Source organism: Leucoraja erinacea, chromosome 30, assembly GCF_028641065.1.
Source record: "Leucoraja erinacea ecotype New England chromosome 30, Leri_hhj_1, whole genome shotgun sequence".
Taxonomy (NCBI): Eukaryota; Metazoa; Chordata; class Chondrichthyes; order Rajiformes; family Rajidae; genus Leucoraja; species Leucoraja erinaceus.
Window position 1 is genome coordinate 15083328 of NC_073406.1, and position 120374 is coordinate 15203701.

The following is a 120374-nucleotide window of genomic DNA, read 5'->3' on the forward strand; positions in this document are numbered from 1 at the left end:
GAAGAAGCCAAATGGCATATTGCAATGGAGCTGGAGTTTACAAATAGGAGGGTATTGGTGCAAATGTACAGGGTGTTGGCAGTGACACGCCTGAGCACTGTACACAGTTTTAATCACCTTATTCAAATGCTGTAGGCAGTCAGGTTCACTGTGAAAGTTCCAGGAATGAGGGGATTGACTCAATCCAGAATGACACATCAAAAGTTCTCACAATTCCAAAGTTTTAAGATTGCTTTGAATTGGGAGAAGGCTGGACCTTGTGTGTAGATAAGGCAAACTGCAGCGTTATTATTAGGCAGGAGTGCTGGAGGGCACACTGGGAGTAATTGTTATTGGGGTAAGTCTTCATCTGACTTCATCAAAGTTCAGTAATGGAATGTTCCAGAATGGAGGAGAGACAAGCTGGCAAAATAGGGGGAACCTTGGGTAACCAAAGACGTTGCAAACTCGGTCAAAAGGAAAAAGAAGCACAGGGAATGTGCTTCTTAATAGGATGAAATAAGACAGGGCCTTTGAGGAATATAAAGAAAGGGGGAAAAAGCTCATCAGTAATTAGAAGGGCCATAAGGGCCCAGTATATGGCCTTAGTGAGTCAGACTAAAGAAAATCCCTAAGTTTTTTATATCTACATTGAAAACAAAAGTGTAACCAGGGAGAAAGTAGTAGCACTCCAACATAAAGGAGGGAATTTGTGCTTGGAGTCTGGGGATGTAGTCAAGGTATTAAAGAGTACTTTGCATCTGTTTTTACCATGGAAAAGGAGAGAGTGGTGAATCCGTGCAATTTTTTTGCCACAGAAGGTTGTGGAGGCCAAGTCGATGGATATTTTGAAGGCAGAGATAGATTCTTGATTAGTACGGGTGTCACAGGGGTTCTGGGGAGAACGCAGGAGAATGTGGTTGGGAGGAAGGGATAGGTCAGCCATGATTGAATGGTGGAGTAGACGAATGGGCTGAATTGCCTAATTCTGTTCCTACCACTTATGACCTTATGACATGGAGATCAGGTAGGGAGATCAGTGTGGAGAGTACTAATAAGCATTGAGATTATGAAGGAGGCGATGTTGGGACTCTTGAAGAGCAATGAGGTGGATAACTAGTTTAGAAACAAGCGTTGGTTTCTGTAAAGGTGTCCTTGAAGCCGTCAGAATACTGTTGAAAGCACAAATGTCCACCAAATCCTCGAGTCTGCAACCTGTTTCTCTCACGGTTCACAGACTCGCCAGCCGCCTGCCGCTTGTGCGGGCTGGAAGTGTCTGTGTACCACGTGTATACGGAGTGCGTGAGGCTGCAGCCACTGTTTCAGTACCTAAAGGGGCTGCTCCTTGCCTTCTAGCTGCATTTTACACCTACCATCCTCATCTTTGTACACCCTGTGCTTAGGGGAGAGGGTAGCTACGGCTGAAGATGTCCTGGTTGGGTTGCTCCTGGGACTGGCCAAGCTGGTCATCCGCGGGTCATGGCACCAGGCGGAAGGGCGCTCTGCCCGAGCCGGCTGCCTGCCCCTTTTCTGGGGTTACATCCGCGCCTGGGTGGTGTTAGAGAGGGACTACGCTCTGTCCACGGGCACCCAGGGGGATTTCTGGGACCGCTGGGCACTGCAGGGGGTTAAATGTAGCCTCAATAAGGATTGTAACATAGTTGTATAGTCGTTTATTTAGGATATTTGTTTGTATTGTATTATGGCTGTGGGTTCTGGTTTGTTTTATTGGAGTGTAAATACTCTTTTTTTTTAAATAATTGAATAAATGTTTTGAAAAAAAAACCCAAAAAACCTAGAGTCTTTTACACTCCTGTGTTCGTTTTTCAAAGCTTTTCACTGGACCTCGGTACACATGACAATAAACTAAATTGAACTGGTATTTCTTTGAGAATGACCGCACACTTTGTGCAATCAGGTGATAATGAAATGTACAGCTTCAAGATGCACAGTATCACAACTACAAATAAAAATAATTCGTATTTTACAGTGAAATATTTCAGCGTAACTTCCTTCTTGGGTGCAGGATTCAAAGCTACGGTGCATTTTATTGGTGTCATCAGGTTTAAAGTTCAACTTCAAAAAAACTTGATGGCAACATAGGTGCGGCTTTCAGGTTTTATTTTTTGGAAAAAAAAAAAGCCTTTTAGCGTGGTTCCAAAATTGAAAAGTCATTCTTTGTTTTAAATTGCACAATCATAATTTGCAATGTGTGCAGAGGGTGAAGCACATCCCTGCGGTTTGCATTTGGGGCTTCCTGCTTTTTCAGTTACACTTCTTTGTTGAACGACCTGTGTGACGTAAGCTGGTTGCTATGAGGATTTACCACAGAGGGATCCAAACTCTGCATATTACCTGCCAAATAGGACCCAGGTGGAGCAGGTGACTAACACCAACACAAAAACAGCAACCCGCCAATTATTAACCTCTTAATTACCAGGGTGAATCTGGGTGAATCTGCATTTCCAGCACCTGCAGTTTTTTTTTGTTTTCGCTTTCTTTCTTTTATGACCAGAGGCTGGCTTCACTCGTTTTTCATCCGATGGTCAAAATTCATTGAGTTCATCTCGGAAAAAACAATAAAGTGCCTCCTCCTCAAGACCAAGAAACACCGATCATGGGTCATGTCCACCAACCAACCATCTAGGCAAGGCTGGAAGGCGGTAGAGATGGTCTGAAGTTGGTGTGTTTCATCTTGCTACTTAAAACAAGCTTTGGTGCTCGAACAGGCTAGCGGAAGGGGTGACCAGAAATGCTCTTTGTTTGAAGACAAGCCACTAGCACCTGTACGATATGATCAAACTTTATTTATCCCAGGAGGGAAATTGATCTGCCAACAGTCATCAAACACAAGATACATGAAACATGAAATTAAAGTGACGAGTAGAAAGGATTGGGGATGTGCAACGATTGGGGAGTGGGGTCAGTCTACCTTACGACAGATGGGGAGGAGTTGTACAGTTTGATAGCCACAGGGGAGGAAGGAGGCAATGGCATGTTCACCCATGCTGGTATAGAACAAAGGTGAATCCATTAACAAAAAATCCTGACACCGTGATCTAATGAGTTTACAGTTCCCTGCATTCAGTGTCCTAAATACAAAGCAGTTACTATCCAAGGCCAGTAGAAAAATTGTCTCACACGCAATGAACCAGGATGTACCGGCGAAATTGTTGCTAAACAAATTAAATGTCAACGCTGGTTAAACCAGTTCAGCCAAAACTAAAACTTTAAATAAAACAGGAGGTTTTGTTGGGTGTGGTATGGTTAAGAATTCATTACTCAATTATTATAATAATAGATATCTTGACGTTACAAGCCCAATTTGAAGTTGAAGAAATCCTTGTCACGTAGATGCCATTAAGGTGATGATTCACCACGTTCACCTCAAGGAAGAGAATCTGCAATCTGTGTCTCTCTTGTTAACATTGACTTCCCTAACTTTATGTGGCCCTTGCTTTCCCTCTCTCTCCATCCCCTCCCCCTTCCCAGTTCTCCCGCCAGTCTTACTGTCTCCGACTACACTTTACCTCTGTACTGCCCACTCCCCTGACATCAGTCTGAAGAATGGTCTCGACCCAAAACATCACCCATGCCTTCTCTCCAGAGATGCTGCCTGTCCCGCTGAGTTACTCCAGCATTTTGTGTCTACCTTCGATTTAAACCAGCATCTGCAGTTTTTTTCCGATGGATCTGTAGCAGGCTCTGGCTCAGAAAGATATTCAATATAAATAAAATCCACACCCTGGCCATGCTCTCATCTCACTACTACCATTGGGAAGAGAGTATAATAGACCATGACCTCCAGGTTCAAGAACAGCTTCTTCCCAATAAGCATCAGGCTATTGGACGCTGCACAACATTAACCACTGCTTCAGCAACACAATCTTCCACAGACTTGCACTGCGGACTTCGATTTTGAACTATTATGGTTGCCTAGTATTACAGATGATTGATTTATTGCATTATTGATTATTGGATATTTATTTGTGTGTTATTGCATTGATGGACCTGTGAAGCTGCTAAAGTAAGAATGTCATCGTTCCATTGGTACATATGACAATTACACACTCTATTCTGTGTTCAAGAAGGAACTGCAGATGCTGGAAGATCGAAGGTATACAAAAATGCTGGAGAAACTCAGAGGGTGCAGCAGCATCTATGGAGCGAAGGAAATGGGTGACGTTTCGGGCCAAAACCCTTCTTCAGACTGATGGGGGGTGGGGGGGAGAAGGAAGGAAAAAGGGAGGAGGAGGAGCCCGAGGGCGGGGGGGATGGGAGGAGACAGCTCGAGGGTTAAGGAAGGGGAGGAGACAGCAAGGGCTAGCAAAATTGAGAGAATTCAATGTTCATGCCATCCGGACGCAAGCAACCCAGGCAGAATATGAGGTGCTGTTCCTCCAAATTCCGGTGTTGCTCACTCTGGCAATGGAGGAGACCCAGGACAGAGAGGTCGGATTGAGAATGGGAGGGGGAGTTGAAGTGCCCCTCCTTGACTCCTGTGTTGACTCCTGTGTTGTATAAGACTTTGGCACTTGGTGCATTGTGTTCAGTTTTGGCCACCCTGCTGTATGAAAGGTCAGTTGTTTATTTATAGGCAACAATGTTTTGGTACACACCATCAACAAGTGTATGTGTAACGTAACCGGAAACAGAATAATGACATTTAACATTATAAACGTACCATTATGCTGTACTGGGGTGTATGAAGTACAGGGAAAGGTAACATCAAGCTGGAAAGAGTGCAGAGAGGACTTACAATGATATAAACCTGATCCCACTAGTTCTTGATTTTTCCTATGATTTCCCCAAGCAGAAATGTTTTGAGGGATGGATTAATAACAAGATCCTTAGTTTTAACTCTATTATTAATTATTAGATAAACCATAAGCTTAACTTGCCTTTTAGGGTTTAACATAAAATGGAAGTCGCCTTCCTGAGGATGAGACAAGAATTTTGCTGATCTGTGGAATCAGTCTATAGCGTAGAAACAGGCCCTACGGCCCAACATCCAGGCCGACGGACATGTCCTATCTACACTAGTCCCACCTGCCTGACTTTAGCCCATATCCCACTAAACCCTTCGAAACATATCCTTTCCATGTTCCTGTACCTGTCTAAATTTTGCTTGGAAGTTGCAATGGTACCTGCCTCAACTACCTCCTCTGGCACTTCCTCCGTTCCATACACCCACCACCCTTTGTATAAAAAATATACCCCTCGAGTTCCTATTGAATCTTTTCCCCCTCACCTTAAACCTATGTCCTCTGGTTCTCGATTCCCCAGCACTAGATAAGATCCAATATCCGTTTACCCGATCTATTACTCATGATTTTGTACACCTCTATAAAATCACCCCTTGCCCTCCTGCACCACAAGGAATAGAATCCTAGTCTGCTCAACCTGTCCCTATAGCTCAAGCCTTCGAGTCCTGACAACATCCTCATAAATCTTCTCTGCACCCTTTCCAGCTTGATAACATCTTTCCTATAACCAAAACTGAACAAAAAACTCTAAATGTGGCCTCACTAATGTCTTATACAACTGCAACATGGCCTCCCTAAGCTTGAGCAGGCTTGAGTTAAATTTATTTTTCAACAGTTTCCAAGTAAAATCAAGTCAATTGTTCAATCTGATTGCATACATGTTTACGACATTATTTTCGATCCTTACCAACATACATTGGAGCACATACTTTAAGTTCTAAATGGTTCTGTAAACAAGTGTTGCAACTGATACTTCTATTCATGTTCTTCCGGGCTGGTGCAAACCTGCAGACTCGATTGCGGGTGTCTCTAGGTATTTGATGACTAAACTAATGCAATTACTTGAATTACGAACGTTAATAACAGCATCAAGTCAACAGGCAGCAAACGTAAAAACCCAAAACGATGTTCTCCCAACATATGTGGAGGGAATGGACAGGCCACATTCACAACCCAAAATGTCGCTTATCCATTCTCTCCACAGATGGTGAGGGACCAAGTTCCTCCAGCACTTTGTTCTCTGCTCAAGATTCCAGCGTCTGCAGTTCCTTGTGTCTGGAAGGTTCTTCTTCCCCTCACTCTGATGCATTTAAACCTCAGCCCAAATACAAGGTCTTGACCGAATACATTGTCTATCCCTTTGCAAGCTCTGCACTCCCTGACCCACAGTTCCTCCAGCAGTTGTGTTTTTTGTAAACACAACTGTTAGCAACAAGAGCGAAGCAACAATCACAATAACAGCAAATAGAAAAGTGGAAAAGGAGCTAACAAGTTCGTACATATATTGATCCCATAATCTGCAGGTATGAGTTGATGCAGAGATGGCATTTATAGAATTAACCACCAAATTTATTTATTTTTGGCTCCAAGAGCAGCTTTGAAATTGGAGCAGGGTGTATCCAAAACGTCCCAGGAAGACAGGGACTCTAGATCTGGCATAGCAGGCCGGCAACGGTGGTGGGTTACACTGGAGAGTCCTAGACAAGGAAACGTCAAGAAGTAGAAGATGTGGGTGGTTTAAGCAACAGCAGGGACTGCGCTGTTAACGGCAGTGACTGAAATGTTTTCCACACACACAGCACGGTGGCGCAGCGGTAGAGTTGCTGCCTTATGCCCCCGTCCCACTTAGGAAACCTGAACGGAAACCTCTGGAGACTTTGCGCCCCACCCAAGTTCCCGGAGTTCCCGGAGGTTCCCGGAGGTTTTTGTCAGTCTCCCTACCTGCTTCCACTACCTGCAACCTCCAGCAACCACCTGCAACCTCCGGGAACCGCACGGAAACCTTGGGTGTGGTGCAAAGTCTCCAGAGGTTTCTGTTCAGGTTTCCTAAGTGGGACAGGGGCATTACACCACCAGAGACCCGGGTTCAATCCCGACTCTTCGTGCCGTCTATACGGAGTTCGTACGTACTCCCTGTGACCGCGTAGGTTTCCTCAGAGATCTTTGATTTGCTCTCGCACTCCAAAGACGTACAGGTTTGCAGGTTAATTGGCTTGGTAGAAGTGTAAATTATCCCTAGTGTGTTGATGCCAGTGTGCGGGGATCGCTGGTCGGCGCGGACTCGGTGGGCCGAAGGGGACCTGTTTCCGCACTGTATCTCTAAGCTAAACTAAACATGATCTTTATACTTCTGTGACTCATAAGTCAATGGCCTTTATGAAGTCCTCGAAGATTTGACATAACCCAAAGTATAGAATTTGTATAATCATAGTTTTGATATTTACTCTTCTCAACACAGATCTCAGCCAGAAATCAGGTTACACTGACAAAGCCAAGCGCTTGATTTTTGCATGGCGCAAGGGAAAATGTTCCACTCTGACCGAGGGAACAGAGGGGACGAGTAGGTGGGGTAATGGAGAGGATTCCTGGCTGAACACACATTCAGGGAAACGAGGAGAGGCCACAGATTAGTTCAATGATAAGAAAATTGTGAGCTACCTGATGTAGACGCCTAGTTCGGCATGAACTAGTTGGGCTGAAGGGCCTGTTTACATATTATATCTCTCTGACTATGAATCTTCCCCTGCCCCAACATTGCATTGTTTTCTTCAGAACTGATTAATTGTCACATCTACATCTTGGAGATGTCTTTGCTGTATTCCTCATGACATTCAGACCTTGTATGATCCGTGGATGTTCAGTTGTTGCCTGCAAGCTCTGAACCATTTGCATACCCAATTGTAAACACGTATTTACAAAGCAATCCTTAATTTGTGTTTCGGATGTGACTTCTGTTTCTAAAGCTGGAAGTATATTTAAAATAAAAGAGGCCAATAATGCAAATAAAAATGGAAATTTAGGGGAAGTTGCCACCTAGTCTGCTTGGTGTGGTCAGCTGTTTTGTATTAATTTTAATCCCAGTGAATGGGTAGGTCTTGTCAATGTCAGAATGATGGGGAAGCTGTGATCTTTGATCATAACATTTAAATTCATAATGCAGAGGTATGAGAAAAAATGAAAAAAAAAACTTCTGGACTGGAGGAGGTTCATTCTCAAGGCGAGAAGGCGGGACCTTGCCAGGGAAAAGCAGAACCAAAGATTGGTAGGCATAATGGAGTGTAGAAGTTGGGACGTTATGTAACAGTGGGACTAGATGTTGGCGAGGCTGCCCCTGGATTACTGTGTTCAGTTTTTGGTCACCCTGATGCAGGAAGGATGCCACTAAGCTGGAAGGAGTGCAGAGAAGATTTCGGAGGATATTGCCAGGACTCGGGGACCTGGCTATAGGAGAAATTTGGGCAGGCTGAAATTTTATTCGTTGGAGTGTAGGAGGCTGAGGGCTGATCCTATAGAGGTGTATACAAGCATGAGGGGCATAGATAGGGAAAATACACAGGGTCTTTTTCGCATGGTAGAGGAATCAAGAACTAGAGGGTATAGATTTAAGGTGAGAGAGGAAAGATTAAATAGGAACCTGAGGGGAGGTTTTTTAACGCAAGGGTTTTGGGGTATATGGAAGAAACTGACATAGTTGAAGCAGGTACTATATAGCAGCATTTAAAAGATATTTAGGCCAAACATAGATATGAAAGCTTTCAAGGGATATGGGCCAAACGCAAGCAAACAGAACTGGCTTAGATGAGGCATCTTGGGCGGCATGGTCAAGTTGGGCCGAAGGGCCTGTGTCGGTGCTGTATCAGTCTGACACTATGATACTATTTAGTGACCCTTGAAGATCCAAAGTTGAGACACTCCCAAAAGGTGGAAAGTTAGGGAGACTAACAATAGAATTCAACAAAGACAGAGAAGGCGATGAATCGATAGAGACAGTGTGATACACGTCAGCTGAATAACTCCAACATGAGCTAGGTGGGGCACGGTGAGCTGAGAGAGGAAGTGAAACAGAAAGTCAGGCAAACAAAGAATATAATTAAAATGGCAGTTAATATGGAAAACCATCCTGAGGACGGCAGTAATGGGGGAGCTGGGACCAAACTGAGCTAGAAACGATGGCGCAAGGCAATGATGGGGGGGGGGGGGGGGGGGGGGGGGGGGGGATACTAAACTAGCAACTGGCCGAGTTTCAATGGTTTCTTTATTATCATGCGTACCAAGATGCAGTGAAATACTTTTTTCGCATAGAGCCTAGTAACATTTTCACCATACACACGCACAATCCATACACACGCACAGAATGTACAGAACAGCCCACTGAGTCTGTATGCAAGAGTCTGTATGCAAGCTCTGCCATGATTGAATGGCGGAGTAGACTTGATGGGCCGAATGGCCCAATTCTGTTCCTATCATTAATGATCATATGAACCCCATCCAACCTCCTCTCCCCGGTTTCGCTCTCAGGCGGGTTCCCGGTTCTCCAGCGGGCGTGTATTTGTCCCACTCCTGCTGGTGAGCCTTGTTGCGGCTGTTCCGTGGCTACCTTTACTTTAGTTGACACTTCACTTTAGAGCTACAGCGCGGAAAACAGGTCTCGCGGCCCACTGAGTCCTTTCCGACCAGCGATCAACCCCCTGCACGAACACTATCCGACATATTTGGGCCAATTCGCAATTTCAACCAAAGCCAATTGGCCTCCAAATCTGCACGTCTTTGGAGTTTGGGAGGAAACTGGGGCCTCCAGAGAAAACCCACGCGGTCACAGAGAGAATGTACAAACTCTGTACAGAGTGCGACCATTGTCAGGATTGAACCCGGGTCCCTGGCACAGTAACTCTACCGCTGCACCACTGTGTTGCTATGGAGAAAGATTCTCGAAAGTCCGACCCTGCGGCCTAATTAGTTACCGTGATAATAACATGGCAGTGTAGCACCCTGCTTCAGCACCTAGATCGGTGTGAAAATTGGTGGCAATGTTAATGGTGAGGGGAGCAGACTGTGAACTAAACGGTCTGAGCAGCCTCTTTCAGATGTGCTGTCAAAATGCCATTGATGGAGGCGGGGGAGATAATAGCTGGGCTGAAAACTGGGCTGAAAGTCAGCAGTACAAAATAAGCTGATTGTGCTTACAGTAAACGTGTCTCGTGGGCCAGATGAAAGGCACGGGCACACAAGAGGCCGCAGAGAGTAGTATAATTAGCCCAGTCCATCACAGGCATAAAGATGCTGGAGTAACTCTACGGGTCAAACAGCACGCTGGAGAAAAGGAATAGGTGATGTTTCGGGTCGAGACCTTTCTTCAGACTGAGAGTCAGGGGAGAGGAAAACTAGAGGTATGGAAAGGTACAGAAAAGATCAGAGCCGGCACCGATGACCAAAGAGCCCACAATGGTCCACTGTTGGCTGTGGAGGAGGTGATAACGAGGGGATACGGACAGTAAAACTAGCAGGGCGACTAGGTAGGGGGAGGAACAGAGAGAGAGAGAGGGAATACAGGGGTTACTTGAAATTTGAGAAATCAATATTTATACCGCTGGGTTGTAAGCTGCCCTGGCGAAATATGAGGTGCTGTTCCTCCAATTTGTGTTTGGCCTCACTCTGAAAGAGGATGAGGCTCAGAACAGAAAGGTCAGTGTGGGAAGGGGAGTTAAAATGTTTGCAACAGGGAGATCACATACGCCAAGGCTGACACAGTCATGGCCTTTCTCATTGTCAAAAGCATCTAAATGAAGCGCTGCCTCAAGAAGCCATCATCTATCATCCAGGATCCCCACAAACCAACCTATGCCCCCCTCTCATTGATCAGGCTGTGTGTGCAGAACTCTGAAGTTCCACGGCACCAGGTTCGGGAATAACTACTTTCCTCCAGCTATCTGGTTCTTGAATTGACCTGCACAATCCTAATGTTACCTCAGCAATGGGACACTGCGGACTAAACTCTTGCACCACCGTGGACTTGTTTTTCAAATAGTCAGTTGGTGAAAGGAATACAGTAGAGGTGTTCGATTTTCCAGCATCTGCAGTTCCTTCTTGAACACAATAGAGGTGTTGTCTGCTGTTTTACCAGAGGTAGGTGATAAAATCCCACCCAAACACCCGTGATATGTTTTCATGTTCCCACGGATCTCCTCCGTCTACATTAACGTTTATACCTACACCTACTGTTTTTTGCAATGAGTTGCAGAGATACAGCCACATAATACATCAGGACATAAGATCATAAGTGATAGGAGTAGAATTAGACCATTAGGCCCATCAAATCTACTCCGCCATTTCAATCATGGCTGATCTATCTCTCCCTCCTAACGCCATTCTCCTGCCTTCTCACCATAACTTCTGACCCCCGTACTAATCAAGGAACAAGACATTAGATATAGGGAAGTAGGAACAGGTCATTTGGTCCCTTGTGCCTGTAGTGGAATTTAATACAAATCATTGCTGGTCTTTTACCTCAGGGCCACTTTCCTGCACTGACCCTCCAATCCCATGAGTAATTTAATACCCACCATAGTCTTGATCACACTCAGTGACTGGGCCTGTGCAGCTCCAGAGCAACAAATTCCAAATACTTACCATACAGGGATGTTCAGAATGGCTACTTCTTGGTTCTGGATAGTTCCCTTGTCACAGCCATGAGACAAGGGGAGCCCTGAATCCACCTGTCAAGTCTTGCAGAAACTTGACACATTTCAATTTAATTCGCTCTCATTCTAAAGTAAAAAGTCTTGTGACCCTTCACTGCACTCCCTCTGTGACAGGTATATCAAGTATCTCACAAGTACAAGTGTAAGCGACATTTAAGAAACATTTGGACAGGTGCATGGATAGGACAGGTTGAGAAGTATATGGGCCAAGTACAGGCAGGTGGGAGTAGTGTAGACGGGACATGTTGCCCAAATTGGGCTGAAGGGCCTGTTTCCACGCTGAATAACTATAATTCTATGACTGTATATCCTTCCTTAAGTAGGGAAACCAGACCTCACCACAATGTTCCTTATGTGACCTCACTTGCTCTGTACAAATGTACCCTGATCTTCTTGCTATAAAGATAACCAAATGGTTTGCCTTTCTTCATTTAATTTAGTTCAGTTTATTATTGTCATGTGTACTGAGGTACAGCGAAAAGCTTTTGCTTACGTGCTATCCAAAGACTAAACATGAACACAATCAAGCCATCCACAGTACACAGATAAAGGATAAAGGGTGCAATTGCCTGCTATATGTCCTCTAATGCAACGGTCTGAAATGTTTTTCCTCATCATTCAGCCAATTGTTGCATCATCTGCCTACAGTTAAGGCAAAAAAATTAATATATATTTTAAAATGTAAGAGGCTGAGTAGTTAATCGTGTGAAACTCTATTGACCATAACATGCCAGGCACATCAAGGCTTAACGTGAGTGGCATAGACTATGATAAGGTGGACAGAACCTTTCTCCCAGGATGGAAAAATTAAATACTGGAGGGCATTGGTTTAAGTGGGAGAGGCAAAGTTGTAAGGAGATGTGCAGGGCATGTTTTTTTACACAGAGGGTGGTTAGTGCTTGGAATGCGCCGCTGGGGGTGGTAGTTGAGGCAGATATGATAGTGTGAGTTAAGAGACTTTTGGATAGTAACATGGATATGCAGAGAATAGATGGATATGGACCATGTGCAGGCGGATAAGAGTTGGTTTTGGCATTATGATTGGCACAGAAGAATAATAAAACATAGAACAGTACACCACAAGAACAGGCCCTTCGGCCCAGACACTATTGGCCGAAGGGCTTGTTCTTGCGCTGTGCTGTTCTATGTTCTTTGCATCTGGCAACTCCCACTTTAGGATCAGGTTTGTCACTTTCCCTTAGATCTCCTCGGCTTTTCCTTTTTTAACCAGCCTACTATGAGGGACCTTGTCAAAATCCCAGTTATAATCTATGTAGACCATGTCAGATATACTGCCCTCTGACATACCTTGTCACATCCACAACGAGCCCTTCCGCTTTGCCTCACTCATCCCTGAATTCTGCTCAAGTTATGCCCCTGTCCCACTTAGGAAACCTGAACGGAAACCTTTGCGCCCCACCCAAGGTTTCTGTGCGGTCCCCAGAGGTTTTTGTCAGTCTCCCTACCTGCTTCCACTACCTGCAACCTCCGGCAACCACCTGCAACCTCCGGGAACTGCACGGAAACCTTGGGGGGGGGGCGCAAAGTCTCTAGAGGTTTCCGTTCAGGTTTCCTAAGTGGGACAGGGGCATAAGTCAAACACAATCTTCCTTTGAAAACCTATCTTGACTGTCCCAGATGAAACGATGCATTTCTAAATAAATGCCTACATTGTCCCCTAAGTGAGTCCAATAATTCAGACACCGGTGAAGTTAAACTAAAGGGCCTGCGATGGTTCAATTTATTCCACCCGTGCTTTTTAAAATATTAGTAGTATAATAATCGTCATCCTGCAATCCTCCAGCACTGCCCCGGTAGTCAAATGGATTAAAAATTCAGAATCAGACATCTGCAATTTCCTCCCTTTTTATATTGCCTTGGAATATAAAACAGCACAGGAATAAACACAGTACAACATAGGAACAAACCCTTCAGCCCAAAGTGCCTGTGTTGAACATGATTTTTTAATGATCCAGGGCTGGTCATGTAATTACTTTCAAAGATCCTAGCCCCATTACTGTTTTATCCTGTCCAGTGTTTCACTCTTTGTCGTTAACCACAGCGTTAGCAATGCTCCCTCTTTAGTGAAGCAATGAAAAAGTCGTTCAGAGCCATGCCTTTATCCTTCACCTCCACCCAGGGGGTAGCTACTTGCTTGCTGCTCTGCCTTCAGTTCTTGCTCTTTCTCCAACAACATTTTACACAAAGGGTGGCTGGTGTGTAGAACAAGCTGCCAGAGGAGGTAGTTGAGGCAGAGGGACTATCCCAACATTTAAGAAACAGTTAGACAGGTACGTGGATAGGACATGTTTAGAGGGATACGGACCAAACGCGTGTTTGTGGGACTAGGGTGGCTGCCAGTGTGGGCAAGCTGGGCCGAAGGGCCTGTTTCCACACTGTGTTGCTCTATGACTATCTTTGAATATTCTTTAATATTACCTGACTAACCATTTCTTCTCACTCACTCCATGTTTCTACTTTCTCTTTTAGTATCAACTTCACAATATTTTCCTCAGCATTCACTTGCACAGTCTCACATCAGTTTTCCTGTTTTGCCATCTCTTACTCTATAGTCATCCTTGAGCAGTTCCACCCTTTTTCTTTATGGAAACCTGCTGTCCTTAAATCCCCTGAATATTCTTCTTGACTCCTTCCCATTGCTTTGAAACCAATTTATTGTCAAGTGGGTAATTTTCAATTCATATTTGATACTTCATTTCACAATCTCGCAAAACTGGTTTCAGCAAAGTTCGGTCCAACGAGGGTAGGTGTTTTAGCATCCACAAACAAGCCTCCAATAACAGCTGGGTTATAGACACAGCTGGGGGGCAGGGGACCTCAAATAGAGCATAGAAAATATATGTAAGGATTGGCCATTCAAATTAAATACATGTCACGCGATATGTTTGTGTATTTTCTGAATAGATTTGCTTTTATGGTTGTGCTACCTGAATTTGTTTGTCCTCGTCATGTTCTTGTGGAAAACAAATGAGCAATCCATTTGAACTTGTCGAGTAGATGGAGAACCTATCAGAACCCACCAACGTTCAACTCCAGCCACTGACAAAAGTTACTGCAGAGGTCAGGGGCTCAACTTTATTACCCCACCCAGTGGCCGCAAGTGTTCATGACAAGCAAGGATAAAATAAAAAGGATAGACACAAAATGTTGGAGTAAGTCAGCGGGCCAGGTATCATCGCTGGAGAAAAGGAATAGGTGAAGTTTCGGGTTGAGACCCTTCATCAGACAGAGATTCAGGGAGACGGAAACTAAATGTATGAGAAAGTATGGAACAAAGCAGAGCCTGCATCGATTATTCAGCAAAGGTGGGTCCGGCAAAGGTCCACTCTTGGCTGGGGACGAGGTGATAATGACACAAGAAGCTGCAGATGCTGGAATCTGGAACAAAAAGAACCACCCAATGCTGGAGGAGCTCGTAGTCAATGTTTCGGGTCGAGATCCAGCATCAGGACAGAGCGTTGAGACAAAAAAGCCAGTGGGTGGTTCTGAGCCTTGATGAGAATATATCAAAGAACAGAAGACCAGTCAAAACAACAGTGAGAGAGGGACTGATGGAACTCCTGCCAAAGAAAGAAAACACCTTTAAAGACAGCATGGCTTACAGAGAACATGAGTGGAAGAGATTGTGTAATAAAGAATTGCAGACTCTGGTTGAAAGCAAACGTAGACACAAATTGCTGGAGTAATTCAGCAGGTGAGAGCATCTCTGGAGAGAAGGAATGGGCGACTTTTTTGGTTCAAGACCTATCGGGTCTGACGAAGTGTCTCGACCCAAAATGTCACCCATTCCTTCTCTCCAGAAACAAGAGAAACTGTTGGCTCAATATTAATCTGTAAATCTAATAAAACATCAGGTAACCCTCCCCATCACCTTTCTGTTGGCCCAATATTAATCTGTTATTTTGTGTCGGCAAGGACCAGCCAGAGAAAATCAGCATCTGTTTCCCAACCCTAAACGTCAACTGGCCATTTCCTCCACAGATGCTGCCTGACCTACTTCGTTCTTCCAGCACTTTGTGTTGTGCTCCAGATTCCTGCATCTGCAGTCTCTTGTGTCTTCATCAGATTGATTACTGGAATGGTCAATATAATTCGTCATATAATCAGGGATTTAGCAAATTGTTTTTATAGTGCCTTCATTGAAATGTGCGACATTTTTTGGGGGGCTTTAGGCGTTTGAGGCATTGGCTGGATTTCTAGAATCAGGAATCACAATTTCAAAATAAGGGGTGAAGGGAGAAACGATAATCATAGAATCATCATAGAATCATACAGCATAGAATCAGGCTCTCAGGGCCCAACTCGGCCTAGCCGACCATGATGCCTGTTCATACTAATCCTATTTATCTGAATTAGCCCCAATTTCCACTACACATTTCTTGTCCTAATACCAATCCAATTACTTTTAAACATTGTAATTTTGTCATTTTCATGGCCTCCTTTGGCAAATAATTCCAGATATTCAGCACTCTCTAGGGTGAAAAATTACCCCTTAGATATCCTTTAAATATTAATCCTCTCATTTTAAACCTGTGCCCTCTAGTTTTAGACTTTCGTATCTAATGATCTTCTTCTTTTTGTCCCCATCTTGTTACAAATGTTGACCGCGCTGTCATCGTCCATCCTGAAAAGGACGCAAGCTTCTGGCGACAATCAGTGGGAGCCATCACTTGTCGCAATAGATGATGGTGGTAGCAGAGTAAGCTCAGAATACTTCCAGTTTCCAGCCCCGCGACCTGGACACTTCTGCTATGGGGCCGTATCGAATGATTCCAACTATTCATCCCTCATAATTTTTATAAATCTCGATAAGATCACCCTACAGCTTCCTACATTCCAGTGACAATAAAGCCAGTCTATCCAATCGCTCTTTATAACTACAGCCCTCTATTTCAGGCAGCATCTTGGAGAATCTCTTTAGCACTCTCTCAGTTTCTACCATTTTCTTCTTGCAGTGTGGCGACCAGATATGTCCGCAATAATCCAAGTTTTGTACAGTTGCAACATTGTGTCCTGACATTTATACTCAGCCTCAACCAATGGGACATGTTGGTCGGAATGGGCAAGTTGGGCCACTGGGCATGTTTCCACACTTTATTACTTTGACAGAGGCAAACATGCCAAATTCCTTCTTCGCCACTCTATGTTCCCACATTCAGGGATGTATGGGCTTGCTCCCATAGGTTTCTCTAACAAGATATCTGCCATTTACTGCATGTAATTTACTCAATATGTCGTTTCTTTTTCTGCTGATCAAATCAACACCATCTATCAATCTTTATCCCCTGTACCTGACTCCCCAGCATCTACTCCACCACCTACCAAGGCCCCTCCTTTCAACATCTCCACTGACCTCCTTACCCCTCCTCCACACTGCTTCCTCTCCCAGTCTCCCTGGTCACCCCTATTGAAATCTCCAAACTCATCAGATCTTCCAAACCCCCACTACCTGCTCCCTCGACCCTCTCCCCACTCCCCTGCTGAAGTTCTGCCTCCCCGATCTCTGCTCCTACCTCATTAATCTCTTCAACTCCTCATTGTCCCAAGGAATTGTCCCCTCCGCTTTCAAAACTGCTGCTGTCACACCAATCTTAAAGAAACCTGGTCTTGATCCCTCCTCTCTCATTAACTACCGCCCAATCTCAAACCTCCCCTTTCTTTCAAAAATCCTGGAGCGTATCGTTGCGTCACAACTTCATTCCCACCTCCTTGCGTATAACCTACTTGAACCCCTCCAATCTGGCTTTCGCCCCCTCCACAGCACAGAAACTGCTCTCCTCAAAGTCCTCAACGACCTCCTCACCTCTGCTGACACTGGTTCCCTCAACATCCTCATCCTCCTCGACCTGAGTGCAGCCTTTGAATACAGTGAACCATAACATCCTGCTTACCAGACTTGGGGACCTTGGCATTGAAGGTTCTGTACTCAGCTCTGTTCCTACCTTTCCAACAGATCCCACTTCATCTCTCTCCACAACCACACCTCTGCTACAGCCACAGTCACTCAAGGCGTTCCCCAAGGCTCCGTACTCAGCCCCCTCCTCTTCATCATCTACATCCTCCCCCTTGGTCAGTTACTCCGCCACTTCAACCTGGACTTCCACTGTTACGCCGATGCCACCCAGATCTACCTCGGCACCAAATCCCCCCCCCAACAACCCCCCCCCCCCCCCCCCCCACCCCTCCCATATCAACTCCTGTTTGTCAGCTATAAAAACATGGATGCAACATAACTTCCTCAAACTCAACAGCGATAAAACAGAATTCCTCCTCATAGGCTCCAAAGACACACTCAGCAAAATCAATAACCTCACTCTCACCATCGACGGCACCACTGTCTCCCCATCTCCCAAGGCCCGTAACCTTGGTGTGATCTTTGATTCCACACTCTCCCTTGAGCCTCACATCCGCCATGTCATTAAAACCTCCTTCTTTCACCTCCGCAACATCGCCAAAATCAGACCCTCTCTCTCACACCTCCCGCTGCTGAAAGACTCATCCATGCCTTCATCTCCTCCCGGCTGGACTACTGCAACTCACTTCTCCTTGGCATCAGCTCCACCTACATCAACCGACTCCAACTGGTCCAGAACGCAGCCGCCCGACTCATTACCCATACCAAATCCTGGCATCACATCACTCCAGTCCTCAAACAACTTCACTGGCTTCCCATCTCCCACCGGATCACCTACAAATCCTGGTCCTCACCTACAAAGCCCTCCACCATCTGCCCCCCCATATCTCACTGACCTCCTCTCCCCTACCAACCCTCACGGTCCCTCAGATCCACATCAGCCAGTCTCCTCTCCATCCACAAATCCAACCTCCGCAGTTTTGGGGACAGAGCCTTCTCCAGGGCAGCTCCCAGGCTCTGAAACTCCCTCCCCCAACTGATCCGCAATTCCGTGTCCCTCACCATCTTCCAGTCCCGCCTCAAGACCCATCTCTTCACCTCTGCCTATCCTTAGCCCCACGTCCCCCTCCCTTTTCATCTGTGCTTGAATTGCCTCATATTGTGTTTTGAATTGAATTCTGTCTTTAATTTGTGTACTAGTCATGTCTCTACTATTTATTTCATTCCGCTTACATGCTTTTCCTCTACTTGCTAAATTTTTGTAAGGTGTCCTTGAGACTCTTGAAAGGCGCCCATAAATAAAATTTATTATTATTATTATTATTATTATTATTATTATGTCAGAATTTAACTTTCCAAAGTGAATTATCTCATACTTGCCTGTCATTGAGTCACAGACTAATACTACACAGAAGCAGGCCCTTCTGCCCAAAATGTCGATGCCCACCAAGCTGGGCCAGCCCCAGGTACCCGTGAGCCAGCCCCATGAACCCATCTCAATGACTTGTATACATTTTAATTATACCCACCTCAACCACTTCCTTTGGAGCTTGTTCCACATGCCCACCACTCTCTGTGTGAAAATGTTGGCCCTCATTTCCCTCTAAATCTTTCCCCTGTCACTTTAATCCTTTGCCCTTTGGTATTAGACTCCCAAATCCTGGGGTAAAGATTATGACTGTTCACCTTTCTAGACCATTCATGATTTTATATACTTCTATAAGAGGCATCCTCTATACTCCACGAAAAGGAATCCTAATCTAACGTCTCTCCCTATATCTCAAGCTATCCAGATCCGGTAATAACCTGTTAAATATTTTCTGCAGCATTTCCAGTTTAATAACATCCTTCCTACAGCATAGGATTGAACACAGTGCTCCAAGTGCGGTCTCATTAACATGATGTTTCAACTCTTGTACTCTATGCACTGACCAATAAAGATAAGCATACTAAATGCATTCCTCACTCTCCTGTCTACCTGAGTCACCACTTCCAGGAAACGATGTACTTGGATTACCAGTCGCGAACCATTTTAATTCTCCTTCCCATTCCGCTACAGATCTCTCTGTCCTGGTCCACGTCCATTGCCAGAGTGAGGCCTGGGGAAACAGGCTTAGGTAGCTTACAACCCAAAGATATGAACATTGAACTATCCAATTTTAGACAACAGGCCTAACTAGCCTAAAAACAAGTCTGTTTTTCCCCCATCCAAACCCCTCTCCCCCCCAATCCCCAACCTCACCTGTATCTAGCTATCATTCACCAGGCCTTGTCCTGGTTCTTCACTGTTCTAGCTTTCTTCCCCTCTTCATCCCCACCCCTATTCCCCCATTTTCCTGCCCCACCACAATCAATCTAGAGAAGGGTCCGAATGCGAAACATCACCTATTCCTGTTTCCATGCTGTTTGCCGCTATGGCTATAACAATATGACGTGTATGATTTATTTATCTTATTTTTTGACATTGGTTGGAAGCTGCATACTAAATCTCGTTGCACTGATGTGCAATGACAATAAAATATATTATTATTATTATTATTATTATTATTACAACATTACCTTGCAAGACCGTCACGTCAGATTTAAGCCTTTAAGTCAAAATGTTGTTCATCTTCCTCAGATTGTGTAATTGTCCTCATACAGTGAACATGAAATGTGCAAGAAACCTCAGGATTTCTGCTTTATTTAACGGTTAAAGGATAAATAATAGTGTATCCACTTAACAAAAACAATCTCAATTCAATCATCAAATAAAGCCCAATCACCAGTCACAGGTCAGATGACAGATCTTTAGGAATCTATTTAATAAGGATTTGTGTTTGGACACGTTCTTCAATAACTGGCGTTGGAATGTACAATGAGGTTTAGCTACCCAGCAGTTGTTGCCTAGTAACGGATGTTGTTTACAATTCTTTGTTGGGTAGGGGAGTTCATCTAACAGGTATCCACTCTGAACAGAACAGGGTAGCATACTTTCTGAAACCTTTACCAAGTTTCAATTGCTGTAAGTATCCTTTTTGTGTGTTGGGTGTGACGGAAATAGCAAGCCCTCTCGCTTGTTTCTGCAGAATCCACCCACATTCATTCTATTCAACTCGTTCCACCTTCTGTTAAACCTCTTGCATTATAATTTAAAAACCCTCTGTGACATCATCGTGAAGAGTCCATTTTAAATGATTCCTGCTATTTTTTGATCTCTGGTTTTTGGAAATAGTGCGAAATTTTTCAGATTTTTGACCCACCCGTAAATTGATCATTTCTGTTTTACACTTCCTTAACATTTTAAAAAGGCGATCCTCTTCATTAAAAAAGCTGCAGTTGGCTGACTAACTTGCTATCGGGGACTTGCTGTGCATCAGCTTCTGCCGCCTTGACTACAGGGCAAGTGGGTAGATGTTGAGTAGAGCCACTAACACTGGGATTAGATCAGAGAACATATAAATCCAATGTTACATCTGTGAGAGCAAGAGTTCAGTGGGTTCTAACATACTTTCTGCCCTAGTTTGAAATATCTTCTTATAATCCACCTGAGTAAGACTGGGTTAATAGTGAGTACATCACTGATGGAGTCGGGAGAAAGCTTTCAACGTGTTTTCTGTGTAACATTACAGGGACGGTGAGAAGGAAACACAATAAATATTTGTTTCAAGAGTCACAGCGTAGAGCTGTAAAACATGGAAACATAGACAATAGGTGCAGGAGTAGGCCATTCGGCCCTTCGAGCCAGCACCGCCATTCAATATGATTATGGTTGATCATCCAAAATCAGTCCCCCGTTCCTGCTTTCTCCCCATATCCCTTGATTCCATTGGGAAGCGGCCCCTTCAACCCATCTTCTCCATGTCGACCAAGATGGCATACTGGGCTAGTATCATTTGTGCATTTGACCCATAGCCTTCTAAACCCTTCCTATCCATATATCTCTCCAAAGCCCCAGAGGAACCATACCTTTGTGTAGATTTCCCTGTTTGGTGTGCATGAAATTTGCATTTTCATGAATCGTAAGAATTCTATGATTAATCCCAGTCAGTCTTGACTTGAAAGTTCTCAGAGCATCCAACCAAGGATCCTCTCTCAGGTCCATCCAGCTGTGCTCACACAACTGGCCATGCACCCCAGCCCACCTGAGGGCAATGGGGAGTTATAATGAACGGGCAGTTAGAGAATATACAATTGAGCATATTTCTCCCTGACTCTATGAAATGGCAAAATGGGATGGGGGATTGCAACCTTCACGTGGTCCACCCTGTTTCGACGAATGCAATCAACCCAATGCAAATGTATGGCGTGCACAATCAAATAAGATCAAATAGAACAAGTTGTCCTACAACTTTAGGCTGTGCACGCCATACACAAGAAGAAGAAGAAAAAATGGCAAAATGAGTCAGGAGTTCCAATTTGTCTTCTAGTTTGCCAGACATTGTACTGAACTTGGATTTCCCAAGATATTGGTCGAGAAGGTGTTCATCGGGAGACAAGGAAAGGGTTTGGACTGAACTTTGAATCATGAATAATTAAGCTGTGTGAAGGAAAAAACATGATGTGATTTTAATGTGTAATATTTCTAATTTCCTTAACTATACCCTCAGCTGGGAAATTAGACCACAGAAATAGAGAGAATGGACTGAAAGGAACAAAAGATATGATGAGATTCAGACTCGAATGTTAGAGCATCTGGTGGAAATCTCAGTGAGGATATTCCGAGTCTCTCACAAAGAAATTGTTTTCTCTCTCAGGTACAAAACAAGGCAATGAAGAAACAGAGACGCAAGATCAATGGCGCTGCAATGAGCCAGTGGTTACCATATTCGATGGCTTTATATGGATTTAGAGAGAAGGCAAGATGGAGACAAAAATCAAGGGGGAAGAAAAAGAACAAACAGGCACTAAATAAGGCAGTGCGCACTGCATGGATTCTGCGAAATACTTCAGCAAGCAACCTATTAATTTCAGGTGTGTGCTCCTTGCTGGATATAGTCAGTCAGAACTCATTGTGTTCTGTGTGTGTTTTTGCTCCCCTTTACCCTCTGGATTCTCTTAGCCTTCAGGAGGACAAACTCAATAATATTTAAAATAAAACCAGAAAACTCTGGTGACTCTCAGCAACCGGGATGTAAAACCAAAGGGTATCCATGGAAAGAGAAGCAGGGTGGAGATTTCAGCCTCGCAAGTGGGAAAGAGGGAAAACAAGTTAACTTTAAGTTACACAGGGGACAGGTAATAATTGATCGGACAACACAAATTCCTGTGACAGGATGAGACTAGGTCTAGTTGATTAATGGGAGCAGTCAATGATGATTATGTTTCTTTGCCTAAATTATGTGTTACTAATAGTTTGATCCAAACAAAATTTTTTTTCGAAATAAATGACACGCCAGGTATTTCTGCACCGCTATTATGGGAAACCTTCAAGGCACATATTCGCGGCATCATAATCTCTTCCCAAAGTTTTCAAAATAAGGAAAATAAAAGAGAACTTCAGCGAATAGAACAGGAAATAAAATTACTAGAACTGGACAATGCAACTCACCCAATCATAGTTAAACATAATAAGATAACTTTATTGAAATATAAAATTAGAATACTATCGGCAAGAGTAATAAGATTATTCCAAATTACAAAACAAGCACACTTCGAATTTGGGGATAAGCCACATAAATTATTTGCGAGGCAACTGAAGCAACAAGAAAAGGAAAAAACTATCACTAAAATTAAATCGGATAAGGGTGAGTTTCTAACACTGCCAAAGGATATAAATAAAAGGTTTGCCCAATTTTATCATAATTTATATACATCTAAAATTAATACAGATGTTAGTAAAATTACAAATTTTTTAGATAATTGTAATCTCCCAAAATTGGATAGTTTAGAACAAGAGCAATTAGGAGCATGGATTACTGGTGAAGAAATAAAACAAATAATAAACTCACTGAAAAATGGGAAGACCCCAGGACCAGACGGTTTTAGTAATGAATTTTATAAAAGATTTCAGGAGTCAATTGTACCAAGATTATTCAATTTATACATGCAGGCTTATACCAGAAATAAACTACCAGAAACCCTAGCAGAAGCAATAATAACGCTTATACCAAAAAAAGATAAAGATTTAGATGAACCGGGTTCTTATAGAGCTATTTCACTTCTAAATACGGATCAGAAAATTTTAGCAAAGATTCTAGCTAGAAGACTAAATAATTATATTAACAATTTAATAAATACGGATCAAACGGGATTTATACCCAAAAGACAATCATTTAATAATTTGAGAAGGCTTTTCAATATAATGTACTCTCACAATGAGGACAATGAAGATATTTCAGTTGTTACGCTGGATGCAGAGAAGGCATTTGATCAGGTAGAATGGCAGTCCATCCATACAAGGTACTCCAAAAATTTAATACGGGAGGGAATTTTATTAGATGGGTCAAACTACTTTACAATAGACCTACGGCAAGTATATTAACTAACAATATGCTATCTCCAAAATGTTACTTATCAAGGGGTAATAGGCAAAGTTGTGCCTTATCACCATTGCTATTTGCTCTTATGATAGAACCGCTGGCCGAAAAGATTAGAAATCACCCGAATATTCACGGATATAACACCAAGGACTTAAAGAATAACATTTCATTATACGCTGATGATATCCTTTTATATATTACTAATACACAAACGAGTATACCCACATTATTAACATTAATTGAGGAATTCGGCTCTTTTTCAGGATATAGAATAAATTGGAATAAAAGCGAAATTATGTCTTTAAAACCACAGGATTCGAGACACTTACTAAAATTCCCCTTCAAAATTGCAACAGAAAAATTCAAGTATCTGGGTATTCAAATTACGAGAAGACACAAATCATTATTTAGTGCCAATTTTATGCCACTATTAAATAAACTGAATGATATGATTAAATTTTGGAAAACGCTCCCGCTCTCATTGATAGGTAGAATTAACGCTATAAAAATGACTTTCTTACCACAATTAATATATTTGTTTCAAGCGATCCCAATATATATTCCAAAATACTTTTTCAAAAAACTAGATTCTACTATCACTAATTTTATATGGGATTACAGAGCACACAGAATTCAACAAAAGCATTTGTGTAAACCTAAAGAAGTTGGGGGTTTATCATTACCTAACTTTATGTATTACTACTGGGCAGTGCATATTAAGAACATAATGTACTGGTTGGATAGTTCCATTCAGCAGTTGGAGTGGATAAGAATGGAGAAAGAGGAGTGCTATCCGCACGATATAGGAACGATCTTGCTCTCACCGATAAAATTGAATAGTATCGTATATAAGAAGAACCCAATTATTCACAATACAATAAGAATTTGGAAACAAATAAAAGTATCCTTGAAATTAAATAATCTATCAGTACTAACCCCACTAGTGAACAATCCTGCATTCAAACCATCTCTCATCGACAACACATATCAACAATGGGATAGACTGGGGATTAGGAAAGTAGGGGATATGTATAAATTGGGCAAACTGTTATCATTTCAACATTTAAAATTTAAATTTAAACTGAAGGATAATCAATATTTTAAATATATACAGATATGTGACTTTATGAAGAAATATATACATAGATTTCAAACTATATTTTTAGACCCTTTAGAAGAAGCAATGAATATTAAGGCTGATTCACAAAAACTAATATCATACTTTTATAATAATATATTAAATAGAGAATTACCCTCAACAGAAGCACTAAGAGAAGATTGGGAACATGAGCTAATGATAAAGATCTCAAAGGATAGATGGGAAAAGTATCTGATGAACACATATAATTGCTCTATTAATGCAAGACATAATTTAATTCAATTCAAATTATTGCATAGACTATATTATTCAAAAACGAGGTTGAATAAATTTTATCCAAACGTCTCTCCCAGATGCGATAAATGTTTGTTTCAAAACGCTAATATAACACATTCATTTGTAGGATGTACAAAGTTGAATAAATTTTGGAGTGATATATTTGATATATTCACAAAGCTTTTCAAGTCCACAATAGAACCTAAAACGGAATGGATTATATTTGGAATAATAGTAGAATATATCAATTTAAATAAAGACCAAAACGTTTTTTTTAATTATGGGTTAATAATTGGAAAGAAATTGATACTTAAATTTTGGAAAAATACAACCATACCAACTGTTAAAATGTGGGTTAGGAATATGATGGACATAGCACGCCTTGAAGAAATGAGACTCCGACTAATAGATAAATATGACCAATTCCTAAGGAGTTGGTCTCTTTTCATCGCCTTTTTGGAATCATGTGATGCAGCGGTACCATAAAGATTGCTGATTTCAGTTCATGCCGTGGATAGATCTACATCTCCGAATAAAGATTTGAAAATTTCTCTTTTAAGGGGCCTTCTCTCCTATTTCTACTTTCTACTTTTTCTTTTTTTTATATACACACTTCACGTTTTTCTATTCTCTACCATCTATATTTCCTCTTTTTCCCCTTTCCATTGTTTTCTTTTTCTTGTCTTACTTCCCTTCTCAAAACATAAAAGTAGAGGTTGTACATAGAATGGATTACGGTATGACATAGTTGGCACCTAAAATTAGGTTCCACTGTACTGTTTTGTAATGTATTAACTTCTAATAAAATAAACAAAACATAAATTTTTTTATTTTTTTTTAACTAATAATTTGATCCATCTCTGGCCTCTGTCCAACCGTTTGCCTATCAAAGACCTCCCTTGCCTGTGTTCACCTCTGTCCCACCATACTTTGTTCTGCCCCTCCACTCTTTGCGCTTTCTTTATCCCCACCCCTGCAATCAGTATGAAGAAGGGTCCCAACCCGAAACGTCACCTATCCATGTTCTCCAGGGATGCTGCCTGACCCGTTGACGTAGGCCCCTGTCCCACATAAGAAACCTGAACGGAAACCTCTGGAGACTTTGCGCCCCACCCAAGGTTTCCGTGTGGTTCCCGGAGATTTTTGTCAGTCTCCCTACCTGCTTCCACTACCTGCAACCTCTGGCACCCACCTGCAACCTCTGGGAACCGCACGGAAACCTTGGGTGGGGCGCAAAGTCTCCAGAGGTTTCCGTTCAGGTTTCCTAAGTGGGACAGGGGCATTACTCCGGTAATTTGTGTCTTTCCTCAGTTGTAAAGAGTGATTGGAAAGCCTGGGATTAGTTTCAATGGAACATATGAGGCTGAGGGGTGCTCATAGATATTTATAAAATTATGAGGGCCACAGTAAGGATTTAAAGTCAGAACCATTGGTGTAGGAGGTAAGTGTATTGGAGTGGAGAGATGACAACTGGCAGTAGAGTGTAGACAGAGCTGGGACAATTACTGGTTGACAAAATGTGAAATGTGTGCACCTTAGTTGGACATCACCAGTTCTCAATTTCTAGAACTTGAGAAATTTGTAGCTGTCTCACGGCTCCAAGGAACCAGATTAGATTCTGACATGGAGCGCTGTTTGTGTGGAGTTTGCACGTACTGCTTGTTACTGCGTTGGTGGTCCCCCCCCCCCCCCCCCCCCCCCCCCCACAAGTGCCCCGTGTTCCTCCCTCATTCTAAAACCGTGCTGCTTCATAGGTGAATTACTCCAAATGAATGCGGCTGGCAGAATGATCAGGAGGGATCAAATGGACATGTGCAAGAAAAAATGCCTCTTTCACTGTGTCGAGGAAAAATACGAAAAGTAATGGACAAAGATCTAGTGGGAAATTGTGAAATTGCCCACTTTGGTAGAAAGGGTGAAAAAGAAACATATTGAGCAAGTGGTGAATTAATGAGATCATTCCAGGCTCATCTCCAGATTCCCCACTTGGAGATTCAGTTTAAAGGAGTGTTGAGCATGATTGTTAAGTTTGCTACAGCACAAGATTGCAATATGTTTTGGGGTGATACTGTATTTAAAGGAAAGAGCTGCAGATCCTGATTTAAATCGAAGGTAGACACAAAATGCTGGAGTAACTCAGCGGGACAGACAGCATCTCCGGAGAGAAGGAATGGGTGACGTTTCGGGTCGAACCCTTCCTCAGACTGAGGGTCTTGACCCAAAACGTCACCCGTTCCTTCTCTCCAGAGATGCTGCCTCCCCCGCTGAGTTACTCCAGCATTTTGTGTCTCCCCTGTATTAAGTAAAACCTGATACAATTGTGTAAATGTTCAAGAGTGCTGTGGCAGAAATGTTTGGAAATGTGCATACCACTGCTGCTTGTCCACAAGTGTCTGTCAAAAACCTTTGTATTATCCATTTAAATCAGGTCTTTATGACTGTCAGAGGACATCACAAGCATCATAGCGCATCACAGGGCTAAGGTTAAAGAAAAGGATGGCTTCAGGGGATAGTGTTTCTAATATAAATGAATTTAGAGATATCTTTCTAAACAGCCTGTCAGCCGCACCAGAAATCTCCAGCATCAGGGAACAGCGTGCTTCATCAGGTGAGTGGTCACTGTAAGAGACTGTGGTGCTGAATGATCCTTCACGTCTGTCACACAGTGAAAGCAATGTGAACCTTAAATTCTAGCACCTCTCAGCTAGTTACCAGATTACCTCCATAGCTCTCACAGTTGCCTGCCTGACATTGTTTGTAAGAGGAGCAACTGACTAACGCCAATCTTTAGACTTCCTTCGCATGTGGCTGCAGCAGCCACTCGGAAAAAAGCACAAACAAAAACTGAGAAGGTTTGGGTGAAATATTTCAAAATATGTTTATAACAAGTTTAGTGCGGGCCAGGGTGGAATCCTGGATTGAGTGCTGGATAATGTAGGAGGGGTCATGGACATTGATTAGATTAGATTAAATAAATACTTTATTAATCCCCTCGGGGAAATTCAGATATCCAGTAGCCAACACAGTCAGAACATAAAGCAGACAATACATAAAATACGGACAATACATAAAAGCAATAAATACTTTAAAATAACCCAATAAATGACTATTAAAAGTGCAAAGCATCCCCATACAGCTTAACGGTCAGTATTACAAAATCTAATGGCTGTAGGGGTGAAGGATCTCCTGAATCCAATCTGTTCATCAGCGCAGGGAGAGGAGTCGGTTGTTGCTCCGTGTGCTCCTCTGACCCTCCAGAGTTTCATGGTGGGGGTGCCTGGAGTTGTTGAGGATGACCTCCCTTCACCACCTCCAGTTTAAATTCCATTTGGAATATTTTGGAGAACCGAGAACCTGCACCTTGCTCCTCATACGCCTCTCAAGCATAGCCACCACAGAGTCCACTCTCCCCCCCAACACTGAGCTAGCTCTTTTCACCAGCGTTTCCAGCTTCTTGCTGTTTTTATCAGTGATATTGTTACCCTAGCAGACAACAGCGTAGAAGATGACACTTGCAACAGCAGTATGGTAAAACAAGTAAAACAGCGTTTCATTGCACACATTGAAGGATCTGAGGTAAAATAGACTGCTCTGTCCTTCTATGTAGAGGACATCAGTGTTGACAGACCAGTCCAGTTTGTTATCAAGGTGCACTCCCAGATATTTATATGTCTGCACCAACTCAATGTCCACCCCTGCAGTGTTGACCGGCTGAAGGGGGAGCTTGGACCTGCCAAAGTTAACAACCATCTCTTTAGTCTTGGTTGTATTCAGGATGAGACGGTTCTCTTTACTCCAGACACAGAAAGCGCTGGTCAAGTCCCTGCATTCCTCCTGATGTCCGTTCCTTACACAAAGCTGAGACAAAACTGGAACTCTGCCCCCGGGTCTCAGTTTCCTCAACTGAGAGTGGGTTTAGATTCAGGTTTATTATTGTCACGTGTTCTGACGTTCAGTGAAAAGCTTTGTTTTGCAGATCAGACATAAATATTATCTAGTCAAATTCAAGTACGATAAATGGTTCAAAGGGGAAGATACAGAGTGCAGAATATATTTCTCAGCATTATAGACAATAGACAATAGATAATAGGTGCAGGAGTAGGTCATTCGGCCCTTCGAGCCAGCACCGCCATTCACTGTGATCATGGCTTATCATCCACAATCAGTACCCCATTCCTGCCTTCTCCCCATATCCCTTGACCTCGCTATCTTTAAGAGCACTTCTTTTGAAATCATCCACAGAATTGGCCTCCACTACCTTCTGAGGCAGAGAATTCCACAGATTCACCACTCTCTGGGTGAAAAGGTTTTTCCTCATCTCTGTTTTAAATGGCCTACCCCTTAATCTTAAACTGTGGCCCCTGGTTCTGGACTCCCCCAACATTGGGAACATGTTTCCTGCCTCTAGCGTGTCCAATCCCTTAATAATCTTACATGTTTCAATAAGATCCCCTCTCATCTTTCAAAATTCCATTGCATATAAGCCCAGTCTTTCCATTCTTTCAACATATGACAGTCCCGCCATCCTGGGAATTAACCTTGTTAACCTACGCTACATTCCCTCAATAGCAAGAATATCCTTCCACAAATTTGGAGACCAAAATTGCACACAATACACCCGGTGTGGTCTCACTAGGGCCCTGTACAACTGCAGAAGGACCTCTTTGCTCCTATACACAACTCCTCTTGTTATGAAGGCCAACATGCCATCATGCCTGCTGTACCTGCATGCTTACTTTCAGTGACCGATGATCAAGGACCCCCAGATCATGTTGTACTTCCCCTTTTCCTAACCTGATACCAGTCAGATAATAATCAGGGGTGGGAGATTGCAACCTTCACATCGTCCACCATGTTTTAATGAATGTAATCAACCTGCCGTGCACAATCAAATAAGATCAAATAGAACAACTTGTCCTACAACTTTAGGCTGTACACGCCATACGCAAGAAGAAGAAGATAATAATCTGTCTTCGTGTTCTTGCCACCAAAGTGGATAACCTCACATTTATCCACATAAAACTGCATCTGCCATGCATCAGCCCATTCACCCAACCTGTAGTGCATCAGTTCCATAGATCAAAGTCCAATGTCCTCAATGGGGTAGAGGAGATTCAGACAGCACCCTAGCTTATGTTCTGAAGCCTGATAGTGGAGGGGTAGAAGCATTTTCCTGAATCTGGTGGTGCATGCTGCCAAGCATCAAGCTTCTATACCTTCTGCTGAATGGGACCAAGGGGAAGAAGGAATGGCTGGGGTGAGACAAGTCTTTGATTATGTTGGCTGCTTCTCAGAGGTAGCGTGAAGTGTATTTAGTGTCAATGGTGCTGGTGGAAGGAGTTTGGAAATGTCATGCTGTTTGATCCCAGGATGAATGGGCTGGCTGACGAGGATGGTCAAGCTGATGTGTTTATACTCATTAGAACTGAGAGAAATGAGAAGGAATTGATTAAGCCTTGTTGGGTGTTAACATATGCTGAAAGGATGTTACCTCTCACGGGAGAGTCAGGAACTCTGGGGAACCGTTTCCAAATAAGCATCTTCCCGTTTCAGCAGGAGATGAAGAGGAATTTCACCTCCCGTAATGTTTTTTATCCTGTTCCCAGGGGGTCTGTGAAGGTTAAACCTTTCAATATAGTTGAGGCTGTGATAGACAGGCTTCTGGCCTGCTCGGAAAGTCGTGTTTTGAGATCAAATAAGAAATTAAAGTTCAGACCATAATCAGATTAGCCATAATCCTAGTGAATTTGGGAAGCAGCCTCAAAATTGATATGGCCCTAAAAAAGACACAAAGTGCTGGAGTAACTCTGCAGCTCAGGCAGCATTTATGGTGAGCACGGATACGCAACTTTTATTTCAGAAGAAGAAAGGTCCTGTCCAAAACATTGCCTATTCATGTTCTCCAGAGATGCTGCCTGATCCACTAAGTTGCTACGGCATTTTTTTTTAGATCTCCTTTTTTTTTGTAAACCAACACCTGCAGTGCCTTGTGTCTCTCCTGTTTCCACCTTCAGTTCCTGAGTCTCTCTTGAGGTCTGTTTTAAATGTTTCTAGAAAAGGAACATAGCCCCATCACTGCACTTGAAGACAACATACCCATGTGGAGATCGGATGGTAGTAAACTAGCAGCAAAGGAAAATCACTATCGTCCAGCATCTGATTCCATTATGTTTCCTGTAAAGAGATTTCTCTGCCTGTTACATCACAAAGGCTGCCCGTTTTATCACAATAATCCATTGTTAAACACTGTCAATTCAAATTTGAATTAGAATAACATTTTCAACTGCAACGAACGTTGTAATTCTTTGCAAACTGGTTGGATTTACATCCAGAGGCAAAAATTGATTTCAGAGATCAGTCATTTCCCAATTATATTATTAGTTGGGAACATTGCAAGCTTCATTCAGCTTGGTGTTCTTTATCGAGATGATTCGATTTTCTGCACAATATCCAGTAGCACATTGTTGCCTTCACCTGCACATTAGGAAAAGCACAAGTGTAACGATGGCAAGTATGGGGCATCACTGGTGAATGACACTGGGGAATTAATAACTGGAAATAAGGCAAAGGCAGATAAGTTAAAATGATAAAGGAAAGGAACTGCAGATGCCGCTTTAAACCGAATATAGACACAAAATGATGGAGTAACTCGGCGGGACAGGCAGCATCTCTGGAGAGAAGGAATGGGTGAGGTTTCGGGTCGAGACCCTTCAACCAGTTTGCAAAGAATGACAACGTTCATTGCAGTTGACATTTTTATTCAAATTGCAATTTGTATTGACTCACTGAGAAGGGTCTCGACCCGAAACATCGCCCATTCCTTCTCTCCAGAGATGCTGCCTGTCCGCTGAGTTACTCCAGCATTTTGTGTCTATCTTAAGTTAAAATGATGCCATGCATAATTCTTGACTAAAGAGCACACTGACAAAATCCCGGATAATTGAATGACTAGATCCAATAGAGGGAAGAATGTTATAATGGTTTCTAACACAAGGGACAATGTGATGGAAAAATTAACAGGTGCCAATGTTTCAGCACCCAAATGCCTTGTGTGTAGTCACTGCGGAGGCTGTAGGGCCACTAGTTAAATTCTTGCAAAACAAAGTGTTCTGTGAGGAGAGCAACTGATCGGTGGCTGTACATGTTGTGTCCTTGTTCAAGAAAATAGGGAGGCATAAAGTAACAAACTGAAGGCCAATTAGGTTCACTACTGTTGTGGGGAAGGATACAAGAGTGGAAAATAGGTTAAAAAAAGAGCCAACAGATAAGGTTTCGTGAAAGGAAATTCACATTTGACACCTTTGCTTGGATGTAACGAACAGAATGGATGGAGGAGAGGACCTTGTAGATGTTGTATATTGATATTTCCAGGTGTTCAATTAGATGCCACATGAAAGTTTACAGTCCTGGGGAGAGTGTGTTAAAATGGATCAAAGTCTGATTATCACATTAAGGCAGAGAGTTGACTAAATGTGACTACCCTATCTAACCTAGTCAAGTCGTGCTAAGTTCAGATAATGGTCAGCAAAGGTGATTGAAATACTGCTACCCTTGTTCCTGTGCCTGAGCAGTTCTCCTTCCCCTTTCTCCTCCGCCCCCCCTTCCACCTGCCCAACCATGCCCCTTCCCCCTTCCCCCTACCCTTTCTTCCTTACCTTTTCTCTACCCTTTTGCCGACACATTCCTATTAATACCAAGTCTGTAGTACGCGGTAGGAGGGACATATTCCCAACAAAGCATTTAAAAATCTGCCCATGAATAATTGTGGGAAAGGGTGGGTAGCTTTGCTCAACCTTGTGTGGAAACGAATAGCTCGACTAACATCCTAACACGTCTTTGTCCTGTGTCCCCTGCTGCAGGAACCGCCACCACCCAGACTGAGGAACCAGACAGCCGTAAACAAAGTGCAAACCAGAAGGTAGCGGACAAGCCCAACACTGGCAAGAAACAGGAAGAGAGTAAAGAGCAAGGCCCGTTCTTCTACATCGGAGGCACTAATGGAGCTTCACTGTACGTGTAAAGTCATCTTCTCTGACAGTCCCTTGGGTTTGAGGGTGCTGGCTTCCATCACCATTTTGTGGGAGCTAAGTTGCCTGATGAGATGAATGTGAGAACTGCGGACTGTCCCACAGTGGGAATTGGAAGTGGTGGTGGGAAGTGTAGTTTGTGTAGTGGTGGCCCTTTCTTCTGCTAATGCAGGTCTCTCTGTACCTGCTGCATGGCCTTGAGCTTCTCCATCGCATCTTGTCTGTTCCATCTCCACTTTCAGTCGTCATGGGCCAATGATTTCCAGGTCTTAATGAGTCACATAGTTATAAAGGACAGAAATAGGCCCTTAACCAAATTCATCCATGCTGACCGAGGTGTCCAGCTCCTTTAGATGAGTCAAAGGGGTGTTTGGAAACATCCCATGGCACTGTTTCACAGCATAGCAGAAGTGTTTGCCCCAGAGCCTTGTTCAATGTTCATAATTCCATTAAAACCACTGAAACAGATGATCTAACCATTCTTTGTGGGGCTGCTGTGAATAATTTGGCTACCCTTGTAGGCCTCGTTACAATGACTGTATTTCTAAAAAAAAACATTCCATTACTGGTTCTGAAGATGTTATACGATGCAGTCCTTTCATTATTTATTGAGTGCCGGAAATAATGTGGGTCACGTGTTTATTTTAGCAGAGGTTGATGTGAATGTAACTTGTTAGAACTTTGGTGAAATGAGAGCACAAGTTGCTGAAACTCCTCGTTCTGCTTTTTAACACAGAATTGCGGACTTCTGCAGTAACAAGGGGTGGAAACAAATCTCGGACAACAATCGAGAAGACTACTACTTTAAATGGTCCGATATTAACCCACTGGCCAACCACAAGTTCCATGAAGGTATTTTCAAAAGAGCCTAGAATGTCAGTATCCAACATAGGTTTACCAGGCCCTTATGCCAATGCTGTGAATTTCAAACCAGAAGAGGATTTTTAATATATTTCTGGGACAGGAGCACAATTACAAACTGAGTTGAGGAAGAATTTCTTGGGGCAGAACATTGTAAATCCACAAACTTCCCTTGCCCCTAAGAGTTGTGGATGCTTAACCACCGAGTATGTTCAAGGTCACAATTGATAGATTTATAGAAACATAGAAGCATAGAAGTTAGGTGCAGGAGTAGGCCATTCGGCCCTTCGAGCCTGCACCGCCATTCAATATGATCATGGCTGATCATCCAACTCAGTATCCTGTACTTGCCTTCTCTCCATACCCCCTGATCCCTTTAGCCACAAAGGCCACATAGATGAAGACTGGACAAGAAGGTAGCGATGGGTAGGAAGATCAATCATAATAGTTGGAGAAAGACTACTCTCACCATTGCTTATGACATGTTTCTGGGTTACAGGTGTTTGATTGTCGTGGTATAGTGCCAGGGAGTCATACAGTCATACAGCATGGTAGCAGGCCCTTCAGCCCAACTTACCCATACTGACCAAGATGTCCCATCGGCACTAGACCCACCTGCCCATATTTGGCCCATATCCCTCTAAGCCTTTCCTATCCATGTACCTGTCCAAGTATCTTTTAAATATTGTTATAGTATACATTATTAAATGTTTGATGATGGATGTTATTGTTGAATGTGTGCTTACTGATGGGTGTAAGCATATACTGTGAATGTATTAAACAAGTGGTGCCATATGGCATCATGTGATTCAGAGTTGAGCCTTCTGTTATATTTCTCCATGTTGTACTTCACTTAGTTCACTATAACGCCTTATATAATGTAGAAATCAACCCAGAATACATTTCCAATCAACAATGATGATGTGGGGATGTTGATCTAAATCATTGTTGTAGATTTAGGTTTTGAGAAAGGATATAGGAAGAGAGACTGAGAGGAAAAATGCTTCATGAGTGATTCTGGACTGCAGTTCTTATGGCTGGACAGATTTAAACAGAAAGTGAATTCAAGCAGAAGGCATTGGGAAACCAAGAAGCAACAAGAAGAATTGAGCATGAACTGGTGTGTGAGAGGATGGGAACATTGAAATTTGAATGCCATTCGAACACTCACTTCATGAATTATCAATAATAAAATAAGTTCAATGATTTCTTTATTATTATGTATACCAGGTAAATATTTTGCATACAGCTTAGCAAGTCTATCACCGTACAAAAGCACAATTGCCTCGGTCAGTACAGTATGCACAAAGCATCCTGCTGAGTCCACATGCAAGAGGCGCCATTTTGGTGTCATTTTACAGTCCCAGGTGCAGCTGGCCACAAAGACCTGTTGCAGCCGTCACCTCCATTTTGATTGTCCCGCAATACGATGGCCCTCTCCAGCCCTCGTTCTCCGGAGGGCGCCTACCACAGCCAACATCGAGGAAGTGGAAGGGTCTTCTCACCAGGCCCAAAATGGTGCATCAATACATCTTTGCTAAATTACTGGAACATTACAATGCCTAGTTTATTTCCTTGCATGTGGCAGCCACTGCAAAGGCCGTGCTTGTTGCCCTTGAGGTGGACGATAAATACCGGCCTTGTCGTGATGCTCCGACTCTACAGAGGAATAACGGGGTGAAGTGTGAAGGGCAGAGGCATCCAATAAATACCACCTTCTTGTACTTTACACTTTGCCATGTGCATTGTTCATTAACTTTGCTCATATTTGTGCCTTTACCTTCCCTCATTCTGAAAGGTAAACAGTTGCTGAACCAAATCCCAAACAACAAAGTTCTGACCAGCAAGTTTGGCCTCTGCTCTTCCCTCAAGGACAATGAGCGTATAATGAATAAGTATGGCAGAATCATGTTTTCAAAGTAAGTGCACATACTTTGCATCTATGTTGGAAACTTTTTGAAGGCATGAATGTCTTTGGATGGCATGGTGGCATGGTGTCGTAGTGGTAGAGTTGCTGTCTTTCAGTGCCAAAAACACGGGTTCAATCTTAACTACGGGCGCTGCCTGTACGGAGTTTTATGTTCTCCCTGTGACCACGTGGGCTTTCTCCAGGTGGTCCGATTTCCTCCCACAGTCCAAAGACATACAAGTTTGCAGGTTAATTGGATTTAGTAAAATTTGTAAATTGTCCCTAGTGTATAGGATATTGCTAGTGTGCGGAGATCGCTAGTGGGCTGAAGGGCCTGTTTCTACACTGTATCTCCAAACTAAACTAAACTAAAAACAGGATTAGTTTAGTTTAGAGATACAGGATGGAAACAGGCCCTTTTGTTCGCTGAGTCCTCACCAACCAGTAATCTCCACACATTTTGGTCTCCTAATTTGAGGAAGGACATTCTTGCTATTGAGGGGGTGCAGCGTAGGATCACCAGGTTAATTCCCAGGATGGTGGGACTGACATATGATGAAAGAATGTGTAGATTGGGTGGAATATAGAAGAATATGAAGGGTTGTTATAGAAACATATAAAATACTCAAGGGATTGGACAGGCTAGATGCAGGAAAAATGTTCCTGATGTTGGGAGAGTCCAGAACCAGGGGTCACAGTTTAAGAATAAGTTGTAGGTCATTTAGGACTGAGATGAGGATTTATTTTTTCACACAGAGAGTTGGTAATCTGTGGAATTCTCTGCCGCAGAAGGCAGTGGAGGCCAATTCACTGGATGTATTCAAGAGAGATATAGCTCTTAGGGCTAACGGAATCAAAGGAAATGGGGGGAAAGCAGGAATGGGGTACTGATTTTGGATGACAGCAATGATCATATTGAATGGCGGTGCTGGCCTGAAGGGCAGAATGACCTACTCCTGCACCTATTTTCTATGTTTCTATGTTTCTATTAAACAGACTCTATTACACATTAGACATTACCACACATCTACCGCACATTGAACCGAACTGTAATTGGGTATTTGAGATTTAGCCACTGTGTTTCAGTAAACAGAAGACAAATTAGTAATTGCATCCCACGGGTACAGGTTTAAAGCGGCCACTTTGTTATTTAAAAATCTCACTGCACAACCAAAGAACAAACAAGTTGCAGCTGTCTGAGTGTGCTGTACCCTTGGACTTTGCAGGAAATAACATGTTGGGAAATAGATGCACAGGGCAATGGATTGCTCTGTTGATAAGTAATGCAGTTCCTGACCATTTGGGCATAGATTAGATTACACCTAAATTAGTTAACGGAGCACAACAGCAGTTCTGACCAGGCTGACTGACGACTTGTATCTTTTGTCAGCCACATCTCTGCCCAGGATCACCAGTGAGGGTGAACAGGCCCAAAGCCCCAGTTAAGATTCACTCATCTCCACACGCAGTTTAGTTAATCTTCTGTTATCCAAAATATTCAGATATCTACCCCAGATATTAAACCTTTGTGTTTCATTTCTTAATGCAAATTGATGTATTTATTGAACATTCTTTGATTCTGCTTAAATAAATGTATTTGATTTTTTATCAAACCCACAGTTCACAACTGTTCCCGTTGAAGACAGAACAAGCCCTATGTTCCATATTTAACATTGCTCTTAGTTAGATAATCTTGGTTTAGTTTAGGTTAGATTAGTTTAATTTAGTTTAGTTTAGTTTAGAGATACAGCGTGGAAACAGGCCCTTCAGCCCATTGAGTCCGTGTCGACCAGCGATCATGTACCTCTATGTACACTAGCACTTTCCTACACACTAGGGACAACTTACAATTTATAGAACCCAATTGACCTACAAACCTGCATGTGGAATGTGGGAGGAAACCGGAGCACCCAGAGAAAACCCACGCGGTCACAGAGAGATACCGACAGCACCCGTAGTCAGGATCAAATCCGGGTCTCTGGTGCTGTGGGGTGGCAACTCTACTGCTGCATTACTGTGCCGTTCTGTAGATTTAGGATAAAACCTGTATGTTTCGACTTTTGATCCCCAAATGCTGTTTTAAATGTATTTAGTATTCTGCTCAACCTGGTGTCTGTGGAACTGACATCAGCGTGTCCACACTGCAGGAGGATGAATCACATTCGAGGGAAGGAACAGCGGGAAGCGTATCATGCTACCACCCGTGCATCAAGGTCACTCCCATGCAGTAAAGCTTGCATGTGATGTGAAGATGGGACATGATAAACCACTGTGGACAATGGGCAGGGCCATTCCCCAAGTCATACTCTTAGAATCATACAGTATATGGACAAAGACCCTTCTGAAGGTCTCGACCCGAAACCTCACCCATTCATCTATCCAGAGCTGCTGCAAGTCCCGCTGAGTAACTCTATAATTTTTTGTCTATCTTTGGCCCAACTTGCCCAAGCCCACCAAGATGCCCCAACCAAGCTAGTCCCCATTTGCCCATATCCCTCGAAATCTATTCTAACCGTGTACCTAAATGTCTTAACTACTTCTTTAGTTAGTTCATTCCATATATTCAGCACCAACTGTGTGAAAATGTTGCTCCTCATGATCCAATTAAATCTTTCCACTCTCACCTTAAGCCTATGACCTCTTGATCTTGCATTTCCTTCCATGGGAAAAGACAATTCTCCTCATAATTTTACATGCCTCTATAACATCACCCCTCAGCCTCCTGCACTTCAAAGAATAACATCCCAGCTTACGCAGCCTCTCCCTGCTCAGGCCCTCATGTTCTGGCAAAATCCTAATCAATCTTTCCGGCATTCTTGTTAACCAAATCATTGATATAGAACAACAATGGTGCAAGCATCAACTCCTGTCCCATATGGCCATCATTTGCGCCTCATTCACGCGTCATATGTAAAATAGGTCGACGCGTTGTGATGCACGGGTAGCGTGAGGGTAGCGCGGGACGGGCGCATGGAGAGGCGCTGCTTCCCGATGTCTCAGGTGTATCACGTGGTGACGCATGGTTACGTCACCGCGCATAACCATGCATCGCCGTGCGCCGCACGGTATCCTAATGATGTCACGCGCACCAGACGGCATGATGACGCGTGGTTTGCAGGTAACAACGCATCGACCTATTTTACATATGATGCGTAAATGAAGCGCAAATGACGGCCAAGTGGGACAGGCCCTTAAGGTACACCACTAGTCACGGGTCTCCAGTCTGAATTGTCCCATCATCATCCTCTGCTAGTTTCACTGTGACTTGTCACATGTGGCAATAAAGTCTTCATTCATCATCAAGCCAATTATGTACCCACATGCACATTGACATCGAACAAGAAGAGCTATGCTCAGATGAGGAAGGAAGATTTGATATTTTATCTCGGCTCACAAAGTTCAATCACTTCTTGGGGATATGTCAATGATGTGGTCCCTGACAACAAACTCCACGACCCAAGTTTCACAATGATGACAATGCTGGCAGCAAAAAGGAGTGATGCGCTATACCTCTGTTGCAGTATGTTTGACACCATTTGTCAGGCATTGAAATCAAATGCTACAGGATTGCATTATTAAAATCGCCTCATGAAAACTCTGATGCAAGTATAGAAGCGGCAGTATATACCCTACGGACAGTGGAAAATCTTCCAATAGCAGCCGTGGAGATAACAAGGTTGACCCAGAAAAGCCCAGGGTGATGAGCATACACTTACAGACTGTGCCTGCTGCTCTCTCATTGAGTCAGTCATACAGGCCCTTCAGCCCATCATGTCCATGCTGACCATTACATGCCTCTCAATCCCTAGGACTTGGTCAGTGGCCATCTAGGATGTTTCCCACTGCAGCTGTGGTGTACTAATAGTGCTGCGCTTGTGACGCTTGTATTTTCTAGATTCATGAAACTGGAACAGTTTTACCCTGAGACTTACCGAATGGATATAAAAAGTGAACGCTACACTTTCTGCCGAGCCTTCCAAAGTAAGGTATTCTTTCATAAATAAATACCTGTAGCTATTTCTTCCCTCTCTCCATTGCACCTTTATTTCAGAGGGAAGCCCTTCCTGCAACTTTAGAATTTGGACTTTAGTTTCAGACTAGAGATACAGCACGGAAACAGGACCTCTTGCCCTCCGACTCCGCACCGACCAGCGATCCGTGTACGCTTCACTATCCTACACACTAGGGACAATTTTACAATTCCCACCAAAGCCAAGTAACCTACAAACCTGTACGTCGTTGGAGTGTGAGAGTCGCAGGGAGAATGTACAAACTCCACACAGCCAGCACCCGTAGTCAGGATTGAACCCAGGTCATTGGCGCTGTAAGACAGTAGCTGCACCCCGAACATCCTGCAGCCTTGTCCAAGGTATGTTGGGTTAAATACTGATCACATCTGAAGGATTTACAGTTCATGGTAGGTTTGCCAAAGTTAGGAAAGTGTATCAAAAATCTCAAGTAACGTTTCTGAATATTGACGTGGAGTATTAAAAAAAAAAAGACAGTTTATTCCAATAAAGAGCAACTGAAGCAAAAAGGGCGTACAGTGAGGTGGTCAGAAAGAGAGGACGTTTAAAATATCAGGAAAGACAATTGCAATTCAAATCTGCTTCAGATTAAAGCACTTTGAATTTAGATGGGAAAGTTTCATTGTCCAATACTATAGTTACCCGCATCCTAAAAAACATTGTCCAACCTTGCTGGTGTTGCTGGTGAAGTGACAGAATTTGAATTGAATTGAATTGAATACAAGATACAAGATACAAGATACATTTAATTGTCATTGAACATTGAATTGAATACTTTGTACACGGAATACAGTTTGCGCTGAGAGTTAACTATCGGCTTAACAGGTCCAAGTTCACACAAGTATTTGAACATCAGGCATCATCCCTAGTCTTGCATTACTCAATCCTGATCGCAAAATGCTTCTGTTCTGTGAATCACAGTTGATGGCATCTACCGACTAACATGGAAACTGCATTCACTTATCTGTTTTTTTTTCCCACCTGATTGGGTGAACATTCGTTCTGAATTGTGCTTCCTCGTGTGTCTCATGTACAGGTGGGCAGATTTGGATATCCAAACCTGCTGAATCGTCCCAAGGGAAAGGAATCTTCCTTTTGAAGACTCATGATGACGTAAAAGAATTTCTTAAAAAATTGGAAAGTGTGGAGGAGAATCCCTATATCCGAATGTGTTTCTGCAACTCCCCTATCAATAGAATCGTGCAAAGGTAATGGGAGGAATAATTGTGAGTATATATCAAATTGTGATCTAACTACCTGGATTAACACAGTCTTTGGCACATCACATCCATGCCAACCTTTTTGCCCTCTCCAGTCATCCCATTTTCCCACTTTCAGGCCGCAGTATTCTGTGCCTTGCCTATTTGTGTCTGTCTAAATGTCTCTTCGGTATATTTGACAGTATTTGACCTCACTCTCCTGGCAGATTATCTCTGTGTAAAAACAAAACCTTACTCCTAAGATCTCCTTCGCCTTGCCTTAAAACTAAGCTCTCTTGTTTTTGATATCCTTACCATGAGAAAAAGATTTGGATTATCTACCCTATAAGCTATCAGGTCACCCCTCAGCATCTGGATCAGTCTGATCAGTCTGAAGAAGGGTCTTGACCCGAAACGTCACCCATTCCTTCTCTCCAGAGATGCTGTCTGTCCCGCTGAGTTACTCCAGCAATTTTGTGTGTATCTTTGGTTTAAACCAGCATCTGCAGTTCCTTCCTACACATTCCTTAGTGCCCTATCATTTATATTTTATGTCTGACTGTATATGCCCTATTTGACTTCCCAAGATTCACCACCTTGATCTTGTCGGGATTAAATTCTATCTGCCAGCACTTCATCCGACTTTCCAATTGATCTATATCCCATTGTAGCCTTAGGGAACATTCCTCACCGCGCACTCAACACCACCAATTTTTGTGCCATCTGGAAACATGTTAATCATTTACATCCATAGTCAAAATACGTCACAGGCAGCAAAGATCACAGCACCATCCTTGTGGCACTCCGCTGTTCACAGGTTTCCACAGTAGACAAAGCACCCTTTCACCACCACACTGTCTTCTTTCAGTTTGTTCCCTCCCCTTCCTCCTCTGACTCTCTTTCCCTCCACTGATGTCCACCAATGCAGAGAGCGCTCTGAGCAGTCAGCAATAAACTCTCCACTAAACGTCACTTCAACCAGCTATCAGTGAGACTCCATTAAATCGCAATTGCTTCCTCAATTTCCGCAATGTCTCGTATCGATGCACAATCAGTTGCCAGAACAAACAGCAATTGTCCTGCGTGAAAGAGGCACACCTGTCGGCGTATCTGGGACCTTAACCGCCCCCACTCCCCAAAAGGCTGGAGCCAGGGTTAATGTATAATCTTAATTGCAGAAACTCACTAACTGCTGAGCATGGGAACATAGCCATGCTGGCAGAGTGGGCAGGCGGGACATTTTGGCAAAAGGCAATGAAGGGTCACCGTCCACTAATTGGCATTGTTCCAATGTGCAGGACAGTGGGACCTAAACATAGAGGCGGATACATCAATGGAGGTGGCATGTTGAGAGAGTGGCGGATGAAGCACGCAAGATCAAAGGCTCCGTTAATAGAGACATGGCGTACAAAGGTCATTTTGAAACTGCACAGCACACAGGCCACAACATCCACAGCGGGATTTAGATAAATTACAGATATGGTCAGAGAAGTGGCAGGTGGAGTGTTATCCAGGCAAGTGGGAGGTCGAATGTTAGGGGAAAGTATATGTTTAATGACAAGACTTACAACAGCATTCATGCAGAGGGGGATTTTGGGGTCCAAATCCATAGCTCCACGAAAGAAGCATCGCGATTAGATAGAGCAGTAATGAAATTGTATGGAATATGTTTGCTTCATCAGTTTGCGCATTGAGTACAAGAGTCAGGAAGCCATGTTGTAGTTTTATAGGACTTTGGTTAGGCTGCATTTGGTGTATTGTGGGTAATTCTTCACTGTTGCGAAGTGTTTCACCGAATACTTACACTCCGTCTGCCAAGGCCTCGGTTGATAATCATTTTAACTCCTTTTCCCGTTCCGATACCAATCTCTCTTTCCTTGGCCACATCTATTTCATGAAAGTGACAGGTTGGTAGGTTATTTGGCTTGGCAAAATTGTAAATTGGCCCTAGTGTGTAGAACAGTACAAGCGTGCGGGGATCGCTGTTCAGTGTGTGCTCGGTGGGCCGAAGGGCCTGTTTCCGCAGTGTTACCTTTAAACTAAAAAGCTAAACTAAAGAGAGGCTACACAAAAACTGGAGGAACAGCACCTCATATTCGGATTTGTAGCTTACAACCCAATAATATGAACATTCTCGAAGCTCAAGTAATTCTCCGCATCCCATCCACCCCCTCCCAGTCACCCTGGTCATACACTCATCTTCCATCCCCCTTTCCCCATTTCCCTCTCTCCGGCTTTACATTTCACTCCTCTTCCTTATCTGACACCTTTTGGCTTCTTTTCATCTCTAGCCTTTGTCATTTAATCTAAGCATCTGCCAATGCACCTCTTCCCTTTGTTCGCCTCTCACTGGTCAGACTTTGTCTCACCCATATCCTCGCTTTTCCAGCTTTCTTCCCCTTCCCCCCCCCCTTCACATTTACACAACTCGTATTACACTGCCTGAAAATGTAGAAGAGGCAGCTCCTCTCACGCTGTTTAAGAACCGTGTGGATGAGCATATGAACTGTCCAGGGCTAGTAGGCTATGGACAAATCTCTGTCAATGGGATTTGTACAGATGGGACTGTCATGGACATAGTGGGCCAAAAGGCCTGTTTGTATGCGGAAAGACACGTTTATTCTACAATACCATCATTGTGAATAATAGCTGATGCTCCACTGCTGATCCCTGTGGAACCCAACTAATGGCAGCTTGCCAGCCTGAAAACAATTTATTTATTTATTCCTACTGGAGAAATAAGGAACTGCATGTGCCGGTTTACAACAGAAAAAAAACACACAGAAGTGCTGGAGTACCTCAGCTGGTCAGATGCTGCCTGTCCCATTGCGTTCCTCCAGGTCTTTGTGTCTTTATTAATTCTTACTCTTGATTTCCTGTCCATTAATCCACGCCTGGTTTAGTATATTAGCCAAAAGCCACGAGGCCTGGTTGCGTACTGGATGCAGCAATTTGTTGATGACTTTGGAAATCTAAATATACAGTTGTTCTGCAGTTAACCAGCTTTGAGTCCCAAAATTGACATGGTAACTTTTTCTACGGAGGGTAATTGCTGCACAGAGCAGTCCACCCTTGAGGAGAAATGCACAGAAACAATGAAACCAGAGATGATACAAGCAGTGGGGGGGAGATTGGATTGACGGGAGTAGTTTTTGCATCACCACATCTGCACGTTTATGCTGTGAAAATTCAGCAATAAAAGCTGATAATTAGATAAAAGCCTTCATGATGAAGTGCTAATCTGTATCATTCACCGTGATGCTCTTGTGTTTTGCTCAGATATGTTGACGAGCCCTTGCTCCTTGAGGGGAGGAAGTTTGACGTTCGCTCCTACTTCCTGATCGCCTGCACCTCACCCTATATGACCTTCTTTCGCCATGGTTACGTCAAACTGACGTGTAATGAGTACAGTCCAGATTCAGACGATCTGACGGATCACCTGACCAATCAGGTAAATAAAGCACCAGCCAAACTGGTTCCATCTCTCTTCCTGTAACTGCAGATCTTTGAGGAGATCCAAGGGACGTAGATCAAACAGGTCCATGTGAAAGTGTGAGCTGGGCAATATTGCACTGGTCTTGTGTTACACGTGCTGCCTATCGTACACTTACACCATTAAACACTCAGATGTCATTCGGCACTTTATAAGGTTGAGTTTAGTTCATTATTCATAAGTTTATGTTGTAAGAGTATAATTAGGCAATTTGCCCCATTAAGTCTACTCCACCATTCAATCACGGCTGATCTATCTTTCCCTCTCAAGCCCATTCTCCTGTCTTCTCCCCGTAACCTTTGACACCCGTACTAATCAAGAACCTATCAATCTCCATCTTAAAACTATCCTGGCCATCTCCATCTTAAAACTAGGCCTGGCCTCCACAGCCTTCTGTGGCAATACATTCCACAGATTCACCACCCTCTGACTAAAGAAATTCCTCCTCACCTCCTTTCTAAAGGTACATCCTTTTATTCTGAGGCTATGTAGTGAGGTATAGTGTGTATTTTGAAAAGCTGTACCTCTTTTGCACAGGTGTACCTTTATCATTGAATATAGAAGAGTACAGGCCCTTTGGCCAACAATGTCCATGGTGCACAAAATGCCAAGATCAGCTCTTATCTGCCCGCACATAATCCCTCCATTTCTTACACGTCCATGTATAGAAACATAGAAACATAGAAAATAGGTGCAGGAGTAGACTATTCGGTCCTTCGAGCCTGCACCGCCATTCAATGTGATCATGGCTGATCATCCAACTCAGGATCCTGTACCTGCCTTCTCTCCAGCCCCCTGATCTCTTTAGCCACAAGGGCCACATCTGATTCCCTCTTAAATATAGCCAATGAACTGGCCTCAACTACCTTCTGTGGCAGAGAGTTCCAGAGATTCACCACTCTCTGTGTGAAAAATGTTTTTCTCATCTCGGTCCTAAAGGATTTTCCCTTTATCCTTAAACTGTGACCCCCTTGTCCTGGACTTCCCCAACATCGGAAACAATCTTCCTGCATTTAACCTGTCCAACCCCTTAAGAATTTTGTACGTTTCTATAAGATCCCCCCCTCAATCTTCTAAATTCTAGCGGGTACAAGCCGAGTCTATCCAGTCTTTCTTCATATGAAAGTCCTGACATCCCAGGAATCAGTATGGTGAACCTTTTCTGTACTCCCTCTATGGCAACTCTACGGTATAGTTTTACCTTATCTGATAGCACAGCGTGCAAAAAAAAAAAGCTTTTCATTGTGACTCAGTATAAGTGCCAATAATAACCCCAAACCTAAAATTGCCATCACTGTCCCCCAGCTCTGGCGAGGCAACTCTCACCTGGCCTCATGTCCCTGTTAAAGTGCAGTCAGAGCAGGAAGCAGGGGACTACAAGTGACTCTGGTCGGCCACAAGGGAGGAGCAAAGGTGACAGAAAGCATTGATCAATGGGGGGTAGACAAAAGTGCTGGAGAAACTCAGCGGGTGCAGCAACATCTATGGAGCAAAGGAAATAGAAGGGTTTCAGCCCGAAACGTTGCCTATTTCCTTTGCTCCATAGATGCTGCTGCACCCGCTGAGTTTTCCCAGCACTTTTGTCTACCTTCGATTTTCCAGCATCTGCAGTTCCTTCTTAAACACATTGATCAATGGGGGACAGGCAGGTGTTTCCGTGACCCCGGAGTGGTACGTGGAACAGTACCGCACAGGAACAGTCCCTTCGGCCCCCTTCCCCCCCCACCGCTCGTCTTTCCTGTGTTCTTGCAACATCAGTGACATCCTGCTGCAATGGTGATAATCAAAAGGTTCAAACAACAAGAGAACTGTATGAAAGTGGCCAACATCCCCAGAGCAATGATTAAGATAACAAGAATACCAACTCTGCAAGGATGTATATTGCCTTTCATTTGTCTGTGTGATTCATTGGGCTGGAACTGCTGGGAGTCTTGTGTGTATTCTGCGCCTCTCACAAGGCGGTTGTTGTTTCTCTGCTGTAGTGTGTGCGTGTGTCTCCGCAGTGCACAGGGGATTGTGCAGGTGAGACTGGAGCCGCCCGGCTGCATCCAAGGCAGGTGTTCATTAGTGCGGTGTCAATTACCTGGCTACCCCAGAGAGGGGCTAATAATACCACCTCCTCTCTTGTCAACAACCTCTCCAAACCCCAGCAGCCTGCTCTGCTCTCTTGTATCCGGGTCCACTCTTCACCATTTTGCCCTTCACTGGGTATTCTCGGACTATTCCCTTCACAGGATATTAAGACTCTCAAATGAATTTTGTGATGACATGTGTGAAAATAAATGATCCAATATTTTAATATTATTCCCCTCTCGACCACTCAAATATCTATGAGACATTCTGGCCCACACAGGGTTGATGGAAAGTTCCTCTACACTTGACCTCGGCTTTCCGTCATCCTTGCCATGCTCAATGTTGTCATAGAGTCACAGAACACAGAAACAAGCCCTTCCGCCCAAGTCCTCTAAACCGACCAATATGTCAAATTAAATTAATCTCATCTGCCTGTCCGTGATTCATATCCTATTCCCTGGATATCCTCATGTTTGTCTAAAAGCCTCATGAATGTTGCTAACATTGCCATCACTCCCAGTTCCACCACCTCTCCTAGCAGCATTTTTCAGGAACCCAGTACATTCTGTGTCCATAAAGAAACAGCGCTTCACACATCTACTTTAAACATCCCCTCCACCCTCATCTTGAACTTATATCCCCTAGTAGTAGATGGAGATGTTTCTGAAAATAGCATTCCCGTTCAATTGTCCACCACCATTCATGAGGAGATGTGGTCGGACTACAGTGCTTTTATGGTGTGACCTTGTAATCACCAGAGTGATATACAGCAGCATCCACGGCAATGAGTGAACAGGTTCTCCACTGGTTTTCTGGCACCTTTGGTTCCAGAACCTTTCTGGATTATCCGCTTTACCGGACCAACGGATGTCAGGCCTCTGAGTGGTGTGGATCGGTACCACAAAGGTCTGCCTAGGCAGCCAAGGAGCCAAGATATTGGCCCACAAAGTCAGCCTGAGAAGTTAGCTACGGGAACGGATCTGCCGGCTCAGGCTGGGGTGGAGTTACAAAGCACCAGCCACAGGGGGCAAATTTGATCCAACGATCGGTGCGGAAGTCCCTAAAATTGCCCCACTGCCCTCCGTGTCGTTTCCATGTTCATGAAATTGTTAGTTGCTCCCTCACGAACGTCATACCCACCACGTTAAAATATCTCATCAGAAATGTTCTCGTCAGACCACTTGCATTTTAAGCGATCCTTCAATCCACTCCATGAAAAGATTTGGAAATCGTATTTTTTCGCCACTGACTTTAGCTTGATCACACGTCTGCCAGCAGATTCCACTCGACCCTGAGTGAGTCTCACCAAGTCTGTGGTTCTCACACAGTAGATACAAGGAACTGCAGATACTGGAATCTTGCATAGAATACAAAGTGCTGGAGTAACTTAGCGGGTCACGAACATCTATTGAGGAAACCAAAGGTGACGTTTCGGGTCGAGACCCTTCTTCAAATTCTCGCAAGTCACCAGCCATGGTTGATTAAAATGTACTTTCGGGGTTTCACCCTGGATAACATGTTACCTGTTGGTTCTGGCTGTAACAGCGCCATAGCTAATAGATCTGCTGCCTCTCGGGACCAGAGACCTGGTTCACTCCTGTCCTTGGGTCCTGCCTGTGTGGAGTCTGCGTGTTCTCTCTGTGACCACGTGGGTTTCAAACTCAGTCGTTGTCAAGCGAAACAGTTTTCACTCAAGATTATTTGAAAAATTAAGAACAATTAAAACCTTTAAAACAAATCTATAAAACCTTTTCTGATGAAATTAGAACGGCCGTTGAAATTTCTGAAACTCATTCTTTCGTTATTTGGGAACAAGACCTGTGCACAAATTGTTTTTCTTTGTTCTTTTTTCTGCCGTTTAATTCATGCCTTCTATGTTCTGTTGTGCTGAAGTAAAGCAAGAATTTCATTGTCTTATCAGGGACACATGACAATAAACTCTCTATACTTGACTTGACTTGTCAGCATTTTACATTGCTGTAACAATTCTTTCACTAATCTCCTGGTCATATTCACCAGGGAGGGTGTTTTCCGTCTGCCTTTCCTTCCCCACCCCTCATGAGAAGTGGATTTGTTATTTTACAAATCGCAGCTTTGACCCTTCTCACCCGCAGTTCATCCAGAAAAAGAACGCCAAGTATAGTGAGATGAAGGAGGACACGATCTGGTCCATGGAACACCTGAACGACTACATCAATGAGAAGTACATGGAGGCAAAACGGCTCCCGAAGGACTGGGTCTTCACTGTCTTCACGGTGAGTTTGTGTTGCACCTAATTAACAGGGTGAGACTCAGGCAAAGGCTCAATCACTGGAGGATTAAGATACTCAAAACCTCCTGCTTGGAGGCATCATGATGACCCTCCATTTCGTTATTGTCATGGTTACTGTGTGGGTGTGTGGATGGAGCAATTGTCTAGCAAAGATTATGGCAAAATAAGAAACCTCAGAAACTCTACCAAACAAGCTGTATATTTGAATGAATTGTATTAATGGATGAAGTATTATATGGAGCAAAAATTAACAGTGCGATTTTCAATTAAAATAGTTTTTTTACTTGTTCTTAATTGGTTGTTTAATCAAATGTCTGCCATTGTCTTGCTACACTTTCCCCTCGAGATTTTGGGCTTGCCTGTTCACGGCGCAGACGTATCATCTCCTGGGTCCCAGAGAGAGGAGTGGTTCGGGTTCATGGGCCAGAATAGCCCCAACATCCCCCATCCTTTACCCACCTCAGCCAGTCAGTGCAGCATTACAATTACACAGCTCTCTTACCGAGCCCCCATACTGTAACTTGGGGTGGCCCCTGACAATTGTAGAATCAAGTCCAGCACGGAGGCGCAGTGGTAGAGTTGCTGCCTTACAGCGCAGGAGACACTGGTTCGATCCTGACCAAGGGCGCTGTCTGATCGGAGTTTGTACATTCTCCCCGTGACCGCGTGGGTTTTCTCCGGGATCTTCGGTTTCCTCCCATACTCCAAAGATGTACAGGTTTGTAGGTTAATTGGCTTGGTATAACTTTAAATTGTCCCCGCCATGTCTGTAGGATAGCGTTAGTGTGCAGGAATGACTAGTCGGTGCGGACTCGGTGGGCCAAAGGGCCTGTTTCCGTGCTGTATCTCTAAACTAAAGTAAACTATACAGACTCCCCGTGACTTGCATGGGTTTTCTCCGGGAGCTCCGGTTTCCTCCCACACTCCAAAGACATACAGGTTAGTAGGTTAATTGGCTTGGTAAATTGTAAATTGTCCCTAGTGTTAATGTGCAGGGATCGCTGGTCGGGGCGCGGACATGGTGGGCCGAAGGGCCTTTTTCCATGCTGTACCTCTGAAAGAAAAATTAAAAAACAGACCATGATAATGCAGAAAGCTGAGTGTGCGGAGCAACCACAGTAGCGCAGTCTCTAGTAGTTTGGTGCTGAGGATAGGGTTGTAGTTAGGGTTGTGCTGTGTTCAGGAATTTGTTGGTTGTTGGGCAGAAGCTGTTCTTGAACCTGGAGTTAAGAGTTCTCAAGGTCGTGAACCACCTTCCAGTTGGTAGCAGCAAATAGAAAGTGTGGCCAGTGTTACTAGGGCCTGGTGATATTAGCTGCCTACTTGAAGGACTGCTACCCATGGATCCTTTTAATGGGGAGGTCAACACCTGTGACGGATCAGGCAATGGCCATCATTTTCTGCAGCCTTCATCATCTTGCGTGTTGTAATTACCGACACAAGCCGTGATGCAACCAGTAGGTTTGCTCTCTATGTAGAGGTTCGATGGAATGTTCAACCGCATGTCAAATCTTCTGATGAATTAGCAGTGTGATTGCATCTATCTGCTGGGCTCAGGTCCGATCTTCAGAGATAAGCACGACTACAGGGTCAGCTTGTGAATTTCATTGAAATAATGTTCAATCAAATTCCATGCATTCAAATTACAGAAATTAATAACTCTTGCTTTACTGTGGTTTCCTGTAGAAGTCTCTCTATTTCTTTATTTTGTCGAAGTACACTTTTAATGGTTCTTAGTGAGATGTAAGATGTGCAGAGCAATGACAAATGGAATGTAATCCCGGTAAGTGTGAGCTGATGCACTTTTGGATGAATAATAAAAAGCTCATACACAATGAATACCATGCCTTACAGAGCATTGAGGAAGAAAGAGAAGTCAGTGTACAGGTTCAAAGATTCCTGAAGGTGGCAGCACATTTGAAGTGGATGGTGAAGAATGCATGCAGGATGCTTGCCTTCATTAGCCAGGCATAGAATATGAGAGCAGGTCTGGATTTACACAACTTTGGTTGGGCCACAGCCAGAATATTAGGCACAGTTCCAGTTGCCACACTCTGGGGAAGGCACGGTTGCGTTGGAGAGGATGCAGAGGAGATTCACCAGGATATTTCCCGGGATGGAAGGGGTGGTAGAGGGCAGATATTGTTACAACCTTTAACCTGTTTCTCGTCAAGCACTGAATCACCATAGAATAGCCAGTTGCAAGTGCTTTGGAATGGGAATACTGGAGATAGATATTTGATGATTGTCACAAGATTGTTATTTGATGATTGTCACAAAGGGCCTGTTTCTCTGCTCTATTCTGTGACAATTCTATGTAAAAGCTTCTTACTATATTTATTACCAACACATCCTCACAAAATATTTCCTCCCTCGCTTCTAGTTTTCATCTATCCTTTACTGGTTTCTGCAAAAAAAGTTCTATATCTTCTGACCTAACACTGTTTTCATCAATTTGACACTGCGCTCAGATTCCTTTGCCAGCCAAGGGCACTGCACCCTTCCCTGTAGAGTCTTTATTTCATCAGTGGGATTACAGAGAGGGGAAAGTTGAGGAGAGGGAGTGATTGTTTGTAGCTGAGCATCTTTTGGAAAGGATGCGTAATTACGGGTTGTGTTTTCAAGCATCTTGTCCTACTGCCTAGTAATGGAGCTATCTTGTTTTCCTGCAGAAAAGAATGCAGCAAATCATCACACAGTGCTTCATTGCAAGCAAAGCCCGGCTGGCTAGTAAACTGGGCTACTTTGACCTGCTGGGTTGTGACATTATGATTGATCAGAATTTCAAGGTGACTGTATTTTCAATTCATTCTGTTTGTGCTTTTGCTAAGGTTTTGTGTCGTCGAATTGGTCTTCGATAATTCTAGTGCTGCTGTGGCCATTTGACACATTCCGCTTATTTTACCGGATCTATATTCCAACATGGACATTTTAAAATGATTGCTCATGTTGTTCCCCCAGAGATGTAGAATAAAGGCAAGCCTTTCCGCCGGTCACACCCAGAGAAGAAACGTTCGACACACGGAATGAGCCATATAGAGTTAACCAGTGTATAATGGGGGGGGGAAGAACCCGCAAATGGGCATCTTGGCCAGGCCCAGGAGCAAACCGACAGGGTGATCCCTTGATCAGCCCTCCCCACTTCCTGCCTTGTGTCCAAACACCAGGATCGTGGGACTAAAATGCAACCAGGACTTGAGGAGCAGCCCCTTCAGATATTCGTTCTGGGGCAGCAACCTCACACACTCCATATACACGCGGAACATGGTCTCTACCTCGCCGCAGAAAATACAGGAGGCCGGCGAGCCCATGAACCGACCCTGTGCAACACTTTCCACCCCTCTCTCTCTCTCTCTCTCTCTCTCTCTCTATATATATATATAGATATATATATTTCTCTATCCACCTCTCTATCTCTCTCTCTCCCCCTCTCCCTCTATGGCAGCTTTGACCAGGCCCTCTGATTGATGAACTGAGGCTCAGGCCAATTTCAACTTTAGAGGCCCCTAAACCAAGATCAAGCATAGGCCCCTCAATTTTAGCGACCCACAAATCAAGATCCCTTTGAAGCAGCCAGGCATGAGGCCCATGCCACATGGCCCTCGTTGTCCCCCTCTGATAGGGCCTGCCTTTGGCAGCCTCTCCTTCTGCTGCAGTTACCGTTGGCAACGTCCCATTGTGATGTCACTGTGGCACTCGGCAGCTTGAGAGCCAATTGTGATTGGCGCAATGTGAGTGGCATTGTGACATCATAATTTGAAGCTTCTGAGAAGGGTTTTTTGGCTTTTTTTAACTTTAATCGCGAATAACTAGTGAAATATAGGATGAAATGTTAAGTGAACCTGAGTACGGCGTGGAGGGGAAAAATGTGTTAGGATATGTAAAAATGTGAGCACTAGTGTGTAGTGTTTTGAGGAAGATACAAAAAATAAAAACAATACAAATACACACACACACATACAACACACAAGATGAGACTTTTATAGGTATATAGATTTCACATCAACTGGAAAATTCAATGTAGAAAATTCAGCAGCATCTCTCACTCCACCCACCCCAAACTCAGGGAGGTTTCTAACCCGGGCCCACCAAATTATGTCAGTTGCATACATACGTTGCTGCTTCTCAGCTTTCAGAGCATTGCAAGAAATTGCCACCCAACAGCATCTCATCATGGTCCCACAAGCACAACCCCCACCATCCCAATAACCTTCAACTCAACACCCCCACCCTAATAACCTGCTGTCCCAAAGGCCCCAACGATCCACTGAACTTCCCACCAATCCACTTCCCTCAACGATCCACCATGTCCCATAAAATCCACCATGTCTCCATCCCCCACAATGGGTGGCACAGCGACACAGCGGTAGAGTTGCTGCCTCACAGAGCCAGAGGCCCGGGTTCGATCCTGACTAAAGGTGCTGTCTGTGTGGAGTTTGTACGTTCTCCCTGTGTCCACCCTAATATTCTCCAAGTGCTCTGGTTTCCTCCCACACTCTAAAGGTGTGCAGGTTTGCAGGTTAATTGGCTTCTGTAAATCGTCCCTAGTGTGCAGGATGTGAAAGTGGGATAACGTAGAACGAGTGTACGCGTGTTCGATGGTCATTGTGAACTCAGTGGGCTGAAGGGCCTGCTTCCAGTTAAACTCTAAACTCAATTATTTACCCTTCTCCCAATGATACATTCTCCTGCAATCCTTGGCCTCATCGATCTGTCTGGATGCAATGGAACAGTATGTAAGGCCTTTAAATTGGCACCCAACGTGACATGGAAGTGCTCCTCAGGACATCCATTGTGCAATCTTCCTTTCTGCTCACTGTAACCTTGCCCAAACCCAGCCTGTGAAAACCGGCATCAATTTTTTTGTGTGTGATGTGTGTGTGTGTGTGCTTCCCTCCTCCCCACCCTTCCTGGAAGGCAGACAAATTATTAATCAAACAATAGAATAATCTCAACCCTTCAATTGAGAAGTGGGAGTGCTGAAAAGCAAATGAAGGGAACAAAGTCCTTTAATTAATCAGAAAGGATGTTTCAATGAACAGATATCAGATCCTCCATTGTCCTCGGTGATTACTCAGTGGGCAGGATTTACAAACCAGTGGTACGGCAGCAATTTAGTGAAACACGAGAGGGCTCCATTTCTAATACACGGCCATTTGCTTTCTTCCCATTCAATGACATAACAAGACTTTGCATTGTGCAGCGCTTTGCATACATTAATACAATCCAAATAAATCATGGTGATGCCAGTGCAATGTTACATGCCGCCATCTGCATAGCTATGATTGGCCTGGCCATTGCTAGGCAACGGGTTTCAATCCACCAGAAATTCCACTGTGACCAACGCAAACTATTATTTTCCTTTCAGAAGAAGTCCTTTGATAAAGGCTTGATAGTTGATATGTGCTGCAGCAACTAACTATTAACGTTATATTGGACAAGCTTGTTTTTAAGCCGGCTCTGACAAACGGTATTTCGGCGCGGCTTGGGATCATTTTTAATGGATTATTTCCACTACCACTGGGCCAGGGTGTCACCAGCCAGCAGAGAGGCCACTGAGAGTTGACAGGCGCTTAAGTACAAAAGTGAATTTGCAGGGAAAAAACTCTGCTTTAAGTGTCGAATAGGTCAGGAGGATGCATTATTGGCAACAATGCTGAATGCAAGATTCAACTGTCCATGCATCAGTTAAAAAGTAAACACACAAAACCAAGCACAAAACTGATCAAATTTAAGTCCAGACATCAGACTGGACCTTTCATCGTGTAGACAATCACTCAAAGTCCATGTGAGGGAATTGTTTAAAGAAAAACATCCTGGAAGCTGTGTGCATGCGTGCATGTGCGTGTATGTGTGATGGAGTGTGTGTGATAGAGTGTGTGTGATATAATGAGTACGATAGTGAGTGTGAGTGTGTGCGTGTGTGTGAGTGTGAGTGCACAAGCCCTGCAAATCCCCTGCATGTATGAAGTGTGTACTGACTGACTGCTGTGAGCAGTGGCACTGTTCATCATCACTTGTACAAAATTGCTCTGCGCAGATAGGATGATGTCCCACCCACACCCTCTAACCCAGGGGTTCCCGACCTTTTTCAGCCCGTTTACCCCATGGCAACTTTAATAGCACACAGCTATGTTATTTCACTTATTTCTAAACAATTAATGATGAACAGATAACGGTTTACCAGAACCAAACACAGTCAGTCAATGAGAAAAAATATGTACTAATCCAGAATCAACAAATTTACACCCTGGGTAGGCGAATTTACCCCCGGTGATAAATTGACCCCAGGTTGGGAACCCTTGGGAACCATCATTCTACCCCAAACCCCCTCCCCAGCCCGCCGTGATTCACCCTTCTCCCGGGATCGGCAACACAAGGTGGTGAGGAAGGCATTCGGCACACTGGTCTGCATCAGTCAGGGGACTGAGCACAAGAGTTGGGTCATCATGCTACAGATGTACGAGTCACATGCGCAGATGTAAGGCCACATCTGAAGTACAGTCGACAGTTTTTTGGTTTTAGCCGTCCTGCTGCAGGAAGGTTGCCCATAAACCAGAAAGGGAGCAAGAACGTTTTACAAGTATGTCATCGGATCTGGAAGGTTTGAGTTATGAGTGACCGGATAGGCTGGGACTGTTTTATCAGGGGCAAAGGAGGGTGAGGCGTGACACTATACAACTTTATAAAACCATGAGGAGCATGGATAAAGTGAATGGTCACAGTCTTTATCCCAGGTTAGGGGAGTCTAAAACTAGAGAGTACAAGTTTAAGATGAGAGGGGAAAGATTTAAAGGAGCCACTTTTACACACAGAGGGCAGTATACATATGGAATGAACTGCCAGAGGAAGTGGTAGTGGTGAATACAATTGTAACATTTAAAGGGCACTTGGACAGGTACAAGGATAGAAAAAGTTTGGGGAGATATGGGTCCGGTGCAGGAAAATAGGATTAGCTGGGATAGGCAATTTAGTCGTCATGGAGGATTAGGGCCGAAGGGCCTGTTTCCATGCTGACTCTATCTGTCTATGACTTCCATCCCTTAATCCCGAGCAACTTCCCCAATAATTCCATCACAATTGCCCCTTTTTCCATGATCGGCCCCTTTGCCTACTAGCCGTAAACATACATATGAATTAAGAGCAGGTGGTGGCCACTCAGCAACTCAAGAAGCCTGCTCAATTATGTAGGATGATCGTGGCTGATCTCATTTCAGACTCTGAGAACTATAGACCAGTAAAACTAGCATCTGGACAGGATTCTGAGGGGTAGGATATACATGCATTGGAAAGATAAGCGATAGTCAACATGGTTTTGTTTGTGGGTGATCATGTGTCTCGGGAATTTGATGAGTTTTTTTAAGAAGTAACCAAGAAGGTTGATGAGGGCAGGACCATAGATGTAGTCTATGTGGATCTCAGCAAGGCTTTTTGATAAGCTTCTACATGGCAGGCTGTGCTGGTATTTGGATTGCATTAAGATGACACAAAACTTGGAGGCATAATGAGTGAATCATGAGGATAAAAGAGATATAAACAGATTATTGGGAAAAGCTGTGAATTATTACATTTTGCTGGGTGAAAAGTTGGGAAGTGCTCAAGCTAGAGAGCATGATATGAGGACAGGGATACGAGGACTCATGGACCCTGGGGAATGTGTGCCGAGCTCGTGGGCAGGTTTACGAAGCGGTTTGAAATAATGCGTCAAGTTCTGGCTCAGAGTACAAGAACAAGGAAGTAACAACGAGCTTCAGACTCGTATGGACGATTGTCATAAGGGATAGGAGTAGAATTAGGCCATTCGGCCCATCAGGTCTACACCACCATTTAATCATGGCTGATCTATCTCTCCTGACCCCATTCTTCCTGCCATCTTGCATGGTTCTGGGCACCACATGAAGGGAAGGTGTGAGGCTTCAGCAAGTGTGCAGGAATGATGTACCAAGTCGATCCCGGGGATGAAGGATTTTAGTTCTGCGGATAGGCTGGCTTTGCTGGAGTTGTTCTCGGTGGGACAGAGGGGAGTCTGATAAAGGTCTTTTTTTTTTTAAATATGAAGAATCCAGACAGAGTAGATAAAGAGATTGTGTTTCCATTAGTGGAGGATCAACAACCAGGTACAGAGCAAGATGATGATTCGCAAAAGAATGTAAAGTGGGAAATTAATATTTATTTTGCGGAATGAGTTGTTCATGTGTGGACTGCCCGACTGGGGCAGCGGTGGAGGGCGGTTCAGTTGTAGCTCGAGCCCTTCTTATTTTTCCTACCAAAATGTAACAATTCACAATTTTAAATCTTTGTCAATTCCAATAATCTGTTTATATTTTGTAGTTACTTTTTTGCAGCATTTACAAGGGAGTTGGATTTTACTGGGTTATATGGGAGGGACTGTCTGGATTACTCGAACATAGAGTTAAAGTGGTTTCAACAGACCAATGGCCTCTGTCCCCACCCTGTAATCACTCTGTCATCCCAAAAATCTCCATTTCAAATTTTGCACAAAATGCTCCCATAAAGTGCTTTTGGCAGATTAATTGTGAGGAGGGAGATACTTGATAATGCAAATCGTTGTAAAACACAGTGTTGGAGTAACTCAGAGAGTCCCGACTCAAAATGTTGTGATCCTCTTGGTCCCGACCCGAAATGTTGCCTATCCATGTCTTCCAGAGATGCTGCTTGACCCGTTGCATTACTCCAGCATTTTGTGTTCTACCAAAGATTCTGCAGTTCCTTGTGTTTGTACAAATTGTTGGCTGGATCTAAGTTTGTGGTTTTGTTGAACCAGTTTGGTTGGCTGATGTCGAAACAGGAACACACCAATCCCGGAGGGGTGCAGCTCATCCCACCTGACTTTTAACAAAGTCAATGCTTCCCCCGTGAGGTGATGCTTCCTGTAGGAATGACACAAGTGGCAACACTCCTCCCTCGTTGATGATGTGATGCGTTCTGATGTTACAGAGGAGGAGGAGGAGGGGAGGTGGGGATACCACTCGGACTGTGGGAAGACCAAGTTAAAACCTTGAGGTTTGCAGATGTACGTTGCACAAAGCGATGTTTTTTTACTGCCATCTGCTGGACCTTGAACATCTGATTCATAAACCCTGACTCTGGAAAGAGTTTACGATTGCGTGTTCTGGTCAAAACCAACATAGTCCCATTCCTGCCAGTTACCTGTGTTAGCTTTGAGGTGGATAGGCTGAGGTCAAATTCCCTTCATCCATGTAAACCACTTTAATTACAAAGCATGAGAATGATCATTTGCAGGAATAACAGATTCACAGGAAATCATAGCGAGGATATTTTAATGTTAAAATAGAATGTGATAAGTTAAGATCAGGGGTGAGTCTGTTTGTAATCCGATGGCCAATGCTAGGGTTGAAACATGAACTAAAATAGATACAGAACAGTACACAGGCCCATCGTATCTTCATCGACCATGAAGCTAATCAAACTAATCCCTTATGCCCACACATGTTCTGTATTTCCCTATTCCCTGCTTGATCGTATGATCTATTCCCTACATCTAAACACCTTAAAACCCATTGTGCATCACCTCCCCTGCAAGTGTGCTCCACACACCACACACTCTATGTAAAAACAATTGCAATCGCCAATCACCTTTAAACCTTCCCCTCTCATCTTAACCGAATATTTGAACTTTCCATCTACTCTGTCTGTGCCGCTCACAATTCTATCAGGTTGCGTCTTATCTTCAACACTACGGAGAAAATGACCAATTTTATCCGTCCCCGCCTTATAGCTAATGCTCCTGAATCCAGGCAACATCCTGGAGCAACCGCTAGCACTCTCACTTAGCACTATCCTACACGCTAGGGACAATTTACAATCTTTACAGAAGCCAAGTTACAAACCTGTATGTCTTTAGAGTGTGGGAGGACACCAGAGCACCTGGGGAAAACCAATGCAGTCATGGGCAAAATGTACAAACTCCGTACAGACAAAAGCCCATAGTCGGTATCGAACCGGGGTCTCTGGTGCTGTAAGGCAGCAACTTTACCGCTGTGCCACCATGCTGGCCTTTTGCGGCTCTGTCACACTCTCCAGTTTTCCAGTCCTTGTAAAGGCATTAAGTAAGTCATCTGCTATCTCTGGGGTCACCTCGCCATCCATTCGCCAGCTCCTGGCAGCAATCACCCACTGTCCTCTTTCAACATGAATGTCTCGAGAGGAATAACGTGCCATGCTTGAACCCTTCCGCAGGTCTGGTTGCTGGAGATGAACTCAAACCCATCTTTGCAGAGAAACTGTGAGATCCTCAAAACTGTCATCCCCAAAGTAATGAATGAAGCTCTTGGTAAGTTTACCATTCTTATTTTTATATTATTGTAGATTTAGGAAGATGTTTCTACTAAATCGAAGATATTTTAAGCAGTGTTTTATGGAGTATAGAAATATAGAGCATGAAACAGGCCATTCGGCCCATCATGTCCTCGACAGCCGGTTGATCCATACTAATCCCACCTCCCCGCACTGTATCCTGTGGGCCTAAATGATTCAAGTGCCTATCTAGAAACTCATTAAATGCTGTCAGTGATTCTGCTTCCACCATTCTTTACAGCAGTGTATTCCAGGTACTCGCCACTCTCTGAGCAAAGAAGGTCCCCTCCAGATTCCCTCTAAACTTCTTCCCCCTTATCCTAAATACATGTTCTCTTGCCTACCCCTGATAAGAACAGAGGTTGCTGCAGTCTCCTCTTAACCTCGGGGAGAACAGTTTCTCCAGTCTCTCCTCATAACCAAACTGGTGAATCTCCTCCACACCCTCTTCAGTACTATCACATCTTTCCTACTGTGTGGTGCCCAGAACTGCACACATCTGAGGTCCGAACAAAGTTATAGTCAGAGAGCGATACAGCATGGAAAGAGGTCCTTCAGCCTTACTCATGTTGACCAAGTTGGCTAATCAAGATGGTTCGATGACCCATACACCTCCAAACCTTTCCCATTTACGTACCGGTCGAAGTGACTTTTAAATATCATAACGTTTCCACCACATCCTCGGTCAGCTCATTCCCTGTACCCATTGCCATCTGTATGAAAAACTTACCCCTCAATTCCCTATTAAATCTTTCGTCTCTCACCTTATATCTACACCCTTTAGTTTTCGCCTCCCTTCACCTGGGGAAGAGACTCTGACTGTACACCTTATGATTTTATAAACCACTCTGAAGTCATCCCTCAATGTTTCCAGTAGTGGGTGAGTCCTAGGACCAGAGGGCACATCTCAGAATAAAAGGACGTATCTTTAGAATGGAAATGAGGAGGAATTTATTTTGCCAGAGGATAGTAAATCTGTAGAATTAATTCCCATAGTCGGCTGTAAAGGCCAAAGTCAATGGGTATTTCTAAAGTGGAGATTGATAGGTTTTTGATTAGGAAGGGTGTCAAAGATTACGGGGAGAAGGCAGGTAAATGGGGATGAGAAAGAAAAATAGATCAGCCATGATCAAATGGCGGAGCAGACTCGATGGGCCGAATGACCTCATTCTGCTCATGTCTTGTGGTCTTCCTCCTATCTTCCAGGGAAAAAAAGACCCAGCTTATCCAGGCTTCCCATGTATCACAAACCTTCCAGATCTGGTAACATCGTTGTAAATCTTTCTTATGCCCTTTTCCATATAATGACGTCCTTCCTATAACAGAATGACCAGAACTGTACACAATTCTCCAAATGTGGTCCTACCAACATCTTGTGCAACTGCAACATGACATCCCAACTACAGTTCACCTGGCCTATGAAGGCATACATGCCAAACATTTTCTTCATCACACTATCTACCTATCGCCACTTTTAGGGAACCATGTGCCTACACCCCTAAATCTGTCTGTTCCACAACAATCCTCTGGACCCTACTCTTTACGTATAAGTTCTGCCTCATTTGTCCAGCAAAACGCAATACCATGCATTTATCTGAATTAAATCCATTGACCATTGGCCCAGTTGATCCAAATCCCATTATAATTGCAGATCACTATGTACTTAACCACTAATGTTAGTGTCACTCACAAATTTACTAACTATGCCATCAACACTCACATCCAAATCGTTAATAAAAATGAGCAAACAACAATGGGCCCAGCGTTGATTCACTGGTCTATAGTTCCCAGGCCGTTCCCTACAGCTTAAATAGGGGCACAAGAATAATTATCTCAAGTGTGTCCTATATCCCTATACGTCTCAAGGGAATCACTTGATCCCAGCAGTCCATACCTGACATATACCTCCTTCATTTTCTCGACCAGTGCCTCCATATCTATTGATATCCAAAGTTCCCTAATCCTGACCAACGTGCCATTCTGTCTACCAGGCACATGCTGGCCCTGAACTCTCCCTATTTCATGTTTAAAACCCTCCCATTTACCATCAATCCCTTTACCGGCAAGCAGCCACCCACAAGAAACCATTGAAAGTTCCTGCTTATCGCTATCAAAATTGGTAGGAAGGCAGTTCAGATACCAAAGATAGACACAAAATGCTGGAGTAACTCAGTCATCTTGAGTCTGAAAAAGGGTTCTGATCTGAAACATCACCCGTTCCTTTTCTCCAGAGATGCTACCTTGCCTGCTGAATTACTCCAGCATTTTGTGTCTAACCTCAGCATCAAAATTTGCTTTGCTCCAGTATAGAACTTCAACTTTTGAACATCGCAATTTAAAGTAGTGTTTAACCTTCCTGCCTTTGCATTCAATGCCCCAAATGGAATATGGAAAAAGCTGCAAGCAAAATTAATATTCTTCTCATTTTTTATTTCTCTTAGATTTGGTGCTTGAAATATTCAGAAAATCTTCCAGGGGAATGTGTATCTTGCCACTTGACACACAGAAAGAATTTGTCCTGTTGTATAATGGCTCTCCCAAGGAGCCATTTCTGAAATCATTTAAAGACAGGCTAGAATACAAGATATCAGAAAGAGCAACAATTCTGAAACGTCCTCAGCATTCCGAGAACAGACCACAGCTAAAAGTTGTGACGAGTATAGAGTTGATGACAACAACGGATCCTATCTCAATTCAGACAAGACTTGTACCCAATTTTACTTCACTGATCCATCAAGGGCAATTGCCACAACATTTGCGTTCTGCCAAGAATAGAAGCAACGGTGACGTCCCGTCTCGTGATCACCAAGCTGGAGCCTCCTCAGATGAACAGAGTCAGCAGCAGCACGCCCCAGAGTTAGGTTTATCCAAGCGGAGGACAATGGCTCCACAGTTAGGGCCAGCAGGCATTAAGCAACATTCTGCTGGCCCTCACCTGCGTAAGAGTCTGCAGGACAACCTCCTCACGTTTAACGCTTCCTTTCATTCTCTGATCATCACCAGGAACCACCTCAGTTCCAAGAAGGTCGTACCAAAAGGAACGGAGATGAAGATTGACTCTAAAGCAATCCACACGTGACCTGGCACTGTCAACAATGGCAGGGGGGTGCTCTTTTTACAGTTAATGTTGAAATTAAAATCAAATGTTTTTCATAAAATGTTCTGAATGTTTAATTAGCTTTGCCAGAGGTGAGTCATAGACTATTCCATGTTTGACAATGTGAAGTAAAAATATCCTTTGGGTGCATTAGTTACTCATTTATAATGAATAAAAGTGGTGTTTGTGATGTGGTGTTTTTACAATGAATTCTTCATTACGCTAATTGTTACTTCAGATTGTGGAATTAAGAACTTATTAATTTAATGGACAAATGTCTGAATCGAGAAAGTTCTTCAATATAACTTCGAGGCTGATAGTAGAATGTTGACCGAGCTACATAAATTAACTGATGTAAATCCTCTGCCAAATTCTGAAGGATCTATTTTGCCCCTGAGCCTGCTAGTTAGTCTGCACATCATCATAGAAACATAGACATAGAAACATAGAAAATAGGTGCAGGAGTAGGCCATTCGGCCCTTCGAGCCTGCACCGCCATTCAATATGATCATGGCTGATCATCCAACTCAGTATCCCATCCCTGCCTCTCCATACCCCCTAATCCCTTTAGCCACAAGGGCCACATCTAACTCCCTCTTAAATATAGCCAATGAACTGGCCTCAACTACCGTCTGTGGCAGAGAATTCCACAGATTCACCACTCTCTGTGTAAAAAAGGATTTTCTCATCTCGGTCCTAAAAGACTTCCCCCTTATTCTTAAACTGTGACCCCTAGTTCTGGACTTCCCCAACATCGGGAATAATCTTCCTGCATCTAGCCTGTCCAACCCCTTAAGAATTTTGTAATTTTCTATAAGATCAGTATATCGATGGTATACTGTAAATTGCCAATGGGTCATTATCTTCACAAGAATATCCATTATACTCATTCATCTGGTCAGTTGCAATGAGAATATTGAACAACATTTTTTGGTGTGCAAACTAAAAACTGAACATGTATAAGCAAAGAAATGCAGATGCTGGTTTATACCAAAGATAGACACAAAGTGCTGGAGTAACTCAACAGGTCAGGCAGCATCTCTGGAGAAAAAGGATGGGTGAGTTTCGGGGCGGTTCCCTGAACTTGCTGGAGATCTTCAGTGGTGCATCTTTTATTAACAGAGAATGCATGTTTTGGGAGAATTACCTTTTATCGGAAAAACAAATGCATTCCGTTTTGCAGAGAATTGGGATGGGGTGGAGAACACAAAGGAAATGCCTGTGGTAGGTGGAGACGGAGAGAGACGGAGAGAGTGAATGGCGTGCTGGTGGGGAGGGGGAGGTGAATGTTGGTTGCCTGAAGCTGAAACCTCTGGAGCAGACCGACGAGGTCAGAGGAGAGAGAAAACCACACTGGTCTAGTGACCAACAGGACTGTGCGGTTACTGGAAATCTGAAATAAAAGAGAAGCCTGCAAATACTTGACAGGCCAGGCAGCATCTGTGGGGGTAAAATCTCAGATCATGTTGCATGTTGATAACCACTCAAAAAGGCCGATTCTAACACAGATAAGTTGGTTGTCTGCAGTTATTCAATTCAAATTTAAGTTTATTGATGCCCATCTTGTACCCACACGGACTTTTATGTTGCGTCTGAAGTTTCCAGGTCTCTGGGTCCAGGTGGCCTGACAAGAGTTCTGATGCAGGCTCTCTACCTGAGAGATTGGCTACCCCCCTACCACCACAGATGCTGCCTGACCCACTGAACATACCAGCAGTTTGCTTTTTACGCCAGATTACAGCAGCTGCACTCTCATGCGTCTCCAAACCTACAAGACCCACCGCATCTCTTTGACCTTTGCTGTCTTGAGCTGCGGAGACAAAACAGATCGAGGAAAGTTCAAAGACATGCACTCCACACTAAGTGTCAGACGAGTCCAACTTATCCGGGATAGAACCAGGCAACCCTTAGAAGGGTTGCTGCAATTAAAGGCCATGGACTACATGTGACGTGATTCTTTATGTTTGTGTATCTTAGAGTGAATGTGTGTCACTAAGTTTATGTGTGCATGTATGCATGTACATATAGTATATATGTATGTATATGTGCATCCATATGTCTGTTCATTTGTGTATGCCTTTGACCTTGGGCACATGCCTGTGTATATGTACATATATGTATGCATATCTGTCTGTGTGCCTGCACTTATATACGTACAGAGTCACTGCTTAACTACGTTTCCCTAACTGAATCAAATTTGCATGATCCACTGTTTTGTGTTAAAGTGATTCGTCCACTAATCTACTGAATCCGTTTTTTAAAGACATCAGGTTTCTCTGGATTCAGCCAGCTTCTGTTTAAATTATGTGTGCGGGCTCCCATCACAATAAGTAGATCGCTTGTTTATTTTCATCATTGATGTTATTTGCAACAAAGGAATCTGATATCATCTCGCAATACACCTCCCAGAACTGGGTCTGAGAGTCAAAAGCTGTCAGCTGTCCTGGGAATTCTTCCCTTGAATTAAGGCCCTCATTTGGTGGACATTCTTCCCTTTGGTTCTGGTTTGGGGCATTCGATACATTACTGCAGCTACCACGTAAATGTGTGTCACTTTAACTTTCATACACATTGGAAAAATCAAATTTGTCAAAGTCAGCTTTGGGGATCTAGTGTACTCGGGACAGTTTCTGAGAGTCATGGAACTAACCAGGAGCAGGTGGTTTTAGATCTGATGATAAATATTTAATCTGTAAATATTCCCCCTTACCTCAGGCATTTTCTGTAGCTGTGATTGTACACAGCATGTGGATGGGGCACAGTTCATGTCACTGCTATACAGAAACTATGTGAATGAACTGGAGGCGGTGCAGTGATTTACAATTTGTCACCAGAACTGCAACTGGAAATTAAAGGGTCACCTGAACAGTGTAGAAGCTGGAGAGAGACTGGCTGGGTGATATAAAATCATTCTTGCTCTCGACAGAGTGTATGCAAGGGCGCTGAGTGTACTTCGCTTCAATACAAGGTTCGTGGATGAAGAGTTAGAGAGGTTGAATCACCCGGTGGGCAGTTGAGGTATGAAACTAGACACAAAATGCTGGAGTAACTCAGCGGGACAGGCAGCGTCTCTGGAGAGAAGGAGTGGGTGACGTTTCGGGTCAAGACCCTTCCTCAGACTCAGGGGAGAGGGAGATACAGAGATAAATAAATAAATAATCTTATTTATATAGCACATTTTCAGTCAACTTGCATTGACCCCAAAGTGCTTCACATAATTACATTACATTACACACAGGCAAAGGTGGGTGAAGTGTCTTGCCCCAAGGACACAACGACAGTATGCACTCCAAGCGGGATTCGAACCGGCTACCTTCCGGTCGCCAGCCGAACACTTAGCCCATTGTGCCATCTGTCGTCCCAGATAAGGCAGGATACGGTGAGGCATCAAAGGGGGGGATGAAGTTCAAGGAGAATATAGAATCGGTCATTGTTAGCTAGGAAAAGGCGACAACAAAGCATACAAAGATAAAATTTAATTGGGGGATAGTCAGAGTAGTCGGAGAACTAGGAAGGGATGGAGAGAGATGGATTCATACTGGTGGGGGGGGAAGCTGCCCAAACGAAATATGAGGTGATGCTCCTGTATGCTTTGTTGTCACCTTCTCCTAGCTAACAATGATCTACATTTACCTTGAGCTTCATCCCTTTTGATGTCTCGTTTACACACCTCGGCCTTCCTTATCTCTGTGTCTCCCTCTCCCCCAACCCTCAGTCTGAAGACGAGTCTCAACCTGACGTCACCCTTTCCTTCTATCTAGAGATGCTGCCTGTCCCACTGAGTTACTACGCATTTTGTGCCTATCTTCAGTGTAAATCAGCATCTGCAGTTCTTTCCTGCACATGAGGTATGGATCTCGTTGTTTGAAAGAGTGGGAGAGGTAGAGGTGGAAACCACTTGCTGCATCCACACCGTACTTGGATATTTACTTGAAGTGCCACAACATGAAGGACCCATTGCCTCTGAGCCATGGACAAACTTTAGCCAACCATGTGTATGTTGACAATGTGTGCATCTACACTCATCTCATTTACCAACTGCAGGACATAGCCATCTATGCCTTGGCGAGTTAAACTCTCAACTAGATACCCAGACCAGTTCTGGGCCAGTGGGAGTGTGTTACATTTTGCAAGGAGACTTTGAAAGCATCTTTGAGGCACCTTGTCCTGGTGATTTATTACTGTGATGAAGTTTGAAGCAGAGTGACCATTGCTGAAGAGTCTGCTTTGACATATTCAAACACTGTGGCCCACCGGAGGAGTTGGCCAAGTGTGTGCTCAGAGCCTCGATGCTGAGACAATGCCCGTTGCCCTGGGAGGGAACACTGGCATCCATGTCCAAACCCCAACCAATACATTTGGAGGATTTTATGGAGATAAGGATGGTGATACCTTTCTGGTGCTTTGAAGTGCCTGCTGTGGATAGACCATGGAGTTGAAGCATTAAGATAATTGCTGACTATAAGCTTACAACTGTGTTTGTGGACCTGAAGCTTTGAGCATTCAAACGTACAGGAAATGAAGGTAAAGCTTTTCATCAGGGTCTTTACTAAGAGGTGTCGCTGCTGATGCTGGAGACCAGTTGCCGCCGTGCTCCGGAGATATGGATGCAGAGCTGTTGAGTATTGAGCACTGCATCCTTCCAACAAAAGGACACAAAGTGCTGGAGTAACTCAGCGGGTCAGGCAGCATCTCCGGAGACAAGGGCTAGGTGACGCATCAGGTCAGGACCCTTCATCAGTTTAGTTTAGTTTATTATCACGTGAACCGAGATACAGTGAAAAGCTTCTGTTGCGTGCGAACCAGTTCAGTCTTCTGACTGTTTGTAGAGTAGGGGAAGAGAGCTGGAAGGAAGGAGGGCTAGGACAAAGCCTGGCAGGTAATAGGCTGATACAGGTGGTGGAGGGGGGAGGGGGTTTATAGGCAGTTGGCGGATAAAGGCCAGAGATGAAAATACAGAAGGTGTGAGACAAAAGGATTGAACAGCTGCGAATTGTGACAAAAGTCCCCAAGCCGAAATGTCTATAATCAGTCTGATGAAGGGTCCCGACCCGAAACGTCACCTACCCTGGTCTTCCAGAGATACTGCCAGACCCGCTGAGTTACACCAGCACTTTGTGTCTTATTTTGTAAAACAGCATCTGCAGTTCCTTGTATCTACATTTGGAATAGTTCCTTACAGAACTCTTTCCAAACTTGTTTGGGGGTGTGGACAAGTAAATTAAAGGTAATGGTATCAACTTAATCCAAGTGATCTCTCAGCTGTCAGCGATGAAGATAGAATCACTATTTCACTGATAGCTTTTGGGGGAGAGTTGTCATGTTCTTCCCCAAATGGTGATAAACTTGGTGCTCTGCGTTGTGGCTGGTACTGCAATTATAATTCCCACTAGCTACCCAGCAGCTGGTTGCTTGGTTACAGCTGTTGTTTACTGTGTTGGGGAAATGACCGGTCCTCATCAATTTGCAAACAAATATCTCCTGTGATAGCAGGACAGGACTTACATGTTCTGTTATATATCTAAACATGCATGCACATATGGCAAGCTACAAGTGTTGTGAGTACTCTGTGGTGCTATGTGGGTGGATGGACAGTTTGTTAATGGGTGTGTGAACTAGCTGTGCAAAGGTATGCTCAGGATTTTACTTTGTTGGGCAGCAGCTCTGCTGCTAATTACATTGGGCGCTGTAAGTTCGGTTCCTGCTGCTTCTCAAATGTCTTCAGAAATGGGTCTCGTGTTCTGCGATGTTTACACTCTGTGTCTCGGCGTTGTGTGCTGCAGTCGACACTGTTCTCACCCATGGGTGAGAAGTTTGTGTGTGTGTGTGTGTGTGTTTGTTCAGGAGACGCTGCAGGGACTGAAAGGGAAATCCGAGTGTTGTCACTCCGGTGTAGCTTGCGGGTGTGGGCACTGCGTCTCGAAAAGCAGGCAATTTCTGGATTTAGCCTTGTGCGAGTTCTCTCCCTGGTGGGACTGCAGTCAAGTGTGAATGAGATGCTCCAGCCATTTCCCCCTCACCTCTTTGCCACACGGAATGGTGGCTGATGTCACCCGTCTCCAAGGACCCCAAGCAGAAGTATGGAGACCTCTCAGCGACCACTCTCATTTCAAAGGTGTCTTTTAATGCATTTTTGTTTCAGATGGTTTTCAAATGTCTGAGTTAAATTTAAGGCTGGTCAAAATCATATTTTAAGTACAATTATATTTTGCATTGCCTCACACATTCAAAATGCTTCCAATGCAGGAACTGTGTTGGATTCAGTGGGATGTGCAGGAAGTGGGAGGGTGGGCAGCTAATCATCTTACACGTTTTCACGCTGTGAACAAGACATGTTTCTCGCTTGGGCTTGGCAGCAAGGTTTATGAAGCACCACAGATTTATCACAGCCATTCCCAAACCAGCAGCCTTTGTGGGCAGCTGAGGGAACACACGCCCAGTCTGCCTTGGCCTACGCAATCTCCCAGTTTCCACACATTCCCCTTCCCATTCCCACGCTGACCTTTCTGTCCTGGGCCTCCTCCACTGTCAGAGTGACATCACACGCAAATTGGACGAACAACACTTCATATTTCGCTTGGGCAGCTTACAACCCAGCGGTTTGATTCATGATTTCACTCATTTCGAGTAACCTGTGCATTCCCTCCCCCACTCCAGTCGTCCTACTAATTCCACTGTTTACATCCATATATCCCTTTGTTTCTCCTTCGCTCCATAGATGCTGCTGCACCCACTGAGTTTCTCCAGCACTTTTGTCTACCTATCCCTTTGTTATCACATCATATGCTGAGAGAATGGAGCAACTGGGCTCATTGAAACATATAAGATTGTTAAGGGCTTGGACACGCTAAAGGCAGGAAACATGTTCCCGATGTTGGGGGAGTCCAGAACCAGGGGCCACAGATTAAGAATAAGGAGTAAGCCATTTAGAACGGAGACGAGGAAACACTTTTTCTCACAGAGAGTGGTGAGTCTGTGGAATTCTCTGCCTCAGAGGGCGGTGGAGGCAGGTTCTCTGGATGCTTTCAAGAGAGAGCTAGATAGGGCTCTTAAAAATAGCAGAGTCAGGGGATATGGGGAGAAGACAGGAACGGGGTACTGATTGGGGATGATCAGCCATGATCACATTGAATGGCTGGCTCGAAGGGCCGAATGGCCTGCTCCTGCACCTATTGTCTATCGTCTATTGTCTATTGTTATCTTCCCCAGCCAACAATGTGTTATTATGGGATCCGCCCTTCCTTGGTTATCTGTTGCCAGTCCTTTCTTGTTCTGGCCTTTTCTTACCTCCAGTTCCCTCCCCTCTACAACTCTCTTTATCAGTGTTAGAAATCACCGTGACTGTGTTATTACATAAATATCCACAACGGCCTCTACGGGTGTCAGAGGTTATGGAGAGAAGGCAGGAAAATGGGGGTAGGTGGGAAAGATAGATCAGCCAAGATCTAATGGCGGACTGGACTTAATAAACAGATACTATAGCAATAGTCCACTCCTTAGTAAGCAAACAAGTTTATTTATATACAGGGTAGCACATTTCAGAAACAAGGCAATTCAAAGTGCTTTACACAAAGCATTAAAAAGCAATCAAAAGCAATTAAAAACAGTCATTAAAAAAGAATAGAAAAATAAAAAGCAAGCTACAATCATTAAAAAAGAATAGAAAAATAAGACAAGCTACAATGGAATAAGACAAGTATAAAATACACAAATAAAAGTTATAGTGCTGTGTAAGAAATGAATAATTATTTAATTTAATTAACAATGGGAGTGCCAGTCTAAATTACGTGACTCTGGGAAGGTGTTTGAAGCAACATGCTTTTCCTCGGGTATGAGAATGCTACTAATGCAGGTAAGAGAGGTTTTTCAAGAGAGTTAGATTTAGCTCTTAGGGATAAAGGAATCAAGGGATATGGAGAAAAAGCAGGGAATGGGGTACTGATTTTGGAAGATCAGCCATGATCATATTGAATAAATAATAAAAATAAAATAAATAAAATAAAAATGGCGGTGTTGGCTCGAAGGGCCGAATGGCCTATTCCTGCACCTATTTTCTATGTTTCTATGTAAGGCAGAATTAAGTCAGTTTGATGCATTAACTAATCTTGCCTGTTGTACAAGGTGTGACAAGAGTTCACTCTGGTCTTCCAGCTTGCCAGCCACTGCGTTGAGCTTCACTGGTTTTCATCAAGGCTCCTGGGGAGTGACGGCGAGGAAGAGATTCCAAATGTCGAGGCTGTGGATGAAGAGGTGGAAGCCACAATGAAGCTACGAGCCTCATGAACGATCAACAGCTGGGAAAGACCTGACTGAGGAAGTAACAGGAGAGGAGCATTCTGAGAAGCAACAAACAGTGCCATGTGATTGTGAAAATGAACCCTGATAGAGTGGACAAAGAGACACACGATGAACTAAAGACAGAGGAACGGCTTGACGCTGCTCTGAGTACAGTGGCCAACGGCGAGAGTCTGAACGGAGGTGCCCAAGATGAGACTGCTAATGGAGTATTCGCCCTGACCAACAGCAATGGGCAGCCCAATGCTGGCACTGGAATCCAGTGTTTGCCCGATCTGGTCAGAGCAGCTGGAGATAGACCAGCCCAGTGGGAGAACGAGTTGGAGACAGCAACTGAAGACCTGCCGAGTGAGAACATGAATCTACTGAACCAAACAGTCCAAGCGCTGTTCTATCAAGCAAGGAGATTTGCCAAAAAAGGTGAGTTCACTTTTAGATTTACTTACAGTGAATTTCACTGTAATCTCTTTCAATTAGTCCCAGCTCTGTGAGCTCAGGGGAGGAACAGATGGAGCTCATGGACCAGGCTATGGGAACTGAGAAACAAGATTGCCGGAGGCTCTGTGTGGGCAAGGTAATAGATACAGTTGGCTCCAATTGAAACTTACAACTTCTTATACACTGTTTGACAAGATCTAGGCAGCAGTAGGGTGGCGCAGTGGTAGAGTTGCTGTCCCACAACGCCAGAGACCTGGGTTCGATCCTGACGACGGGTGCTGTCTGTACAGAGTTTGTACGTTCCCCCTGTGAGCGCGTGGGTTTTCCCCGTTTGCTCCGGTTTCCTGACCCACACCAAAAACGGACAACTTTGTAGGTTAATTGTCTTCTGTAAATTATAAATTGTCCCTAGTGTGCAGGATAGTGTTAGTGTATGGGGTGATTGCTGGTCGGAGCCGACTCAATGGGGCGAAGGGCCAGTTTTTGCGCTGTACTTCCGAAGTCTAAAATCTAATTATACAGCCAGAACCCTCGCCATTTTGGGAATTCATTCTATGTGGAGGAAGAGGTTGTGATTCAGGTGACTTTCTACACTGTGTCTTTGGGTTTGTGTTTGGCTCAGATGGGACAGTTCATTTGTAAATGCATTGAGAAGAGGAATGTGGTAACTGGCCTCCAAGTCCCCTTAGTCATGGAGTATTACAGCACAGAAACTGGCCATTCAGCCCGCAATATCCATGTTGACTATCAACGGCCCTATCATTCCTTCAAATTTCATTTGCTAACAGTTTTAGTTTTAGAGATGCAGCGCTGAAACTGACCTTTTGGCCCACCGCGTCCGCACAGACCAGTGATCCCCGCACATTAACATTGTCCTACACACACTAGGGACAATTTACATTTACACATAGCCAATTAACCTACAATCCTGAATGCCTTTGGAGTGTGGGAGAAACATAGAAACATAGAAAATAGGTGCAGGAGTAGGCCATTCGGCTCTTCGAGCCTGCACCACCATTCAATATGATCATGGCTGATCATCCAACTCAGTATCCTGTACCTGTCTTCCCTCCATACCCCCTGATCCCTTTAGCCACAAGGGCCACATCCAACTCCCTCTTAAATATAGCCAATGAACTGGCCTCAACTACCTTCTGTGGCAGAGAATTCCAGAGATTCACAACTTTCTGTGTGAAAAATGTTTTTCTCATCTCCGTCCTAAAAGATTTCCCCCTTATCCTTAAACTGTGACCCCTTGTTCTGGACTTCCCCAACATCGAGAACAATCTTCCTGCATCTAGCCTGTCCAACCCTTTAAGACGGAAGATCTCGGAGAAAACCCACGCGGTCACAGGGAGAACGTATAAACTCTGTACAGCCAGCACCCATAGTCGGTATCGAACCCACGTCTTTGGCCCTGAAAGCATTGTAAGGCAGTAATGCTACCGCTGCACCACCGTGCCGCCCCTATAGTAGGTCCGTAACCTTCCTCACTACCACTACCTCCTTCATCCATTCAGCGTGTGCATGCTGGATTCCAGACGCCTGCAAGTGAAAAAATGACTTTTTATCAGATCCTAGGAAACCACTCACCTCTTTCCCTAAATCTGTGCCCTCGGGTTTCAGACTCTCCTCCTGTGGGGAGAGGTTCTAATCCTTCCGTGCCTTTCATGATTTTACAAACCTATTGCAGTAGGTACCCTCTTCAACTTCTTCCCCTCCAGGGAAAACAAACCATCTATCTAGTCTCTCATAAACTCCATTGCAGGCATCATTCAAGTGCATTTCTCCTACACCTTCTCCAGTGCAATTGTAACGTCCTAACATGCGTCAAACAGAAGTCAGTGTACACAGCAGTCCAGCTGTGATCTCATCAGTGTTCTATATAGTTGTACCATAACCTCAGTGGTGCAGCCTCACAATGCCAGAGACCCGGGTCAATCCTGACCTCGGGTGCTGTCTGTGTGGAGTTTGCATGTTCTCCTTGTGACAACACGGGTTTCCTCTGGGTGCTGCAGTTTCCTCCTAGATCCTAAAGACGTGTGGGTTTGTAGGTTAAATTTCCCCTCTGTAAATTACCCCTCGTGTGTAAGGAGTGGATGAGAAAATGAGATAACATGAAACTAGTAAGAATGGTGACCGGTGGTCTGAATGGACTCGGTGGGGCAAAGGGCCTGGTTCCAGGCTACATCTCTAAATGAAACTGAACCTCAAGATAGAATCATGGAATTGTAAAGCATGTAAACAGGACATCCTGCCCAACTCATCCACAAACAGACTGACATATTAATCCCAGGACCATTCTTCAGACCTCCGATCCAAAATGTCACCCATCCATGTTACTCCAGAGATGCTGCCTGAACTGCTGTTCCTCCAGCACTTGGTGTTTCTTGTTTCACCCACTCACACTAGTCCCGTGTTATCCAACTTCCACACCCACTCCCTACACACCAGGGAACAATTTACAGAAGCCAATTAACCTACGAATCCGCACGTCTTTGGGATGTGGGAGGATATCGGAGCACCCGGAGGAAACCCACGCGATTACAGGGAGAACGTGCAAACTCCACACAGACAGCACATGAGGTCTGCATCGAGCCCAGATCTCTGGTGCTGTGAGGCAACAACTCTACCAGCTGTGCCACTGTGCCGCCAGCAAGGTTGACCTTGACAAAGGCCCCTGAGGCCCATGTACACCGCGGCAACTGTATTTTCTCTTCTACATATTTTGTTTTCTCTGAGAAATATGATCAAAGCGGTCAGGCAGGATCTCTGCCTAACAAAGCTGTGCTGACTGTCACTGACTAATCTTGACTTTAAGTGTAGCTTAATCTTGGCCCTCGGAATGGTTTTGAGTAACTTCCCTCCACTGACGTTAGACTCAGGCCCGTAATTACCTGAACATCCCTGCGATTCTTCTTGAATGGAAATACCCCATTTGCTGATCTCCAGTCATCAAGTACCTCATGTGGTGAGCTAGCCAATGGATCTAGAACTGGGTAGGTGGAAGGAGTCAGAGGATTGTGTTTTAGTGTGGAGGCCTGTGACCAGGGATATGTTGCAGGGATCAGCGCTGAGTCCACTCTATCTTCATGAATGATCTGGATGAGAATGTACAATAACAACATTCAAAAGGCGTTTGGACGGGTGCATGGGCAGAAAAGGTTAGAGGGATGTGGGTCAAATGGGACGAGCTTAGATGGGCATCTTGAACGGCATGGGCAAGATGGGTGAAGGGCCAGTTCCTGCATTGTATGACTTTAGTTGTTACTGTGGTACATTGACATAATGCAAGAATAGCAGTGGAACAGATTGATACTGGGAAAGGCATGAGGATAGCATCAAGATCAGATGAATAACAAACTGCTGGAGAAACTTGGTAAGTTGAGCAGCATCTGTGGGGAAAGGAATTGGCATGTTTTTGGTCGGTACCTGATGCATTCTTTTCCCCCACTTGGTTGCAATTGACCAGCTGAGTTACTCCAGCTGTTGGTTCTGAATCTTGCTCCAGATTCCACGACAGCAGTCTGGTTTCACCATGAAACCAGGATAAAATGTTCATGAGCTTGATTGACAATGTGATAAATAATCTCTGCCAAATCTGGCTCTGTACGACGTTGGCTCGGAGCTTGTTGGTTTGGCATCCTCGTTGATTGCTGCTTTGATGAATTGGAGTTGCAATTCACTTGCATTGTGATGGTTAATGTGATTGGCACAGGAATGGACTAACACTGATAGAGTGCAGTGCAGGCTGGCATCATGGTTGATTATTGATATTGATTGCCCGTGGCATTGTGTGGCATTGTGATAGTTTACAGCTGTGGTAGTTTGGTGTTTTATTTTGGCACTGTAACGGATTGCGATGGGGTGGCACAGTGGCGATAGCGTGGCACGGTGGCGCAGCCTTACAGCAGCAGGGACCACCTGACTATGGGCACTGTCTGTACGGACTCTGTATGTTCTCCCTGTGACCATGTGGTTTTCCTCTGGGTTTCCTCCCACTTTCCAAAGACTTGCAGATTTGTAGGTTAATTGGCCTCTGTAAATTTTCCCTACAGAGTAGGATAGAACTAGTGTATGGTTGATCGCTGGTCAGCACGGACTCGGTGGGCCGAAGGGCCTGTTTCCATCCTGTATCTCTAAACTAACCTATAGTAAATTACACTGACACTAACATAGAATGACATTGTCATGGAATACGGCAGTAATAAAATTGGGAAGGAAATGCTGCAATACCTCAGCGGGTCAGGCAGCATCCCTGGAAATCATGGATAGCTGACGTTTCAGGCCAGGACCCTTCTTCCCTTCTACCCTCCAGCATTTTGTGCCTTTACTTGGAAACCAGTATCTGTGGTTCCTTGTTTCCACATAGAATTGGGAAGTATCAGCAAAGGTGGAGCTGATTCTGTTTCTCGTTGGAGAATGATCAGTGGCAACTGACCCAAGTGCCGACGAGTGAATAATTTAATTTACCTGTGATTTTCCAGCATTTCTATCAATGCTTGAACACTCCCTGAGCCTGGTGAATGTTCTGCTGAAAGAGATATTGATACATGACCAATGGATCAGTTGAAAACTTCTGCTCGATTTGGTTCCCAGCTCTGCACACAAGGCACATTCGTCAAAATATTTGACCACCACACAGGTTTTGGGAAAGGTTTTCAACACTGCTGTACATGGAAAATTGTCAGGTTCAGCAAGGCCGTTTTAAGCAAGGTCTTTGTGACTGATGGCAGTCACCACTAACATCACAGTGCAGCATGGGGAGGGTGCAACACATGATATGGCTTCAGAGAAAGATATAACCTACCTGTCCAATGTAGTTGAGTTCAGAGCTATCTTCCTTTGCAGTACAATTGCTCAAGATACAATATTGGACAAGCTGCCCAGGAATTCCTCAGGTTAGTCTTTAACCACTATTTCACTGAACTAATGAATGTTATCGAGCATCTCTGACATGCCAGTCTGTGAGCTTGTCGTCTTTAGCCCAATCCACTTGGGCTTATGGTTGTACAATAATAAAGGATGAAATACAGAAATGTGTTCACCCTTTAGCCACCAGAGCAGATGCAAGGGGAAATTCTACCTTCTACATCTCAATGCCATGGAACTTGGAATGGCGAATACCACGGACATCTATTATTCCCATTCTTGATGCAGGTAGACGAAGATAGTTTCTCATCTTCTTCTTCCTCAATATTGTCCAGATGCCACTTCGGAATTGGGGGTTAGTTTTAACCGACTCTGCCTGCCTGCCACCTGGCTGATGGCACCTGGCGCTGATCCTGCACCTCTGTTCAACGGACATCAAAAACGGTGCTTGATTTCCCCAGTCTCGTCATTGGGCAATAGGGTTAAAATGGCCCATTTGTTGCAGCATTTCCTGAGATGACATCATTCTCACGTGTAGCACATGACAGTTCGCTTGAGACTGGGAATGTTTCAAGATAAATACATGTTCATACAAAGAATTGGTTAAATGACAAAATGATTGCCAGATGTGTCTAATGTTGACCCTTGACCACTGCAGAATGGTATAGAATTCTTTTCTTTAATTTGGACTGGTATTTACCCATTTTTGACCCAAGAGTATCTCAGATGCACCCATCAATGACTGGCCACTCCCAATTGCTCTGGAGAAAGTGGTGGCAACTCATTGGGTGAAAGCACTGCAGTGGGAGTTAGATCCACTGACAATAGAGGACAAAATGTGCGGGGTGATGCTCTCGTGAGCTGGTTACTGTTGCTTTCCTTGATGGTAGAGGACGTGTGTCTGGCCACAGCTGTCAGACAACCCGAGACAAGAAATGCCAATGTATTTTCGAGCCACTATGGATTAGTGAAAATAGGGAGTGAGTGATCAGGGCAGTGGATGGGGTGCCATTAAAGCAAGCTGCTTTGTCCAGCATGGTGTTAAGCTTCTTGAGTGTTGTTAGAGCCGCTCTAACTCAGTGGAGAGAATTAAATATTCCAGTACAATTAATTGAGACTACGAAGAGCATGGAAAACCCTGGATACAAGATCTCTATCAAGATCTCGTCAGCATCTCAGCTTTTAAAAATGTGTATCTGGGAACATTTCATCTTTGAAACTTTCTTTGTTAATTTCCATATATTATGAGATGTGCAGCTGTGTGGATTTCCAACACTACTTGTGGTTGGATGATGTGTCCACTAACTCGGGAATTTCTTCATGGATATTCCTCTCGCACATCAATGGAACAAACAGCTTCCGGCATCTGATCTGAGTGGCTGGGCAAGATCAAAAGGATTTGGATAACACACTTGCAACACTGACACTTTATACATTTTTTAATAAACTTCTGCTGTTTTTAACTATAACCCGGCAATCTCACTGGTTTACAGACTAGAGTCAGAGAGTTATACAGCATGAAACAGGCCCTTCAGCCCAATTCATCCATACCAACCAGGATGTCCCATCTAAGCTAGTCTCATTTGCCCACGTTTGGCCCATATCCAATCAAACCTTTCCTCGTACCTTTCTTTATACCTGCGCAAGTGTCTTTTAATAATACTTGCCTCAACTCCCTCCATGTACCCGCCACCTTCTGAGTAACATTCACATTACATGTAGTACAAGATTCAGACAAGATTTTTGATTTTCTAGTTCCTCTAATCACATCTTCTGGAGGTGTCCTTTCTTCACTACTTCATTTCTTCACTTATTTCCTTAGAAGCTTAACAGGTATGGCATGTCCCAAACAACTCCCACCAACCTCTACTGATGTGCCGTAGAAAGCATTTTATCGTGATGCATCGCAGCTTGGTTTGGGAACAGCTCCATCTAAAACTGCAACAAATTGCAGAGAATTGTGGACACAGCCCAGACCCTCACACAAAGCAAACTCCCTTCCATTGACTACATTTACACTTCACGCTGCCTCAGTACGTCCACCAGCATAATCAAGGACGAGTCTCACCCTGGTCACACCTTCCCCTCCCCTCTCTCATCAGGCAAGAGGTATAGAAGTGTGAAAACGCACACCTCCAGATCCAGGGACCATTTCTTCACAGGAACTCAGCGGGTGCAGCAGCATCTATGGAGCGAAGGAAATAGGTAACGTTTCGGGCCGAAACACTTCTTCAGACTTCAGACAGGAGTCTGAAGAAGGGTTTCGGCCCGAAACGTTACCTATTTCCTTCGCTCCATAGATGCTGCTGCACCCTCTGAGTTTCTCCAGCATTTTTGTGTACCTTCGATTTTCCAGCATCTGCAGTTCCTTCTTGAACCATTTCTTCACAGCTGTTATCAGGCAATTGAATCATCCTATCAACAACTGGAGAGCGGTCCTGAGCTACCATCTGCCTCATTGGAGACCCTTGGACTATCATTAATCGAACTTTACTAGACTTTATCTTACACTACACATTGGACCTGTACACTGTGGATGGCTCTATTGTAATTATGTGTAGTTTGATTTGTTAATATGCAGCAAAAGCTTTTCACTGTACCTCGGTACATGCGACAATAAACCATACTAAACTGAACCAAACTAAAGAAGGTGCCACAAGTGGCTCTACAGCAACTTTACATGCTCCTTTTTCATGTAACAGCAGTGAGTTTCAGCTGACTGAAGGCAACAGACACTTGAATCCATTCGGGCCTCACTGGGAATCCCCGCAGTCAGCACTCCCCGAGAAGGTTGCGACCAGGAGCAGGACCTGTAAATAATTTCTCTTTGCCTCTCTGGTGCTGGATTATCTCAGTGGCTTTCCCGATTAGATACAGGTATGTCAGCTCAAAGCAAGGATTGCCCTGCCTGATGCCCAGGCATTGTCTTTGGGCCAAGAAAAGTGCCGGGAGTTATGGGTTTTACATTGTCACATGAACCAACATTGGAACAATGGCATTGTTACTTGGAGCATCTTAACAGGCCTGCAAACACGAGACAATCAATTAAACTCAAACTCAAACACTCGGAATATATAATTTAAAAAATGTTTAATCAATAAATGAATAGCCACAATAATAGTGCAAAAACCAAAGTCCTTGGTGCAGCCAGACATAATCCATGGAAGTTCATAGTTGCTGATGTTAGTGTTGTGGAGTGTTGAAAAGCTTGAGGGTGGTTGGGAACAAGCTCTTCTTGAACATGGTTTTCAGGCTCTTGTACCTTCGTCCTGAGCTAGGAATGAGATGAGAGTGTGGTCAGGGAGATGTGGGACTTTGATGATATTGGCTGCCTTTTTGGAGTCAGCAGCTTTTATAAAGTTCTGCCACTGGACGGCTTTAGAGCGATTGCAGATTGTTATGCAGGTCCACCACTGATTTTCCAGCACCCGTGGTTCCAGAGCCTTGCTGGATTATCCATTTTGCCAGGCCAACAGAGTTGACAGCCTCAGGGGGCTGAGATACCAGCCCGCAAAGTTTGCCTTGGAAGTCGGCTTTGGGAACGGATCTGTGGCTCCAGCTGGGCCAGATTTCCAGAACTCTGGGCACAGGGCTCAAACTCCTCCCGCCGATCGGCTGCGGAAGTTCCAATGAGATCAAGATGAGCCGCCTCACCCGGCCTAGGCGCCATATTTTCAGGACTTTCAAGTGCGCTCTCGTAAATTTGTCGTGATAAAGGGAGGCATCATACAATGAGTTGCCGGGAAATGGGTGGTGTACCTGTACTTAGTAAATCATCACACCAATTGTCGTGTGTCTTCCTTGTGAACTACCTTCCCCAGTCACGTGCTTCTTGCATCACAAAGGTTACTCCGTCTGTAACCATGGCACCATCAATCCATGGAGCTGATTGAATCGATGAACTAATCGCTCAGTGGGAAAGTCTAGGTTTCGAATCGAGGTTCTGGACAGTTATCGAGAAAGAGAGAAGAGCAAACCAAAGGGGAGAGTGTGCAGAAGTAATGTTCTTCAGTGACTGGTGCAGAGACAAATGGTTCCCTCAACCTCCCCCAGCAGTCTTCGCCAAACCTCCTCTCATCTTGCGTCCTGTAATGAATCCATTACAAACCATTTCCTCCGTCTCCCGTCATTGCTGCTTGACGATGCATTGGTGCTTCTGGAATACAACAGTCTAGTAACAACACTACAACACTACAACACTTTAAACTTAAAAAAAAAACTGTAATGATAGCAGAAATCACTGTATACACTCGGTGGAGAGTCGAGTGTGGAAAGCGAGTCAATGGGACCTTACATCAATACCGAGAAAGAGAGAAAAGAGAGGGAATTAACTTGTTTATTCAGGTAGAGAATACTTGTTTGTCTCTCATAGAGCGGTAAATATTTGAAAGATCGTACCCTCAGGGATGAACCTATACGGGTTCATAACACATTATAACTGAACAACAGCAAATGTTCCCATTTTTTAAAGAAAGGCAGCAGGGCAAAGCTTGCCAACTGTAGCCCGGTGAGCCTAAAGACAATGAGAGGGAAGACACAGGAACACATTCAGTGGGAGAGAATTAATGATTACTCAGAACGAGAGGAATTGATCAGAGATGGCGGATGTGGCTTTGTCAAGCGCAGATCCTGTCTGACCAATATAATTATATTATTTTAGGAGGTGATGAGACATTGTCGGGTAGAATTTAATCCCAACGAGTGTAAGGTAATGCATTTTGGGGTCAAAATAGGGAGCACATATACTAAGGAATATCGATGAACAGAGACCTTTGGGTTCAGGTACAAGTACATGACTTCAGAATTAAGGGACAGAAGTTTAGGGGTAACATGAGGGGGAACTTCTTTGCTCAGAGAGTGGTAGCGGTGTGGAATGAGCTTCCGGTGGAAGTGGTGGAGGCAGGTTCGTTGGTATCATTTAAAAATAAATTGCATAGGCATATGGATGAGAAGGGAATGGAGGGTTATGGTATGAGTGCAGGCAGGTGGGACTAAGGGGAAAAAAAGTTGTTCGGCACGGACTTGTAGGGCCGAGATGGCCTGTTTCCGTGCTGTAATTGTTATAAGTGCATAGTCTCCTGTAAGTGTCAACACAGGCAGACAGGGTGGTGAAGAAGGCATTTCATATGTTTTACTGCATAGGGCAAGGAATATAAAAGTTGGGACATTATGTTGTAACTTTACAGATAAACTGCATTGGGAGTATTGTGTTCTGGTCACCATACTGCAGAAAGGATGTGTTTGCAAAGGCAGAGATTCACCAGGATTTTGCCTAGATTGGAGGACTTTAGCTATGGGTAGAAATTGGGGAGATTGGTTTACAATTTGCTGCAGTGAGGGAGGCTGAGGGGATACTTAATAAAGGCGTATAAAATTATACAGGGCAGAAATAGGATAGATGTAATCTATCCCATGGTACGGCTATAAAAAGCAAGGGAGCAAGGTTTAAGGAGAGAGGAAGAGATTTGAACGGGAGACACAAGGAACTGCAGATGTTGGTTTACAAAAAAAGACAAAAAATGCTGGAGTAACTCAGCAGGTCAGGTAGCATCCCTGGAGAACAGGGATAAATGATGTTTTGGGTTGGGACCCTTCTATGGACTGCTTTAGTGAGAGGTGTCAGGAGGGAGGTTATTGAGAACGAGGCTGGGTTCTGCCAGCTGGAGGAGGGTGTTAGAGGGAAACTGATTTTACAGATGATTTGAAGGAAATGTTTTTGACATAGACTGATTGATATCTGGAACTATCTACCAGAAGCGGTGATGGAATCAGATATGTCCACTGTTTGAGGGACTGTTAGACAGGCACTTGAATAAGCAAAGTATAGAAGGCTATGGATCTAATGGGATTAGTGTGGACAAGCACAAATGGTGATATGAACTTTAATAATAATAATAATAATAATAATAATAATAATAATAATAATAAATTTATTGTCATTGCACACAAGTGCAACGAGATTTGGGTATGCAGCTTCCATCTGACATCAAAACTTAAGTAACTACTAGAATTTAGGTTTAGATACCCCGAGAACATGGTTTGTACAAAGAACATTACAACAGTAAAATAGTCAAAACAGACTAAAGTGCAGATGTGTCTGTGCGACGTGACCATCCGAGGGAGAGAGTCCATGGGGGTGGGGGGCACTCAGCAGGGCCGGTTCAGAGCTGCTATAGCTCTGGGAAAGAAGCTGTTCCTGAGTCTGGAGGTGCGGGCGTAGAAGGCCTTGTAACATCTGCCAGAAGGAAGTAGTTCGAACAGTCCATTACAAGGGTGTGAGGAGTCTTTGTGACTGCTGACGGCCTTCCTGAGGCACCGTGTGTGGTAGATGCCCTCCAAGGCTGGTAGCGGTGTCCCAATGATCTTCTGCGCTCTGTGGACGACGCGCTGAAGAGCTCTCCTCTCCGCCTCCGTGCAGCTGAGATACCACACAGAGATGCCATACGATAGTATGCTCTCTGTGGTGCAGCGGTAGAAGGTTGTCAGCGGCTGTTGGGGGAGACCAGTCCTTCTCAATGTTCTCAGAAAAAGGTGAAGGGCCCGTGTATGACTCTATGACTGTGATTGTGATGTTTCTGAAAATATTCTGTGTTGTGATTTGTTCCCAACTCCTACCCTGACCCCCACCCCCCCTCTCCCAATCCTTCACTGCAGGAACAGATGCACAGCAAAATAAGACTGAAAACATAAAGCTTCGCAATGGGATTATTCTTCAGCAGGGGAAAGGTGTCGTGAGTCCCAAGGTGCTCAAACCCAGGAAGGAGGATGACAAGCCCGTCTTCTATGTCTCAGGAACAAATGGGACTGACCTGTAGGTATAAAGGTGGACTTCATCACCGGTTCTCAGTTATTGCCGTGTCTTTCATGGACAGTGCACCACCACTGATTCCTTGGATTTAACCTGTTCAGTGCCACCCCTGAGTACACTCGGGCCATGGCCAATAGTGGGAAAATAAACTTGGCAGCGAACGGGTTAAAAGGGGTACATTCCTGAAAAACATTTCACCTACATTTTTCCAATCGAAAAGACCGGTTGCAATTCATGATACGAATTCTGGTGCAATGTATCCTGAGTATGGAGACTGCTATTTGTCGGAGTGGAAAGTAGCTCCCTATCTACAATACCACAGATTTTCATTTCATTCACAAACTCACTAATCATACTTCCTGCATTCACATCAAGTTAGGACATCAAAAAGAGTAAAGGCCCCATCACCAATCATTGCATATACCACTGGTCACAGACTTCCAATTAGGAAAGCCTATTGTTATCAAGCCATTCTTTGATCCAATTTGCCAGCCTCAGCTTGATCCTATTAGTTCTAACCAATAGACCAATAGTTCATCTCCATCAAGTCCATTCTCAGCCGCCTCCCGAAAATAAACCCATAGCTAAGTCATTCCATCCCTGGCGACATGCTTGTAAATCTTCCCTGCACCCTTTCCAGCTTGACATCTATCTTATAACATGATGACCACAATTGAACACAATATATGTGGCCTCACCACTCTCTTGAACAACTGTAACGTCCTCCCAACATCTATACTCACCGGAGCGGTCACGGTGGCGCAGCGGTAGATTTGCTGCCTTACAGCAAAATGCAGCGCCAGAGACCTGGGTTCGATCCCGACCACGGGTGCTGTCCGTATGGAGTTTGTACGTTCTCCCCGTGATCTGCGTGGGTTTTCTCAGAGATCTTCGGTTTCCTCCCACACTCCAAAGACGTACAGGCTTGTAGGTTAATTGGCTTGATTAAAATGTAAAATTGTCCAAGTTGTCGATATGCAGAGTACTGCCCTGCTGACTACAAAATTCAGAAGGTTCAGAAGGTATTCTGACTGATGATGGCCAATGTGCCGAAAGCTTTCTTGACCACCCTATCGACCTGTGATGCCACTTTCAAGGAACCATGTACCTGCACTCCTAGATCCCTCAACATTCCCCGAAGGCCTGCCATTCACTGTGTCAGCCCTGCCCTTGTTCGACTGCCCAAAATGCAACACCTCGCACTTCTCCGTATTCAATTCCATCAACCATTCCTCAGCCCACCTGCTCAACCGATCCAGATCCTGCTGCAATTTTTTAACAATCATTATCTACAATACCACCCACTCTAAGTGTCCAAATATTGCTATCCAATTCTACACATTTTATTTAAGGAAAGACATTATGCATGGATGCAGCGGGGATGAGATTTCCAAGCACTAAGACATTAGAAATTAGAAATTTTAGTTAGCAAGAGGCTAGTTGAATCTGGCAAATGGTTCACAGGTTCTAGACAGATGAGGCCATAAAATGGAGTCAGGGCGCTGCATCTAAAATTGAACCATATTTTTCATGTGTGTGTGACCTTGTGTAACATCAGCTTTATCGAGCAGTTGGTGAACATGACCTCAGACAGTGTTGATCCCATGGTAAGGAGCGTAAGGGAAGTGCTATCATTTGGTGCGCTCACCATCTTGCATGTTAAGATTTCCTTCGTTCTATTTAATACAGAGTTGTCGGCTTTTGTGAGGACCAGGGTTGGAAGCGGATCAGTGATAATACCAGATGTGACTACTTTTTTAAATGGAGTGAAATTAATGTGGCGGCCAACTTCCAAAGCTTCCAAGAAGGTAAAGGGCTATCTAAGTAATGGATGTAATAGAGGAGATGAGGTAAATTGTAACATAAGACAACCTCAATCTCAGCTCTCTGCCGTGGTTGAATGTTTAGTTTCACTACGAGAGGAGAACGCTCTGCTGTCCAACTCCAGTGATATCTAAGAATGAAGATTTGTCCTCCTTTCTTTCGCTTCCTTATTCTTCTCCCATTGATAAGATGCATCGTATATTGTCCTTATAAACTATGGTTTTACATGAAAGTGATTTATTTCTAACTTTTCTAATTGTTGCCTTGTCTGAAGAGAGTGAATGCCTGGCCCTGTGAGCTCTCGGCCTGTGCATGTCTTGCTTGTGTCCCTCTGGCTGCAGTTTAGACGTGAGCAAAGATTACCCTTCCTTCTGTCTATTAATTATCATCTGAAATCTAACTGCATGGATTCCAGTAGACATCTGGGCAGATCATATCAGGGTGAACACAGTCTTGTCTGTTTGTCTGGGTGGCACAATACTGTAGTTGCTGCCTTACAACGCCAGAGACCCGGGTTCGATCCTGACAATATCTGTACAGAGTTTGTACGTTCTCCCTGTGACCTGTGTGGGTTTTCTCCAAGATTTTGGGTTTCCTCCCACGCTCCAAAGACGTACAGTGGATTTGTAGGTAAATTGGCTTGGTATAAATGTAAAATTGGCCCTAGTGTGTGTCAGATAGTGTTAATGTGCAGGGATTGCTGGTCGGTGTGGACTCGGTGGGCCGAAGGGCCTGTTTCCATGCTATATCTCTAAACTAAATTAAACTAAATGCTCCTTCGTAACTCTGAACCAGGAGCAGCCAACCCCACTGGAGATCAAGCAAGTGACCCCCTCGCATGTCTCTTTATATCACCATGAGATTTTGGGCCTCTGGTCTTTGTTTGCAATCAGCAGTCATTTTACAAAGAGAGGTGACACAGCTGGTAGAGCTACTGCCTCACCATGCCAGAAACCTGAGTTTGACCCAGATCTTTGGTGCTATCTGTGTGGAGTTTGCACCTTCTCCCTATAACTGTGTGGGTTTCCTCCGGGTGCTCCGGTTTCCTCCCACATCCCAAAGACGTGCAGGTCTGTGGGTTAATCGATCCCTGTAAATCGCCCCTGGTGTGTGGGAAGTTGGTGACAAAGAACTACTGTGAACGGATGTTCAATGGTCAGCATAGACTTGATGGGCTGAAAGGCCTGTTTCACTGCTGCAATCCTAAAAATAAACATTTTTCAAGCTCTGCCAGCCAGTTTGCTGCCAGACATTCATGCATTGGATTTCAGGAAGTTCCTGATATACTGGCATATCACACAGAAACCAGTTCATTGTAGAGAAGGTTTGTGGTGTGATGGAATGTTTACATTTCCTGACTGACAGGCAGATCCAGATTCCTAAATACAAAACCTAATGTAGGAGAAATAATACACATCAATGCTTAAAAATAAGCAGGGACAGTCTCTGTGAAATAATCACAATGTCATAAAAACCCACGTAGACACATGGAACTACAGATGCCAGTTAATACACACGTGTGCTGGGGTATTTGAGTAACTATGCTGAGTTACACCAGCTGTTTGTGTCATGTAAAACCACATTGCTCACCAAAGAGGAAATCTACTGTCCTTACACAGCCAAGCAATGTCTATTCCGATCTACCAATTTATGATCTTCTCAAAAGCAGGGGAAATTAGGGCTAGGCAATAAATGTTGGCATTCCTGGTGGCATCCATGCCCCCTTAAATGAAGAAGCAGGGAGTCAGGGAGACACCCGAACCATTGCATACAAAAGAGATGTCAGTCCTTATACACTGTCTGACCTGTTTACAGTATATACATTAAGAGAGCCTCCTGATACCTTATGTGTAGGAAAGACCTGCAGATGCTGGTTTAAACCGAAAATAGACACAAAATGCTGGAGTAACTCAGCGGGACAGGCAACATCTCTGGAGAGGAGGAATGGGTGACTTATCGGGTCGAGACCCTTCTTCAGATCAGTCTGAAAAAGGATCTTGTCCCGAAAATTCACCCAATCCTTCTCTCCAGAGATGCTGCCTGTCCCGCTGAGTTACTCCAGCATTTTGTGTCTATCACCTGAGACTTAAGCCTAGTAGTTTTAAGGCTGGTACATGTTTATTATCTCTAAAAACTTTACATTTTATTTTCTTCCTCTGATGATGAATATGTATTGCTTTTGATGCTCTGATAGGTAAGCAGCTTTTAAACCAAATCCCAAACAACAGGCTATTGACCACCAAAGTTGGCCTCTGTTCCATCCTAAAGGGCTACCAGCAGGCTGTAGCCAAATATGGATCCATTGTGCACCCAAAGTGAGTGAACTCTTCCCTCTAGCTTTTCATAACAACAACATTGAGTGGGAACATGGTCACCCATCTGACCGTGATGTTATAAGGGAGATGTTATTGCGTGCAGTTTTGGTCTCCAAATCTGAGGAAGGACATTATTGCCATAGAGGGAGTGCAGAGAAGGTTCACCAGACTGATTCCTGGGATGTCAGGACTGTCTTATGAAGAAAGACTGGATAGACTTGGTTTATACTCTCTAGAATTTAGGAGATTGAGAGGGGATCTTATAGAAACTTACAAAATTCTTAAGGGATTGGACAGGCTTGATGCAGGAAGATTGTTCCCAATGTTGGGGAAGTCCAGGACAAGGGGTCACAGCTTAAGGATAAGGGGGAAATCCTTTAAAACCGAGATGAGGAGAACTTTTTTTCACACAGAGAGTGGCGATCTCTGGAACTCTCTGCCGCAGAGGGTAGTTGAGGCCAGTTCATTGGCTATATTTAAGAGGGAGTTAGATGTGGGGCCTGTGGCCAAGGGGATCAGAGGGTATGGAGAGAAGGCAGGTACGTGATACTGAGTTGGATGATCAGCCATGTTCATATTGAATGGCGGTGCAGGCTCGAAGGGCCGAATGGCCTACTCCTGCACCTAATTTCTATGTTTCTATGTTTCTATGTTATAAGTGGCGGAAAATGTTGAACCTTGCATCAACTGTTGTCAAAAGCTTATCGCTGAAAGAATCCCGTGTAGTGTGGGGAGATGGAGTTCAGAGAGGTTGAGAACATGATGCCTGTAAAATGAGGTCCTTCAAGGAGATGGCGAAGGGTGTTGTACAATTGGGGAAAGCTGCAGAAACCACATCAGACGTGACCTGCTGAGTCTCTGGAAGCCTCTACAAATAGGGGTGTAGAATGGGGACAAAACTGACTGAATATTTGTTTCAAAGAGCCAACATGATTTTCGGTTATAGTTGTGGTCAGATAATGTCATGTACAGCCCTTTGCACCAACTTAACCCATTCCAACCAAGATGCCCCATCTACACTAAACCCACCTGCACAGATTTGGACCAGATCTCTCCAAACCTTTCCTATTAATTTGGAGACAGTTGTGGATATTAGTCCTCAATATCAGTACATTGGAGTCTGACTGAAGGCATCAACAATTTCACACAGCACAGAAATGGGCCCATGAACACAGCTCATCCATGCCGACCATGAGTTGGAAAGGCTTGGATAGAGTGGATATGGGGAGGATGTTTCTACTAGTGTGAGAGAGTATAGAACTAGAGGTCAAAGCCTCTGAATTAAAGGACATTCCCTTAAGAAGGAGATGAGGAGGACTTTCTTTAGTCAGTGAATGGTGAATCTGGAATTCTTTGCCACAGTAGGCTGTGGAGGCTAACTCAATAGATGTTTTTAAGGCAGCGATAGATAGATTCTTGGTCAGTACGGGTGTCCGGGGTTTATGGGGAGAATGGGGTTGGGGGGGAGAGACAGAACAGCTATGATTGAATGGAGTAGACGATGGGCCGAATGGCCTAATTCTGCTCCTATCACTTATATAACATATAACAATTACAGCACGGAAACAGGCCATCTCGGCCCTTCTAGTCCGCGCCGAACACTTACTCTCACCTAGTCCCATCTACCTGCACTCAGACCATAACCCTCCATTCCTTTCCCGTCCATATACCTATCCAATTTATTTTTAAATGATAAAATCGAACCTGCCTCCACCACTTCCATTGGAAGCTCATTCCACACAGCTAGCACTCTCTGAGTAAAGAAGTTCCCCCTCATGTTACCCCTAAACTTCTCCCTTAATTCTCAAATCATGTCCTCTTGTTTGAATCTTCCCTACTCTCAATGGAAAAAGCTTATCCACGTCAACTCTGTCTATCCCTCTCATCAATTTAAAGACCTCTATCAAGTCCCCCCTTCACCTTTTGTGCTCCAAAGAATAAAGACCTAAGTTTCTCTGTAACTCAGGTGCTGAAACCCAGGCACATTATGACTATGATTTTGATCCCATTTATCCCATTTCTCTGCATTCGACCCCCACTGCATCCCTCTACTCTTTTCCTATCCAAGAACCCATCCAAATGCCTTTTCAACATTGTAATCGTATCTGCCTCCACCACCTCTTCTAGCAGCTCGTACAAGATAACCACCATCCTCCATGTGTAAAACATGTCCCACAGATCTCTCACGGGCAGATGCAGCAGCGCAGTGGTGCAACTGTTAGAACCACTGCTTCACAGCTCTCGTGGCCTTTGTTCAATCCTGACCTTGTATCGTGATGTCCTAAGTCCTGTAGTCAGCTTCTTCAGCGATAAAGGCAAGTGTGCCTAACAACTTCTTCACCACCCCTGTCCAGGTGTCCTGGCAAAGATTTCTCCTCAGAGCCACCCTAATTGTTTTGCTGGTTCCTTCCATTCACTCCGCCTTTGTTAATCCTCTCAGTGCACTTTGGCCACAAACTCTCACCCAGCACACAGTTTCACCCGCTTTCAGGATCCATCACAAACACCTCCATAGAATCGGCCGGTAGTTATACTGTAGAGTGCGTTGAGACATACAGAATATGTAAACACAAATTAATTTGTTTCTAGGATCTTGAAGATGGAAGATTTTTTTCCTGAAACATATCGCATGGATGTGAAAAGTGAACGTTTGGCTTTCTTTGAAATTATGGGAGGTATTCTTTCTGCATGACCTTGGAAAATGCTGCGTCATAGATCGATGTGTAGAATATAGGGGCTGTGTGGTTGTGTTGCAACATTGGTAGACACAAAATGCTGGGGTAACTCAGCGGGACCAGGCAGCATTTCTGGAGAGAAGGAATGGATGACGTTTCGGGTCGAGACCCTTCTCATCAGTCTGAAGACGGGTCACAACCCGAAACGTCACCCATTCCTTCTCTCTGGAGATGCTGCATGTACCGCTGAGTTCCTCCAGCATTTTGCGTCTACCTTCGATTTAAACCAGCATCTGCAGTTCTTTCCCACACATTATTACACATTGGTTAGGCCGCACTTATAGTATTGTGAACAGTTCTGGTCCCCACACTTTATGAAGGATGTGGGTGCGCTGGGATGGTGCAGAGGGGATTCACCAGGGTGATGCCTGGAGTGGACTTTCATTATGGGGAGAGACTAGATGGTATAGGTGTGTTTTTTTCCTGGACAAAAGGAGGCAGAGGGGTGACCTGATATAAATATCTGAAATTATAACTGCGTTACAACTGTTGCATTACCGCTCCTGTTATATACTGCAGTCACTGCGTTAGTTGCTGCATTACCTTTACTGCATTATAGTGGCTATGTTAGAGTTGCTGCATTATAGCTCCTGCATTGCAGCTGCTGCTTTATTTTTTTCTGTTTTAATTAGCAATTAGACATATTACAATTTGCTGTCCTGCAAACTGCAGCATTAAAGGGGCCATTCTAGTTTCTCCCATTCCTACCCGCTGCATCATAATCTCTCAAACCGCCATTGCAGGCAGTCCTCCCATGGGACTGGGAAGTCAGTGGGATTGGACTGTTGGCGTTGCCTGCCCTCTCACCCTGCCTCACGGTGACCTGAGGGAAGAAAGAAACAAAACAAGATTGAGGCAATGAACTGTTTTACCCTCTTGGGGAGGCATTGCTTTCTTCTGCTGAAGGCTTGTTAACCTTGTTTCTATGAACACAGATGCATCCATTTGGATTTCGAAACCTGGCGGATCAAACCTGGGTCGAGGAATCTTCCTTCTGAAGAGTCAGGCTGACTTGTTGGACTTTCGTAAGAAGGTGGAAAGCTTGGAGCAGAATGGTCACAGCAAGACGACCTACAGTAGCCTACCCTTCAACAGAATTGTGCAAAGGTAGTTGGGACAATCTCACAGAGTGCAAACAGCAGCGTTTGTGGCCAGAGTTGTTGGAATGCGTCAAATTAAATCTTTGCCGTTACTTTGGTTTGCAGCCTCGGTGCAGCAGCCCGACTTTGGCGTGCGCCCATATCTAGGTTCAGAGGTCCCAGCTTCAAGAGCTGGGCCTTCGAGAGCTAGGCCTCGGGGAAATACTGAGGTGCATTGCAGGTCAGATATAGCAACCTTCAGAGTTTGTGGTGGCAGAGTTGTGCAGCAGCTGGAGCCGCCGCCTCACAGCTCCGGAGACAGAGTTCGATCCTGACCTCGGGTGCTGTCTGTGTGGAGTTTGCACGTTCTCTCTGTGACCACATGGGTTTTCTCCGGGTGCTCCAATTCCTTCCCACATCAGGTTCGTAGGTCAGTTGACCACTATAAGTTACTCCGAGAGTGTGGCGAGTAGATGCAAAAGTGGGAATACACAGAACCAGGGGCCGATGGTCAGCATGGGCTCGGTGGGATGAAGGGCCTGTTTAAACACCATGCTGTATCTCTAAACTTAGTAAACCAAACAAATGGACATCAACCCTTTCTCACAGAGCACAAAGGGTCTTGTGAAGAGATTTCAAAGCTCAGCAGATTAGTTCTCCATTTTATGGCCAATATTCATGTATTAGCTAACTTTAAAACAAATTACCTGCTGAATATCCAACTGCTGTAGGCCGATTGATGAACTGGACACCAATTACTGTGCTCCTATTGGCGGCCATGTTTGCTTGAGTCAATGCGGGTTCCCTTGACAACCTCCTGAAATCCGTGTCCTTGAATTACTAACCGTTCTGTCTCTAGAAAGAGTTTCTCATGGTTTAGTTTAGTTTATTGTCACGTGTAACGATATGGTTAACAGCTTTTTGTTGTGTGCTATCCAGTCAGCAGAAAGGCTGTACATGTTTACAATCAGGTTCCAGCCAGATGCAGGCCATTCAGTCCAATATTATCCACGTTAGGCAAACATTGAACCATTTTAGTTCCTACCATTCCCCAGAAATTAGACCGGTACCCTGCAGATCAGGGCTCTTTCCTCCTCTCGGCATGTGATGAATGTTTACGAGCTCCAGACCCACCATCACTGAGTGAACATAGGAGACAGAAGCTGGAGAGGGCTATCATTCATTCCCACCTGCCCTACCCACTCCATCTTTTATTAAAACATGGCTGATCCTGTACCTCCAACTCGCGTTTAATCCTCTAACAATTATCCCGAATCCATGTCTCCGAGTAGCGGATTTCTCTTCCAAGAACCATTCATCCTTCCTGTTCATCCAGTCTCATGGTGCTTGTGTTCAGGTAATTGTTCCCTCAGCTGCCTTTCGATCCAACCTACCCCTCGCTCTCTTGTCATCACCATCATTCTGCAGCCCAGCATCAACTTGATGAAGCTGCTCACCTGCTCCCCACTGCAGTCAATTCCTTCAGACCAGAACTGTGCACAGAACCAGTTCCACTCCAGTTGCTGTTTTATCTTCATCTCAGCTCTAAATGACCCTCCCCCATATCCGAGGCACAGATATGGGATGCTTGGCACTCCCATTCTCTCAAACATCCTTCCTGCATTGAAACTCTCCAAATCTGTTTGCTGTTGCAAAGAACTCCCCTCTCATTCTTAGCTAGTTGAAGGGTCTCAACCCAAAACGTCAACTGTCTATTTCCTCCACAGATGCTGCCTGACCAGTTGAGTTCCTCCTTCAGCTCTCCTTTTTTGGCTACAGATTGCAGCTTGAGCAGTCTCTTGAGGCTCCCTCATTCTTCTAGCAAGTCAACCAGTGATTCCAATATCTCCCCAATGCATCAGTGTTGTAATCCCATGAACCAATTAACCTATCCTGTTCTCCGTCCATTGCAAGAACTTCTTTCCTTAGATAAGGTTGGTCAGCCTGGTGATGCAGAAAGAAGAGCCGATGCCTCACAACGGCAAAAACCCAGGCATATCCTGAGCTCTGGTTCTCAGTGTGTGGGGTTTACACGTTCTCAGAGACTACGTGTGTTTCCCCCCTGGGTGCTCCAATTTTCTCCCACTTCTCAAAGACTTGTAGGGTGGTTGGTTAATTTGCCACAGTAAATTGAGTCAAGGGTGTAGGTGAGGGTTTGATATCACCCGGACTCGATGGGATTGAGGGCTGTTTACATATCTCTTGTGCTGCTGTAAGTAAGAATTTCATTGTTCTGTTTCCGAGCATACGGCAATAAAAATACGCTTGACATAACTCATGACTTGTAGTGAGGGGTAACCTCATGCAACTAACATCTAAAGGGGGCCTGAATAGTGAGACACTCTCAACCATGGGGCAGAATTACATGATAAGTAGCAGGTCATTTAAAACTGAGATGCGGAGAAACTTCATTTCTGAGAAAGTGGTGAACCTCTGGAACTCTCTGACCCTGGGGGTGAGAAGGCTGCACCTTCAGGAGAGAGATAAATATTTAAAAGATTGAGGAATTGAGGGTTGCGGGGAACTGGTGCAGAGGGGAGGTTGAGGCCAGCCATGCTCATAGTGAATGGTGTGGCAGGATTGAGGGGTCGGGCTGCCTAATCCTGCTCCGAGTCACTGTCCCTGTAGAGAATCGTGGGCTCCGTGTGCTTCAGCAAAGGGTGCTTTGTGCCCGAAACAAGGCTGACACATGAGTTTAGTTTAGTTCAGAGATACAGCATGGGAACAGGCCCTTCGACCCGTTGAGCCCACAAGGACCATCGATCGTCTGTTCACACTAGTTCTGCGTTAACCCCCTTTCACGTCCACTCCCTACACACTCGGGGCAATTTTCAGAGGCCAATTAGCTTACAAACCCGCACTTCTTTGGGGATGTTGGAGGAAAACCCACACGGTCACAGGGAGAAGGTGCAACTTCTGCACAGATAGCACCCGAGGTCAGGATTGAAGCCAGGTCTCTAGCGTTCTGAGGCAGCAGCTCCGCTAGCTGTCCCTAAAGCTGAAGGTGGGATTCGCGGGAGCTGTGGAGATAGATGATGGATCGTTCTTGCATTCCAGGAATTCTACTGAAACCATTCTTCTGCTCACCAAACAGGTACGTGAAGAGACCTCTGCTGCTGGAAGGGCGGAAGTTTGATATCCGCTCCTACTTCCTGATCGCCTGCACCTCCCCCTACATGGTCTTCTTCTGTCACGGTTACGTGAAGTTGTCCTGTAACAAATACGACCCCTACTCCGATGATCTGACAAGTCACCTGACCAACCAGGTAAGTGGAGCAAATGGAAAATATCATCGGGCATTTCCCCTGGTGAGTGTTAAAATGTATCAAGTAAAAATATGTAAATCTTAGATTGATACAAAATGCTGGAGTAGCTCAACGGGTCAGGCAGCATCTCTGGAGAATATGGACGGGTGACCTTTCTGGTCGGGTCCCTTCTTGAGACTGTCCATCTGCCTCAGTCTGCAGAAGGGTCTGGACCCGAAACGTTACCTATTCCTTTTCTCCACAGCTGCTGCCTGACCCGCTGTGTTATTCCAGCATTTTGTGTTTCACCAGTGTTAACCAGCATCTGCAGTTCCTTCCTACACAGTATATAAATCTTGCAATACAATGTATTGATAAAATGACAGATAAAAAATATTAAGGGGCGTGGACAAAGGAAGCAGAGAACCATGGGGGGAATGTTGAATTTGACAAATGAACTCAGTCTTTGAACAGGTAAAAAAAGCACAAAGTGCTGGAGTAACTCAGCGGGTCAGGCGGCATCTCTGGAGAACATGGATAGGTGACATTTCGTGTTGGGACCTTAGATATATCTTATCCAGAGACCTTATCAGAGATAGGCACAAGAAGCTGGAGTAACTTATAACTTAGCGGGACAGGCAGCATCTCTGGAGAGAAGGAATGGGTGATGTTTCAGGTCAAGACCCTTTTTCAGACTGGTTAGGGATAAGGGAAACGAGAGAAATAGATGGTGTGGAGAGATAAAGAACAATGAATAAAAGTTATACAAAAAAGTAACGATAATAAAGGAAATTGTTAGCAGTGTTTTAAGGTGAAAATGAGAAGGAAGTGTGATTTGGGGGTTCTTTATCTCTTCACATATCACCGTCCATATCTCTCGTTTTCCCCTTATCCCAAACCAGTCTGAAGAAGGATCTCGACCCGAAACGTCACCCATCACTTCTCTCTAGAAATGCTGACTGTCCCGCTGTTACTCCAGCATTTTGTGTCTATCTTCGGTTTAAACCAGCATCTGCAGTTCCTTCTTACACACCTTTTCAATGATACTGCCTGACCCCCTGAGCTAATCCAGCACATGGTGTCTTTTTTAGTAAACCAGTTTCTACTGTTCCTTGTCTTTCTGACTTTGAGCAGGTGACTGACTGGTCAGTACTTGAGGGGGAACCAGTGGGTTGGTCTGGACATTCAGAAACCCTGGGTAAAGTCCCACACAAGAGGCCTGGCTGCAACATGAAGGCACATAGGACTGGGAATAATATGTTGGCATAGACTGAGAATTGATGAGACAAGGAGGAGAGAGGGAGTGGGTTGAGCTGCAGGCTGTGACGAGTGGAATAGTGCAGGGATTCATGCCTGGGTCTCAGCCGTACATGGTGTGTTTCAGCAAACTGGGCGAGGGGAACACATGTAATATTGTGAGTTGTGAGGAGGCTGCAGACAGGCCCGACCTCTTTCATGTTCTGCAACACTTCTAATCTCGGAGCTGTGGTGTACTCCCACAATGAGCTGCACCCCCACTGGAAGACCCTTTGATCGAGCTGTCCAAATAACCCAAACTTCAATTTATTTAAAGTCAAAAGGCCAGTGGCACTGAGATACCCAGACACCGCCTGCCTCAAGCCTCCCACCATTCCAGATTAAGTCAATTCACTGCGTAGAGATAATAGAAATAAATACAAAGATCGATGTTGGGTTGCGTTTATTTACTGTCACGTGTACCATCCTTTGTTGTGTGCTAACCAGTCAGCGGAAAGACAGTACATGATTACAATCGGGCCATCCACAGTACATAAATACATGGTCGTGGGAATAACACGAATAACGTTTAGTGCAGGACAAAGTGCAGTCAAGTCCGGTCAAAGGCAGTCCGAGGGTCTCCAATGTGGTAGAATTGGATCACCTGTTCCACTTTGCTGCACAAATCAAAAATCCTCTCTGTACAAGGGAACCAAAGGAGGTTGTTGTTTCTCTGCTGTAGTGTGTGCGTGTGTCTCCGCAAGGCACAGGGGATTGTGCAGGTGAGACTGGAGCCGCCCAGCTGCATCCAAGGCAGGTGTTCATTAGCGCGGTGTCAATTACCCGGCTACCCCAGAGAGGGGCTAATAATACCACCTCCTCTCTTGTCAATAACCTCTTCAAACCTGCCCGTCCGTCCCCTGCCTCCATGCTTTTCATTGTCCTCTTTGTATAGATTTTATTCAAGGTTACTTTGTGTCCATCTTTGGTTTAGACCGGCATCTGCAGTTCCTTCATACACATTAAGTAATGCTTCATGGTTTACAGCGTTTGTAAAGAAGCTGTACCTGAACAGGTAACCCGGTCAGAATTTCAATCCTTCAAATACGGGGATTAGGACCCAGTTGATGGGAAACTGTGCTGAATGACCAACCCCTTTACTGGGGACGAACATTTAACACTACAATCAGTCTGAAGGAGGGTCCCGACACAAAACGTCACCTATCCATGTCCTCCACACCGCTGAGTTATTCTACCATCCTGTGTTTTATTTTAGTTTTAGTTTTAGAGATACACCTTAGAAACAGGCCATTCGGCCCACCGTGTCCGCACCGACCAGCGATCCCCGTACACTAGCTCTATCCTACGCGCTAGGGACATATTACAATCGTTACCAAAGCCAATTGACCTCCAAACCTGGACGTCTTTGGAGTGTGGGAGGAAAAACCATCGTGGTCACGGGAAGAATGTACAAACTCCATGCAGACAGCACCCGTGGTCAGGATTGAACCCATGCCTCTGGCGTTGTAAGGCAGCAACTCTACCGCTGCGCCACCGTGCCGCATTTGCATGTTCCATGCAAATTTCCAGCATGTGCAATTTGTTGTGTCTACATTGCCTATCTGACCCTAACGCTTTGCTCAAACATGTTGGTCATTCAGTACCTTTGTACAATGCATGTGTGATGCTTGGCCTGCATCTCCATACACCGGCTAGAAACTCATTCTTTGTCCTGTGCATGAAGCCAATGAAGGCAAAATGCTGCAGAAGGTTTCACCAAGCCTGGTTTAACTAGATCACCCATTCATGCAGAGATATATTCCCCAATACTGCATACCTACAATCAAATAAAACACCAGTCATCATTAGTCATCTCTGGAGAGCTGAGACCCACCAGCAAGGTGGTGAATCTTCGGGATGTTTAGATTTATGAAATTCTTGAAAATATAGATCAGTCATGATTGAATGGCAGGGTAGACTTGATGGGCCGAATGGCCAAATTCCGCTCCTATAACTTATGAACTTACAAAAACACAGAGAATTGAGTTGAGAGAAGCAAATGTTCACCAGGACTGAAAGAAACAGATTTAGATCCGAGATGTCAGGAACAACTTCAATTTGTAAACTGTCCAAAAGTGCATCACAGGTGCATTTTCAATGAAAATAATTTAACTCGGAAGTACCCATTGCCTTGTGTTAGAAATGTTTTGAAAGAGCCATTTGATCCATTTGAAAACAATCAGGTTCAATTTAGTTTAGAGATACAGCCATGGAAAAAGGCCCTTCAGTCTACCGAGTCCAGACCGAACATCTATCACCCGTTCATACTAATTCTATGTTATCCCAGTATCTCATCCACTCCCTACACATTATGTGCAACTTTACAGAGACCGATTAACCTACAAACGCGCACGTCTTTGGGACGTGTGAGAAAACCGAGCTCCTGGAGGAAACCACATGGTCCCAGGGATTACATTCAATTCAATATTTTATTACATGTCATTTGAACCTCAGTGAGGCTCAATCGAAACTCCTTTTCCACAGCCATACAAACAAAGACAATATCCTACAGACATACACACAATTCAATTTACAAAAACATCCATCACAGTGATCCCACTGGATGGAAGGCAAAGTCTTTTCTCTCCCCTGTTCTCCATTTCTGTCCCGATGTCGAAGCCCCAGGGGGGCGATGATACGTTCCACGGCCATTTTAGGCCGCGCCGGGCGATGTACGGCCCTGCTCCCAGTCTAAATGTCACATAGTTGGAGCCCCCGGCGGGCGCTGTAATGTCCCACGGCCATGAAGCCGCGCCGGGCGATGAACGGCCCCGCTCCGGGTCGTTCCAACCCCGCGACACGGGCTAGGGAAGTCGCGTTGCGGGAGCTCCGGAAAGCGGTCTCTCCACCCGGACCCGCGAGCTCCCGATACCCCGACAGTCCGCCGGACCTGCGGCTGCAGCTGGAGCCTCCGAGCTACGTGGTTGGGCCGCAGCAGCGAGTCACCACCGCTCCCCACGCTCCGATGCCGGCCAGCCCCACGGTGGTAAGTCCGCAGCTCTGCAGGCTCCGTGACTGGAGCCTCCAGGTCGTTCAGGCTGGAGACCGCTCCACGGCGCTAGGCCCCAACGACAACGGAGACCAGACAGGAAAAAGTTTGGGTCTCACGTACAGGGAAGAGAGTTTAAAAATGTTCCCCCCCCCCCTTCCCTCCCCCCGTCCCCCGCATATACACAGTTAAAAAAACTATTTAAAAAACACAAACAACTACATTTAACTAGACAAAAAATTAAAAGGACAGACAGGCTGTAGGGGCCGCTACAACAGTGAGTCGCGCAGCCACATGCAAATTCCACGCCGACAGCACCCGACGTCAGGATCGAACCTGGGTTTCTGGTGATGTGAGGCAGCAGCTTTAGTTTAGTTTTGTTTAGTCGTAGTTTAGAGATACAGCGTAAAAACTGGCCCACTGAGCCCCGTACCAACCAGCGATCCCCATACACTAGCATTATCCTACACGTTAGGAACAATTTACAATTTTTATCAAAGCCAATTAACCTACAAACCTGTACATCTTTGGAATGTGGAAGGAAACCGGAGCTCCCAGAGAAAACCCACGCAAGTCACAGGGAGAATGCACGTACTACGTATAGACAGCACCCGTGGTCAGTATCCAACCCAGTGCTGTAATGCCCCTGTCCCACTTAGGAAACCTGAACGGAAACCTCTGGAGACTTAGCGCCCCGCCCAAGGTTTCCGTGCAGTTCCCGGAGGTTTTTGTCAGTCACCCTACCTGCTTCCACTACCTGCAACCTCCGGCAACCACCTGCAACCTCCGGGAACTGCACGGAAACCTTGGCTGGGGCGCAAAGTCTCCAGAGGTTTCCGTTCAGGTTTCCTAAGTGGGACAGGGGCATAAGGCAGCAGCTTTAGAGTCAATGCACCAACATTTGTTTCCCAGGGCTTGATCAACCAAGCTGTGGGATGGAGAGAGGCTGTTCCATCAATGAGAAAAGCCCATCTTAGCCTTGTCGAAGGCAAGCAAACCCTGTCGTCAGATCAAGTCTACCCTGCTTTAGACCTTAGACTTTAGAGATACAGCATGGAATCAAGCCCTTCGGCTCACCGAGTCCACGCCGACCAGCGATCACCCCGTATACTAGCACTAGCACTATCCTACACAATGGGGACAATTTTTTCACCCCATCCAATTAACCTACAAACTTTTACGTCCTTGGAGTGTGGAAGAAAACTGGACACCTGGAGAAAACCCACGCTGTCACAGGGAGAGCGTGCAAACTCCCTACGGACAGCACCCGCAGTCAGGATCGAACCTTGGTCTGTGGCGCTGTGAGGCAGCAACTCTACCGCTGCGCCACAGTGCCACTCCTCCCCGCCAGATCTAATCTCTCCCCTAGATCCCCACTCCATGTTTTCTACCTCACTGTTTCTCCCCCTCAATCCCTCAACCACTTTTAGCACATCCACAGGCCTAAAATGCTGTAACAGTTAACCTTGTGTTTACCAGAAGGGGTGTATCCCATCAGCCTCTCTCCCCAGTCTTTGAGAGATGTGGATATGTTTCACCATGACTCTGTGACTAATTGCAGCTTTGAAACTTTCCTATCCACAGTCCATCCAGAAAAAGCATTCCAGGTACAGTGAGATGAAGGAGGACACAGTCTGGTCCATGGAACACCTGAACACCTACATCAATGAGAACTACATGGAAGCAAGGTGTCTACCGAAGAACTGGGTCTTCACTGTCTTTGCAGTAAGTGTGTGTGGTCCCTTGCTGGTGCTTTACAGAGATGATTCTCTTCCTACAAACACTGAGCTTTCCTGCAAGAGCCGCCATTTTTTAGTTTTGCTTAGTTTAGTTTAGTGATACAGTTTGGAAACAGGCCCTTCGGCCCACCGAGTCTGTGCCGACCAACGGCCACACGGACCCTAGTTCTATCCTATACCAATTAACCTAAAAACCTGCACGTCTTTGGAATGTGGGAGGAAACCGGAGCATCCGGAGAAAACCCATGCGGTCACAGGGAGAACGTTCAAACTCCGCACGGACAGCACCCGTAGTCAGGATCGAACCCAGGTCTCTGGCGTTGTGGGACAGCAACTCAACCACCGTGCCTCCATGCCATCCTTGTGGCATCTGAACTGGCAGTGAGAAGTGGCCCCGTGCTGGTTTAAAAACTGGTCCGATGGAACCATTAACCAGAGTTAATGATTGACCAAACTAGAATAATTAGTTTCATTGTAAAATTGCCCCTAGTGTGTAGGGAGTGGATGTGAAAGTCGGATAACATAGAACTAGTGTGGACGGATGATCAATGGTCAGCATGGACTCAGTGGCACGAAGGGCCTGTTTCCAAGCAGTATCTCTAAACTAAAAAACTAAAGAATTGGGGCAAAGGTAGTTTGGGGTCCAGAGTTATTGGACCTGAGTGAGGTGACCCTGAGATATCCTTGTCCTTCTCTCTCTGAGCATCGGTGAGCTGCTCACCAAGACCTACTGTGTCATACCCATACAACATAAAACATAGAACAGGACAGTGCAAGAAAAGGCCATTCGGCCCACAATTTCTGTGCTGGACATGATGCCCAATTAAACTAATCTTCTCTACCTGCACGTGATCCACATCCCTGCATTCCCTGCATATCCATGTTCCCATCTAAAGGCCTTTTAATGTCACTATCATATCTGCCTCCACCACTGCTCCAGGCATTGCATCCTAAGAATAGGATACACCAGATAGGGCATTCTCTGTTGTATAACAACAGAGAGTGCCCTCCCCCGCATCTTCTTTAACCATGTGGAATAGATTATAAACTGGACAATCAGCAACTATGCCATGTGAGGGTCAGGCTCTCCCTGACTGACCTCTGAGACTGCGACATGCGAATTAGCAATTTCTCTCCAGACAGATGTGCATTTCTATAGCATCTTCTGCAACCTCTGGATGTACCAAGGTACGTTCCAGACAACGAGGTATTTTTCAATGCTTTGAAGGAAATGGCATAATTAATTTTCACATATCAGGCTCCTATGAACAAGAATGTAAAACAGGCCAGGTTAATTGTTCTGGGAGTGATTATTGGCCAAAACCCCTTTGCTTTTCTGCAACACTTGCAGCATATCAGACCTCTGTCCTGGGATGACTATTGAGATACTTTATGTTCCCCACAAAGAGCAGCCAGACCCTAAATCTGATGCCAGGTCCATCGACACCTCCTCTGGCACTGTGGCACTCCCTCATCACTGCTCCAGAAATGTCAGCCTGTATTAAGAGCAAATTTTTGGATTGAGAATTAACCGTACAACCTCTGACTGTCTCAACTGCAGCTTTACCTAACAAGGTTCCACTGTAACCCGTGAAGTGGGAATTAAATCAATAAATCAGTACTCAAGGGTCTGAGCTATCGGGAGTGGTTGAGCAGGCTAGGACTCTATTCCTTGCAGCGCAGGAGGATGATGGTGATCAAAGTCAAGAGGTGCACAAAATCGTGAGAGGAATAGATTGGGTAGATGCACAGAGTCTCTTGCCCAGAGTAGGGGAATCGAGAACCTGAGGACATAGTTTTAAGTTAAAGGGGATGAAAGATTTAATAGGAACCTGAGGGGTAACTTTTTTACACAAAGGGTGGTGGGTGTATGGAACGAGCTGCCAGAGGACATAGATGAGTCAAGTACTATCACAACGTTTAAGAAACATTAAGACGGGTACATAGATAGGAAAGTTTTCGAGGGAAATGGGCCAAAGAGAAGTAGATGGGTCTAGTATAGATGGGACATATTGGTCGGTGTGGGCAAGTTGGACCGATGGGCCTGTTTCCACACTGTATGACTATGACTATAAATGCTGAAGGAAAGGTCAGAAGGTTAGAAGATTAAAATGGGCCGGAATAGTAAAAGTAGTGCGTTGCTCTGATAGAAAGCAGACATAGACATGTTGGGTTCAATGGTCTCCTTCCATCTATATTCATTCTTTGATACTTTGACTCTGGGATAGCAAATCCAGGAAGGAGATTGGATTGGGAGGGAGGTGACAGGCAGAGAAAATGTTTGTATGTGAGCGTTCTCCCTTGGAGACGAGACTCATAGCCCGAATGGGGAAAAAAAGATTCAATGTTATTTAAATCTTTACACCTTCCTTGCAGAAGAGAATGCAGCAAATCATCATGCAGTGTTTCTCTGCTGCCAAGGGGAAATTGGAATGCAAACTGGGCTACTTCGACCTACTGGGCTGCGACTTTATCATTGATTACAACTTCAAGGTAATTCCTGTTCTTGTTTCACTCTCGTTTCTGTTATCAGCTTTGGCTCATTATGAATGTTCGTGCAGTGATTGGATTATGTGTTGGGTTGGTTCAACAACCTGACATCTGTTGGCAGCTCCATCTCCACACTTCCCCGGTGCCTTCTCTGCTCCAGTAAGATGTACACAAATCTCATGTAACGCAAAATGACTTTAAATCACCACTTGCAGAAGAGAAACAGGGACGGCTGTTACGGTGAGAGTTACGCACCTCCTCACAGAGTGTGGAATTGCAAAGAGAGTCTGGAGAATAGTGTCACAGTTTATCCAGAACAGCTCCATAACACTGGACCAGCTGATTTCGGCACTTGACGTTCCCTTGATGGTAAGTGCTGCTGGAATGCTGGAACATCATCAACTGGGTGAATGTGACCTTTGGCCTGCCCGTAAGAGTGGTATCCATCAGAGAATGTTGCCGCCGCGGACTGCAGGAGTACGTGCTGAGGGACGTACTAAAGCTCAATGCAGTCACGCCAAGACTCTGTGGGGGGAGGTCCACAGTCTAGGGTCCTTCCACAGCAGGTCAATGGCAGGCGAGGTATGGTGGAGACGCCGTTCAAACAAGGGAAGGATATCATCCCAGGGAGATAACATGAGTGGCAAGGGCGCTTAGTATAGGGATAGGAAGGAACTGCAGATGCTGTTTTAAACCGGTGAGACACAAAATGCTGGAGTAACTCAGCGGAACAGGCAGCATCTCTGGAGAGAAGGAATGGGTGACGTTTCGGTCCTTCTTCAGACTAGTGCAGAATGGCAGAAGAGTTTTGCACTGTTCTTGGTTTGTATATATATTTTTATTATTCTGAATAAAGTTTATTTTGGGGGGGGGGAAAGGAGTTCCCAACCTCATCAGCTCATATCTGTCCCAGATTGGCTGGTGGCCCTGGTGTAGAGCTCACACATTGTCATGCGATGGGTGGGGAAATGGTGCCCTCTGGTGGAATATTAAAAGATACAAAACGCTGGAGTATCTCAGCGGGTCAGGCAGCATCTCTGGAGAAGTGGTTAGATGACGTTTTTTTGTTGGGAGCCGAAACGTCACCTATCCATGTTCTACGCGTGTGCTGGCTGGCCTGCTGAGTTACTTTTGTAAACCAGTGTCTGAAGTTCTTTGTTTCTATCCTCTGGTGGAATGTGTTGTCCCTCTACCTGAGAGTACTCATAGTTGAGAGCTTGTTAAATCACTTGGAGTTGGGATCAGAGAGCTTTTCATTTTTAAAAGATTGGGATTCAATTGTTTCAAGCCAATCAGGAGATTTATAAGAAATGAGTTTGAAAAAAATTGAATTCACTTCCACGCGATAAAACAAGTTGTCTGAAATTCCAAACAGGCCAATGGCAAAGGGAAGAGAAATCAGATGGATATCCAACCAATGCGTGACCAATAACTGATGGATAACTAACCAATACCTGATCAATAACTGATAGATAACTAACCAATGCCTGATCAATAACAGATCAATAACTGGCCAATAATTGATCGATAACTAACCAATGGAGACACAAGAAATGCTGGAATCTTGAGCAGAACACAAAGTGCTGGAGAAACTCAATCGGTTAGGCAGCATCTGTGGTAGAAATGGACAGACAATATTTCAGATCGGGACCCACCAGTCTGATTAAAGGGACCTGACCCAAAACGTCTTCTGTTCATTTCTATCATAAGACAAAGCAAACAGAATGAGGCCATTCAGCCCATCGGGTCCACTCCGCCATTCAAACATGGCTGATCTATTTTTATCTCTCAACCCGATTCTCCTGCTTTCTCCCGATAACCTTTGACACTCTTCCGAATCAAGAACCTATAAATCTCCACCTTAAAAGACTATCTTTCCCTCAAGAGGTGGACATGTTGCTAACTGACCCCACATCGGTGAAAGGTGGGAGGTCAGTCAGCAGTCAGCAACTCTGCCTTTGATGTTTTCCAGGTGTGGTTGTTGGAGGTGAATGCGAACCCATCTCTCCAGAGACACTGTGCCGTTCTCAGAGTAGTCATCCCTGAAGTGGTCTACGAAGCACTAGGTAAGAATGAACATTCTGCTGCAGTGACGTTGATCGTTTGCCAAGCCGAGTGATATTGCTTTTGTGGGTAGTCGCACCGCCGTACTCAATAACATCCTTCTCTTAACTTTCAGAGTTAGTGGTTGAGATATTCAGGAAATCCAGCAGAGGATTGGATGTCGTGCCCCTCCAGTCGCAGAAAGAGTTTGTCCTGTTGTTCAACGGTAGTCGTCAGGGAAGGCTTCCGAGGGCCTTGCGGGGAGGCGCAGAAAGAAACCCGTCCCCCGCTGGCCTCAAGCAGCCCCTGTGTTTCATGAAACAAGCTATAAACAAGCCCATGAGGAAGCTGCCTCCTTCGTCAGACTCCGTGGCCGCTCCAGCAAAGGTACTGCGGAGCACAATGTCTCTGCTCTCCTACAACAAGCTACCAGCCATCCATCTCAATCCCAGCGTCTGCACCGTCACAACCAGCTATCAAACTGAAGCCTCTGCACATACTCAGGACCAGCTCAGAGCCAGCAAAGATTTGGAATCATTTAAACCAATGGCATGTGCCGGACAACTAAAACCTCTATGCACTAAAACCCCTCTCATCAACTCACAGCATTACCCTAGACTGCAGGGCAATACCTTCATGATCAATAATGCCTTCCAACCAGCCCACATCAGTAAGATGACAGCAAGACCACCCGAGATAAAGGCAAGGCCCAAAGAGAAGCAAACTCCTTCGGGAGAACCAGCTTAAGAAGTTGCGACTTTACCCAGGAAATTGGCCAGTTCTTTCATACCAGGAGCCACCTTTATTACCAATTACCAATCTTTAATCCTACAGCGTAGCAGCAACTCCCCCAGAACAATCAGCAAATTGGTCCCAGACTTGACAATGTGAGCATTGTGAAGTCCAGTAAAATAGAAGAATATTTATCAGTATCCGACAATCAACCGAAAATGTCTCTGTGTTTGGATGGTTTCAATCAAAAATACTTTGTGGAATAAAGCCAGTCTTTCTTCATGTTGTCATCTCCTTCATTCTACCTCAGCGCCATACGCAACAGTCATATAGTGCAGCTGCAGAGAATCCACCAGATTCACTGCACGGGTTCACCGGCGTCTTCCATTTGGCATCTGACGTCAGGAGCTGACAATAACGTCCAGCTTACCACAGGGGATGAGTCTGAGGTGGATCGTGGAGATGCTTCATTAAAGCGCACCGCAAGACCAGCCTGAGGTGGATGGAGAGGGAACATCGACCGTGCAGCGAACATGGACAAACTCCACTTGAATGCAACAACTATGATCGGCGTGCAAAGTATTTTGAGATGCGGTGCTGGGATCCACCTACTGCTTGGTGGAAATGATCATGAGCTTTCAAGATGTATCTGATGTACACTGGGCTGTGCAGACCAAGGTGCCCAGATCTAGCCCATGGTTTAGCTTGCTAATCTCGGTCCTCTCAATAGCTTTGAACAAATGGCACCAGTCCCCGAGCCAGAGTCTGATCCCAAGGGAACAGCTACTGATTTTTTATCACTGGCATCTACTGGTAAGTATAGTCTGTCCCTGGGTTATGAGCACCAGATTATGCGTGCATCCACGTACGAACATATTCCTGTGATCTAATTAAATTGAAAAATGCGATTGTATATATTTTTGTAATGATATCAAATGATTTTTGTGTACTTTCTGCCTTAAAATTGTCTGCAAAAAGAGAACCTATTTGTTACCTGGGACAACCTGTAACGCTGGATTGAAAGTTTCAACTGTGCTTCCGTGCTAGTAAACAATGTTGACACTCATTGTCTCAACACGCACACACGCACACATGCACACACGCGCACACACATGCACACATATGCACACAAAAACTCACACACACACCCCGCCACGCACAAGCACACACACACACACACACACACACACACGCACACACACACACACACACACACACACACACACACAAGCACACAAGCACACAAGGCAGCCAGCTCAAGTATTGTGGTGCCTTGACCCTGCCTGAATCAATGCCTTCACAGGTGAGATGAACAGAGTAAATGCAAGTAAAAATTGTTCAAGTAAAGATTCCTTACAATGAAAACCTAATGTGCAAAAGGCTAGAAATGCTTGACTACCAGCCATTATCCCTAGATTAGAACATAGTACATAGAACATAGGACAGTACAGCATAGGAACGGGCCCTTTGGCCCACAATGTCTGTGCTGAAGATGACATCATGCTTTTCAGATTCCTACACCTTCTTCCTGAAGGTAGTGCGGTGTGGGTCCTTGAAGATGCTGGCTGCCTCTGATAGATCCCTTTGATGGTGGAGAGGTCAGAGGTTTCAATCGTCTTTGCATCTGGCCGGAAATGGTGGCGTGAGCCAGGGAAAAGAGTGTTGACCAGTGCCTGAAAAGTACATTTGGAATTCTCCATGATGACATGCTTGCCACAGTCATGGCCCAGCAACAGCAACTGTCATCCGTTTCAAGTCAGATCAGGAGTGAAATAGGGATGCGTGATTGCCCCAACACTGTTCACCATCTTTATTGCGACATCCGCATCATCAAGGACGACCTACCTCCAGGAATCGAAATCGTCTACAGAACTGATGGCAGACTTTTCAATCTTGCCCATCTCAAGTCCAAAACGAAGACATCTGTGAGCTCTCTCATCGAGTTCCAATACGCAGACGAAAACTGTGTTGCTGCTCTCTCAGACAATCATCTGCAGCAGATCCTCACTGCCTTCAACAGTGGACTAAACATGGATTTACCATCAACCCAAGAAGACTCAGGTTATTTATCAATCGTCACCAACTGAGACAAATCGGAAAGAACCATCAATTCAACTTGGTGAAACAACCCTGGAAAATGTGGATCACTTTCCGTACCTTGGAAGTCACCTCTCCTCCAATGTCGACCGTGATGACGAGATCCAACATCGTTTTAAGCGTGCTGGAACAGCTTTAGGACGTCTTCGAACGAGGGTCTTTCAAAATCGTGACATCCGAACAGGCACCAAAATGTTAGTGTACAAAGCTCTCCTGTATGCATCAGAAACCTGGACAACATACCGACGCCATCTGAAAACACTTGAAAAGTTCCATCAACGATGTCTTCGAAGCAACTTAAATATCAGTTGGGAAGATGGAAGAACCAACGTCAGCGTGCTGAATGAAGCAAAAGCATCTAGAATCGAAGCTGTCGTCATCAAGAACCAACTAAGATGGGTCGGTCATGTTGTTCAGATGAAAGACGAGCATCTACCAAAGCAAACCTTCCACTCCCAGCTTAAAGAAGGCAAACGTAAAAGAGGCAGACAAAAGAAGAGATCCAAAGACGCCTTAAAAACCAGCATGAAGAAATGTGAAATCGGCAATTGGAAAAGGAATGCCAGGCACAGGAAACTCTGGCGAAACATCATCCAAGACGGAACAGCGACCTTCGAAGCCAAGAGATGCGTGGAATTAAAAGAAAAGAGAAGAAAACTGAAAGAGAGGCAGCAACAACCAAAGCACGATTTGCCATCTGGAATTACCTGTCCTGAATGCCGAAGAACTTTCAAAGCCAGGATTGGACTCATAAGCCACCTGAGAGTCCATAAAAACAACGGAACGTAGACCATCATTCTCAACCTCGAGGGAAAGCCACGACTCTCCAGACTGCTGGTGGACAATGGGTTGGCAGAGAAATCTTCCACAGAAACCTCATACTTCTCACCAACGGTGGCACCATGCAGTAAATGTTGAGTGATATCATTGGACTCGGGGAGTGTTTTATTTGTGATGTCACTTCCTGGTTTGCCAGTGGAAAGGTTATGACAGCACAGGGGTTGGCGAGTTGGAAATGCAGGAAGTAGTGGTGATTCACATCATTTTAAGCACCTTCACAAAGTATTGCGTCAACAGCCTTCTGTGGTCTCATCACCAGATTCTTTCAAGTATTACAATTTCACTCTGAGTGGTCTGCCTCCCTCCCATAGAGATAGATCAGCCATAATTGAATGGCGAAGTAAGTAGGCCGAATGGCCTAATTCTGTTCCTATCACTCATGATACTGCAAAGCTCAGCGGCAGGAAGAAGAAAGAAACTGGAGACATGTTTCATCAGAGATGGTCTGAACATTAAAGGACAAGCTTGAAACGGTTATACTGTAGAAGCAAGTTCTTCAGCAGGATTTTGTAGGGCATTGAATATATATTTAAATACTGTAGGTCTTGCGAAGAGCATGAAGGAAGCGTTTACCATGCCAGCACCCACAATCTTTGCCCGCACCCAGCTGGTCTCCTCGCTTGTGTGTGACAACTGCAGCAATGGGAATGTGCTGGCAAATACTCACATAAAGTGAATCACTCACTGCAGGAGGGTTGGTGGTGTGGGCAGGGACCTCGGTTCCATCCCGACCTCTGCTCCTCTCTGCGAGGTGTAAATACTTCCTCCCCAGAACAGCGGGGATTTCCTCCGCGTGCTCCAGTTTCCTCCCACATCCTAAAGACATGCAGATATTGATGATATGGCGGCTGAGAATTAGTCCGGGTAAGTGCCAAAAGCAGTGAAGGGGAGACAATGTATTTGAGAGAGAATCAGTTGAAGGGGGCTTGAGGCAACATGGACATCGTGGGCCGATGGGCCTGTCCTGTGCTGTACTGTTCTATGTTCTATTGTTGACCCAATGGAATGCTCTGCTGAGGGTCGTGATCTAATGAACTGAAAGGTCATTTTCTATGCCGCAATGAGTAAGGATGAGATATACGTCTCACTCGAGTCAGTAACTACCCTGAAGGACCGAACGGCCTCCACTGCTGTATTTCCCATTCTTCTTCTTGTCGAGTCCACACACGAGATTAGACGTTGTTCAGCCAGAGCTGAACACACTTCTCGGCATCAGCGTACAATGTTGTCTCTTGTGCTTCTTGTGGGTGGTGGTGGAAACAGAGGCTGCGACCTGAACGCTCTTTCCTTGACCGCATTTCCCATTAATAGAGTGATAGTATCGTGCAATATAGGCGCAGGCCCTTCGGCCTAACTCATCGATGCCGAACAAGTTGCCAAACTGAGCCAGTTTCCACTGTTTGACCTGGCCCATATCCCTCCAAACATGTGTTTAATGCAGAGTGATCGAGTACACAAAAAAGCTGGAGAAACTCAGCGGGTGCAGCAGCATCTAGGGAGCGAAGGAAATAGGCAACGTTTCGGGCCGAAACCCTTCACCAACCAGCAGTCTGAAGAAGGGTTTCGGCCCGAAACGTTGCCTATTTCCTTCGCTCCATAGATGCTGCTGCACCTGCTGAGTTTCTCCAGCTTTTTTGTGTAACCTCCCTCCAAACCATTCCTGTCTACGTACCTGTCGTTTATATGTTGTTAATGTACCTGTCTCAAGTACTTTCTCTGGCAGCTCGTTACAACTTCCCACCACACTCTGTATGAAAACGTTGTCTCTCAGGTCCCCTTTAAATCTCTCCCCTATCACGTTAAATCTATGCCCTCTAGATTCAGACTCCTTTACCCTTGGGAAAAGACTGGTTATTCACTTTCTCCTTGCCCTTCATGTTTTTATAAACTCCATAAGGTCACCCCTCAGCTTCCTACACTGCAGGGCAAAAAGACTCAGTCTATACAACTTCTCCCTACAACTCAAACCTCCCAGACTCAGTCAATAACTCCCTGCATGGTTCTACGCATGCGGACGAACACAGGCACACGGCCTGAGTGCATTTCGAACTTGGATCGATTTATAATGGGGAATTTCAATCAATATAAACTCTACAAGAGCTGATAGGATGCACAATCAGGGAATGGTTTGATTGGGTTCCTGCTCCTTATTCCTCTCGCTACCTCTTGTTGGAGTGTGCAATGTGTGTCGGTGTCAGGCAGGGAGGGGTTCTTTCACAAAGTATCTCGATAAAGCCGCGTTACACTGGAGCAGAAGGAGAGCTCCATCCAAGACCGCAGGAGATTGCAGGGAATTGTGGACACAGCCCAGACCATCACACAAACCATCCTCCCTTCCATTGACCCCCATTTACACTTCATGCTGCCTCGGCTAGACCAGCAGCACAATCATGGACGAGTCTCACCCCGCCAATCCTCTTCTCCTGTCTCCCATCAGGCAAGAGGTACAGAAGTGTGAAAACGCACATCTCCAGATTCAGTTTCTTCCCAAGTGTTATCAGGCAACTGAACCATCCTAACAACAACTAGAGAGCAGTCCTTAGCTACTATCTACCTCATTGGAGAACCTCGGACTATGCTTGATCAGAATTTAGTGGGCTTTATCCATGTTATTCCCTTTATCATGTATCTGTACACTGTGGATGGCTCGATTGTAATCATGCATTGTATTTCCACTGATGGTTAGCACACAATAAAAGCTTTTAACTGTACCTCGGTACACGTGACAATAATCAAACTCAAACTCAGCACTATTAAAGGATCACTACAAACAAGAAAGGTCGAGCAGGCTAGGCCTCTATTCCTTGGAGCACAGGAGAATGTAGGGTGATAGAGGTGAATAAAATCATGAGAGGAATAGATTGGGTAAATGCACAGAGTGTCTCTTGCACTGAGTAGGGGAATCGAGAACCAGTGGATATAGGTTTAAGGTGAGGGGGGAAAGATTTAATAGGAGTCTAATGCCCCTGTCCCACTTAGGAAACCTGAACGGAAACCTCTGGAGACTTTGCACCATACCCAAGGTTTCCGTGCAGTTCCCGGAGGTTGCAGGTGGTTGCCAGAGGTTGCAGGTAGTGGAAGTAGGTAGGGAGACTGACAATAACCACTTTCCTAAGTGGGTCAGGGGCATAAGGAGTAACTTTTTTTATGCAGAGGGTGGTGAGTGTATGGAACAAACTGCCAGAGGAGGTAGTTGAGGCAGGTATTGTCACAACATTTAAGAAACATTTAGACAGGTACATGGATAGGTTCGGTTTCGAGGGATATGGGCCAAACGCAGGCAGGTGGGACTAGGGTGGATGGGACATGATGGTTGATGTGGGCAAGTTGGGCCACACTGTATGGATCCAGGGTTGGCACCAGGGCAGGGTGGGTGAGGAAGGACAAGGTCATCATCATTTCCCAACCCACAGAGTGAATGAATAGCAGCATGACCACTCTGGCTCTTGACGGCTCTGGGACTTTCCTAAACTGTGAAACTGGACCAATTCTTCCCCTTTCACCGGGGGACAGCGAGACGGAAGGGGAGGACTTCTCAAAACTTCTATTACCTCGGTACACGGGATCTCCCTGTCGTATAGAGCTAGCAGCACATCGCAGCACAGAACCGAGAAGTCTACCATCAGTGTGTCCCTGGGATCAGCTGCTCCAGTAAAACACTTGCTTGCCCGTCTTCTCTCCTGTTTATGTGCTCCAGATTCCAGCATCTGCTGTCCCTCGAGCCTGCGCGGGCGTTGATGGATCAGGCATTGTCCAAAGTGATTAGGACCCCTTTGTCAAGCACCCAACTCTGGAGAATTCCGGAATCACTTCCTTCGCAGTCTGCTGCTCCTCCCCGATGTCCGGCTGCGCCAAAAATCATCAGGTTGGTGCCAGTTAGCCAGTGTACCAGGAACCTGGCCTCCTCCTAAGTCAGTGCCAGTGAGATCCTTCCGCCCTCCAGAACAGGACTACTGTCAGTGGGTGCTTGGTGGGCAGCATCGTTAGGATGGGCTGAAGGGCCTGTTTCAGGGCCTACATCTCCAGGCTCTGGCATTGTAACTTGGTCACACACAAGCCCAGATCTTCCCTGACAGTGCGGAGTGTGTACCACCTTTCCCTCGCCAAGAGTCACTTCCATTATTCCAGGGTGTATGTGGCTTAGTTTTAGTGTAGAGACACAGCACAGAAGCAGGCCCTTCGGTCCACCGAGTCCGCGCCAACCAGCAATCCCCGCACACTAACACTACCTGTCCTGTCCTAGGGGCAATGTTTTACAATGATACCAAGCCAATGAGCCTACAAACCTGCACGTCTTTGGAGTGCGGGAGGTAACTGGAGCTTCCCGGTGAAAACCCACGGGGAGGATGTACAAAGTCCGGACAGACAGCACTAGTAGTCAGGATCGAACCCGGGCCTCTGACACTGTGAGGCAGCAACTCTACCGCTGCACAACCATGCCGCCCTGATGCTTGAGTCAATTATGTTACTCACTCATGCCAGGAGTCTGCAGCTACTACCCAATCCATTACCCTCATCAGAGAGAGTTAGATATAGCTCTTAGGGTTAACAGAAGCAAGGAATATGGGGAAAAGGCAGGAACAGGGTACTGATTCTGGATGATCAGCCAGACCTACAGCCAGAATAGCGCTGCCTACTCAAAGGGCCGAATGGCCTACTCCTGCACCTGCTTTCTATGTTTCTATGTTTCTATAACTTTGTAATCATCTACCTCGTCACTCCTCAACCTCTTAGGAAATAGGTGCAGGAGGAGGCCATTCGGCCCTTCGAGTCAGCACCGCCATACATTTAGATCATGCCTGATCATCCCCAATCATTAACCCGTGCCTGCCTTCTCCCCATATCCCTTGATTCCACTAGCCCCTAGAGCTCTATCTAACTCTCTCATAAATCCATCCAGTGACTTGGCCTCCACTGCCCTCTGTGGCAGGGAATTCCACAAATTCACAACTCTCTGGGTGAAAAGGTTTTTTCTCACCTCAGTCTAAAATGGCCTCCCCTTTATTCTAAGACTGTGGCCCCTGGTTCTGGACCCACCCAACATTAGGAACATTTTTCCTGCATCTAGCTTGTCCAGTCCTTTTATAATTTCTAAACAAACCCAGCCTAAATGGCCTCTCCTTATAACTGAAATGCACCAATCTAGGCAACATCGTGGTGAATCTGATCTGCACATTCTCCAGAGCAGTCACATCTTTGCAGAGGCTGTTGACCCAGCCGTACCACGGCCAGCCTACGTTGTAAACTTGTGTAGGGAGGACCTGCAGATGTAGATGCTGGCTCATTCCAAAGATAGACACAAAATGCTGGAGTAAGTAGGGTGGCCCAGCGGTGGAGTTGCTGCCTTACAGCATCAGAGACCCCGGGTTCGATCCTGACTATGGGTCCTGTCTGTACAGAGTTTGTATGTTCTACCCATGCCCTGCGTGGGTGTTCTCCAGGTACTCTGGTTTCCTCCCACGCTCCAAAGACACACAGATTTGTAGACTAATTGGCTTGGTAACATTGTAAATTGTCCCCAGTGTGTGTAGGATAGCGCTAAGTATGCAGGGATCACTGGTTGGCGTGGACTCGGTGGGCCGAAGATCCTGTTTCCGTGCTGTATCTCTAAACTAAACTAAACTAAACTAAACTCAGCAGGTCAGGCAGCATCTCTGGAGAAAAGGAATAGGTGATGTTTCTGGTCGTGACCCTTCTTCATTGGGTCTAAAGAAAGGATCCCACGCGAAACGTCACCTATTCCTTTTCACCAGAGATGCTGCCTGACCTGCTGAGTTACTCCAGCATCTTGTCTCTATCTTGGCTCTTGTATTCTATGCCACGGGTAATGATGGCAAACGTTTCATATGCCTCCTTCACAGCCTGTTGCCATTCACAGGGGTCTCTGGATTTGTAACCCAAAGTTCCATGGTCCATCAATTATCCCTAGGGTCTCACCATTTACTCCTCATGGATCACCTCACTGATGCATCACCTCACTGATCCTCTCGAAATCTCCACCATCTCACCTTATATTCTGCTCCAGAAAATCTCTTTGTGTAAGAATGAACTGCAGATGCTGGTTTAAACTGAAGATAGACACAAAAAGCTGGAGTCACTCAGCAGGACAGGGAGCCATCTCTGGAGAGAAGGAATGGGTGGCGTTCCGGGTCGAGACTTCTTCAGAAAATCTTTGTTGCTCAGTATCAAACTTTCTTTGATGACCCGACTGTTGAGCGTCTCATGGTTAGAGAAATGCTGAGGAAATGCAATCTGTTGCTGTGGTGGAGAGGTCATCGTGTGGAATGGATTGTTTCCCTCAGCTGCAGAGGTTGGAGGTGGATCCAATTAAGACATTTAAAATGATAGAGGATTTTGCCTGATGGGACGAAACTGCTCCCTCTGGTGGGGGAGTACAGAAAGGCAACTCCTCTCAGAAGACAGTGGGAAAGAGAACTCTTAGATCATTGGAAATTTTCAGTTGATATGGTTGGATTGTTGTTAGACGAGAGTATTTCGGATGCTGGAATTATTGATGCTGGGTGAAATGCTCCTGATCCTATTGAACAAAGTCAGGCTTGAGGGACAGGTCATCTTCCTTCTATTTGGCAACACAGACAGCACCCACGGTCAGAATTAAAGCCAGCTCTCTTGTGTTGTGGGGCAGCAGCTGAACCAGCTGCACCACTGGTGCTGCTTTAACGATCCTTCTGCAGAATCTGTTGCCCACGTTACAAAGGCCTGTCCTCTCCTGTAACAACCGCGCTCAATTAATGCACAGCCTGGGGAGGAAATGGTCAGAATAGAAATGAACTCGCAACCAGTCAAGTCAAGTCATTTTATTGTCCTCAGAACAAGTACGGAGGTACAAACACATGAAAATCCTGCTTGCAGCAACATCCCAGGCATATAGACCCAGACAACAGACACATACAAATGTGTAGGGGGGAACTGCAGATACTGGTTTCCAATGAAGATAGACACAACATGCTGGAGTAACTCAACGGGTCAGGCAGCATCTCTGGGGAAAAGAAATAGTTGACGGTCTGAAGAAGGGTTCCGACCCAAAACGTCACCTATTCTTTGGTCAAACATGAATCATGCATAAAACTATAAAAGGCCGTGAAATGGAAAAAGACGGCAAAAACAAGGCATTAGGGCAAAACACTGATGGAAAACAAGTCCACAGTGGTGCAAGAGGTGATCCGTAGTTTTCCATTGTTGAGGTAGGATTAGGGTCGTGCAGGTTGGTTCAAGAGTCTGATAGTTGTATAAAGTACTGTTCCTAAACCTGGTGGTGTGTGTTCTCAGGCTTCTGTTTCTCTTGCCCAATAGTAGCAATGAAAAGAGGGCATGACCATCTTCTTGGGGATCCCTGATGAGGATCATTCATTCAAACCATTTCAATAGGTGGATATAAGCGCTACCAGGAGATAGTCATTGAGGTAGGCCACTGTGCTCTTCTTGGGTAGAATCACCTGTAGTACGATGGATGGTCACGGTACTACAGGTCCACACAGGTCTTTGGCACTGGCTAGATATGCTATCTGGGCCGGAGGCTTTGCATGGATTCACCCTATTGAAGGTCATTCTGACATCGGCCGCAGAGACTGAGAAACCAGGTTGATCAGTAGTTGTGGAGGCTCATGTCGGTGTCACTGTTCTCCCTTCCAAGGGGTGTGTAAGAGAAATTGAGACCATCGGGAGTGATGTGTCATTGCCACTTAAGCCACCTGGTGTCGTCTTGTAAGAGGAGATTGTGCGCAAGGTTAAATCCAACATTGCCCCGACCGTTCCCATCTCCCAGCTTTGTAGCCACACAAACGTCTGCCATTATATCCGAGTTTACGTTAAATTCTTCTTGTCCCCCCCCACCCCTATTGCCCTGTGCTTGCTAATCCACACGCAGATCCCATTGATCTCATTTTATTGATCCCTCCATGTCACCAGCCCGTTTCTGACAAACCTTCCAAACCTCAAACACGTGCTCCTCCAAATCTGGCCTCTTGTTTGTTGTTGATTTACTTGCTCGTGCCATTGTTTGCTTTCCCTCAGTTCCCATGTTCCTCTCCCAAGCTTCCACTGAAGTGCCTGGATATTATTACTGATAAATGGGCTAGAGAGGTAGTGGTTATTGCAGGGTACAGAATCGTTGCATCATTGACTTGCTGGTAATTTCTGCATCTAATGGATTTATCAATGGTAGGTTTTTGTGACGTGTACCTAGTTACAGTAAAATTCAATGTTTGCATGCAACGCAATCTTACTACACGTAAGCACCATCATACATATGTACAAAAGTGAAAAGATAATAGATTACATTAAGACAGTACACAAGAATCACTACGTTTCAATAGACAATAGACAATAGGTGCAGGAGCAGACCATTTGGCTCTTCGAGCCAGCACCGCCAGTTTCTGGTGCCATCAAGTTTCAAATTCTAAACAATGTAGGGTATTACCTTGGCCTTATAGGCCTGTTGTCCTGTTGGCGGCTGTGGGTCTCTGTTTCAGGGGTGGGCCTGGCCTGGCAATGTTGTCGATGTACTCCATCGCCACTCCACCACTCCCTGCCGCTGCGGGCAATGACCGATCCACACGCTTGGCCTCTGCGGGTTCTCCTGCGGCACCCAATCCAATCGATCCACCGGCTGTTGTAAGACCTCCAGCGGCCCATTCCATCAACACATTCCACCCACAGTGGTGAAGCCATCCATGCCTGCTGGCTGCCCTCATGGGATGCAATGCTGTCATCTGGATTAAGCAATCACGGTCTAAGTTCAAAACACCTGCCAAAGTCTCCAGGATTTTGAATGCTTGCAATACGTAAAACCAACTAAAATTTGATCAATGATTTTAAAAGAAATAAAAACTGTACATAACTAATTCAAAACACTTAGCAAAATTGTCTCACCATGGTCACTCCTACTTCTCCTTTCTCCTTTCAGGCAAGAGGTACAGAAATGTGAAAATGCACACTGCCAGATTCAGGGACATTTTCTTCCCAGCTATTCTTGGGCAACTGAACTATTCTATCAACTACTAGAGAATGGTCCTGAGCAGCTAGCTACCTCATTAGAGGCCAGCAGACTATCTTTAATCAGACTTTGCTGGACTTTATCTTGCACTAAAATGTTATTCCCTTTATCATGTATCTGTACTCTGTGGAAGGCTCGGTTGTAATCATGTATAGTCTCTCCGCTGATGGAATAACACGCAACAAAATCTTTTCTCTGTACCTCGATACCTGATAATAAACTAAAGTAAACTAAACTAAACATTAAATTCTGTTTGAAATAAATAATAAAATAATAATAAAATAAAAAAATTAAAAAATATTCTAAATTAAACCAATTATTAAAGATACCATGTAGTTAACTTTTTCCCTTGTAAAACTTTCCCCACTCGCCGAATCTGGGATCGAGATTCCCAAAGTATGCACTGGGAATCCGGGAATCCTACCGTGGAATCGAACATCAGAGCAAAGATCAGGAGACCATTGTCGCAGTCTGACCGCATATTTGGGTCATCACCATTTGCACCGAGGCCTCACTGATGCTGCCCCCTACTGGGAGAGCTAGATTAACGTCTAGTAACAACAAGGATGACATTAGCCTGAATGTTCCAGCACATTAGTTCCGCTTGGTTTGCATTTGTCTGAAACTAATTGCTTTCCCCAGGTTTAGTTTAGTCTGAAGAAGGGTCTCGACCAGAAACGTTACTCGTTCCTTCTCTCCAGAGGTGCTGCCCATCCCGCTGAGTTACTCCAGCATTTTGTGTCTCCTTTGGTTTACAGATGGTCTGTTTGAATCTTTTATTGTGAACTGCTGCCCCACCTGATGACACCCAGTAGAGATAAGTCCCAGTGTTAGAAGAATAGAGAATGAGGTGGGGGGGGGAGGGGGTAAGATGGGTGGAGTTTCTGCGAGGGTTTGGTTCTTGATGATCATGGCTAACACTTCTCTCTTGTTTGCCTTGGAACTGTTGCACCCCACCGGCATCGACCACAGCTCAACACACTGAAAGCTCCCACTCAACATCCAGCATCACTGACCACAAGCCAACAGACTGCGCTGGTTCCAAGAACTTCAGGCCCCGGAGACCAGAGGACCTCAAGGAATACGGCCCTTTCTATTACGCCGGAGGTTCAAACGGAGCAGATCTGTATGTACATCAAGTTACTGAGACCAAACTAGCAGCTTCTAAAATACATGTGGACAGATATGTGGATAAGAAGGATTTAGAGGGCTACGGGACAAATGCTGGCAAATAGAACTCTTAGCCCAATATGCCCGCTTGATTGGCATGGACAAGGTGGGCCAAATGGCCTGTTTCCCTGCTGTGCAGCTCAATGCCTCTGAATGCTAATGCTCAGATCCCAGGACCTGCGCCTTGGGGTAAGGGACAGGTTGAAGGGAGAGGGAATGCAGAAGGTTCTGATCTCCCAAAATTCCCTGGAAGCATCCAGGCAGATTGGAAATTCACAAATATAATGCCCTTTTCAAAAGAAGGTCCGAGAGGTGGAAAAGGGGAACCACAGGTCAGTTATCCTGACGTGTGTAGTCAGGAAAATGCTGGAATCTGTTACTTTGCAAGTACATTGAGAAAATCACAATGTTATTATTCAGTGATATAGAAAAAGTAGTGTTGATGGGTTTCCAGAGGACAGTTAATACCAGAGGCATCTGGTCATAGAATGATATAGTGTGGAAACAGGCCCTTCGACCCAACGGCCACACGTCCCAGCTACACAAGTCCCACCTGCCCCCGTTTGGCCCGTATCCCTCCAAACCTGGCCTAACCATGTACCTGTCAAATTGTTTTTTAAAAGCTGGGATAGTGCCTGCCTCAACTACCTCCTCTGGTAGATTGTTCCATACCTCCCCCCCCCCCCCCCCCCCCCCCCCCCCCCCCCCCCCCCCCCCCCCCCCCCCCCCCCCCCCCCCCCCCCCCCCCCCCCCCCCCCCCCCCCCCCCCCCCACACACCCCCCCCCCCCCCCCCCCCCCCCCCCCCCCCCCCCCCCCCCCCCCCCCCCCCCCCCCCCCCCCCCCCCCCCCCCCCCCCCCCCCCCCCCCCCCCCCCCCCCCCCCCCCCCCCCCCCCCCCCCCCCCCTCCCCCCCCCCCCCCCCCCCCCCCCCCCCCCACATAACCATCAGATTCCTATTTAATCTTTTCCCCTTCACCTTAAACCTTGGACCTCGTCCTCAATTCACCTACTCTGGTCAAAAGACTGAGCATCTACACAATCTATTCCTCTCATTATTTTGTACACCTCTATAAGATCACCCCTCATCCTCCTGCGCTCCAAGGATCATCCTCCTGCGCTCCAAGGTATTCAGGGTAACACCTTGACATTGATGGATAATTAGTTAAAGAGCAGGAAACAGCAAAGGGAGATAAAGGGGAATTTTATTGACGATTTAGATGAAAGGAGAGAGGGTTTTATGTGCATTTGATGATCATGCAAAGTTACCATCAAGACAGGGCAGATGCAGGGTGCTGACACAGCCAAAACTCACACAACCTCATTGCCTGAGTCAACATAAGTTATTTGTGCCCATTCAGGATGCTGTCCCAAGTAACCCTAGGATACTTCAAGCAAATCCTAGCAATTGACAGGTGGATACAGGTTAGGGGGTGATAATTCGCAGCTGGATGGAGTAAGTGACAAAGGCTAGAGGTGAAATGGAGACAAAAACGTGTCGGATAAGGAAGAGAACTGAAATGTCAAAGCCACAGGGAGGGAAAAGGGTGGAAGGGGAGAGAAAGCATCAAAGGACTAGAGGATGGGAGATGAGAAAATGGAGGGGAAAGGGTTAGGATGACTGTGGGGGTGGGAGATGGTGGGAGAGATGGGTGCATACCGGGTTAGAAGAAGTGTAGGGGGTTACTACTTGAAATTGGAGAATTGATTGTTTGTAACATTGGGTTGTAAGCTACCCACACAGAATACGAGGTGGTGTTTCTCTTGTTTTGTGTAGCCTGGCACTTGCCCTCCTTGTCTGGCAATGGAGGGCAAGTGCAGAAAGGTCAGTATGGAAATGGGCAGAGGGGAATGATCAGTGATGACCAAGCAAGATCTGGGATGATCTGAGATATCTCTGATA

The 120374-nt window shown here is 45.0% G+C and overlaps 2 protein-coding genes across 3 annotated transcripts; both read left to right on the forward strand.

Annotated features, from left to right (window-relative positions):
* The first annotated feature begins 12153 nt into the window (after positions 1-12153).
* LOC129711679 (protein polyglycylase TTLL10-like) lies at positions 12154-63279 on the forward strand. The gene is made up of 12 exons (XM_055659504.1): positions 12154-12194; positions 22055-22271; positions 33014-33164; positions 33918-34033; positions 35841-35961; positions 39847-39932; positions 41016-41187; positions 44458-44629; positions 48859-48999; positions 51689-51805; positions 59238-59331; positions 61796-63279. Exons 1-12 carry the CDS (start codon positions 12171-12173, stop codon positions 62431-62433), a joined length of 2049 nt encoding a protein of 682 aa, XP_055515479.1. The 5' UTR covers positions 12154-12170; the 3' UTR covers positions 62434-63279.
* A 2674-nt stretch (positions 63280-65953) lies between these two features.
* LOC129711680 (protein polyglycylase TTLL10-like) lies at positions 65954-106423 on the forward strand. 2 transcript variants are annotated; one of them, XM_055659506.1, is made up of 12 exons: positions 65954-68009; positions 70603-71166; positions 82711-82867; positions 84554-84672; positions 86883-87003; positions 89593-89678; positions 90674-90845; positions 93912-94083; positions 99932-100072; positions 102463-102579; positions 104549-104642; positions 104756-106423. In XM_055659506.1, exons 2-12 carry the CDS (start codon positions 70824-70826, stop codon positions 105364-105366), a joined length of 2133 nt encoding a protein of 710 aa, XP_055515481.1. In that variant the 5' UTR covers positions 65954-68009; positions 70603-70823; the 3' UTR covers positions 105367-106423. The 2 variants fall into 2 exon arrangements, with proteins under 2 accessions (XP_055515481.1, XP_055515482.1); XM_055659507.1 differs by lacking the exons at positions 65954-68009; positions 70603-71166 and adding an exon at positions 73894-76085.
* Positions 106424-120374: the final 13951 nt, after the last annotated feature.

Coding starts and splice junctions, on each gene's coding strand:
- LOC129711679 (XM_055659504.1), top strand. CDS start 12,171: ATGCCAGGCACATCAAGGCTTAAC. Junction 35,962..39,846: donor GGCAGAATCATGTTTTCAAA/GTAAGTGCACAT, acceptor TGTATTTTCTAG/ATTCATGAAACTGGAACAGT. Junction 41,188..44,457: donor ATCAATAGAATCGTGCAAAG/GTAATGGGAGGA, acceptor TGTTTTGCTCAG/ATATGTTGACGAGCCCTTGC.
- LOC129711680 (XM_055659506.1), top strand. CDS start 70,824: ATGAACCCTGATAGAGTGGACAAAGAGACACACGATGAACTAAAGACA. Junction 82,868..84,553: donor GGAACAAATGGGACTGACCT/GTAGGTATAAAG, acceptor TATTTAATACAG/AGTTGTCGGCTTTTGTGAGG. Junction 104,643..104,755: donor AGTGGTCTACGAAGCACTAG/GTAAGAATGAAC, acceptor CTTAACTTTCAG/AGTTAGTGGTTGAGATATTC.